The following is a 120312-nucleotide window of genomic DNA, read 5'->3' as shown; positions in this document are numbered from 1 at the left end:
ATATGACTACAAGCATTTCCAACCGGATTTGCTAAAACTCCATTTCTTCTCATCTGGCCATACCCTGTAAACAATGTATTCCATGTCAAGCATTGCCTTTTGCTCATGCCACATTTCACATCATATCTACTAGTGCATTTCCAACAAGTTGGCTTTTTCAGAAAAGCTCTTTCCTCTCAGAATTGAAATGTATCTCCTCACCCTTGTTTGTGGATCTAATGCACCCACAAGCTTTCAAAATGCCAAATGTCCACAGTTGCACTGTAAGCTCTCGCATTCAGAAGCAATTTTGATTATCTGTAACATCTTATTACCACATATTCGAATTAAGCCGAAATCATCAATCCTTAAATCACATTCTTCATTCACTAACAGATTGTCTGGCTTCAAATCTCGGTGAAGTACATTTGCCGAATGAATGTATTTTAATCCTCAGAGGAATTGGTATAAATTCTCTCACTGCAAGAACATTCTCATGATTCATGTGAGCAAGAATCTTAATTTCCTCAAGCATATGCAAATACTAGTTCTCTACTAAAATCCACTCTCCTCATACCCTCACTAAACTTTGCTTCTACCTCTGCCACCATCTTCGCTCATCGTTATATAAACTCAAAACAAAAAATGTGCTGCAAATATGTCCACATCAGCCATCTCTCCATTTTCCTTGAAATTCCTGCATAGACAACCAAGAAAAAATTAGCTATCCCAATCCACTCATGACCTTGACAACATTCTCGCTCATCCTTTCAAAAAATAAACAACTTCCATTTCCACAACATCCATCTTGGCAATCACTGCTCGTTTTCAACAATTTCCTATACGTACTTATAATATTCTGCTTCACCCCCCACACCGTCTTCGCTCATCCTTATCCCTCAAAAAATTCTTCTTACGTCCACATCAACCATCTCGCCGATTACCGCCAAATTCCAACTCATGATAATTGTTTCTTCAACCCCCACACCATCTACACTCATCCTTATCGCTCAGAAGAAATTGCTTCTTACATCCACAACAACCGTCTCGCCTTCTCGCTAATCGGCACCAAAATTTGGCTTGCCATGTGCTTGATTTCCTTCCATCAAGCATCCTGGAAACAAAGCATCCTTGATGGTAGACCAAATTCACAGTATTATTATTAATAATAACATTATTAATTTTTATTGTCACTACAATGATTGTTGTGTATTATTATTTTATAGAAACATGATGGAAACAAGAAGAAGAAAGTAAGGAAGCAAGAAAGAAGTTGGGCAATAAGGGTTGAGCTAACTACATTTATTGGTTTGGTGTTCAACCCCTCCAAGAAGAAAGTAAGGAAGCAAGAAAGAAGTTGGGCAATAAGGGTCAAACTAACTACATTTATTGGTTTGATGTTCAACCCCTCCCAACTCCTTTTTATCTCTCATCGACAAGAACCTTGGGGTTTTGGCATTTTCCTCCTTTCACATACACCACATCACGGCAACATGTACAACGAAAATGTTAGCATCTACCTTCGCATAAGGAGAAAAGACCTTATTACCTTTTTTCTCGATCATAATTGACTTCCATTTCATCAAGTCTATAAGCTAGATAATCCTCCTTGACTTAGACCTCTACCATATGGTCGTATTCTAGTTCAACCAACCACGATGCTATATTGCCAAGGCGTGGAGTATGTCGAAGTAAAATTCCTAGTGAGGGCAACCTAGTTGCCCAAGGTGGAATTTTATCATGCTCCACCAAAGGCCCTTGTCCAAACCTCTCATTAAGTACCCTTCAATAGTTGTTTGGGTGGTGCATGATGAATGGCTCCACCACAAATAGTATTATGATCAATGTGGGCATTCATGTCCCATATGAGGGCCTTGGCATGTGGGTATGTTTTTGTGTACTGCATAGCCAATTGGGGTGTGTGGGTGCTACAAACAATCTTTCTTCAGTTAATAGCATCTAAAGTACGGTGGAATCTTTTAAGGTTATTATTACCAATGACCATCATACAAGCTTTGTAGAAAGACATACTCATCTTGACAGTTAGGAAGTTTTATAAGGTAGTATTGGCCGTTGATAAACCAACTCATTAGTTTTTCATCTTACATTTTTTCACTACGTTCACATCGATAGTCTAAGCTTTTTGTTCGCCAAATGTATTCACATTATCAAAGACATCCATGCATGTGTGAAATGTGAGAGGGACAATCAAGGTCCATAACCATCGAAAAAGGGGTCTACGATGGTCCATTATGATTTTGTCAAGGTTAACCACTTGAGTTTCCTTCAGAGAATGTGGGTGTGAATGGGTGCACAAGTGTGTCGAATGCGAAAGTGTGTTCTTTATTTTAAATGACTATTAGTGCATGTGTCTAATGTGCCACAATGCACACAATTTAACTTGTACGGATTTGACATGTGTATTTGCACATCTACATGTGGAAGTTTTCTTAAATGAGAACTTGTATGATGCATATATGAGTGAAAGGGATTTGTATGTGTTTGGCTTAATTTATGTGTGTGAATTAATGGGTATAAATGTGGAATAGTACATGTGACTAATTGTGCTTTGTATTAATGTGTGCTTTTATGTTTTGTGTCATGTGTGAGTATGTCTTCAATATATTTACATGTTCTTCAAATGACGACATCAACTTTCTTCATTTACACATGGTTCAATAGCTACAACACGATAAGTAGGCCCCTCATGCAGTTTCTCTACACGATGATTTTGAGGTCTGATGCATTGTGCAAAAACTCTCCATGAGGCTCATTGGCTTACTATGATATCCCCTCCCCACAAAGGAACAATGTGCTCCTTTGTGTGGGCTTGTCCACATTATTATTTCATGTCCCTTCGTTTGGGCTTTGTATACATCCACAATGGTTTGGGGCCATGATGGTTGGTCCCCTATAACAGATTGGGACAATGTAGGATGACCATATGCGGAGCTAGAGTGTCCCCCAACAATAGAACACCAAATCCATGGAATCTAGAGATGCAGGTTCGAATACCATGGCTCACAAAACATTTAGAACAGAATTTTTCACATTCACCAGATTCTTTATTTCACACTTGAATTGAAATAATGGCACACTTTCACCAATAATTAGTGTGGAAATTCAAGTAGTAGGTAATATAGGAAATTTTTATATCTCGTACTTACAACTTTCACCAAGCATAGAAAAACCAAGCATAATCTTAAGAGCCTATTCAAAAGCTAATTTTAATGGTTTACGGGTAGGATTCATGGTAAACTAGTTATACTAAGACCAGGGATAAACCCATAAGGACCTATGACAAGTGGTAGTTTGTGTGGGGCTATGTAAAGAGACTAGCAACTTGAGATGATGTTGAGATTTTATTGGTGACGCAAATTTACCTTTCTTCTTTTAGATCCAGTCTTCTCAACATCCAAAGTACAACATAAGGTAAGAGTCGATTGTCTAGGACACCTAGGCATAGTTTATGTTCATCACTTGTCCTTCGCTTTGGGATGATCGGTGTGGTTACACCCTTAAACCATTCTCTTCTTAATCTAAATATTCATTGCTTATCATTAGTATTTCGATTCATAATAATATGTACGCTCAATAAGGACATTGTGAGTAGGTTAACAACGATATCGCCAATTCATGTGAATGTATAACACATGAACAAAACACAAACTTTCACTTGAAAGGTGTCTCCCGTTTTGTAATATTGAAAGAAGTACACATACTTAAAGGTTCAGACTTTTGACCCTTGAATCACATGAACTTGCTCGATATACGTTTGAACTTCACAAAATCTTTAGATAACCCTGTTGTTTGTGCCAAGAGAAAAACCTTACATTTTGGTTTGTACCAAGGGCCCTAAGTTCTACAAATTGTCACATTTGAAAAGGCTTAAAGTTTTTTATGAATCTTGAACATTCACAAACTAGTAAAATGGAGTTGTTGTAATAAACTACCAGCACCTAAAGTAGGTCGAGACATAAAATATAAGTATTAGAAGTGGGAAGTGGCTAGCATTAGGATTCCCATAAACTAATTCTACAATTGATGTGATGTTGTCAAAGATACAATCAAGAATAAACAAAACATTACAAGAACAAGGAAAATTAAGTAAAGGTGGGGATGGCTTGTCCTTGCAAGGCCTGCACCGAAGCATGTTGAGTGGAGGAGATTATTATATGTGATGAACCATGCTTCAATTTGTAAATGATACATAGACAATTCATTCATCCAAGGAGAGAGTTCTCTCATGAATAGTTCCGAATGACCCAATACTAATTGGATGACAATCAGTCTCATATGATTACAAAATTGAAATGGACACAATTTATGTAAATATCCATGTTACAAATAATGAATGTCAAGGTTGTCGACTAGAAGAATTGTCGGAATCATAGAGGATGAAGTAATGTAATTTCATCAATTGATACCTACATCCTTTCTTTTCGCCCTTGTCCGTGTGTTACATCAAGAAGTTCGAGTTGGTGACTCGAAATTACATAAATAATGTTAGGTTCTTGTCACATGTGTATCTAGAGGATTTAGAGGTTATGGTTAGTGAGTGTCCAAAAAAGGGTTCTTCTTCAGAATCCCATAAATACTAGTTTTCAATATCTATAGGGAGGTCTTGTGTGGATTTGAGATTAATCCATGTAATCATTTCCACTAATCCATCTAAATAACCACGCTTACAAGACAAAAAGTTGTGAGAAACAATGCAAGCTATAGAACAAAAACCATTTCACACATGGAGAGTGCAAATAATTTTCGATACATATCCCCATGCTCCGATCGAAGCATTATTTATTGGTTTATTTATTGGTTGGGCAATACTCGAGGGGACAACAATGTTAAGAAAATGGGTCTTCGGTGGTGATGTGATCGATGCAACTCTAGTCACCATCCCAAGCTAATGGCCAATTACATACATTCATTCATTCACACATATGTACATATATACTAATAACTTTCTTTTCTTCAAAAGCATTAGGTGTTTTTGATTACTAATGATGGTGTGCCAAAAAGCAAAGATTTTTAATGAATCAATTGAATGAATGAAAGTGCAGGCTTTGGTGGGAGGCAACTTTTATCCTTTCAATGGGGATGGATATGGTGTCCCATCAACCCTTTCCTTTTGCTTGTGTAGGGGGTGGTGTGGTGGCCAATGGCCCTTTCCTCCCATGTGAACTAGCATAGTGGCCATCTTGTGTTATTTATTTGTTAATAACACCAAAGCCTGATCAATCAATCATCCCATGCATCATGCATGTGATACCCACACCAACAATTTTCCATCCACATAATAATTTTCAATTGAATGCAGGGCAATATTTGCTGCACCCATAAAGCATACATAGCCCAAAAACTTTCAGATTCTGAAAAGGAGGGGAGAAGCATTACATCATTAGGAGCACATGAATCACCACATGATTCAATGGGCTTTATTTTGATTGATTTGCATCAAAAAAGCAAAAAAAAAAAAAGTTTTTCTTAGATTGATTAAATAAAGAGTAGAAAAAAATACATATATAATATTAATATATTGTCTTTTTGGGTAAATAATATTTAGGACATCTTTCTTCTTCTTCTTCTTCTTCTTCTTCTTTCCACAGTTCTCAAATCAAAAACATTGGGTAATAATACCATAGCTGAAAAATGTAAAAATGATGATTCTATTACAATCTTCTTCTTTATGAAAAAGAGGACATTGGAAGAGGAAGGAGGGGGGGGATAAGTAAGAATACCAACTAGTGTGTGTGGGAGCTAGCCATAGAGATCGATTGATCGGTCAATGGATCGATATAAGGAGGAAGACCAAATTATGAGAGAGTACATGATCGATCAATCGATCAATAGACGGAAATGTGAATGGATTGATCTAAGGAATAAGAACAATGAGATAGTGCATGATTGTTCGATAGACGGATAATAGGTGGATGGATCGACCCAAAAGCGATTCAGATGGATGGATCATTCTTAGGAAGAACAGCAATGAGAGTATGTGTGATCGATAGGGGGACGAATCGATCTCGCGACCAAAGCGCACGATGCAAAAGGGAATCATTAAGATCTGTTTCTTTTTCTCATAACAAGTGTATGCCATGGATGGATAGATGGATGGATCATACCAATATACATGTAATCAAATGTCCAATAGGGTGGTAGAAGGATTTGTGTGTGCATGTGTGTGTGTGTGTGTATGCACTCAAGCACCACTATTATTCTTGAATTCAAAACAAATTAATATGATGGCAAATGGCAAAATAAAATCAAATAAAAAGTATTCATAACTTTCTCCTTCTTTCTTCCTTCCTCTTCTTCTTCCTCCTTCTTCTTCCTCTTCTTCTGCTGCTGGTGGTGGTGGTTGGGATATTGTAAGAGATTGATTGAAAAGAGAGATAAAAGAGTGGGCATACATATGTGTATGTATGTATGTATATATATAAATATATATATATATATTGCTTCTTTGTTTTTTTTTTTTTGCTTTTTTGATTCTGTATGAAAAGGAATAAAAATAAAGCCAATGAGGGAAAGGGGAAAAGGAAGGAGAAGAAAATAGGCAATAGGAAAGGACTGTGTATGTCTTGTTGAATGATGAAGAGGATGAATGATGAAGATGGTGTGGGGAAGGAGAAAGGAGTGGGGTATGTGATGATAATTATAGGATGTTAAGGGAGGAGGAGGGGAACCAGACCTCTATGTTGCTTTTCAACATTTGCTTTTTTTTTATTTTTCTTGCTTTTCGGCATCTGGGAGTGTCACTGTCAGTTCTTCGGCCGCGGCCGCGGCCACGGCGGCACCGCCAGAGATAAAAACTATGTAGCTGCAATGAACTGAAACAACTGAGTTCCCTCCCTGGAATGAGGATGCAAAGAAACCAAGTGAAGGAATTGTATATATGATTAGATAGGGATTGGGATTTATGAGATCTGAATGCCAAGGATTGAGAGAGGGGGATGGGGAGGGGAGGGATCGGTGAGGCAGGGCGAGGCGAGGCGAATGTGGATTAGGGAATTTTAAGCCAATGTGAATTAGGGAATTTTAAGCAAATGTGAATTAGGGAATTTCAAGCAAATGTGAATTAGGGAATTTAAGCCGGATCGATTCGATTCGATTCGATTCGAAGTAGGGGGGGGGAAGGAGATGGATGAATCCGGTGGGCGAAGAGGCGCAAGAGAAGAGCCGAGGCCAGCTCCCCCCTTCCACAAGAGTGTAGGTGTGGTGTTGGGTTAGGAATCAGTTAGAATTGGGAGGAGGGGAGGGGAAGAGGGGGGGAGAGAGAGAGAGAGAGAGAGAGAGAGAGTCGGGTTAATTGCGAGGGGGGCGATTGTGGTGTCGGCGAGGTGGGCAAGACGGGGGAGGGGGAGGGGACGGAGGAGGGGGAGACGGAGGAGGAGGCGATGGCGGGGGGGGTGAGGGAGATGGAGGTGGGGGGGAGGGAGGGGGAGGCGATGGAGGGGGAGGAGGAGGAGATGGGGGAGGCGGGGGAGGCGATGGGGGAGGAGGAGGTGGCGATGGGGGAGGAGGTGAGGGAGGAGGGGGAGGAGGTGATGGTGGAGGGGGAGGAGGTGATGGTGGAGGAGGTGGTGGCGATGGAGGAGGTGGCGATGGAGGAGGAGAAGGAGGAGGAGGTGATGGTGGTGGTGGTGGTGGTGCATTTGAGTGATGGTGATGGTGGTGGTGGTGGTGATGCGGAGGGGTCGGGGATGGAGAGATCGGTGATGGCGTAGGCGGCGACAATTCAGGAGGAGGGGGGGAATGTGATGGAGGAGGAGGAGATGGAGATGGTGGAGGTGGGGATGGAGATGGTGGTGGTGGTGGTGGTGGTGGTGGAGGAGGAGGAGGAGATAGAGATGGAGGAGATGGAGTTGGAGATGGTGGTGATGCCAATGCACACACAATCTCATCACACTTCTTCTCGGACGCGGCCTCGGCCGCGCAATCGGCCGCCGGTCGCTGCGCCGGCCTGCCCGAGATGCAGTTCCCCGCGTCGGAGAACGCGGAGCCGAGGCTGGGCAGAGCCAGGCAGTTCGCGGCCTCTTCGCGGAAGAAGTTCCCGGAGAAGCTGAAGTTCTGGAGGTCAGGGAGAGCGCATATCTCGGGGGGGACGTCGCCGGAGAAGCGGTTGTGGGCGACGTTGAGCTGCTGGAGGTTGTCGAGCAAGGCGAGGGTCTCGGGGAGGGGGCCGGAGAGGTGGTTGGAGCTGAGGTCCAAGACGGTAAGGCCGGAGAGCTGGCCAATGCTAGGGTTAAGGCAGCCAGAGAGGTTGTTGTTGAGGAGGATGAGCTCGTTGAGGTTGGAGCTCATGCCGCCGAGGCCGTCGGGGAGGCAGCCGGAGAGGTGCGTGTTGGCGATGACAAGGACCGAGACAGGAGAGAGGGCTAGGGTAGGCGGGATCCCTGTGCTGAATCGGTTGTTGTTGATGAAGATGGCATCCAGATCCTTCTGGAACAGGTCGGCAGGTATGGGCCCATCGAAATCGTTGAAGCGAAGGTCCAAGAATTTGAGCGATGGCAGGGTGAGTGTGACCTTGGGGAAACCCCCCACGAATCTGTTGTTGGAGAGGTCGAGCTCGAACAGGAGCTTCAGCTTCTGGAAGCTCAATGGCAGGATGCCGCAGAACCTGTTGGAATTGAGATGGATTAGGGCTAGATCTGTGAGTAACCCTAGCTCTTCAGGGAGGTATCCAGCGATGTCCATGTGGTTGAGATCGATCCCTGCCACAACCTCCAAGCAAGGATCGTCCAATGCATCGGCACAGTAGATCCCATGGTAGACACACACATCATCCCCTACCCATGACCCTGTCACGTTGTATGGGTCTGAGTATATGGCTCTCTTCCATGCCTGCAGAGCAATGTAGGCATCGCGGAGGCGAGGGTTATCGAACTCCAGGCCTTGGTAGAAAACTGTTGTACCAGATGATGATGATGGTGGTGGTGATGGAGAATAAGAAGAAGAATCTAGGATCATTCGTCTTACTCCTCCTGCTCCAGCTGCTTCATCATGATGATGATGGTGATGGTGGTGGTAGTGCTGCTGTATGTGGAGCCTCTGCTGCTCTTGTATCCATAGCTCATCGATCGTGTGCAGCAAAGTCGAAGAAGCCGAAGAAGCCGAAGTAGCCGAAGTAGACGAAGAAGAAGGCGGCAGCTGCGAGAACGCGAAGAAGAAGAAGAGGAAGAAGAAGACACAAATCCGAAGCATTGTGCTCATGTTAAGTAATGCAAATCCGCGAGTTGCATTAAATCACTACCATCTCCTGCACTTGCGTTGATACCACTGCTTGAAAGCAGGAAGATGAGATGTGAGGTGTGAGTTTCACTCTGTACTTATGTGTGTGTGTGTGTGTGTGTGTTGAGTGTGTGTGTTGTGTTGTTGTATATGGAAGGGTATTATGGCCCTCGATTTGTGTTAATTCTTCTGTGAAGCAAGCAAAAAAGAGTCAGTTATGGATCAAGAAGAAGATGAAACAGAGAGAGAGAGAGAGAGAGAGAGAGAGTTACAGAGGAAGAAAACTGTCAAGAGAGAGAGGAGGGTAGCAAGCAGCAGCAGCCTTTTCTTAGAATGCTTGCTTGGTATAGAAAAGGGAAGGAAGGAAGGAGAGATATGAAGGTTGTCAGAGATAAGTTCTCTGTTTGTCTCTAAATAAGTAGGGGTAGAGAGAGAGAGAGAGAGAGAGAGAGAATCAGTGGATGAATGCATGCATGCATGCATGCTCAGCTTATGGATTCTACATGGATGGATGGCCCACTCTTTGAAGGAGGGGATGATCACACACACACACACACATACATACATTATACATACATACATGATACATACAGAGGTCAACACCTGATCTATGTATGTATGTTTGTAGTATATATCTATCTAGATTCTGTATTATGTATGCCAGCTTTCATGGATGAGCTGTGTGTGTATGTGTGTGATCACTATGATGTATACATATATGTATGTCTGTATATGTATATGTATATGTATATGTATATGTATATGTAATGTATATGTAATGTATATGTAATGTATATGTATGTATATATGTGTGTGTGTGTGTATATGTATGTATATATGTATATGTATATGTAAATATGTACGTATTGTATGTATGCATATGTATGTATGTACCGTATGTGTGTGTACATATGCATTGTACGTGTTGTTTGTATGTATGTCTCGTATGTGTAAAATGAATGAGCTTGTGTCCCGTCTGTGTGTATACGATAATTGGTATGCCAATTTTGGTCTTAGAAGACGTTAATACATCTTTCTTTCTTTTTTGTCTATCTATGTACGTATATGATAATTGGTATATGTATATGTATAGCGTGTGTGATTCCTTTGTTTTTGTCTATTATTACTACAACTTATACGCGTATATGCGTATGCGTATTGCGTATGCCAGCTTGCTATTAGCGAGAGGTGACCTGGCTCCAAACATATAAACAATAAAGAGAGAGAGAGAGAGAAAGATATATTAACGTCTTCTAAGACCAAAATTGGATAAATTGAAGCCTTACCATTGTACTAATACATCGTGGGAGAGAAAGAGAGAAAAGGAGGCGTATGAACACGGACATTTGATGGTTTGACACGTGCGCAAATAAGAGAGAGAGAGAAAGAAAGAAAGAAAGATATATTAACATCTTCTAAGACCAAAATTGGCCCATGAAAGAGAGAGGTGCTTCCCCTATTACTCTCCACTACTCTACTACTACTACTACTACAGCAATTACAGTCTCTCACTATATGTATGTATGTATTTTATTCTCCCATGTTTCTCTCCACTCCACCACCACCACCCAAACAAAACCGTGTGGGCACACCTTTTCTCTTCTTCTTCTTCTTTTCTCTTACCGGATCACAATCGGCTTTTAACCCCCAACCCCACAGGCTCGATCAAAATTAAGGCGTAAAGACTATATATATACATATGTATGTATGCATGTATGTATGTATACACATTTGGAGATACACATTCGGAGCCTCACTCAAGAGAAGACTTTTTTCGCACATTCCCCCCGGCATGCCACAACTTTTGCACATCTTTTGTCATATGCCAAGATTCACACAACATACATAGACAGATATACATTTGTCGCCTTCCGGCGTATTATCGAACTTGGAACCTCACACACACATAGATATACATTGCCCCCACTCGATCCGGCCATCTCCAAACTTGTTCGAGACATACGCACCCCATGTCCTTGTCTTGGGGACTATGGCCCCTTTCCCCGGTGGGATCCGAACTCTCCCCCTTCTTCCCCAAGCCCATGTTCTCCAAATTTCTTTGCTCTTGTTTTTTCCCTTTTTTTGGGTAACCTTTTTCTCTTCTCTCTTTTTCTATATTTTTCTTTGTTCATTTATTTGCCTCTCTCTCTCTCTCTCTTATTGGCTTGTGTTTTCTTCTTCTTCTTCTTTTTCCATTGTTCCTTTTCTTCCAATTTTCTTTACTCTTTTTATTTCTTCCCTTTTTTTTTGGGCCCTCAAATACAATTTGGCGCGCAATGCAACCTTCCATGTGCACACACACATTTTTCTTGTCATCTTTTTCTATTTCCCAAGGCGTTTCATTACACCCTTATCTCTATAATCAATCTTTAGGTCACTTAATCAAACCCAACCCTCCCCTCCACCCCAAACAGTATTTTGTTATTGTCTCATTGAGTTCCAGGGCCATCACAAATGACGATATAACCATTCGGAAACTAACTACAATGTGTGTGTGTGTGTGTGTGTGCGTGCGTGTGTGTGAGAGAGAGAGAGAGGGAGAGAAGAGTCGAGAGAGAAAACTTATCGTTGAGCTCTAAAGTAGTATGGACATAAATGAGTATCATTTGGACCTTTATAACAAGAAATGGATCGGAATATGAGCATAAAATACTTCTTCTAATCTTTGACGTGATATATAGCCCCAGTTCAACAACATTGCATATTGCTTAACAAATTAATCTCTCAAAATTAGTTGATCATCTCTTGTTTAAACTGGGAAGTCGGTTTCTTTAAGTTTTCATTTTTTATTATTGGTTGACTCAATGTGATTCTGGCCTTACCTCAAGTTGATGATGTTCGTATTATGCATTCTTGAACTTGAGTTGAGATATAATGACAAGAGGAGACCACGATCAGGCAATGTATCTATTTACTCTAAATGATGCTGCCTTTTATGGCCATATTAACTACTTGCTATGCCAAAGAGGTCACTCTATTGCATTCAAGAAAGTCGTGAAAGATAGATCGTAATGGTGCATTCAATAGATTCAATCACAAATTAATGGGGTTTAGGGTTTATGTATTTTGAGATTTTTGTGAATATGAGGGGTATAAGTCAACTCGACAATGTCCAAGAACCTAAGGGTAGCAAGACATTCACATTAATTTTTTGTTGAGTCTATCAACAAGGATTCTATGATGTCATGGCTTCAACAAGTTTAAACCATAAACCACTATATGCCAATATCTCTAAAGCATTGAAGTTTTTTGCGATTTGGTGGGAGATTTTGTTATTCATTCTTTCAAAAAAATTGAAGTTCCGTGGCATGAAATTCTTAGCAATTCTCATGGGAAATAGGTTACCTCATAATTATTTATTTTGGGGAAAAGTAATGAAATTGTAGCATTTTCCACAGTAAACATTGGCCCCCATTTCCTAAGATAGGTCACCTCATAAATATTTATTTCGCAAGTTGTTACAATAAACCTTGCCTTTGAGTCACATGGTCGCGTAACCATCGACAAAGGATGGGCAAGTGTAACAACAAACCTTGCCTTTGAATCACATGCTCGAGCTCATATCGAGCAATGAAGAAGTTTGCACAAAAGTTGGGATTAGCCACTTCATAGCAATGAATACATAGATTTTCAAGATTTGGGTTTTGCTCATTTGAAATCGGCCTTTCTATACACTAATATTGCAAGTTGTTGAAACCTTCACATCATTGTGTTCCTTGCCTTGGAGTTACAAGTCAGAATGTGCATCTTGCAACAAAGCTCCCATGTGTCTTGTTTCAAGCTAAGAAAAGACTTTATCAACGGATGCCCCTTGCGAGAGAATAGTCTCCCCCTTGGATAGATCCATGATTCCACCCTTGTGTAGTAATTCCTATGTATTTTATTAGATCTCATAGAATTTATATGGTTTTTGTTGAATTAGTTGTCTCTTTTGTAGTTCAACAATTCAATGAATGCTTTATGCAAGCAATGTGCTCTCTCGTTTGCCATTGGGGTCAAATTTATCCCGCCAAAAAACCATTTTAAAAGTCAAGCTAGTTACTTTATATGAGGTGTAACTAACATTCCGATAATGATTTTGCAATATTGAGAATAGGGGATTTCAAATGTATTCAAAATTTCAAAGAAAAATGGTACTTGTTTTTTGTTATGTGTGTCGTATACTTTCACATGTATGTAACCGAATACATGACATGTACTACTCTCCCTTTACAAATGGGATATATGAATGTTAAAGTGCAAAATGTATATACGATACACTTTGATCCTCGTTTTGAGAACGATTAGTTTCTCATTTCTCTAGAACAGCTTGGTGGAATCTTCTGTCATGAACACAACTCGATAAATCCCACAAGAAACTATCATCCTCATGCTGAAAAATGGCATTGGGATAAGTAAGAGTCAATCTAGGAACAAATTACAATCACAAAGCAGAGGCATGTTAGCACCTTTTATTCTTCTCTCTTGTTCAAACATAAAACCTATGGCCCTATATTGCATCTTTTAAGGCCATTCCCAGTGGTTTTAGACCAATATGGAATCTGTCGGGACGTTGGTTGATCTAATGATTGGGAAATCACTCTCGAAGCACCTCAGTTCTTCTATCCTAAAAGAAAACATCTATGTGTATATGGTGAATGGTCATGTATGTTTCCTTTTTGACACAAAGTACCAATTTTCAAAATCCATATACAAATAGTAATATGTAATTGAGAAAAATACATATTCACATGGTAGGATTTAAAGGACAAGTTGCAAACGAGTGTAATCCAACCCTTGGAACACATGCATGAAATGTTCCTCCGGTCAATTAGAGTTAGCTTAATTCTTGAGATGTAGAGAGAGAGAGAGAGAGAGAGAGAGAGAGAGAGAGAGAGAGAGAGAGAGAATGTTACCCTAGACAACGACACAACTTGAACAAAAAACATGGACAAATTATCTATTATGCTTTAGCCTAGTTGAAGCAAGTTAGAGTGTGTTGAAACAGGAGATGTGTCGCACACGTAATTAGAGTAAGTTTGAGCCAAAGTAGTAGTGCATATGTAACAGCTTTGCAAGAGTACATATAAAAAAAAAAATGTATAAAAAAACATTAACAAAAAGAAACACGATGCTTTCTGGTTGGTTAAAGCCTATTTCTCCTAAAGTTAAAGAGGCAAAATGAAAGGATGTAGTGGATATTTTGAGACCCTTTCGAGGGTATATATGGGTTCTAATCATGTTTACGTTATATTTAATGTCATCGAGCACGCATTAAAGTGTCTCCTCTTGGTTCAAGAGACACTCATTATGCTTTCTCACATTACACTTGGTTGTGTTAACCCCAATCGAACAAGGCTCGAGAGGTGTATATGGTTCACCTTGGCTCGCAAGTTTTGAAAATCGTCTTTCTCAATGTATTTTGTGGTTTCAACCAATGTGCAAAGGATCCATCTAGGATGCACTCATTTGTGTTCAACTACCAAATTAGGTTGTGTGAACACTATTCTAAACCCACACACACCAATGAATTAAATATAGAGAAAGAAAATATTTTTTTCCAATATCATTTACGTTTTCTTTGGTTGAGTTTGAAAATCGATGAGTTGGAAACCTTTATCATCATACGTATAACTTTATTCTAGATCTGAATACTTTGGTCCTCTAATGCAAAAGGCCAATTTTGTAGCAAGAAATAATCACACGTCCTATGGCCTTGCTCAAGAAAAGTCGTTTAAATTATTGCATCATTTAACATGGATTATTCTAATTGATACATTCAACACCCTAGCAACGTGTGCTCATTACGAGTAAGCATGAAGCATTTCCATTGATTATATATTATATGGATGTAGGTATGTAGTGATCTATTTCGTGCCGGATAGTGGAGTGAATTTTTATTCGAGAACTAATGTCACCTAATATTGGTTATTGTTCAAATTATATTATGATTTTCACTACAAAATAATCATGATTGTCAAAATAACAAGCACGCGCTCCTCTACTTCCTATGAAATGAGTTAATGTTCGTGTCAACCAACTCTAATAATGCAAAACTAATGGGTACAAGAACATGTCTTACGATAATTATAGTTATCCGTCCACGTGTCACATAAAGTCGGTTTACCACTACCATGACAATCCAAACTAGCTCGAATTTTATTGCAAATAGCATGCCAATTGCTATGTTTTAAACAACCATTCCAACACCTTTTTGGCAATATTCAACTCTATGCTTTAAGTTATGAAAACGACATAAAGAATAGATTGAACTTGCCATTTATTTTTCACGTAATGTGATTATTTTCACAAACAATGAGGGCCACATTTGATCGAGTTAGTTTACTTGGTTAGCTATTTATTTCCAAAAATCTTAATATGTCCATGTAAGTTCGCGATAACCATCCTTTCTCACCGATCACTTGGGCACTTTTATGAATTTCAAGGAGTTGATAGGTAAGTATCTACTTAAACATTCACAAATACCTCAATATTTATGTTGCATATTGTGACATTTATGCCTATTTTCCAGATGGTTTACTATTGGTGGAGGTGTTTCAACATCGATGCCTTTTTAGGTTGCACCAACATTTGTTTGTGGCTCAAGCTTCATGTGTAGAGTTGATTGTGCGTCAACAATGGATCATATGAATGCGCTCCCTAATATTATATGATGACGATAATGTATGTGTGTGTTATGCACGCATACATAGCACTCCATGACTTTTGGGCTATATGTTCTTCTTGCTTTTGAGATCCATAAATCATATCAATACACCTAGAGAAAAAAAGGCTGGCCAATAGGTGGAGTGAATAGGACCCCAATCATGTGAACAACGTCGGTGACATTCTTTTGGCTCTATCTTGGTTGCTTAATGTGTACTATCTCGTGATTATATCTTAACTAATTTACAGTACATTATGCTTGTGGACTTCTCGTGCGTTTGGCATGTTAAATACATCCTATGAAAGTTTTGTCCATTCATTACGAGTGTGTGTGTTAGAGAGTGATGTCGCTTCCCATAAATTTCCCTTCATAATAGTTATGGCCCATTGTAAAATTATTCACAGTACTATCAATGAGTATACGACCACTTGTAACCTTTTTTATCTTCACTATTCGCCTATGCTAGTCATAATGTACGATGAAATATATATACTTTTGAACAACCAATGTTCATAAATGTCGGATTCACACTAAAGGGCAAATTGAATAAACATTATGTATGTTTGTCAAACGAGACATCTCCTTGAAGACCCATTTCCATTAGGTGGAAAGAGATGTATTTATCTCCTTTTTCCTAGCCTCATCCCCTATTTCTGTGTAGGGATATCATAATATTTCTAATGAAAAAGGGAAATGCTTCTCTATGCTTAATAAAGAAAAACATTTGGCATTCTATTAGAAAAATTGAACCAACAAAACATTTATCTTCATTCTAATTACCTACTTGTATTTGGGTTTTCAAACTCCTCTCTCTTCCACATTTTATCTTTATAAGTTAATTCATAATCCATTGACACATGCATAATTAGAAGCAATGCATCGGAAATTTTGTTATGCATTCAATTGTTCGTTATTTACAAATAATGTGGTCGAGACCACATACAAGGATGATAAGATATGAGATGCTACACTATGTCTTTATCAATACGTTTACATTACCATGGCGGTGGAGGGAGATCTCTCACCCGGAAATGGTCAAAACATTAGAGTTATGTTTATTGATGTAGTGTGGAACTAGGTAGCTTATTTGCAAACTTCACTTTATTTAAACCTTTATAAGTTTTAATCCGCAAGTAGTCTTGCCTAGAATAAGAGGAGCTTAGGCATCTGTCGATGGTAAAATGAAGTATTGTGAGAGCAAATGATCAGACATTACGAACACATTGTGATTTAGATGTGATGTAATCTCCCTTTCTCCACATCCAACAATATCATTATGGCTTCACCATGCTTTGAACTTTGGATTCAAACCTTACATGGCATGGTAACTTTGTCTTCGACGTGGTTGAATCAAAATATCATTGTAGATAGATGTTGCCTTCAAGCCATATAATTCATGAATAACAAAAGTCGTCATGTCATCATATGTTGAAAACTTTAATGAAGTCACTTTTTTTGAGCCTTTCCATTGTAAACCCATTTATCATGTACATGGCATGTGCATATACAATATATTGAAGAAAATGTGTCAATGCATGACAAAATTTAATTTCTAATAAGGTATGGTGAATGTATAGTGACCTTAAAAGTGATTGCCATAAAGCTACATCCGACATTGTGTATAGCCTTTGAAAGGCCCGACTCTCTATGAATGTGCAAGTACCTCAACCAATGTTTAATATAGAGTACTTTAAACACCCGACGCATGTATCCATACAACCCTTATAGAATATGTGAGCATACATTGACTTCAAAGTGATTGCCTCAATACTTGTGATCCAATGTGTCATGGATAAAATATGTAAGCAGATCAAGAGATAATATTGAAATCACCTAAACATACCAAATTTCATACTTACAAAGACATCTTTTATAACCACTTCGAAGAGATTGGGTATCTCATTTACAAATTTCAACTACGTTTCTTTGGTACATTTTTTGTTGATGTAGGTGTTATGATGACGACTTTGTCGAACATTTAAAGTCTTCATGTCACTTCACTTACTATCAAAGAAAAAAAAATGCAAAAGTATTACACGGTTCTAAGTTTGGAATCATTGCTTTAGGTGATATGTGATATGTCTAGGATCTCTATGTAGGTTTCTAATCTCAAATTAACATTAGAGAAGCCACCAATGTTATGGTGCTCTTCGTTTCCATGAAAGTTGAGACATGTGCATTGTCTCACCTTCTTAGTAGATGAAAGTATGTACTTGCTATCAATTGGAATGTGGAGGTATTCTTTGATCTCGCCAAATGCAATCTTACTTAAAGACATTAAAATTCAATTGAATTATTTATCTGACACCAACACACGTGTGAAAAGCAAGAAATAATAACGATGTATCACATAAATGAAATCAAATTCATATGAACAAAAGAATGTTGTTCGAGTGAGATCAATGACTGTGTGATACAAATCAATTTCGTAATCAGAACCACAACATGTTCAAGATTTCGATATAAATTTAAACATTCTCTTTGATGGAAAAACATCAGGTTAACCAAATTCTAGATTTAAAGTGAAATTGCGTTCTTTTCTAGGGGGCAAGCAATCATACATGTAGGTCCTTGTAAGTTTTATTCCATTTGTGCAACCTTTATCGTAGGACTAAATTTTGCTGAGTTTTTGAAGTTGTCACACAATCTCCACGCTCCAACTAAGGATATAAAAGTTGTATTTCTCCAATCATATGCCCTTGAACCTACAAGGTCCATTCAGATTCTATGGAAGATGAAGCAATGTTTTCCTTGTTATTCTTCGTGATCTCCAACATTTTGTGCACATAAGTACCCTGCAAAGCAAAACCTTAATGTGGAAGGAGCATCACTTTTGTTTGATTGATTTTTTATGTCAGATAAAAAGGTAAAGAGAGACAAGAGAGAGTATGGAACCACGTAGTCATGTGTGAGATATTACAGTAGTGGAAGAGAATCCACCCAAAGCATACCAAAAAGCGACGACATTTTCGTATTGCTTTGAAAACAACATAATTACAAGGATCTATTCTTGTAGCTCCCACATGAAGTAAACCTAGTGGAAACCAGCAAGCATGTCCAAAAATGACACGAGAGTTAGTTTAACTGATATGCAATGCAATGACAATCCATCCTTACGGTGCAATTACGTGATGACACACACCCACATATTTTGTTTTTCTCATCAATGTATTATATTAGTAGTGAGAAATTCCCAACCACACAATGTTCACATGTCATATTAGAAAATCGAGGATAAATATGTTGCCAATGTTGTGGAAGACATGACAAACACTTGGTAATTGAAGGAGAACCCAAATACTTGATAAAGATCACAAGTTGAACTCAAACATCTCTTGATTGCAATTGTCCAGACCGTCCCCACTTCCATCTTCATCTCCATCGCCTTCTCCTCCTCCATCTTGCATGCAACCAAAGGTTTGTTGTGGTTCAAATAAGGTTTATGGCACACAACCTTATTGTTGTTTCAAAAAGTTAATGACTAGTGTGTTTTTCCCAAGTTTGTTTCCATAATTTGATAAATTGTGTAGCTCTTACAACGCATAGTTCATGAAGTCACTCTAACTCAATCTAGATTCTAGAAATTGAAATGACTTCAAGGAATTTTTGCCCTAGTGCTAAGAGTAGAAAACTCTCTTAATGCTAAAGGATGGTAATTTCTTTTTCAAATTGAAATTCGGCCTTACATTGGTGTCAATTTTAGTGGGCTTGTTTCTTTCAATCACAGTCTTACATGTCATTTTTCTTCTTTCTTGTGCAACAATATGTATTGTGGTGCACCATAATATTGTAAAAAGAAACAAACAACAACCATATCTCCCAAGAAAGGTTGATACAAACTTGTTTATTTCCCTGTTTGAAAACAAGTGATACGGATATCGCAAAAGTAGTGTTCACATAATAATGGACAAGGATTTTAAGAATGAGTGAAGTTATACCTATGCAATATTGCTAATTATTGCCACTCACCATCGACGTGTAAAAAACTAAATACATGTTTGATGATAGAACGTTGGAGGGAGAGTCCATTGATTAGCCTGTATTTGTAGTAAAGGAAAGACAACACACACTTCAAAGTTAAGGGAAAGATTATACAATTAATGACAAACATGACCAAATGAGTAAGGACTAGCACAACTATAGATTAGGACAAATGAAAAGCCCATATAAAACAATAGCAATAAACAAGAACCTTGATAACAAATTAACAATATAGCAAGCAATGATTGAGATCAACCAATTAAAAAAGGTTTACAAAATATCAGCTGACACGATTCAGCCCCTCTTCAAAGAGAAACACTCTCATGGTCATCGACAAATTTCAGTAATAATTATGTTATCAAATTTTAAAGATGTAGTGGTAACATGTGTACTTTGTAACACCATGGATGTGGATTTAAGTATCAAACAACATGTAACGGTCTGTAAAAATTCAACTTAAGGTCATGCACACATACCAATGGACACACACACAATTATTTGGGTTCATAATCATTCATTTCCTTATCTCATCCTTAGTCACCTTCATGTATATTGTGATTTCATCCAAGCCAACTCTACAATCAAAGGTAACTATATTGATTCTTAAATTTGAACCTTGTGAGCTTTGTTGGATCTTGAGCTTGAAAAACACATTGTCACAATATGTATCAATTACACATTGTTACTCTGATAAATTATAGGCACAACTTGTTGCATGCATATACTTTTCTTTTCTTGACCTATGAGGTTTTGGAACTAAGATTGCATAAACTCGCGTGGGATCTTTCGTTTGCCACTTTATTTGCTTGGGAGTTTAAATTAGACCACACAATGTCCATGCTACTTTAAATAATTTATCTTGTTGTACATCAAACAACTGATGTGTCACTTGCTATGTATTGCAAGGCAATTTCAATTAAAGTATGTACATTTCCAAATGGTTTGCATGACGTTTTTCATTTCTCTATCTACCCCTTTAGAAGTGGCTCAGGAAATATGTTACATGGCCTTTCAGGCTACATTGAGTTGCTTTGTACAATGTTAGATGCAAAAGCATAAAATGAAGAGCATGTTTGTACACATACCAAGATTGATATAAGAACATACATTCATATTTGCAATGTGGATAATCTCAAACCCAATCAATGGATATATAACATTACCCTTGTAGTAAACAATTATGCATATTCTTACTTTAAGATCATTACTATTTTTACTTTTGAGTTCATTACATTAAAAGTTAACTTTCTTCTAAACAAAAGGATTTACAAATTCACTTACCATATTTCAAGGCTCAAAAATGACATTGAGGCCATTACTCTAACCAATAAGTGATTTTTTTTCTCATTAAAAAACGGCTTTATAGATTAGCTTTCCAGAAACCCAAGTAAACGGCTTTGATATCATTGCATGAACAAATAACTAACACTTTTCTCCTAAAATAAATTTGGCTTTTACATATTCACTTTCCACAACCCAAGGTTGCAGACGATAGCATTACGAGCTTATAAAAAAAGAGCAATGCTTACAAAGGGGTGATTCATGTTGTTGGAACATTGCAAGTGGTGAATCCATGTCTTTCTGAATATATGGAAAGCTCGACGTTCACAAGTGAGGCTAGTTAGTTAAATGTGAATGTGAGGTTATTTCAAAAAAATAGTAAATAAAGTATTAAAAAAAGTCTTCACATTTTCAGCCAAGGGAGATATTTTTGAATGGCTTACGAAAAACAAATAAAAACAATGGTTTCTTTTTGTTTATTATAACATGATCCCGAAATGACGCCAAACAATGGAGAGAGAGAGAGAGGGACGTGGGTGTGTTTTTCTATGTGAAACCACCTTTAAAGTCAACAGAAGTCAAGAGCATAGTAGGGTCTAGAGATAGAAAGAAAGTGTGTAGCGAGAAGGTGCATGAATCATGATATCATCGTGCAAAGAATAATCTCTCTCTCATATCACATTCTCTAAGCCATGAATAATGTTCGCCCTAATAACATTCCTTGCACGTTGTTCCTTTTCGTCGACCTATTTTGAATATGCTTATAGATCTTGCTTCATTGCTTTTGATCTCTCATTGTTTTGTTGTTGCAAAGCACTCGTCCACACATCCCCATCTCCGTATGCAAACATGATTGTTGAAGTAGTTGTCATTGGTCCACTGAGTGAAGCACGACACATCTTGTTAATGCTTTGATGTTCCTCTATCCCACAATTCATCCTACATGTGCTCATCACTTATAAAAGCACATATTCGTTGCTGCAATGTGAAAGTTTTCAGCTTGTTATGATGTGTTCGGCACAAGTTTGAGATATAGTGATTGTTGACGCATTCGTTGTTGATTCACTAAGTGAAACATGACACAAGTTGTTAATGCCTTGATGTTTCTCCATCTCACAATTCACCCTACATGTGCATGTCACTTACAAAAGCCCACATTAGTTGGTCCAATGTGAAAGTTTCTAGCTTGCTATGATGTGTTTGGCTCGAGTTTGAAATGTACTTGGATTTTTGAAATTTAATGTGAATCCTTACATTTTTGTCCCCCTCAACTTCAAACAAAAACTTGTTTATTCCACTTTTGCTAACTTTTCGTTTAACCAACTATCGTGAACATAGTTATTATGGACTTCTGACAACTTATTTTTATCTCACCATCTTGGGGCCTACGATAGCCTATTTGAAGCATAAATTAAGTGAGCCAACTTCCTCACCTTCGTTACATTGTCAATTTGTTATCCGTAGTGAGCATGCATTTTTGCTTCACGTGAGTAAGTTTCAATAATGTATGCACTTCCGCTTCTAAAATAATTCATTGATAGAACTAGCAACATGTTTTTACTCTGTCGGTTAGTAAACTTGGAATACTTTATTTGGCCTTGTTTGAAAGTTATAGGCAAAGAAAAAGATACAAATGTGACCTTGTTTGCTACTAGTAGTTGGATCAAAAGTTTGGGAAAGTATTTTCACATGCAAATTCACATGCTCACATGTATACAAGCACACTTCCAATTACCATATTTTTGGTTAACCCAACTTACACAAAACTAGGAAACCTTGAAATTCACATGCTAATACGTAACACATGTCAACTTCAAAGTATTGTGTTGTTTCTTTAGAACCACATTCATTCATAAGAGTGTCAAATTGTTACCATGATATTGGCAAGTAGTATGAAGCATGGATGCACTTCCTCTTTTGAGTCACTTCATCGGTAGAACGTGCTTTTACTTGATCATGTTGTAATGTCAACATAACTATCGTGTTTTTTTTGTTTTTAGAACTCACATTCATTCATCACAATGTCAAAATGTTACCCTAATATTGGCAAGTAGTTAGGACACATTCATTCTTTTCTCATTTCATGTAAGCATGAAATGCACGTCCTCCATTTAGACACTTACATTGGCAGAACTAGTTATTCAGTTTTAGTTGATCATGTGGTAAAGGGAGGAATACTTTATTGGGCCTTGTTCAAATAAATGGTATTGACAAGATGAAAATTTCCAAGCGTGACCTTGTTTGCCACTAGTAGTTAGATGAACGATTTGGGGAAGTGTTCAAATCCTCGCATGCCGATTCACATGCTAATATTTTTTCGACTTCCAATTGTTTGTCCTATTTTTTGTACATCCAACTTATACACAAAGGGGGGAACCTTCGCAATCAAACATTGATATGTCACACATGCCAACTTAAAAATACCACATTTTTTTATTATAAATCAACATTCGTTCGTGACAATATCAAACTGTTCGGGGGCATCCTTTCTTTGCCCATTCTAAGTAAGTTTAAATCATGGTTTCTCTTCATCTTTCAAGCGAATTAATATGTAGAAGTAAATGTTAATTTTCATTTGATCTATTACTAAACTTGTTTTCTTGGGTATTGTTCAAATTGTAAAGGTGATATAAAATATACAAATGTGGCCTTTGTAGTTGGATGCAAGTTTTAGGAAACATTCATGATTGTCACATGCCAATTCACGTGCTAATGTGTACACATCCCAACTTAAGATGACCATTACTTTTTTGACTTGACTTATACAACCATGAAATACAAAAACTAACATACATTTTCCATTTTATCCATGTAGTTGAGATAATTGCATGCATACTTCTTGTTATCCACACATACTCATTCTAATGTATCTCGAGCTCTACATCAATTGCCCAATACCGATTAAAAATACTATTGAAAATTAACAATTATGTTTACGCTAAGAATTCTAATGTATATTATGTGGATTAATGGGCTATGGAGCACTGATTTTCCATTAGATAGTGCAACACTAAATTGTAGCAAAAATGGCTTGAAGTGGATGTACTTGTTTCACTATTTTATTTGTCATTGTAATCACTTATTTTCAAGCATGTTGCATCAACATCATGATGTTTACTCTACAATAATTGCACGTGCGTGCGCACACACACAATCCCAAGGTTACTATCGATGCCTTATCTGCTCAAAGCTAGATATGTGATATACCAACCAATCACAATCCACTTTATATGGATCTCTTCACAAACTACACATTTTTTTATTGAATTTATGCATTTCTTCTAATAAGTACACACCATTCTTGTGAATAATATGTTAGGACTATCCTACGCGGAAAGGGCACAAGTGCATAACAACAAATATAGGAGTAATTGGTTAACAGATTGGTACCATATAACATTAGTGTTGATTAGCAATACCACACGAATCATCCTAAATATGCACACATATGCAATAGACAATAATATAATGAAAGCTCCAAATAATAGAAAGGGTTGATCATTATAAGGGCCAGGCAATCCAACTTGGATGGAACGTGTACGTGAACTATACGATCTATATTTTGTGTTTTCCCCACACCATCCAACAAAGGTAGAATAAAGACAAATAACCTAAACAATCATGGCTTATGAGTGAGTCGTGACCAATTTCTTAATACACCCTCATATCCTTCATAGGAAAGCAGTGAGACATATATGAAAGAGAACAATAAAACACAATCTTTCCCATTTTGTATTGCATTATAGCTTCTTACATGGTGTAGACAAGTACAAAAGACTTGAGCTACCATAAACTTCAACACATTTCCCTTTAGGTTTCTCCAAAGCTTACCATTTGCATGTCCTTTGGAAAATTTGTTCGCTAACTTCCTATAACCACTTGGGTTTAGAGAGTTAGGCAATACAACTTTTATGGTCCATGAGGCCAATTTTTTACCCATGGAACCAAACAAACATATTTATTCTAGTGACTTCTTCCTAAGAAGGGGCTTAATATTTTGTGATTTAAACTCTCTATGCAAAGTCAATGCACACACGTATGTGCTCACCCTTCTTGGTAGGGATTTGAGTATGGCACTTAAATTATCATGTTTGTCTAATAAGTCATCATACTTCTCATGAATTATCTTATATGTTTAGCATGCGAGTAGTAAGTGATATTTATCCTCTAGTGGGTTTTCATTGCATACCTTGTATATTTGCATACTTGGGTTATGATGCCATTATGCTATCTCAACACCTAACTTGTGTGAGCGAGTTCGGAGAAGTGATAAGGCTCTCTAAGTGCTAGGCTCATGGGGGTAGTAAGATGTGGTTGGACACATTCTGGCATTTTCACCTCGTATTGGAGCCAACATTTCCAATGAAATATCACAATTTTGACATTTTAGCAATTGGCCACTTCATACTTTTAGTGCCTCTATCGATTTACCCTTAATACCCACATACTTCTTAGCATCAATTGAGAGTTCCAAAAGATATTATACTCCCTGTAATTTAGACCATTTCATAATGTCAAGCACCTAGCTAGATGAGAGGAATTTTACCTTTATTGGTTTTTTGTACCTTGCATCATATGTTCCAAGCCTTTTTTGGCAATTTGTGTTTGAGCATATTCTTGACTTTTGTGATATACTTGTCTCCTCTTTGTATGGCTAGTACCTCTATGGGCTGAGCATATGTTTTTAATAATATGTTATTGTAGAATTCTGAAGATTTTACCCCCAATTGTTTGCATCCAAACGAATTTTGGATTTTCTCTATTTCATTCCATGTACTTACTGAGATAGTGCTCACTGCCACCGCACACTTTCAATCCATAAAGCAACACTCGGATCATCATAGCATTTAATAACATCAATTTCACTTCCCATCCTCAAGTGAAATGGCGGTGATGATATTTTAACAATGTATTTCATATCTAGTGTATCCAGTTCAAACTCTTCATGATCATATATTTGAGATTATGCTCACTTACTTATATGTGCACTCTTTGCGAGCTTCGCCCTACTTGCTCATATTTCTTGAGGGTGTGTTCTTGTATAAAAAAATCCCAAGAACTAAACCAAGCACAAAGCAACAAAAAATTCTTGGCTAGCCTCCTCTAAATTAGGTACTCTAATATTATCACTTAGCAATCCACCAAATGCGCATGTGTATAAGAATTGAGTCCAAGAATTGACACATTTATTGACATGGTTGGTTTATTTATTCTCCTTATCCACACCATTTTCATCGCAAGACAACCATAACAAAATAAATGGAATTGGTCCTTTGGGTTTTTCCAGACAAAACGTACAACGCAACATAGCAATGACTTGACGTGACCACCATTGTTATATATTTACAATGTTCAAAATGAGGATATCTCATAGTTATCCAAGGCGGAAGAAAAGATTGGTCGTCAAGTTACAGGCAAAGCTAAAAGTCTTTGCTTCAAAGCCAACCAACAACATAACACAAACTTTTCTTACCAATGGGAAACCTCCATACAAGGAATTAATGGTACTCAAAAGATTCAAAAGCAAATCTATGAAAATTTAGGTCTCCCCATCGTGTCCTTCTCACCTTTTTGATGTTTCACATGAAGGCATCGATTGTGTTAGGATTTCCTATAAGAAGCAATGCATGTCATTGTCTGATTTGTGATCGTGAAGCTTTCACCAAAGTTGCAACAATGCACAACTTGGGAAAAGTGTTCTAGCAAGATAAGTACCTACGTTCCGGTCTTTCAACTATAAGGTAGTCAAGAATGGGGTTTTTCAACCCATAGAAGTGTACAATCGAAGCGTACTGTGACAAGGGCTTTGCATCTCTAATCAAATCCTAAGTTTGCGTTAGGTATGGTGAGACAACATTGAACGAACCAACCAACACCAAAATCGAACGTAATTTGGGTCGTCCACAACTAGAAAACATTTGAATGAACCATCCAACACCAAAATCGAACGTAATCTGGGTCATCCACAACCAGACAAACATTTGAATGAACCATCCAACACCAAAATCGAACGTAATCTGGGTCATCCACAACCAGACAAACATTTGAATGAACCAACCAACACCAAAATCGAACGTAATCTGGGTCATCCACAAGCAAACAACATTTGAATGAACTAGCCAACCAACACCAAAATTGAACGTAATCTAGGTCGTCCACAACTTGGGCATCGAACCACATGCATATATTCATGTATATAATCCGGATGGTCCACAATATGGGCACGGCTGAACTGTATAGGATATACGCATATATATAACTCGAGGTAATCCGCAATGCCCGGCAATCAATCGGGTAGCTCCGAGGAGTAAAGGCTCTCGATGGAATGAACAACTCTAAAGGCTAGGCCAAACCTTTTTGGACCCATGTAGGAAAATGAATTAGCTACACAGTCCATATCCCACATTGGGTTCTGTAGAAGTTGTTGTAACACATCCATGGTTCGGCTCTGTTGTTTGAAGCTCTGTTGCAACTGATTCAATAAATGTCTGGATGGAAGCTCAAGCTTGAGGATATGGCAATAACCCCATCACATCGGTCTTTTAAAGTAGATCAGTTGTGGAGAAATTACTTCAAGGAGCCCTCGGAATGGTGTAACAATCTTACATCAATGGTGAGTGTTTGTATCGACCTTCTTTGTTTCCCTTCTTTTAAGCACTAAATACATAGATACATTGAGACAATTTTTTCTTTTGGCAGACACATAGAATCACAGAGGAGTCTTTGCTGTTTGAAGATCAGAAAAACCCTTGTTGGGTGTTTGAAGAGCTCAGGAAAAGAGGGGATTTTACGTCAAATCTACAAGTTGTCAGAAAGGTCAAGAATGATAGAGAAGTGGGTATTGCTTCAATAGCCTTACTCAAGGCATGTGCTAAGAAGAAAGATTTGCATAAAGGTATTAGTTTACATGGCGATATGCTTAAAACAGGATTGCTTGGTCGGAATCGGTATGTTCGGAGCACTTTAATTAGTATGTATGCCAAATGTGGAGCTCTTATGAGAGCTCGAGAAGTACTCTTTGAGATTCCGAACCGAGATGTGGTCTCGTGGAATGCACTTATTGCTGGATATGCACAACAAGGACAAGCTGAAGATGCATTGAACTGTTTTGAACACATGCAAAGTGATGGTATTTCTCCAGATTCTGTCACCTTTACTTGCATCTTGAATGCTTGCGGTATCGCAAAAGCATTTGACAAAGGCAAACAGATCCATGAAGAGATTGTGAATAAAGGGTTGCTAAATAAGCATATTAACCTTGGGAATGCTCTTGTGGACATGTATGCCAAATGTGGTGCATTCACAAAAGCGCAAGAAGTGCTTGATGATCTTCCTTTTCAGGATGTGATCTCATGGAACTCCATGATTGCAGCTTATGCTCAACAAGGTAAGAGTGAAAATGCAATGCATTGTTTTGATGAGATGCAAAAGAATGGATTTTCTCCAAATGCTGTCTCTTTTACATGCATTTTGAAGGCATGTGGCTCTATAGGAGCACTTGAGAAGGGCAAACAAATTCATGAAGACATAGTCAGTAGGGCTTTGCTGGGAAAGCATATTGAGCTTGGTAATTCTCTGGTGGACATGTATGGCAAATGTGGTGCTTTCACACAAGCAAAGCAAGTGCTTGATAAACTTCTGATTCGGGATGTAGCCTCCTGGAATGCACTAATTGCCGGATATTCGCAGCATGGTAAAAGTGAAGATGCATTAGAATGTCTTGAGGGGATGCTAAATGATGGTTTATCGCCCAATGCAATAACTTTCACTTGCATATTGAAGGCATGTGGCATCATAAGAGCACTTGACAAGGGGAAACAAATTCACAAAGAAATAGTCAATAATGGACTGTTGGTAAAAGACTCTGTTCTTGGCACAGCTTTGATTGGAATGTATGCAAAATGTGGTGAGTTAGGACAAGCGCAAGAAGTCTTTGAGGAGCTTCCTATAAGAACTGTAGCCTCTTGGTCTGCCCTTATTGGTGGATATGTCCAAAAAGGCATGGATCAGGAAGCTGTGAGTTGTTTTGAACAAATGCAAAATGAGGGTCTTTCGCCAGATTCAGTAACATTTATTTGCATTCTAAGGGCGTGTGGCAACACGGGTGCTATTGATAAAGGTATACAAATTCACAATGATATTGTTAGTAGGGGATTGCTGCAAGAAGATACTGTTTTAGGAACTTCATTGATGGGCATGTATGCCAAATGTGGTGAATTAAGAAAAGCACGAGGGGTTTTTGATGAACTTCTTGTAAGAGATGTAGCGGCTTGGAATGCATTGATATTGGGGTATGCTCAGCAAGGCCAGAGCGAGGAAGCACTTAACTGTTTCAATCAGATGCAAAATGAGAAGCTTTCTCCAGATGTAGTCACTCTTCTTTGTGTTCTATGTGCATGTAGTCATTCAGGATTAGTAGAAGAAGGCCAAACATATTTTATAGATATGAGCCAAAAATATGGCATTCTGCCAGTTATAGAGCATCAGACTTGTTTGGTCGATCTTTTTGGCCGTGCTGGATATTTTGATGAAGCAATGTCTGTAATGAAGGATATGCTGACTTTTGATTATCCAATATGGATTGCCATTTTGGGTGCTTGCCAAAAGTGGGGTAATGTGAAGCTTGCAAGATTAGCTTTTGATCAGGCAATTCAGCTTGATCCTCTTAGTGGTGCAGCTTATGCTTGTATGTCGAACATTTATGTTGCTGCAAGGATGCATGAAGATGCAGAAACAATTGAGGCCATGAAAGTGAAAATGATGCTTAGAAGAAGCCAAGATGTGTAGTGTGATTGGTACAGATGAAAAAAGTATCAATTCTATATAAGTGTCACTAGAAAGATATTTCATGAACGCCATAAGAATGCTGAAAAGGGATGGCAAGATATGTCAACAACAGATTCTAATGTAAAATATTATGATTTTTAATGTGCAATGATATGAACTGTAATATTATGAAAGTACAGACATAACACTGTAAGGCAGATTATATTGATATGCTCAGCATAATTGGTCTATGGCAAGCTGGATAATTGAGCTTTTGAAAATATTATGTCAAGATTGAAAATGCTATGTGAAATGTCACATGAGAGAACAGTGAAAGCATAACAGTGCCTTTATCATATCAAAGCTTCATTGTATTTAAACATATGTCGAATGGAATGTCTTGATATAGGTATAAGAAATTTTGTTACCAAATTCCAATGATAGTTTTTGTCATGAAATGCATTGTATCTAGGTTGGTGGATATGTTAAATGCATGGGGGCTTTGTGCAGCACTGTAAAGCCTTGAATTCCTTAGAATGTTGCAGACAAAGAAAGTAGCTTTTATTCTGATATAGTAACACATGTCATGGTGACTGTATTCAAATGAGTTTCATGCAGGTTTGAAAGCAAGGATCAGTGGTGAAAGACATTGTGCTCGTAGATACATGTTGGCATGTATGTCACATATTAAGCATGCTTCTCCATAATGTAAAGAAATATAGGTGGGCTGCCAAGGCCAATGAATGTACTATATCCATATTTTAGTTCACTTACATATGTGAAAGTTGATCAAAAGAGAATTTGGTGGAAAAATCAAAGATAATCACGTGTTATATCATTCTTACAGCTGGTTTTGAATTGATCCCAGCATAATTATTGGTGATTGCGCTAGACAAGAATGCATTCTGGTGCTTCAGCATGGGATATAACGCTAGACAACAATTGCATCTTCAGACTGTACAATAACAGTGTCTAGATACATGTAAACAAACATCCTCATGGGTATAAAAACACAACCCCTCACATGAAGAAGTTACAAATGAAATGGTGTCCCATCTATGCCAACGAAATAATTGAAGAAGTTTCAACATGTTTTGTAAAGAACCAAGAATTATCAAAAAGTGCAGTAATTCCTCGTTGGAATTGACTCGTCATTCCACACTAATAAAGCCTTTTGCTACATCCTTTCTTTGTGTTGATTAGAGAGATAAAGAACTTCATGCATTTGATTTCTCCATCTCTAAATCTAGTGAGTCTACTTTTATAGTTTAGACTTGATTGACTGGTTTTGGTATTTTATATCCAAACCTTCATCTGACAGATGAACCATGAGAGTAACTCTTGAGACTGCTATTAGTATGCCACCTTCAGAAACTTCTTCTGAGACTGATGGGGAAGAGTTATCATCAGACTTTAAGAATGTTACATCCCACACCTGCAAAATTCAAGCAGCTGATCAAAATCTACTAGAGTTACCTTGAACCTATAGATATTTTAAAGGACTTTAAAGGTTTATAATACGAGAGGGTAAATCTAGTAGATTTTGAATATCCAATATGTTAGAGAAAGGGTATTTTGGTGTCCTTTAACCTACTTGAAAAAGAAAAGTGAAAAAAAGCATGCATTACGTGCATTCTTTTGCCAGCATGAACAGGCTTAGCTGATACGAATATCTCCGTTCCTATGGGTGCTGCTTTCAAGTGATTGATAGTCAATTGAACTCCTGCAACACGCTTGTAACCTGAAGCAACAACAGCACCAGCACTTGCTAGAGATTCTGCAATCATTGCTGAAACCCCTCCATGTAGCACTCCAAATGGCTACAACATTAGTATATGACAAAAATAATTCATCAAGCATATCGTGAACCACTAAATGAATATGACTTGTGAAAGCATGTTGCCCTAATACAAACATATTAAAGAAGAACTATAAACAAATTAATGGTGTAGTGGTAATGAAGAATTAGCTACTCCCTTCTTTTGCTCATCATTCGTTCAATCCATGATAGTTACTGCTTTGTAACCTTAGACCTGTGGGCTCAGCCTCAAATATGGCAATACTATTATATTTAGCAGTTCTGTTTGTCAGTTTTAGACTATGTGGCCAACACTTTTGTCCTAATGTTTCGGCTTTCTAGATTTAGTTTTCACAATACAAGCTTAAGTGGCTCATGTAATGACCTTATCAACCATCAGGAATATCAACTTACACTAAAGAAATTATTACACAAACAAGAATTGCATTTCAATAGAAACAGAACAGTTTGGGAAAAGAGATCAATAACAAAACATCAAAGTTACCCTCGCAGGTCTTTGATTCACACATGACGAAATTAACGTGCTTCATGAAGCCAAATTCATGAGTGAAGAGGGTGAAGTTCATCAAATATCGTATAAAATTAGTCCCTACGAGTGAGGGAACTATGAATCCTAATAAGGCTGTTATTCCACCTATCTGGGATGTACTCAAATGAGGACAAAGATCACATTATGACAAAAATTCCTACAGCCACAAAGCATGTATCAAAGCTTACAGTGGTGTGGGTCATTCCATTGCATCAGGCAACCATACGTGTCACAAAAATTGTGCAGACAGCTATCGTCCCCAAAGTGTAAGAGAGCAACAGAAATAAATCAACACTATCAGGACTAATCCATTTGATGGATGGATAGCTTAGTTCACAAACTTCAAAACTCCCAGTTATCCAATAGATCGTAAAGAGTAGCTCTGTATTTTTCTCTGTATATTTATCGTAAATTTTTTTCTTTCTAAAAACTTTACAAAAAGAGGTAAGGTTAAATTGGAGTGCCTTTACTCTAAGATAACAGAATGAATGAGAAACAGGGGAAAAGAGAACAGAGCAAAACAGAGCAGAGTAAAGGAATGAAACCTGGCATGAGCTATGGCTGACAACAAAAAGGCCCTGCACACAGAGAGAATCCAGTCGTGTAATCCTGAACCCAATATGCTTCAGAGGCTCCTCCCATGGCTCCTCCCATGCCTCCAAATCTCTCTTCTCCTTCTTCTCTGAGGATCCCATGATTACTTCTTCTGTGTCCTTCCTGCCTTCAATTTACAAGTACATATAGGCCTCCAATTTTACCTTTATACTTTAAAGTTTACAATATGATCTCCAACTAACAATCGGCCAAGGTTCGGTTTGAACCGAACCGAACTGCGCAACCGCGGCTTACCGGTTTCAACGGTTCGGTTCGGTTCAGATCCAAGAGTTTTTTAATGGTTTGATTTCACTTCAGTTTGGTTTGGAGGGGGGTTGGGGGGGTGAACGGTTTAGTTCTGAAGTTTGATGGTTTTTAAATCATTGTAAATAATTTCTATAAACAAACCTTTTTTTCAGCCTAATTCTCACATTTTAGGAAAAATCTTTAAAATTTAAAAAAATTAAAATTAAAATTTGAATTTTGACCTAAGTTGAAAAACCGAAACCGGAATTTTAACGGTTTGGATTTTTATCTAACTGCTCGGTTTAAACGGTTTCATGGTTTGGTTCAGTTTTGACACTCTCGAACCGAACCATTGCCGATTGTTATCTCCAACCCCCTTCTCCTTTTTTCTTCATGAATACTAAGGTATTGGCATGGCGAGGGCCATTGTTGTAGAATACATAGCATACAATATGCGTAGAATACATATGCTGAGTATTCCAACTTTTTTATAAACATACTTAGATTACGTATTTTACACAAAAAATATGTTAAATACAATAAATGCTTAGAATATGTGTAGAATGCTTGCAAAATACACTAAGTACATCTTAAAATTCAATGTTTTTTTCCAAAAGAAAATAATTTTAAATTTTTTTGAATTGTTAAATACTTGTTAAATACGTAGAATACATCAAGTTTTTAGAATATGTACAATACATGAAAATTTGAAAAATGGCAGCTCTAAAACAAGGAATACATGTAGAATACTTCAAAGTATTCTAAACGTAGAATACACGTTTTTTACCAACTATGGAGAGGGCGTTGAGTGACGTTGTGACGTGGCAGGTTCAAAGGGGCCGAAAGAAGAAGAAAATGGGACAATGTAGAAAATAATGTAAATATGTAAATGGTGTCTCGTGTGTCTGGGCATTAGCTACCCCGTTTGTTGCATTCTAAGGAAAGGGGAGTGGGTGAGCATTTATATTGTGGTGGGTGAACCTAACAATTGGCAACGGTTTAGTTCAGTTTGAGGGGGTCCAAACCGAACCGTTTAGAGATGTTGAAACCCAAACCACGAAACTGCTAAATCGAACCATTAAAAAAAATTCAAACTGTTACGCCATTAAACTGGTAAAAGTGTGGTTTCGTGGTTCGGTTTCGGTTTTAAGCTTAGGTCAAATTTTAAAATTTAAAATTTTTTTAAAATTAAAAATTTTCCCAAAATGTGAGAATAAGGCATGAAAACGTGGGAACCTGAGCTCTCCTAATTGTGTAAAGTGCCCACATGCAGTAGAATCAATACGACACGCTATGTGGGACAACCCAACGTCCCATCGAATATGGCGGGGGGTTGGCCGCTTGTTGCAATTATGCTAGGTGCAAGGCTCAATCAAGTGGGGAAATATATGTTGGCTATCATGGCAGGCCACAATTGGCAGATACGAGCATTAGGAGGAGGGGATGACTTCGGTGATACAAGCACAAGAGGTGTTTTTCTCCTCTAGCGGCAATGTCCACTCCACTCCTCTTAATGACAAATCTCAAGAGGTGTTGGAATTGGTTAGCCCAATAATTCTTTGGATTCTATGGAAACAACAATGTAGGTGAGTCTTCTCCAACCAAACTGAAAATCCAACAAGGTTACTACAAGAGATATGGAGTGAAATTGTAGCCACTCTGAAGAGCCAATATGATGGCCTTAAGGGCAGTTCTGAGGGAGTTGAAAGACAACGAATAGCCTTCATCCAACAATGGTCGTCCTCTCCCTTTCTTGAGTTAGTGGGCATCCACATAAGATCGAACTATTGTGTCCCTTCAGGGATTTGTACATAATCGTCTCTTTTGTAAATTTTTATAACTAATGGAAGTTTGTTTTTGGAAAAAATAAAATAAAATGAAAAGATTATTTAAAAACAATTTAAAAAATAAATAAATATAAAAAGTAATTAAAAAATTTAAAATTTAAAAACCGTTAAACTGTTTAAATTAAAAAACCAGAACCGAACCGAACCGTTTAAACTGTTAAGCCGTCAAGCCACGGTTTCACGGTTTGTTTTGGTTCAAACCGAACCGTTGCCAATTGTTAGGTGAACCTCCTTTCTCACTATAAAAAGGGGAGCTGAGGGCTCATTTTGGGGTTAGATGATTTAGGGATTCGAGGGTTCCATGAGAGCTCGGTTGGCGAGTGTACAATTCCTCTCTTCTTTGGGAAATTTCATTAGGGTTTTCTTGCTTGGGTGAAGGTGGAAGAGATGAATGAAGGGGAATGTTAAAGAGGAGGCGGATGTGAAAGAGCACATGGAACGACACAAGAACCAAAAAGGTTCATGGTTGTTGCTCGTGATCTCATGGAGGAAGAGTGGTTGATTCTTGGTATCAACAAGAAGCTCATTCCTCAAAGTGTTCACTTGAAGGAATTGCTCAAAGGCCTTGCTCGAGCTAGAGTTTACTTGAGCCAAGGTTCCTCGAATTGAATTCCTCGAAAGATATATTTCTTAGAAGGGGGATTACATTAGGTCCACCCACAAGGGTTCTCAATCTTTCTCATGACATCATATCCTCCCTAGTTAAGGTCCTTGGCCATACCGCTCAAGTATCGCATGCATGCATATTTACATGATAATGGGAGAAGAATGAATATCGAGAGCAACAACAACGTTAGCCATTTGAGCACTTGACGAGGCAATCTTGTCTTTTTCTAGTCTCACGCCTTGTTGTTCGCTCCATACAACTTCCCAATCAACAACTTGCCCTTGGTTAGTAGGTCATGATGCTCATACCAATGCACATTTGCACAATGTGGCTCATCTTGTAGTGTATGAATCTAACTTTGAACTAGAATGTGGACATCAAGAACAATGGTTACAACCCAATTCATGTCTAGTATGTCTTGATGGAAATACTAAATCCATGACCTTGTGGTTGAGGTTGTCAAGGTTGCCTTCCTTGGTGAGGAGCTAGGGCAGGTCGCAAAGGAACTATATCGATGATACAACATATTTGAAGTTTTCTCTACATGCGCCCAAACCACATCTAAAAGACGTGTACGAGTTTGTGGTAGGGACAATGAGGATGGTGTGGCGAGAGCCATGCTCTAGAGAACCATGAACATGGGTGTGGGCCTTGACGTCAAAGGTAGGAGTTTGATTTTATTTGCCAAAGTTAGAATATTCCACTTTATCTCTACCAAACCCTAAACCCTAAACCCCATTCCTGTTGTCAAGACTGAGAGAGAGAAAGAGAGAGAAAGAGAGAGAAAAAGAGATAGAGAGATAATTGAAAGAGAATTATTATATTGAAGCGTAAAATGGATTACAAAGAGTAGGCTACAAAATGGCGTTGAACCAATTTAGGTTTGGGATGGGTGGTAGATCCCTATTTATAAGTAATAGAGAACACTCTAGAATATTCTAGGTTATCCTAGAATGTAGAGTAATCTAGAAGATCTCTAGAGTATTCTAGAAGGTTCTAGTGGTATAGAACACTCTAGAATATTCTAGGTCATCCTAGAATGTAGAGTAATATAGAATATTCCTATGATATTAGATTTCATATTCTAGATACTATACATATAAGAATATTAATACAATGGTTAAGGATTTGACATGTGTACAACAAGGTCGTGGGTTCAAATCCTTTCGAGTGAGTGTCATGATCCTTTCCATGCATGATGTGACTGTTATCATGACACCTGTTTGTGTTCGTGTTCCAGTTCCCGATGAGGGCTGCACAAGGCCACTCACTACCGTTGGTGTTCGTGTTCCAGTTGCTGGTGAGGGCTGCACAAGGCCGCTCACTCCTGTTGGTGTTCGTCTTCCAGTTCCCGATGATAACACAAACACCAACAATGGCATGAGAGACCATGCGTGGTCCTCACCGAGAATTGGAACATGAACACCAACGGGCGTGAGCGACCATGTCTGGTCCTCACCGAGAACTGGAACATGAACCGTAATGGGCATGAGCGACCATGTCGGTCATCGCCGGGATGTGGAACATGAAAAATAAATGGAGTGAGAGACCATGTGGGTCCTCGCCGAAGACTGGAACACGAACGGGAGTTAGCGACCATGTGTGGACCTCATCAAGAACTGGAACATGAACCCCAATGGGCATGAGCGACCATGTCCGTCCTCGCCAGGATGTGGAACATGAATAAAAACTGGAGTGAGGGACCATGTGCGGTCCTCGCCGGAGACTGGAACATGAACGGGAGTGAGCAACCATGCGGCCCTCACTGGGAACAGGATCAAGAACGGGAGTGAGCGACCATGTGCGGCCCTCACCGGGAACAGGAACATGAACGGGCGTGAGCAACCATGCGGCCCTCACCGGGAACTCGAACACAAACGGGCGTGAGCGACCATGCGGCCCTCATTGGGAACTAGAACACGAACACCCACAGGAGTGAGCGGCTGCGCACCTCACCGGGAACTGGAACATGAACACCAACGGGAGTGAGTGGCCTTGTGCGGCCCTCACCAGAGGAACACGAACACGAACGGTCAAGAAACTAAAAAATAGAGACAATGATGAGGAGAAACTAAAAGCCAATGAAAATGATGAGAAAAAACTAGGAGATAGAAATGGCAAGGAAGATAGGAAATGAAGCGATGTTGATGATGCTACGGTGATGATGGTAACTCTAGAAGCAAGGACGATGAAGAAGACGGGTGATGCTTCTAGTTGGAAGGTGAACAAACTGTCACGGACACACCAAGCGCGGACTAAGACAGAGCACGGATGATGAGGCTACGACGGAGTGATGACAGAATGACACAAGAGCATAAAGATAGAGATGAAGATTAAGGAGAGAAGATGGGCGAAACGAGAATACTAGATTGATATGTCCATGACTGTCACGGACACACCAAGTGCGGACTAAGACAGAGCACGGATGATGAGGCTACGACGGAGCGATGACGGAATGACACAAGAGCATAAAGATAGAGATGAAGATTAAGGAGAGAAGATGGGCGAAACGAGAATACTAGATTGATATGTCCATGACTGGCGTTGTTCACCTTGAATTCCTTCAAGGTGAACTCAACTATTTATACCAAGGGAGTGAGCGGCCTTGTGCGAACCTCACCGGGAACTCGAACACGAATGGGTGTGAGCGACCATGCGGCCCTCACCGGGAACTGGAACACGAACACCAATGGGAGTGAGCGGCCTTGTGCGGACCTCACCGGGAACTGGAACACGAACATCAACGGGGTGAGTGGCCTTGTGCGGCCCTCACTGGGAACTAGAACATGAACACGAACGGGAAAGAAACTAAAAAATAGAGACAATGATGAGGAGAAACTAAAAAATAGAGACAATGAAGGGATGTTGACGATGGTAACTTTGGAAGCAAGGGCGATGATGGAGACGGGTGATGCTTCTAGTTGGAAGGTGAACAAACTGTCACGGACACACCAAGTGCAGACTAAGACGGAGCACTGATGATGAGGCTACGATGGAGCGATGACGGAATGACACAAGAGCATAAAGATAGAGATGAAGATTAAGGAGAGAAGATGGGCAAAACGAGAATACTAGATTGATATGTCCATGATTGGCGTTGTTCACCTTGAATTCCTTCAAGGTGAACTCAACTATTTATACTAAGTGGCATGCATACCTGTTGCACGCATGTGATACAATAGAGCATGTAGGTAGTAGGTACGCATGCATGTGCCAAGTGTTAATAATACAAGGGAGAAATTATGCACATGATTCTAGCTAAAACCATGTCGCACACGGGTGTTGCGGGAATGCCACGATGACCCACTTGCAAGTCATTTCAGGGTCGTGAAAACCCTCGAGCTAATCTCTCGGGGGTATTGGTGGCCACAACCATGGAAGTTGGTCAAAGAATACATAAAGAGTTGTGAGGTTTGCGCTCACTCCAAAGCCATTCATCATCGGCCATACGACTTACTACAGCCGCTTCCATGTCCTCGTCGTCCTTGGGCCTCTATCTCTATGGACCTGATAACTGATCTACCCTTGGTCAATAGCTATGACTCGGTTTTGGTTGTTGTTGATCGATTTTACAAAGATGGCTCACTTCACTCCATGCTCCAAAACCATTTCCGAAGAAGGAATGGTGCATCTACTACTCAACAATGTGGTACGCTTGCATGGACTACCCGATGATGTCATCTCGGATCGCGGACCCCAGTTTGTCTCTCACTTCTGGCAGCGCCTGCTATAATCTTTAGGCATCTCTGTTAAGTTGTCCTCCGCTTATCACCCCCAAAATAATGGGCAAACGGAGCGTGTCAACCAAATCCTTGAGCAGTATCTTCGGTGCTTGGTTAGTTACCAACAAGATGATTGGGTCAACTTACTTTCGCTCGCGGAATTCGCCTACAATAATTCTCTCCATGCATCGACTGGCGTCACTCCCTTCTTTGCCAACTATGGTTTACATCCTCGCTTCAACATTTCCCTTCCTACCACTTCCGTGAACCCTTCGGCAGAGGATCGCGCCCGCATTTTGGAAGAACTACATCATGATGTATCCTTGGAGCTTAGTCTTGCTAGTGAACGATACAAGAAGCAGGCTAATCGCCATCAATCTTCCACTCCACACTTTGTCGTTGGAGACATGGTCTGGTTGTTACGTCGACACATCTCTACGACTCGTCCATGTGCGAAACTGGATTACAAGAAGTTGGGACCATTCCGTATCATCGAGTGCATCAATCCCGTCACCTTCCGACTCGCCCTTCCATCCCACTTCCGGATTCACGATGTTTTTCATGTCTCCCTCCTCGAACCCCATTATGCTTCACAACTCCCAGGATGTCAGGCCCCACCACCACCACCTGTGCAATTGACAACAGGGGAGGAATACGAGGTCGACCAAATCCTTGACTTGCGTTGGCACCGTCGACACTTGCAATACCTCGTCCTATGGAGGGGTTACCCCATGTCTGAGGCCACGTGGGAACCATTGGCAAATTTACAAAATGCCCCAGAGGTCGTCCAAGATTTTCATCACCGATATCCCCACAAACCAGCAGCTGATTTGGGAAGGCGACGTAGGAGGGGGGATAATGTCAAGATTCAAACTCTTGACACGACCATGTTATAATCTAGTATTATGAGTTAACCAAGATATCTAGTACATAGTTATGTATGTAATTGGTCCTTATTATTTTGCTAGCATCATGTGCATAGTTGCTCCCTTGTAGTATTTACACTTGGCACATGCATGCATACCTACATGCTCTATTGTAGATTCACATGCGTGCAACAAGTATGCATGCCATGTAGTATAAATAGAGGAGTTCACCTTGAAGGAATTCAAGGTGAACAACACCAGTTATGGAGTCTTTCCTTTAATACTATCTTCTTTTTTTGTCCATTTGGTTATCTTCTTGTTTGTCTCTTGAGCTTATGATCCGTGACAGTTTGTTCACCTTCCCATCCTCATAGCTCTCCCTCTCATAAGCCATAGCGATGTCCGACTCAACTAGTGAGTTAGGCCAAATAATGGTAGCCTTACGACAATTACAACTTGAAAATGAAGCTTTTCGAAATTCTTTACAAGAACTTCAAGTCGGTACCTCCCTGTCCTCACAACCCCTAAACCCTAGTCTCCCACAACAACCTAGCCTAGAGCCCGATCTTCTACCAACATCTAGCCTAGCTTCGTCACAGTTTCTTGAGCCTAAGGTTAGCCTCCCAGAAAAATTTGATGGAACGAGGTCGCGTTTCCGAGGGTTCATCAACCAAGTTCGACTTATCATTCGGCTACAACCTCAACGTTATGGAGATGGTCTTCGACAAGTCGGCCTTGTGGGCACCCTTCTCTCCGGTCCGGCCCAAGCTTGGTTTGCACCATTGGTAGAAACCTCGTCACCTCTATTGGAGGACTTTCCCGCCTTCCTCGCCGAGTTAGAGGCCACATTTGGAGAGACGGACCGACGACATACATCTCTTAACAAGATTTATGCACTCGAACAAGGTTCGCGTGCGGCTTCGGTCTATGCTTCCAAATTTCGACAACTAGCATGCGACGTCAATTGGTATGATCATGCTTTAGCTGATCACTTTCGGCGCGGCCTTCGAAACAATGTCAAGAATCTTCTCTTAAACTTTCCGGAGCCCACCTCGTTATCCAAAGCAATTTCACAAGTAGTCCATTGTGACAATCATCTTTTCGAATTTCGCCAAGAAGAGCGCCGGACTTGGGTTCCACCTCATTCACTTCCACGCCACGCCCCGGTCATACAACCCCAGGCATCCTCACACTCGCCTACTTTGGCAAATGCTCCTATCCCCATGGAAATTGATCAATCCTGATTTCGGCCATTGACTGATGCTGAATGACAATTTCGGCAAGCTAATGGCTTGTGCATGTATTGTGGCGCCTCCGGTCATGTCGTTCGCCATTGTCCTAGGAGTACTCGCCCACAATTCCATCGAGCTAACGGACCCCAACATTCGGAAAACGACATCGTTCGGTTGCAGTAGGAGCCATGCAACTGGACATCTCTCGTCACCCACATTCTCTTGGTTCCATTGCCGGACCATCAGGCAATTTCACATTGGAGGTATGGCTTTCGTTTAACTCTAGTTCCATTCAGTCGGTTGCTTTACTTGATTTTGGGGCATCTTCTTGCTTCATCGACGTCACGTTTGCCCAAGCACATGGCGTACCTGTTGTTGGCCTCTCAAAACCCATTCCAGTTGACGCCATCGACGGGTGCGTCCTCTCATCAGGTGCAATTACTCAAGCTACAATCCCATTAGGGCTTCGGGTGGGCTCACACCAGGAGGAGCTCGCCTTTTACCTCATCGCATCTCCTTGACATCCGATCGTCTTAGGACTAACGTGGTTGGAGGCACACAATCCAATAGTGGATTGGTGCAACCGCTCGATCACATTTAGCAAGCCAAGATGCTCGTGCAAAAGTATAAAGGTAAATTCAGTTTCCTATCCTTCAGAGACGGTCGACTCCGAATTGACTACCCCATCATCGGTCCAGGATAGGTTTGTTTGTGGCGCCATTTCTAACACACTCCATGTTATTCCTGAAAAATACCAACACTTCTTCGACGTATTTGAAAAATGTAATGCTGATCGTTTGCCTGAACACCGGCTCTACGACTGTCCAATTGATCTTCAAGAAGGTGCGTGTCCACCCTTTGGTCCTCTATATGCGTTGTCTACACCAGAGTCGAAGGCCCTTCATGTGTATCTCGATGAGAACCTCGAGAAAGGATTTATTCAACCTTCTAAGTCACCAGCCGGGGCCCCCATTTTATTTGTGAAGAAGAAGGACGACTCTCTACGCTTATGCCCGTTGGTGTTAAATACCTCGTCTTGTGGAAGGGTTACTCCTTGTCTACGATTTACAAAATACTTGGGAGGTGATCTAAGATTTTCATCAACAAGTTCCCCTTAAGCCGACAAACGATTTGGGAAGGCATCGTTGGAGGGGGGATAATGTCAAGATTTGAACTCTTGACATAACCATGTTATAATCGAGTGTTATGTGTTAACCACACATCTAGTATATAATCATGTATATACTTCCTCATTGTAGGTTTTAGCTAGAATCATGTGCATAATTTCTCCCTTGTATTATTAACACTTGGCACATGCATGCGTACCTACTACCTACATGATCTATTGTATCACATGCGTGCAACAGGTATGCATGCCACTTAGTATAAATAGTTGAGTTCACCTTGAAGGAATTCAAGGTGAACAACGCCAGTCATGGACATATCAATCTAGTATTCTCGTTTCGCCCATCTTCTCTCCTTAATCTTCATCTCTATCTATATGCTCTTGTGTCATTCCGTCATCGCTCCATCGTAGCCTCATCATCCGTGCTCCGTCTTAGTCCGCGGTTGGTGTGTCCGTGACAATGCCAAGGAGACTCTCATTGATAGGTAAAGGTTTGAGCAACAAACATGTCGTGTTTACAAGTGGAAGGATCGCGTACAAATGAAAGGATAAGGAATATTCTGTCTGATTTTGGGGCTTTTTTGGCCATTTCACAAAACACCTTGTTACCAGTATCACATGTTCTCGAAAACTTGATAAAAAAGCTGAAAATTTCACCATTTGGTAAAATTGAAAAATGCCCAAATTTGACTAAATACGAAAAGTAACTTTGTATATTTTTAAGGAAAAATGACAACTAATAATTTTCTAGATCTTAAAGAAACTAGTAGCGAAGGATTTCAAAACAATAAACTTTTTTTTTTTCCAAAATAAAGCTACTTTCCCATTAGTTAGGAAGGATTATTACAAGGAGACTATACAAGGAAGCTTATACACAAAACGGGGAATCTCCCTCAGATCAAGATCAAGAAAATGAGACTACTTACATAGTTTTTCAAACCGACTACCTAAAGTAAGTAGATACCTATACCTAAAAGCAGTGGCCTTTAGTGTCGGCCAGAATGAGCCGACTCCCGGGGCCTACATCGAAGGGAGGGAGGCGTGAAAGAAGGAAACAACCATTGTGGGGGCCGGTAGTTCCACCTTGGTCCACTTTCTCCTAGCGTCACCAGAGGCGTGTTCCGCCATTTCTACCAAAAGCGCAACCGGGCAGTGGCCACGTCATTGGAGTGGTTGCAAACCTCATCTAATTGCCCTCGTAGGCAGCTGATAAGCGCGAACCAGATATCCATGATCACTTCCTCTGGGGGTTGTACCCGATCTTGGAAAACCTTTAAGCATCGTGCTTTCCAGACATACCATAAGGTGAAGCCCGTGATCAACCTCCAAATTTCCAGGAACCTAGGGGATGCGGACAACAAGTCTCTCTCGAAGCGGAACTTGCCAATTTGGCCTCCCATGCATACATAGCACCAAGTATCTACATTAAAGACGTTCGTCCACCTATCAGTCGAGTGGTCAATCCATGCGGCATCACTCCACGAGGTTGTTCCAACCACTTCACATGCCGCAAGGAGGCGAGTGACTCTGTCCCATACCTTTTGAGCTTGAGGGCAATCCCAAAGACAGTGTCTCAGAGACTCAATGGGTGAAGAGCAAAGTGGGCAACCTATCGGGCCGCCCCTTTTACCAAGCCATTCCCCAACAGGAATCACATTGTGAACAATCTGCCACCAAAAGAGCTTGATTTTTTCAGGCATGTGGAGACGCCAGAGACCCTTCCAAAAGGTAATGAGCACCTTGTCAGGGATGCCCAATGTTCACCATCCGTTACGAATGGGACCATCAAGTTGCAGTTGTAAAGTCCGCCCCAATTTAGTGTTATATTCAAAGAAGTGGCAGAGTTTGTCACCATGTTTCCACCTGAAATCCCCTAGGTCCCATTCTAGGTCAACGAGGGGACGAGAACCATATACCCATAACTTCCAATGGGGTTCCACCTTAGTAACATCTGGGTCTGTCTTCCAAATGTTATCGACCTCCGCCACCATTCGAACCGGAAGCCAAGTGCCCCTACTTTGCCTCTCCCCAAATGTTGTCTAAAATTGTTATATATTGTTGCACAAAATATACATTCAAGAGTTATTTGCATCATTGTGATCACTCCTTTCATGAGAATCACTATTATAGCTAATATATAATTGTGACTCTTCCTCATTTTTCTAATGTACCAATCAAAGCATGTCTTCATCTAAAACCAAATGGTGTCTCCAAATTATGTGCACTAAATCTTGTTCGCCTTCAATCTCATACACCTTCTAGACTTGATAATTTCTCTTTTATTATGTCTATTGTTGACTTCCTTAAACGTCCAACTTTTGTTAATGTAAAGTTATATACAATGACATCCACCCTACTAATGTTAAGGATAGATGTATTACAAAGCTTTAATGCATCACCACGTCCAAAACTTTACCAATCTAGAGTTGGTGCCCTAGGTCATTGCTATCTACAAGTGTAGCTATTAATATCCCCACCTCGAGTTCTTGCAAGTTTCCTTGTCACATGAGTTATTTTCATTTTGTCATCCTTGGTTCCACATAAATGTTTCTCTGTTGTAGATGGAGCAAACTATCAAGCTCATCATTAGGTGCTTGAAGTGGTGATTGACGAGAATATTGTATAGAGTCTAGACCATGTAAATGGCATTTGTAAGGTAAATCACCATCAACACAATTATTAATGGTTTTTTGTTGATAAATGAAGAACATGTCCCACCATGAGGTATCTTGTTGTGCAACATACTTCTTTGCATTATCTATATGCTTCTTCTTTTTTGGTAAAAATATAGATTTCAACACAATTTGATACAATGTATCAAATTCATATTTTATTTTTTTGGAAAAAAAAACTTTAAACATGAACTCGATACATTGTATTGAATTGATGTTAACAATAGGAGTTTTCATCACAATTGATACAATGTATTGAATTCATGTTTAAAGTTATTTATTATTTATTATTATTATTATTATTGTTACCCGGCTGGCAAGAAGGCTTAAGGAGGTCCAAACCAGAGTGTGAAAGGAATAGTTTATTCGGGAACTGTTGTAATCAGTAGTCTTAATATATATTAATATATGAGAAGATGTGGACGAACCGACCGAAATCGGTATGCCGATCCGGATCCGGACCGATCCCGAAAAGGTGCCGGTTGGCACCATTTTGTACTTTGCACCGAAGACCTATATAAAGGCCCGGTTACAATGTAATCGACATCGGATAATTAATAGAACTTATTGCCTTAATCTTTCAGTATTGATTACCGTTCTGTACTCATTGTTATATCTTACGCGTGTTAATGATGTGTGCTAAGTAATCGATTAAGGTCTAATTAAACGTTGTGTCGTAAGTCATCCTGCCGTAACACCTTTTGGTGAAGTGTCTTAATTGGACACCCTGTGTTAGGCTGTTGTCCAGCCCCTAGGATTAACAATTATTACATTGTATTGAATTGTATTGAAATCTTTGTTTTTAACATCAACTCAATACATTGTATCAAATTTTACTGCAAAGTCTTTGTTTTAAATTGAAATTCGATACAATGTATTGAGTTAGACGACAACCCTATAGTTTTGACTGAAACTTGATACAAAGTATCAAGGTAAAAAAAACAACTTTAAACATAAACTCGATCTACTTTGTATCGAGTTGTACTGTGAAATCTAAATATTTTGTATCTAGTTGCACAAGGATAACAACTTTTTATACTATTTTAAATGAAAGCAAGATACTTTGTATTGAGTTTTCGTAAAACACATCTCTCTTGTCATGTGTGTAATTTACATTATAAAGAATAATAGTATTGTCCAAAATTGTTGCTGAATAAATTGTATATTTTTACAAATAATCTCTATTTTTGTAATGAATTTCTATTTTTTCTAAGATTTTCCATCAGAAAATCCTTTTCTCTCAATGTTTTTACTGCACTATTTATTATTATTTTCACATATTATTTAACAAAAATTCATTAATTTTTGGCATTTAGGGCCCTTTTTTAGAGTTAATCTGTCTTTAAACATATAAGTTGTTAGAAATTATTTGTTGGTTCATATAATTGAGTTTCTCGGTATTTTTCGATATTGCCCCTACAAGGTCAACCGAAAATCAGGATCATCATACAGTCAAGAAAATATGTTTCAAATATTAAGGCTCACCTTTAGAATCTACTCAACATGAGGAAGCCACATATAGTCATAGAGCAAAGAAATATTGTTGAACGATGATATACCAAGACAATGATAGTAATCTAAACCAACAGAAGTTAAAGATATTCATGATTTTCCTACATAATTTCTTGCACATCTTGAAAGAGCTCGGAAAGAAAAGGACTGACATTTAGTGAAGGCATATGGTGTAGAAGATGATGACACTTTTAAGAAATTTAGCCACAAAAAGGATATCACTTGGGATTTATACTATAATGTCTATAGTGGTGATGTGGCTGAGATGATACACATATTGCCAACAAAGGAATACATATTATTGATTGCTGACATACCGTATGGATTTCATATGGTTGGATCAACATATGATGATAAACCATTTAGACCAAACAACCTGAGAAGATGGTGAAAGATTTCGCACAGTTGACAACAACATCCTAATAGAGAATTGTTGTGTTCCATAGCATAGACCAAGGATACTCTGTAGGACAGGCCTTGAGATCGCATTGCCATGGGATAGAAAACCAAGTTTAGTAAAGAATATTCATCGTACATGAAGAATTTTGATTTGTCCATCAATACATTCTAGCTAATATTGTTATTTATCATTTGAAATGTTCTCCAACGAAGGAGATTGGATACTAGATTTGTTCTCTGGATCGGGTAAATTATTATAACTTTGTTTCCTATGCCTTAAGAAATCAATATAGTTTATGTTTAGCTAAAACAATGTTCATTTTTAATTTTTAATAGGTACTACATCTGCATTTGCATTGAAGTTATTTAGAAATATTGTTGCACTAGAAAAGGATGATGAGCAAATGAGTTTCATTAACATCTTAACGTTTTCAACTTGCATCTCATGAACATATTCCTCCATTAGGTGGTGAACCTATGGAGCTTATTGATTTGGACGACAAGCTATTAGAGGACCCTACCATTGCTAGCGTATGTGGAGTAGATACTATTGCACAAAATTTGGAGGAGAGTTCTCAAAAGGAAGAAGAGGAGAGCAGTGTGGATACCCTGATAACTATATGATATGGTCCAATGATATATTAATGTTCACGTCTACGTTTGACAATTTTGACCATTTATGAGTATTGCCTACATTTTTGGAGTAGTGAGTTTATCAAAATTGTTTATGAATATTGTCTACATTTTTGGAGTTGTGAATTTATGGATGTTGATGAGCATTAAATTTATAGATGTTGATGACACTAAGGATTATAGTATTACCTCTTATACGTAAAACATTTTCACTAACAATAGATGTCACTTCCACTTCAAGGACCTACATTTCCTCAAGATGGTGAAACCATTAATCTTAACTTGTGCTCTAAGTTAACCATTGTGATTTTCTTTAAGTTAACTACATTTTATACGCGTAGACCATCAACATTTAAACATTTATCGAAAAATTATTCCATTTTAGAAATGATCATTTTGACACTTTCTAAATCTCAAAAAAATTGCAAATTTTGTATGTTATTTAAAACATGTGATATTGGTGTATCAAGTTTCTACAATTGGAATGTGCAATCCTTCCACTTGTGAATGTGAATGTGTGAACAATGTTGTATAATCGTAGCTCATGGAATAAGGTGTAGTGTGGTTGGAACTAAGTGGATGAACCATTGCGGTGTGGTGGATGTCTAGTTAGCTCACACTTAGACTCAAATTCATGGCGATTACTACAAAAATGATGTTAATCTTCTCATTCGAGATAGTGGTGGATGTCTATTCGGTTCATGCTTAGACTCGAACTCATAGCGGTTATTGCAAAAAAGGATGTTGATCTTCTCATTTGAAGTCGTCATGCCGATCCTTTTAGTTGTAGGCTTCTCTATGGTAGTCCTCTGTGATCAACAAAAACACTAAACGCAACACACAAGAAGTGGATGATTTACAGTGATCACACCCTCGTGCTCTAATACCATGAAAAGATTTGAAGAACTAGATGGTACTTCTAACTTAATATAATAGAGATGTATATGTGTGTCAATTGACGGTACATTGAAACTTGTGGATAACAAGGTATTAACGGGAATGGAGTGTTGAGATATCATGCTCAACTAAGTAATGTGTGTGTGTGTGTGTGTGTGTGAACAGACAAACATTGGGTGTTCTATGCAAATTTGTCATAAAATTTTGGCTCACTCCCTTCCAATAACTTTAGAGAACTCCCAATTATGTAACTCCCTTTCATGTAGTTAATGTAAGTGATATTCTATATGTTACCTAAAGCTATGATGACATGGAGAAAGTAGTTGTGATCTAGTGAGAAGGTAATGTTGTATGAGGCAACCTTCTCCCCTCTTGAAATGTTTTTTGGTTCATTGCATATTCTTATTATTAGTGTACATTATTGTCTTTGGTGTACTTGTATTAAAATAGTATCTCTCAGACAAGTACCCTTTACCCCTCTATTGTTGACTTCCATTTGCTAACCAACTCATTCATGGAACCACTTGTTCCCCAAGGTGGTGATTGGTATGTTCACATGGACCTAGGGACTATCCTTGTTAGCAAGACCTCCAACTCCCACCCCACCTCAAAAACTCCTACACAAAGTTGGCAATCCCTTATGTTGCAATGAGTTCACTACATAATCGAAGGTGGAAAAATTATTGACCTCATGTGGTAACTATTAAGTACCTATTGTAAGCTTCACATCTAATGGTTCCCAATTCACCAAGGTATCGACATTGGCACCTCTTAACCAATTTTGTATACCAAGGCATTGGGCAAAGATGAAGGACCAAGTATAATGTTGTTGGAAGAGACAAAAGAACAAGGGCAAGGATAAGATAATGTAGAGAGATTTAGAGCCTAGGATGGGAAGTCCCAAAGACAATCCTATTAGTCATCTTTACTTCTTTTTCACATTTTAGAGGACTAAGCCAACTTAAGCCTCTCCTAATATCTCTCTTGCTAAGTTATAATCTACTTGTAAGACTCAAAGTTGAAGATTTCATCTTAAGCATTCAGGTCTATTGTAATTTACTAAGGATGCAAAATCTATGTGCCCAAAATCTTAAGAAGTAAGTAACTTCCCAACAACACCAAGGATGCAAAATCTATGTGCCAAAGAAGACACAAGGGGAAAAACTAGAATCTAAAACCTTTACACATGTGCACGTTTTTAGTATTCTTTTTCATCTTCAAGGCTTGGTTTCTATGTAATAAAAGACTATTATACTCTATGTGTGTGCTTTTGTATGCATTAAACCAGTTGGGTAGAATGACTAAGCCACATTTATGACAATAAGTAATTTCTTTGTTGAGGTAAGTATTTAAGAGATGAGAGGAAGAGTTTGTTTAAGTCATAATGAATAATTACTAGTAGCTCAACCACTCTTGTTTGCTTTGTTGACATATGGGTAAAGCAACGATTTGAACTCACAATAAGACCCCTGTAAAGAGATAGAATTTGACCATGAGAAAGATGTGCACTTGGTGCAATGCACCTAGAAGTGACACATCTTATTAATTTGAGCCTACATTATGGACTCTAAAGGAGATAAAACTTTGACCAAGATAAAGACACGCACTTGGTGTTATGCACCTAGAAGCGGCAGATTTATTTGGTCCCATTGTCAAGGACGATTAGGTTGTTGCATGAAGTTATCAATGACCTTTTTGTAAGAGGTAAGCAATTGTATATTAAAGGTGACGGAAGAAACAATGAAAAAGAGTCAAGGGCATGCGGCGTGCTAATGAGACACTCCTAGATAGGCTTGACTCTATTTAATGTGATTTAATGAGAATAAAGGGGTGCCACATGTCCCTTATTGGTGAAGGCTCATAGTCAAACATCATTAGGCGAGGTAACATACTTTCCACCCCATTAGAAGACGAGACACTTCAAGGGAAGAATAACATATAAACCCTAAGTTAGAATGAAATGGTTGGCCTGAATCCCATCTTCTAAAGAGCAACTATTCCTAACTCAAAACTCTCCATAGTTTTAAAATCAATACAAGCCCTAGGTGTTGTTAATGGACAAGGAGAAGCAACTAATATTACCTATGCTATGACCAAAGAATGATATTGCTAAGATTGCTCTAATTAGCAAGTTGGTATGATGATTTATGGAGTATGGGGATGCATGTGACCATGTAGTCATCTCAAACAAATCATACTAACTTACTAGCCCCTCATGTATGTAACATGTGTCACCATTGTTGACCTTACTCTTGATGATCAAGTGGGAATATGGTTCCAAAACCTCTCGGGTGAAATGCTAAATGATTTGTACACATAAAAAGAGTAGTTCCTTTCCAACTTTGCAAGGCAAGGAACAAAAATGGAGTCTCATACATACCAATTGTTTATACTCAATGCCAGAGGCAAAACCAATCAAATTTTGTCGTGATGTGGCATGTTTATTGCATAGGGGGAAAAGTGTGAAAGAGTCAAGTTTGAACTCATCAATAAAGCATAACTCAAATAATAAGAGGTGCACATAGATAACCTATTAAAGTTTATCAAAGAAAATGATGGGCTATAATGCGGAGGTGATGCAAGGAATCACGTTATGCATGTGAACAATCAACATACACTTTGCCGAAACTAGGCGCCCATGCAAGGATAATGACTATTGCATGTTAAGAAACTTGCCATGCTAAAAACTCAAGGATATCCCCTAAAACTCTTCCTTGAATGTAAATTTGGTTTAAATTGCCAAAACTTATTGTAATAGTGGGAATTCTAACCATTTCCATCTCTCAATCCATGAAAAAAATCCAAGTTTGCTAGCTTCAACATGCAAATTTGCCACTTTGGGATGTAAACCAACAATCAATGGCTTCTAGCACTAACCAAATATCTTCATCAGTCATCCTTAGAATCAAACTTACATAGAAAACTATCTTTACAAGAATCCCCTCAAGAGTGATTTGAAGAAGACACCTCCCATTACAAGAGCCAAAGTACAACGTAAAAATTTACTTGAACAAGGCATACTAGTCTCTCACAACTTGAGATGTGTTCTCTTCTTTCCCATTAGAATGATTCATGTATCAAAGACATAAATTGATGTAAGCATAGAACGTAATAAACGTGTTCGTCCAAGGACAAAAACGTTTGGAAACGAACACATTTGAAAAGGGGAAAATGAGTATTCTTTTTTTCTCTTCTTTTTCTTTTTGTGTTATTAGAAATTAGCTCACTCTAGTGATAAGGTATTATACTACTATTGCTTGTGTCTTGGGTTCGACCCCCAATTTTCTCACCCGTCTCTCTCTCTCTCTCTTTCTCTCTCTCTCTCTCTCTCTCTCTCTCTCGTTAGTGTCATGTCATAGTAAAATTTTCTCTCTCTCTCTCTTTCTCTCTCTCTCTCTCTCTCTCTCTCTCTCTCGTTAGTGTCATGTCATAGTAAAATTTTATGTTAGTGTCATGTTGTTTTCATATTCTCGAATATACGTTTTACTAATTTTTGAACGTTTGATTACGATTTATAAGGACATATTTTGATTCAATCTCTATAGTTCATACTTATTTTTTTGTAAAGTTCTAAAGTGAAGAAATTGATACCTTCCCTAGTTGCAAGGTGAGAACCTTGATAATTGCAAGATGAGCTCATCATCAATACAATTATGCCTTTGAACTATTTGTTTTTTATGTTTGTGCTTTCTAATGTTGAGTAGTTAAGTAACTCCTAAGTTTTGAACATTCAATTGTGTTGACATTTGATTCAATCAATATATAATATAGGCCATCGTCATATTGAAATTCCAATCTTTATTTTTTTTCCAACTTATAAATCTAATCCAACTTTGAGATGATTTACAACAAGTTTGATTGAATCATTCTCGAATGCAAATGCAAATGCGAATACACATATGGTACGTATAGTTCATTCTATGGATGTATCATGTAAGTATCATCCTCATTGTCAATGTAGCATAATAATTTCTTCATGTTGTTTCATTGTGTGAAGATTCCTAATGAAAATATTGCAGTTACATAATGACTAAATCATTCAAGTAGGCATCCCTCATTGGAACATGGTTTGAGATCTATTATTTTACCTTGCACCATGACGCTAGAATTGATAGAAGTGCAAGATATTGTGAAATTTATGTATGTAATTGAAAACTAAAGATAATAGCTTCCCTTCGGTAAATTTCATATTAAGTTCACTATCTCACAGTTTCAAAAAATCTTTGTAGAGACAGTTGATTTCAAAAGTTTTAACACCATAGCCTTGAGAGAAGCTCTTTGTTGTTGCACAATCAGCATTGACAAAGTGAATTATATAAATCATGTTAATTTTTCACAATTTGTGATCTCATCCATCAAAATTTCAGTAAAAACACTCAAAAAAAGTTCCAATATTGCTTCCTCAAATTCATAAACCTGACGTTAAGTTTGTTAAAGAAAGTCAAGGAAGATGAAAGAACAAAAGTTTTGACTCTAAATTAAAATAACTAAAGGGATCAAAAAATCAATTTGCTAATGCTAGCAGCAATATTTTAATGCTACAAGTGTAAGGCACATAGTTATGGTATTAGATAATCACCACCACTAAACAAGATTGCTCTTAAAATATTTCTCCCTATAGTGTTTACACTGTTTCTCCCTTTAGTACAAGGTTGTACTTAATGATATAATTAAGAAAACATCCATGTCATTTTGCATTTTAGGTTCATTGACTTCTTTTATATGATAGAAAAAGTATATTGGTAAACAGTTTCATGGTTTTGATCTTTGAATCATTTCTGGCTATGTTGATTGCAAGAATGTTCATCTTAATTAGTGGGAACCTTTAACAACGAAGACATAAAAGGGTAAGAACAGCATACATTACACTCTTTTATCAAAGGGATAGGCCATACAAATGGACACACATCCACAAGTGATTTATGTTACACATCTCACGACGCATTGTGGACACGAGAGTATATACAAACATTTTTACCCAGGCTGAAATGCCAAAAATATTGTGCGGGAAACCTTTGAGGGAATGAATGAGCTCTACTAGAGTGGTTTATGATTAAGTATTTCGGCCCCACCTCATCATGCATTAAAACTTTAATACACCATCAAACGCCATACATGATACCTGGAATAATATGCTCACAAACACAAACAGAAGCAAGGGTTGCGCACACGATTATGCTCTCACGTTTTGCGGCCTTCTTTTTGAGATATGCATCATCATCTTCAGTTAATCAACAAACTCCATTCAGTGTTTTTTAATATCTTGGATACCAAAACATACCTTTAATACCAAAAGGGTCTGCCTCGAATCCAAGGTTTTTGTAGAAATCCACAACTACGACAAGACAAGGATATGTCGATGGTTAGAAAAGATATAATAACAACAAATACCTTAGGACGTAGAAGCACAAATACCTTTTGCATCTGCAAAGAGTGTGATGTTTCCAATGTCTCGCCTTAATAGCGCTCGTACCATCTGCTCTATAAGTGTCTTCCCAAGTCCTTGTCCCTGCATTATCAATGCATGTAAACATGTAAAAATATCACTACCAATTCTTCACAAGTATCATGTGAAGAGTAAATTCTTGAAGACAAAAAAGAATTTTGGAAAATGATAACTATTGGTACTAGTATATCTATCACATGAACTTTTCTAAAACAACAAAGAAAGATTTTGGACAGTGGATGGTATCGTATCCCTCATTAGAAAACAATTTCAGATTGTTGGACTGAATATGGTTGGACAGCTTCTCATTTTATGGAAACATCTTTTACTTCTAACTTGTATACCTATCCTCCTCTTTTCAAAGGATAAATATACTCATTGAAATGATATTATAATCATTATTATGATCGCCCCCAACAATTTCGCCAGTTTTTACATTTATGAGCATTGTAGACCTCTTAGGTGGGTTTACGCAAAGGAAGTATGCTAAGAATTAAGAGTAAGATGGTCCGATGCTTGATACAATAGAGTGAGATGGGTGGATGTCCCATGCCATTTCTCTCTCTATTCTTATGATGCAAAATGAAACTTTCTAGGGATCAATTGCAAGACAAGCTAAAAAAAAATGCATTAACCAATAATGCAAAGAAGGTATCTCAACGTTTTTCTGAGAAAACATTAATAGATCATTTTATAAAGAAACCTGATAGAGCGGATCCACGATAACATCCCAAATTGTTGCATTGAATACATGGTCAGATGTTGCACGAGCCATGCCGATAAGTTCCCTTTTTGCTTTTGTCGAGCCATCACCTGCATAACTTCAAACTTGAATTCAAGGAAGCAGTGTAGAACAGAACCGATGGGTACAGTGAAAATCTGTTATGTGGATATATGTCATTAAATCTTATGATTACATTCCAATTCTGATTTGTGAATACCAATGAACAAAACATGTGTATTATAGATGTCGTTAAATCTAACAATGACGCTATATTCTGATTTATGAATATTGATGAACAATTGATTAACACAAGGATGAGCTTCACATGCTGCAATAAAATTATTCTCTCAGGTAATAATGGGATCTGAAACTCATTCCTTTCCATCAAAACAACTTATGTGCAAAGAGTTTCCAGGACTTATTGTTCAATCAGTTGTATGCACTAACTTTGAAGAAACACAAATAATGTATCACAACATATCTCACCAATTGTAAGCATTCACAAACCTTCTGAATGAAATACTCTCTCAATATGTAGAGATGCAACCATAAAACTGTTCTTCAAAGCTGTCTCCACTTTTTCTGGGGGACGTCTTGGCCAACCTACCTGCCCTATGCAATTCAAAACAAAACCCATACGTACATTAGCATTGTATAATAGACAAAAACTTAGAAAAAAATGATACTTCTTTGAGCATTCACTGCATGATTTCTAATGCAATAGAGAATATTACCATATATTTGGCTCAAGAAAAGGATCCCAAGTCATGATTAAGCTAATACAGCAGAAACTATTCATTGAGTATCCATTCTTGAGAAATCTGAGAGCTTCTATATAACAATCTATTCAGGGTTTAATTACTCCATATTAGTTAGCAATCATTCTGTTTTTAGCTTTGCAAATAGTGATTTTTTTTTGTTTCAACAGTGATAATGCAATCTGGTGCTTTGCAAATTTTGTAGTTTTTGTATCACATAAAACATAATACAATACCCTTTATGGAGAAACGAAAAGAGAAATAAAAGATGCAGTGACGTCTCATGAAGACCAAACAGCCTCTAAAAGTGGGAGAAGGAAGAGGATGGCCTGCTGAATTCCTTTACAATAAAAAAAAGATCTTCCCTATTTTAGTTTATGGTACCTTGATATAAAGTGCTTCAAGCTCATATACATCTATTGCTTCAGCTACTGAGAAAATTATTCTTTCCCTTGTACCATCAGACTGCTCAGTCTCCATCAATAAAACTTGTTTTTCCTCCTCATTATCAACATCAGGTGCTTTGGCTCCTTTCTTTTCTTCTGCAGGTTCTACAAGTGTTGGAGAGTCCTTAACAAAGCTGAATTGCATTCAAGAACCTCTCCATTAGCCTACTTTTACATCTTAATAAGTTGACAAGGAAACAAAACAATTTGTGAAGAAGAAAATACCCTGATTTTAGAGTGTCCCAAAACTTGACACGGGTGGTGATAGGCCATCGTGCAGCACCTGTAAAAAGAAGAGACAGTAAATATCTATTATTTAGAGAAAATTTTATCAAGAGATGGAATTCTACAAGAAGTACCAAGATGGCAAAAGTGTTCTGTAAAGAATAATGAGCTAAATCAAGAAGGAATTCAAAAGAAGAAACCAAAGCATGAATTCCTCAAGGCTTAACTAAGCAGGAAGTATACATTTTTGTCGCTATTCATACCTAGGAGATGCATGCTGTTGGCATGCCTATGCAATACCATTTTGCTCTTAGTTGTGTACATATCCATCCACACATGGAGGCTGGATCCCGTTGCTAACCACTGGCCTCTTTACAGCCAGGGTTGTACCATGGGGGAAGAAACAGACATGTATGGTTAATGTTGTTTGGATTATATTGCGATAGATCAGATGATACTATTTTCATCAGCTGCCAAATGATTTCCTCTTCTGTTTATCATTCTGTCACCCGTTTCACATTTTTTTAATGCACTCATCGTATCTATCATCTCTCTCACATGTAGCCATTGTACTTTCCCCAACTTCCTCTTTTGCCCTTCTTGCCCTTTATCTTTTGCCACCTTGCACTTTTTCATGATTGTTAACTCCATTGCCCCAACTTCCTCCAGTAACATATCTGTTAAGCTTTTGAGATAACCTTCTGAATCATCCTAGGATTCTTCGGTGGTATCGAGAATCTTCTCCTTAGCTTTTCGGGCTGTTCTTTCCCATCTACGAAGCATGATGCAATATGTTTTTCACATGTTGCACAAATCCTGTCACATGAACCTCCTCAATGACTGCATGAATGTTCATCTGCAATTGCTTGCAAGATTCCTTGACTGTGTTCTTTCGTATCAGCCGTCTTCTCATTGACTGCCTAGAGCATTTCATATGCATTGTGCCTGGCTGATTCTTCTGTGTTCCTTGCCATCTCTTTGGTTCTCTTGGCCCTTTCCTTGGGCTCCTCCTTGGTTTGTTCAAAAGCCTTCACGGCTTGATATTCAGCGACGTGAACCTTCTCATGTACCATGTGTACAACCGTTTGTAAAAATTGTTTTCTTTGGTCTTTGTATCATCCAATCTTTTTTATTTCTTTAATTTCCTCTTCACCCATATTAGCCTCCTCTTTTTCCACTTGAGTGGTATCACCAATACTCATTTCAACGGCTTTGATAGTCTCCTTGATGTCTTTCATCAACATCACCAGGAGTGGAGAGTGGATTGCCTTTTTTGACTAGGTTTTCTTGAACTGGGGTCTGACTACCATCAATTTTCTGATGGCTGAATCTGCACCACTCCCAAGCCATAGACATCTTTTGTTGCAATGATTGCACATCCGCTTTCCCTCGTCCCATGACTCTATAAGCCCACTGCCATTGGTCATGTCCTCAAACAGAACAGCCAGTTCCTTCAGGTCCTTTGGGCCAACAGTCCAAAAGAACATCAAATTTTATCAGATTGCAGGAGCTTATTGTTAACTGGTTGAAGCAGTTCTTGAACTCGGAGAGAATATCAAATGCCTTCATGTACTTTTGAGCCAAGTTGACCCATTCAAGGAATGTGTAACTTGTCACCTTGATGATCTCCCTGATGTTGAATGCATTGAGTACAGTATTTTCAAAGCCTGTCCAAGAGGTATTACCTTCGTGGAGATCTTAGATCCTTTATTGGAGATTATCTCTAGCTAACCATCAAAAGGAAGAGATCATCAACATCTCAGGGATTCCTTCTCATAGCATTTTTGCTTTTATTGGCCCATAGATAATGGGTAAAATCATGGCCATCGGCCATCCAGTTGATAGTCATCCCAATCGCTATCAGAACCATCTGCTCTCACAGCATCCTTTCTTACATGGACTCCATGAGATACATTGCTTCTCAATTTTCTATCCATGCCACCCATTCATGTTTGGTTCCCCATTTATGTCACGAAAAAGTGCAAGTACATATGAAAAACGAGGTAGAACCGCAGGGGTTCTCAACCAGGAGATGTATCTCACCAAATTTCAAATTCAAGTGAAGTTTTTCTTGTATGTGTACCTCATTGCACATCATTGAGTGCTAGAGATGGTTCATGCTTAGGTGTTAAGGAAGAGTTGTCCTTAATCTATTCGCATTGTTTGAATTGGAGGTCCCTTTACCTTTAGTCCTAGAGACAAATACCGAATCTTCCCTTCCTTCTCTTGCCTTCAGCCGAAGCTCCTCTTCAAGCAGCATTACACTTAGTTCATCAAATTTTGAAGGAGTGGGTCGAACCTGAGTGTTCAGTGCTGTCACAATGCCATCATACTTGGAAGAAAGTACTTGAATGCACCGACGAGCCATATCCTCTGGAGAGACGACTGATCCAACAGCAGCCAGCTGATCTTGAAGATCCTTAATCCTTTTTACAAAGGATTCTACCTTCTCTCCATCAGCAAGCTGATTTTTGAGGTTTTGTATCCTTGTATAGTTTCTGGTCTCATACTGGCTGGCCAATATGCTCCAAGCTTCATGTGCCCTGGTTGTATGTTGCGCTAATGTTAGTACAGAGTCACATACACCTATGGTACACAGCACATCAGCATTCCCTCTCTTCCAGGCTCGATGTAGATCAGCATTTGGAGGGATTGATGCGGTAGGGTGTGCAGGGTCATGTTGGGAACACGACATTCCTTATGTCCGACGCTCGGCCACAACCGAGATTCTTTACATACACAGAAAAACAGGTAATGAAAACGCGACACACAAAAAAAAAGGAGAGGAATGGTGCACAGGAGGTGTACGTGGAAAACCCCAAAATAGGGGGAAAAACCACGGCAGCCCACAAGCTGCAAACTGTCACTATGCAGAAATATACAACAGTGAGATCACTGAGGCAACGACCTCGTGCTCACAGATCTTCGCCACAGGCGGCGGTTACAACAGAGGCAACGACCTCGTCTCTCTCTCTCTCTCTCTCTGTCTCTCTGTACAGTTACGCGCTCTGATTTCTTCTTGCACCAACAAGGAAGAATAATAATAACAACATCATAACTAAAAGTTTGCCCTAAGTCATATTTATACTAATATGACTTTTCGGCTATTTACAAATGTAGCCTTGATGGGCTTCATCCGGCTCTCCGAAGTCGGGCCTACAGCATCCGACTCTCCGCAGTCGGGTACTCCTCATCCGGCTTCCCGCAGTCGGGCCTACACCATCCGACTCTCCGCAGTCGGGTACTCCTCATCCGGTTCATACCGTTTCGGCCTCGGCCTGTCGGCCTCGGCCGAGTTTGTTCGTCGGCACTGTTCTTCTCCCTTCCCATCCGGAGGGACCTGTCTACCAACAGGTCAAAGGTCACTATGGGCTCAAGGTCTCCTCTTGTGGGTCCCATGATTGTCTCCAACAACTCGTAGGAGTCCAAATGGTAGACATTTTGAACTTCCATAGAGCGTAGTTGGTTCCATCTAGCTTTGCATCAGACAATGGAGGTGGGCGAATGCGCAGTGGAGCAGCTGCAGCATTCGTGGACAAGGCCGTTGATTCTCTCTCTCTCTATTTCTCTGTGCTGCTTGACAGCAACTACCCGTATATACCTAGTCTAGATCAACCTCTCAGCTCTGATACCATGTTAGAAATATTGAGAATCGATTAGATAGGTATACAGAGTTATAATTACTGAGATGGATATATGAAAACAAAACGTCTATTACATATGAGAGTAGCTCACAATGGTAGTTCACCCATGCGCTCACACCTTAGAGCTTAGATGGGATCTGGACCAGCTCACTACAAAATCAGTGGGGACTGATGATCATCACACCACTGTGTAAGAGAGTGGATTATATTCTCTGTTTGGTCTGAGTGTAACATTAAATGTGCATGTCAGTTGATAGTAGTGGAGATATTCCTTTTCTATAAACTGACTTGTCATTTAATATGACCCAGCTCCCTAGATACAAGCTAGTGCTAGATAGTGCTTACCTTAAAGTCAATGGCACATACTTCAAGACTAAGTACATCATAACTTGCCCACAAAATATTCTTCTAATTGACTTGATTAGCCAATCCTATTAGCCTACTTCGCTCTTTCCTAAATACATTGTGTCCTACACATCTACGGTTTCCTAGATTGACACCTTATCGACCCATATGGTCGAGTTGCACAATAGCTACTCCCATTTGGGGCGCTATCACAAAATGTGCACTCTAAGAGTACATATGGGGATAGATTTACAACTTGTGGTTGATCATTGATTATATCTAACAATAATGTGATCATTGGCTCCTTAAACCCATCTATCATGCTGGTGGTCAGACTGATGGTGCACATTTCAAATAGTGTTTCACTTAGTCAAATATTGCTTCGGCCAATTCTTTCCCACCAGATGTGGCCCAGTCTTTGGGAGAGTTGTATCATTACTCTTCTCCCCATCGTAAGGTGGGTTGGTGTCCACTATTCTCAAGGCCATTCACTGTACTAGACATGTGTTTGGACACCCTGGAGTAATTGAAACCACACGTTATTGGACACGCTAATGCTCACTGTCCTACAATTGGTCCCATGACCTATTACAAACACTTTGCCATTAGTATTTATGTAGAAGTTGGCACCATATTTTGTGTTATTGACCATTGGCAGCATCACTCTTCTTCTTCCAATAATCTGCCTCTTTATGGCTGATTTTGCTGCATTAACAACACTCTAGTTTGTTTTGGCATTTTCATCCGCCTTGGGAACTCCCCCTTTTTCAGGAGTTCCATCTTCTGTTACCCTGATGGTTTTTGAAGTCCATGTCTTGATATGCACATTATGCGCTTTCATTGTTCCACCCATTAGCTGCACCGGCTTATCTTCTTCTTCTCCGTCCTCTGCAACTGTTGTCTGATTGGGAGTGGAGCACTTGGGGTTCCAAGCCATATTCCTTATTTTCACTGTAGATTAAGCAATATTGTGTTGTTCTCAACGTCCTTCTCATTATCAAACCAAGGTCATCATTTCCCAAAATAGGAGACACTTTCTCTCACTCTGGAGACATCCGAACTTTCTATGGCCTAACTAAGTCATTTTCAGTCCCATACAAAAATTGTACAAAAGGAAAGATTGGCACTATTTTCTTCAACCTATCATTGATCTGTTCAAAAGATGGCAGTTTCAGTTTCATTGAGCATACATGGCCCTACTTCACTTGTCGTTTTGTTTACCATTATTCTCGTAGATGAGACAATGATGTCAATATGTAATCTCATGTTTGGTGTCATTCATCAATTTTATTTGTAAAACTCTCGACAGGCCTCATGGATCGATTCGGCATGAAAAAGAGAGGTTAATGCATCTGTGCTCGAGACTCAAAACCCACAACCTTGACCATTACACCATCGACTTATACAATCACACGCACACATACAAACCTCTTAGATGAAATTGAAGCTGATTTTGAAAGGAGAAAGGAGGCAAAGCATGATGATGATGATGATGATGATGATGATTGAACCTGAAAGACTGACTCCTGCGAAAGACACTGAAAACAGAGCAAATCCTAAAACTCAGATCATCAAAGGTATGACTAAAAAATTAATTTAAAATAGAAGGAAGTAAAAAGAACAAACAAAAAAAAAAAACAAAACAAAGAGATTTCTCTCACCATGAATAATGAAGAGGTAAAGTAGCCATGGGAGCTCTCTGTTCTCCCTCTTTTACTCCTACTACTGTGGTGTGGTGGGATGATGTGAAGTGATAAAGTTAATATTAGAGAAATACCCCTGGGTTTCTCCTTATTTCCCAAAAATGCCCTCAAAGTTAGGGGCATTTCAGCGTTTTTTTCCCCCCCTAATCTTAATGGATGAAGAGCTACTAATAATAGGGACATTTTACTAGTGTAGCACTACTAAATGTGAGGAAAAATACATGGAAATTTACCTTGGGGTCTTGCTTTATCTCCTCGGATGCCCTTGTACCCACCCATACATAGTTAATTACACATTAAGCATGAGCAATTAATCGCCACTATCCTAACATTATGCGGGAATAGATCATGTTTTTGGCATGTGGTAAAAATGCCCATTAAGCTTAATGATCATTACAAGTTGGGGTAAGTTACTAATGGTAAGAAAATTATCAACATGTTGTTATGATTACTGCAATCTACAAGAATGGCTACCCAAATTCTGTGAAGTTATCAAATAATCAGTCATTTCTCGTACTTCTAATCAATGCCAAATTTGCATAATGAATCCATTTATTCGTAGGCAATGCATTCGAATTTTCAATGCAGAGAGGGACTTATAAATATGAGTTTTGACATGTAATTTATCTTCCACTAGTTTGAAAAGAATCATTCTCATGACGTACAACTTATTGTGACTAGGTATATCACTAGTGATTATTTATTATAGCAATGAAATTACTTATGTCTCTCGTAGGTCTTCGGGCAGAGAGTGTGTGAGCGAGTGATTCATGTTTGAACCATGATGAACCAAAGCCAAACCCATTATTCAAATCTCAAACATATATCCATCATCACACTAAATCTTGAATTTTGCTATGTAGGCATAAATTGGGTGAGAGTAAGTCGCTAATATTTACAAAGCATAAGTAAAGGGTTTGTTCACTAATGTTAGAAAGCCCCCCCCCCCCCCCATAATCGAGAGACATAGCCAACCTACCACCGACATCCCATACCAATGCATATTAAGATGACTAATACCTTTGACCAGGTAACATGATCATCGTGACAAAATCCTAGCCCCCACAAATGGTGTCTCACAACCTCAGCCTTCCGACAGAATGTCTCTATTAGGGGAACTTGGTCTCATATTTATACATCTTCCCAAGCCCCTTGAATAGTTGTGCCTTTTTAAAAGACCCTCCATCATTGGTTTTCAAAGGTAATGATAGTACATGTACCCATCATTCCCTCTATCCAATCACATTAGTCCATTTCTAACATTAACAAACATACATGTCATTTATGTTTTGCAAATGTTAGCGACCTACCTTCACCTACATTATGCACACATAACAATTTTCAAGTAAAAAACTCATTTGTGTCATTTATGTTTTGCAAATGTTAGCGACCTACCTTCACCTACATTATGCACACATAACAATTTTCAAGTAAAAAACTCATCAAATGTAAAGTGTGACATATATACATATATATATATATATATATTATGATGTGTTTAGCACATTTGAAAAGCACCATATGTATAGGCCATATTTCAACATACCAATGTACCAAACATGCCTCCTAGAATATCATGTAATCTCTTTCCTTAATGAGAGAACTCTATGTTTGGTTTCTAGTTGAAAAGCCCAACACCTTTCCTCAAAGTCAACACTATAAACTCCAAGTTTGGCGTGCTATTTGCAAAGTGGCACTTGGTTAATCGAAAGACAAAGAAATAAGTAGAAGAAACAAGAGAATATTTATCTAGCACGATGTGAGAGTGTTATCTTCACAAATCTTAACAGAAATATTTTAGACATCACCATTTATGATTTGTGTGTTGATCACAGGATTAAATTTTAAAATATAAATATGATACCCTAGTCAAGGTGGCTCAAGTTTTACAACATGACTTCAAAGTCTTGAACAATGGGTTTCATGTTGCATTGATTATAAAAACTAATCGTTTTCATTCAAGGTCATCCAAAATGCTCCTAGAAAATGGTTTTACAACATTAATATTGACATTTTTTCCACAACTCAAAAAGATGTGAAAACAAAAAGAATACAGTTTAAAATAATAGAAAGACTCATAGGTCTTAGTTGAGGAGAAATTTACTTAATAAGCTATAAATTAGGGAAACATGTAGCAATATGATGACAAAAGGCATCAAAAAAGTGAAAGAAAATGAGAAGAAAATAACCCATATGGAATAACAGTAGTAAGGTAGCTGACAAAAAAGTTCACTGCAAAGAGCATGTTAGAGAATGTTTATTAAAATATGAATTGAGTTTTTCTTGAATATTTAAGTTTGAGTCTATAATATGAGTCTATATGGCCCTGGTTGGCTTCAATTTTGTGTAGTTTCTTGGTCCTAAATGCACAATTTTATGGGTTACACATCCAATTTTACATCATTATACCATATATTTTATGCATGTAGAAGTGTTTTCTAATGCATATGATATAGGGAACAAACTGAAATGGTCATAACAAGAGAAATATATATTATATGCTGAGAATCAATAAAAATGTCACAGCATTGCAATTTGCTATTTGCTAGCTCCAAGCTCTCATTTTGTTTGTTTATCTTTCATTTAGATATGTACGCATTGTTACCCTGAAACTACAACGTAAAGGTAGGAAAAAACTAGAACAGAGAAACCAAAGCAAGAAATGTCGAAAATGCAGCTACATGCCAACAACTTTAGAAACGGTGAAGAGGAAACCAGAGAACAGATGTGAATGATTCTTAAACATTTCGATTGTGAGAAATTTGCAGCCAAAACTCAAAACACCATTACAATTGTGCATAAAAAGCAGTTGACTTGCTGGGATACAACCACGATGAAAGGACTACCATGATGGCCAAAGTAGCTAATCCAACATGTACAACATTGTCATTGTCCCAATGATCAGCCCGTCGGATTAATTTATCCAGAAAATTTAGTTGTTCGACAATCCCTGAAGCCTGTGCATGGTAAAACAAAAAAGGAGAAAATATCATTAATAAAATCCCTCGCAATTGGGGTAATATCGACAATATATCTAGTAGTTTTCTAGGAGTCTATTGAACATTTACTCATGTTTTCTTTTTTATGTTTACAGATAACACTGCCAGTATGAAACCTGATCTTGGGACAATGATTTATCACATCGCTTCTGAGCATTGTCGTTTGGTATTCTCGAGCTGTCAGACTCACTTGATGATTGATCACTGTCTCTTCCAATAAAGCCATTATAAGCAGAATATGTGTGGACAGTTTCCATCACAGAACCAAAAAAATTGGTTACTGGTACCTGTACAAAATAGATTGTATGATTATGAATTTTCAATTGATTGTGTACGGTCATGAACAAAAAAATTGTAAATGTTAAAACAAATCAGACGAGTCTGTAGTACCGACACATGTCAGTAGCAACCACACATAAATATGCTTTATATCTTCTTTACATTGAAGAGCATCACTTAAATGTAATCATATCATGACCGGGTCAGTTAACTGTAACTATCTCAAACCTGGACTTGCATTCACAAACATACCTCATGCAAGGACCGGGCAAACAGGTTATCTCGATAATCAGCATGAGACATAAGCAAGGTAGGATTATATGACTGAAAGAGTCTGGAAAAAGCATCACAAGATTAGAATAAATAACATATCCTTATTTATGCATTTCAAACTATTGTTCCTGAAAAGTTCAGAATTATATTGCATAAGTTTTCATTATGAAAAGGATACTACCTTATTAACGAAGCATTACTGTAAATGTCCAGGTTCTCGAAAAATGCTAGTGTGTAATATGTGAATCGATCGACAACTGATACACCCACCTATGTTATAAAAAAAGAAATCAACAAGGGATGTGTTTCACAGTAAATTAGAGATGTCTTACAGGGGGGGGAGGAGAGAGAGAGGAGAAATTTTATCTTCCATGATAAGGCCAATTTTGACCTATGGGACCAAATCAACATATCGTCTTGAGAGAGAAAGGGAGAGAGAGAGAGAGAGAGATTATTGAGTAGCTAAGGGGAAAGAGAAATAAGAAAAGCAAAACAAAACCACAAAATCTTCAAATAGAAAAGAAAATTAAAATTTTAGAGTATGATCTATAGAGTGCAATACTACACTTCATGGGGACATGGGGACAGAGTCGTAAGGAGAAAGGGGTTTCAACAATGGCATCGTGCATAGCATAGAACAGATGTTGTGACATGGCTTCTTGTGTCATCACGGAAAAATAGTAAGTGAAGGTTCATATATCAGAGTCATATCAAGATATGCAAAATCCATGTACACAAATGCTTGTCGAGAGAGTGACAAGTAAATACCCACATAGAAGTTTAGGAAATCACAGAATTCAAAATTCATGGAATGAATACAAGCAGAGCGGAATCATGCCATGAAAATTAAGTGTCTACCAATTGCATTAACAGAAACAGTTCATAATGTCCCCATTTTTATCTGCTCCTTCGCCTATTAACAAGGTAATATCTAACGGATTAAGAGAATTTTGAGATTCAATCTAAGAATTACAACAAAGGTTGGAGAGATGAAAGCAAAATAACTATCCACTGCAAACTTGTATTCAATTACATACAATGACTGAGGAACCTAGCTACGAACAATTCAAAAAGTGGTTATACATGCTATTGCCCAAAACATTCCATGAGTTCCCCAGAATGTCTGGGATTTTTTCCTACGAGCCCCTTTACAAGCAAGAGACTTGAAAGAAAAAAGAAAAAGTAAAGATTTGGGTCTTCAATGAAATAAAAAATAAACGAGAAATATGGGCCAAACTGACCTAGATTCGTATAACAATGCTGGATAAAAAAGTAAATACATACTTCAGCATCAAGATGGTGAGAATATGAGTTTTCACCCTTCCGGCTGCTTCCAATCGCAAGTACACCTGGTGAATATAGCTGCAATCCAACCAATCATGTCGAAAATAAGAAGCCTTAACTAAGTTTTTCACAAAACCTAAACCAAACAACATTCCAAGTGCCAAAACATTTTGCCATAGTATCATCATTTTCACAAGAGCATAAAAGATTACATGTGAGTACAAAGTTGCTGCTTGACATGTATCCACCATCACCAATAGCTCTTTAAACCTGTGCGTAAGCTGTGAATGTTTCAATGGGTTTTCATTTTTCATCATATCGATGCTTCAAATAATCTCAACAATCTAGAATTTCCAAATTTTATAATAACCTTCTCTTCTCCCTCATTTGCTCAATAGCATCTGCAAGATCATGGCTTTGTATTTCTTCTGAATCTTGAAATTTCAGGAACTGATCACCCCCATGTCCTGTCATGTATAACAAAATATGGCTACCTTCATCGCTCAGTAGCCGTTTTGAACGAGGAACAGCAGAATCATGCCTTCCTGTCAAAACTCGGAGAAAATTCTCAACAGTCACCTCATATCCTCGGTAATCTACCTGCATTTAAACTAAGTCAAAAACATATTTTTCATCTATATCTAAACCAATCATAAACATGCATTAGAGCATTACTATCCTCTTCTTGTAACAGATTTAGTGGCAATAATCATGGATTTGGAAAATAAAAAACTAAGATAGCAGATAGTCCTACTTTTTCAGACAAGGAAATTGATCCATCAGCATTAAAGAAGTCTGGTGGGTTTTTTTCATATTGGACCTACGACGTTTCTCTTAGAGTAAGAATGTATTGATGGCACCTAGTACAACTGCGGTTTTAGATTTAGAGGACTTTTTCCAAATATTTCTGATTCAGTTCCTGTCGTCCTCTAAGCTAGATTGCTAAGAAATCAGAAAGGGGGTTCAGATAAAACGCACCAGAAACAAAACTGAGGGCAAAAAGATCATGTGAAGGACAGCGAATCCCCAGCTGAATAGATTCAATGTGACAGCATCTATACATGAGAAATGAGTACATTGGCAAGGTCTCCACGTCATGTACTGCCATCGAAGAACTCATGTCTATCTCTATCTCCAATAGATGTGATGAGACGCAGATCTGTCCGATGGTGCATCTCAATCCTTGAGATAGATGGAAATCCATGTCCAGGCAAAGTCTAGATTCATCCTCAGAAATGTAGAGACGATGGTCTCAATAGACACCCATCTTCAAACCCAACTCCTGCTTAGGTCTAATTTATGTCCTTCTAGTCTCTAGCTGATTGAGATCTTGCCTGATGACATTGCTAATCTCTGAGAGATTTGGTGTAAGATAACAGCATTCTTGGTACTTCAAATGTATCCAGGTAGAGGATTCCATTATAATCAGATGCCTCGAAGGAAAAGGTTATGAAAATAGAGGTCAAATATTCTTGGTACCTCAACATTATCTCCATACAAGTTGATTTGATGGTTCTCATTGTTGAATACTTGGGCAGGATAGCTATTACGAGCATTGCATGCCATATCATCAGCAAGCATGAGGATTATCCGATCATCTGGTATTCCCAAACGCTTCACAGTTCTAAAATGTGGTAAATTTCATGTCAAAAATAAATAAATTATTTGACTGCGCACTCATTTCAATCATAAGAGCACTACAAATCAACAAAACTTTGGTGAAATCACGTCTAAAAATATATGCTCATTTCAATTGCATAGGAGCTCTACAAAACAACAACTTGTCATAAATTTATATGAAACTATGAACTAAACTAATACTCACTTCTAGAATCAGCAATGCGTGATAAAATCATGTATTGTTTATACTTTATAAGTAAACACAGGTTTAATCACAGGATCTCTAATAATCAACAAAATGTAGTGAAATCATGTCACATACTTACTTACTTACACAATCACAGGAGCTAGAAAAATCAACAAAATAAGGTGAGATGTGTGTGCATATATTTGTCTCAATCGTAAAATATCTACAAAATTCAACAGAGATATTTACCTGTAGAGAGACAATGTGTTGGCCATATGACGGTAATTGAACCTGAAAAAATGAAATGAATAGAGATTTAACAATTGAACGTAAAGAATAATCCAAATGAGAATCAAGAGAGAAAGCGAGTACGTGGGCGATTCTTTCTTCACTCACCAGAATCTTGAGGTGCAAACCAGCACTGCCCAGTTGTTCGTATGGAGGGAAGAAGATCGTGCAGAATGCATGTTAAAACAGAGCATCAAGACGAATAAAGAGATGAGAGAAGCACCCATGTCTTTCTTTGGCTCTGAATCAGACAAGAGACAGAGACAGAGACAGAGACAGAGAATGTGTAATGTATGGTTTTTGTCTTTGAAGAGGAAATAATGCTCTCTGGATTTCTCTTTATTTCCCGAAATGCCCTTAGGTTTTCTATATTTGCAGAAATGCCCCCCCTCCCCAAAGAGCTAATTGAGGGGAGGGCATGTCTGGAAATATTGTAAGAATTGGGGCCATCTGGAGAGGGGATATGAAGACAAACTTGGCGCGAATTCTTGACCTTTCTTTCTTTCCCAAGAGAAAGCCTCGCATTTTCGGAACACTCATTTGCGGGATCTCGTTATCCTAAGAGATGCGAGTGTTTTGAAGTGGAACCCAGATTCAAAGTTCCTAATCGGGGGACTGATTTTTGCAATCGAGAGTTTTGATCATTTTATAAGACTAAATAGAAGTTGTATGCTTAGTTGGATCAAGTTTAACTAGAATGTCAACTTTTAGGGCTCACACTAGTCTGTTCCAATTGGCCATTCTAAATTTGACGAAAACGAGAATGAAATGCCCAATTTTGAACCAGAAAAGCCTTGCATTTTCAGAACACTCGTTTGCGGCGTCTCATTATTCCAATACATGTGATTGTTTTGAAGCAGAACCCATCAAAGTTCCAAGTTGCGACTGATTTTTGCAATCGAGAGTTTGATCGTGTTATACGATTAAATAGAAGTTGTATGCTTAGTTGGATAATGTTTAACTAGAATGTCGACTTTTAGAGTTCACACTAGCTTGTTCCAATTGGCCTTTTCTAGCTAACATGTGGCTATATATATAACATATGTTGACTGTCCTTGGGGATTTAGTGTGTTGATTTCTTGTAGGATGACGTAAAGTGGTTTACTCTTCCACAATGATGAGGTTGTCGAGACCACGTCAATGTCATTAGTAAAGTGCAAACCCTCACTACTGTCTGATGATCAAGCAACTCCATGGTATTCCTTGGATCTTGAATTATAGGAGTGGCATTTGTGTGTTGGTTTTTTTTCCATAAAAAATATCCTCCATTGGTATTAACATAAAGTGGCCAAAGGCAATATACAAAAAAGTCCAGTATTACAAAGAAAATGCAACATAATTAACTAGAAAACTATTGAACACTCGTACAACTCTTACAGTCTCAACAACACTGGGCTCAAGATTTTGGCCTAATGAAGACCACCCCATATAAAACAAATAGCTTCACCTACAGAAAACAACACCTCCTCCACCATAGTCCTGCTCAATGCAAATATCGCATTCATCGTTGCTTCCAAATGTATCTTTTCAGGGCCACCATGGCATATATGCCCAGAAAATATTGTTTCTACACCTATATATTGTTCATCACCATCAAAAAATAGAGGTAAAAAAAACCCCATAGATCAATATGACCAACTGCTTCCATTACAGTTCTTGATAGGAGAGGATTTCCTGTTATCTCACGTGTACTTGTCTCAACCAACTTACTCTCCCAACCTACACATTTCTGCAAATTTCTTTGGTGACTGAGCAACAACAACCAGGAGTCCATTTGATGCCTTAACATGTAAATCAAGAGTTCCATTTATGGCCATGGCATGTTCCAATAGCAACAACATACGTTCATCTAGGGATGATCTGTAAGACTCTTTGTAACATTTCAAAAAGGAAAATCATTGCTTCATAGGTCTTTGATTCGAATATAAGATCCTGCTCTCCCAGTCTTGGTTGAATAGCCAACCCAGATTGTTGTTTCCCAATGAAGTTCAACAACGAAGTTCCTGTACAACTTGTTGAGATATCAAGCTCAACTAGTTTAATCTAGTTAGTCAACACATGTAACTTAGTAGTTACCTAGATCGAATCTAGTTAATGTGTTGACCTTAAGCCTTTAAATAGGACCTTGTACTTAAGTGGGATATTCTAGATCCTCCACTCCTTAGTACATTTAATGTAGGACTTACACATAAGTACCTATGTTCTACCCACACATGTGCACCCTTGCACATGGGTTGTATATATACCTCATTGTGGGTATTTTTGTATGTTGATGACACTTTTCAATATAGTCAATCATCCCCCGTTTATCTTTGTGTTTAAGTGTAACTTCCCCTCTCTCTCTCTTCCTCTCACACACTCTCACCCGCATATCATATTAATCTTCCGCTGCTTAACGTAACCATATAATTAGTCTCTAATTAAACCTAGTTAATTACCTAATTACTTAACATGGTATCAGAGCGCGTGGTTTAGGAAATCCACTAAGCCCACCGCTTATTCGTGATTGTGTGTTCGAGACACCGACGACAAATCCCGGCTATTCGCTATCCGCTACCGTAGTGCCACTACGAAGGACGTGTACGCGACCAAGAGAAGAAAAACAAAACGGAAGACACAACAATCAACATGAACAAACAAATGGGAAGCTCGCTCCCTAGCGAAAAGCTAGACCGAAGCAACTATTCATCTTGGGAGTACAAGATGAATCAATACCTTGTCGGCCAAGGGTATTGGAGCTACATCAACGGCGCACAAGAAAGCAAACCCGAAACCACACACGCCAACTACCCAACGTGGGAGCAAGGCGCGAGCCGGGTAATGTATTGCTTGGCAACATGTGTAAACGACCACATGCTTAGCCACATTCGTGACGCCAAGACGCCCAAAGAGGCATGAGAAAATCTCAAGAAGATTTTCGCCGCGGACACATCCGCGCGCAAGCTTCAACTCCGGCAAGAGTTGAACAACATACGACAAAAAGAAATGTCCGTGACGGACTACACCGCCAAGATCAAGAGCATTTGCGACTCTCTTGGCTCCATCAACGTCAACATCGACGAGGACGAGATGGTGCAAGTATGCTTGGGCGGCCTCGCACAACGATTCAACCCGTTGAGAACGGCAATCTTGGCGAGAGATACCCCTCCCTCGTTCTTCAACCTCCAATCAATGCTATTGGTCGAAGAAAACCATGTTCAACCAAAGACCAACACATCAAAAGGACAAATGCTCTTCTCCGATACGGATGGTGCCCATAGACGAGGTCGACGCGGAAGAGGTCAATTCGACCTATCCCACGAAGGGAATTCACAATTTCGACAAGGAAACGGAAGCCATCGAGGAACCTTCACAAGAAGGGGGAGCTTCCATACCGAACAAGATCGGCGAACGACGCCACCTACGTGCAACTATTGCGGCAAAATCGGCCATCGCGAAGAGGAGTGCCGAAAAAGACGAAGCGAGTCGGCTTCAACAAGCCGGCAACTCACAAATTACGTCGTGAACGCGGAATATGCGGACTACGGTGGACTCTTCATGATGAGGCATAGAGCGAACTCTATGATGGCCTCCGATCCCGCAAACTCTGCAAGCACCTCCAACTCCGAACACGCGTGGTTCGTAGACTCCGGCGCCTCGCACCACAGGACGTCGCACCAAGAGTGGTTTCGCGACTTGCGAACGCCGGATCGACCCGGCTACATAGAGACCGGAGACGACACTCCGCATCCCATTCGGCACATCGGCGATGTCCCATTCGGGAAAGAAGGCGAGCAAACCTGCATCAAGAATGTCTTGCACGTGCCCACAATAACAAAGAATTTGGTCTCGGTCGGCCAAATCGTGGAGCAAAGCATGCAAGTCCACTTCAACAATGAAGGTTGCTTCATCGAGAAAGACGGCCGACTCATAGCCAAGGGACGGAGAGATGGTCGCTTGTTCATCCTCGACTCAAACGAGGTAAAATCGGCCATGTACGCCAAAGGTCTCAAGACCGAGACAAACATCGAGTTGTGGGACAAGCGAATCAGCCACGTAAACCTCCAACGGCTTCGCGGAATGCAATCAAAGGGAGTCGTAATCAGACTTCCGACCTTCGAATCGAAACGAGTCGACCGAGTGTGTGAAGCATGCCAACTCGGCAAACAACATCGACTCCCATTCCCGAAGGAGACCTCCGCAAGCAAAGGCCTCCTTGACATGATCCACTCAAATGTATGGGGACTGGCTCAAACGCCGACGCTCGGCGGATGCCGCTACTACGTCACCTTCATCGACGACTCGCGCTACGCGTGGATATACCCGATGAAGAAGAAGAGTGAAGTGCTCTCCCACTTTCAAAGGCTCAAAAGCCAAGTGGAGAAAGAAACCGGTCGGCACATTCGATGCCTACAATCGGACGGAGGAAAGGAGTACTTCTCCGACGAGTTCACCGCCTACCTCCAAGGTGAAGGCATTTGTAGAGAATTCTCATGCCGACACACTCCCCAACAAAACGGAGTAGCCGAGAGAAAGAATCGGCAAATACTCGAGGTAGCACGCGCCATGATGCGTGAGAAGCACATGCCGAACTTCTATTGGGCGGAAGCGGCATCCACGGCCGTCTATCTCATGAATCGATGCACCACAAATAGCATGCACGAGCTTACTCCATACGAGATCTTCGTTGGAAAGAAGCCCATCCTCTCGCACCTCAAGGTGTTCGGAAGCATTGCGAATGTACGCATCCCGAACGAAAGTCGAGAGAAGCCCGACGCGAAGTCGGAAGAATGTATCCTCATAGGATACTTGTCCGCGAAAAAGGCGTACAAATGCTTCAACCCTTCGACCCGAGCGATGCGGATAAGTCGCAACGTCGTTTTCGACGAATCGACATCTTGGTATAAGCCCGATGCGACTCCATCTGACCCGATCGAGGAAGAGTTGAACGCCAACTCGGACGACGAAACTCGGCCAAGTCCTCCACCGAAGGACAATCCAAGCTCTACCGAGCTAATTGGCCCACAAGAGCTTCCACACGATGAAAACACGTCGTGGCCAAGTCCGACATCGGACAAAGGCAAAGGTAAGATGCCCGAATACGAAGTCGAGGTCCACCCCGACGACCGTGATTCGGATGATTCGGCTCGCTCACTAGATAGCGAGTTCGGTGTACCCATCATGAGGACACCCGGAGTAAAGAAGGCACTCACATCGACAAATGAGAAACTCCCCCGCTCATCACAAGCGAAGACCCAAGTCACTCGTTACGCCTACAACGAGTATATGGCCCATCACTATGCCCTCGCGATGAAGGTAGTGGCCGAACAAGAGCCCGAGGATCCAAGCCTTCATCACAGGCTTGAGGGGGAGAACAACGCCGCGCAACAAAGCCGTGGAGAGCCGCGCAACAAAGCCGCGAAGAAAGCCGCCGCGAAGAACCGCGCAACGAAGCCGCGAAGACGCGAAGAAAGCCGCGCAACAAAGCCGCAGAGAGCCGCGCAACGAAGCCACGCAACGCCGCGAAGAAAGCCGCCGCGGAGAACCGCGCAACGAAGTCGCGAAGACGCGAAGAAATCCGCAAGCCGCATTGATGCCGACGAAGCCGAAGGAAGCTAAACCGGACGTTGGACGCCTCACACTTGAGCTTGAGGGGGCGTGTTGAGATATCAAGCTCAACTAGTTTAATCTAGTTAGTCAACACATGTAACTTAATAGTTACCTAGATCGAATCTAGTTAATGTGTTGACCTTAAGCCTTTAAATAGGACCTTGTACTTAAGTGGGACATTCTAGATCCTCCACTCCTTAGTACATTTAATGTAGGACTTACACATAAGTACCTATGTTCTACCCACACATGTGCACCCTTGCACATGGGTTGTATATATACCTCATTGTGGGTATTTTTGTATGTTGATGACACTTTTCAATATAGTCAATCATCCCCCGTTTATCTTTGTGTTTAAGTGTAACTTCCTCTCTCTCTCTCTTTCTCTCACACACTCTCACCCGCATATCATACTAATCTTCCGTTGCTTAACGTAACCATATAATTAGTCTCTAATTAACCCTAGTTAATTACCTAATTACTTAACACAACTAAAAACGAACTAAATCTAGACTATTTCCTCCTCCCTCATGATCTGCTTCGGCCCCCACACCGTCATCACTCATCCTCTCATCATACTATTATACTTCAATCCCTATCGCCACACCATGAACACCCATCATAATGAGAAAACCTAAAATATTCTTCATTCAATATCTTGATAAGCTGACCATCTTGGCATATTGCCAATGTCCACGAAAATCCAGTTTTAACAACAAAAAATTAGTCTAAAAGTTTCCTCACCCACTCATGATAGTCGGCTTCGAGCCCCCCACCATCTTCACTCATCCTTATCACAGAAAAAAATTCTTCATTCAGTCCACATCAACCATCTTGCCGATTACCACCCAATTCCTGTACAAATAACAAACAAAATGAGTCTAGAATATTTCCGCCTCTCCTCACGATAGTCGGCATTTGTGTGTTGGTTGAACTAGTGTCATTGTGATTGACCACCGTCCATCATATTTTGTTGTTGCACATCTAGTAAGTAGTTCATTGTGGTTGCTCATGGCACCTTTGAGTTGGGATGCTTGGGGAATTATGCTCCATGTCGATCGAAGTGGGTAGGCGAGGAGGCATGCATGTTGGGCAGATCATGAAGGCATAGAGACTAATAGGACATGTCGTGTGTGAAAGATTGATCACATAACATGTAACATTAATACAAGGCAATAGACAACAATAATACAGTCCCAAGTTTCTCTCTCTATTTCATTTTCCTTGGGACTGTATTATTGTTGTCTATTACCACCATCCTTAAATTTCATAATTCATCGCCTACTTCTATAATTTGGTGGCATTTGACTAGGTATTTGACTATCCTAATTGTTACTACATTTCGTTGGATTTACCTTCCTATATAATTGCACACACACTCTTTTAGATAACCAACAATGCATAGTCATGATGAACATGTAACAAACATTCGATATAAATAAATATTCACAACAATGTGTTTCCAAAGGGGAAAACAACGACTTTGGAAAATGTGGGCCATCATCAAAGTTTTAGACAATGTAACAACTTACCAAATTGGAGATAAAAGATTATGTATGAATGTAATTCAAATACTATACAACATATTTGTTGGGATTTCGTGAAGGGTAGCGTCAACACCTCGCTTTTTGATAGAATATATTCTCTAATGTTTTCTAAGAAATTTGTATCGCGTTCTCGAGGTCTATACCAAGCATGATGCCTTTAGAATCAAGACAAGGTATCCAATTCCATGCAAAATAATCGAAGCTTCGAGTTATATAATCAAGTTTCTTCAATTTTTTATATGAGCATCACCATTTATTCTCTCGCATCTATTGGACACATTCATCCATGTTTGTTGCCTTTGTTATGTAAATGCAATAAATATTGCTATTAAAATGCATTAAACATTGTTATTAACATACAATGTAATCATTTGCTTAATCCCCCGCTTCTTCTGCAACCACAACACTGTTTTATCTAAAAGACAAGCCATGTAAAGATTTTGCCATTGAAAGCAATAGTCTTTTAGTGTGACTTGCACGTAAATTGCAAGTTGATACTACTAAGTCTTATTTATTAAATAAGAAATGCATTCACTCAATTCCCAATGGAATATAATTATGGATTGGATGGAAATGTCATATTCATATGCAATGTCATGTTGGCGATGAAAAACATGTGCATGATTGAGTTGTAACTTGTCACTAGGATGGGGAATGTGCTTGCCCTACAGCGCCATGGCTTAAAAGTCATAGTAGTTAATCTTTTTGAAGGAATAATAATTATCGGTTATCAATATTGCAAAATCATAGGAACATACATGCTCTTAGCATGTCCATTAACCTTCTTGGTGATAGGAAATCTTAATTCTAGTAGAATAGGGTATTGTCTCCGTTATTTTAAATTCATTGCGAGGTTAAATTTATTGGAGTTCTATTTATTTAATGACCTTGGGAATTAGTCATCGATTGGACAAGGTTGAAAGGATGGGATGCTAATTGTATTTTATGTTCATGGCTTAACCTTCGCTCATGAGTCATGGATGGTCGTTGGTCAATGTGTTTTTTTTTTCCAAAAATGGTCAATGTGTTTTAAGGATCCCTAAACCATTATGACCTTGATATAAATCTTCATTGCTTATCAATTGTATTTTGATTCGTAATAAGAATCACAACCCCAACGATCGCTGAAAACTCATAGTTTAGTTGCTGCCAACAAATAAAACATCATTGTTCATCTTGATATGGGTCATTTTGACAAATATTTACATTTGAAAGAAAGCCCATTGTGGAAATTTCTCTACTCAATAGGAAAATATTGCTCATTTTGTTACAATCCTATGCTCAAACAATTATACAAATCGGAGTTTGAAAGAAAGGCCATTAGTGTCAATTATTTGAATGAATCATGATAACTTCCTAAATCATGCAACCTTTACGTTGATGAAGCACTATTCAAATTTCCATCCTTCCAACTTTCAATAGTAGAGTAGAGCCCTACTATGGTGATGATGGGTGACATAGAATTGGCATTTGATTTCAAAAAGGCAACATGACAAATGGCTCCCACATCCAAGGACGACAACATGTATGCAAAATACCCGATCTTGATACAGGGAAATAAACACAATAAATAACAATATTGGGCTTTTACAATTGGAATGAGTACAATCTAAACCCCATGATGAGAATCCAGTGGATGTCGGGTGACAATTATAGTGCTAACACCCAATGTAATTCCAACTCCAATAGTGCATATTTAACTTTTGGCATTTAAAACGCTTGTATTTGGATATTTGGGGGATTGAGCAATCCACTGATTGGGTGCACATTGGTTGCTATACCCTTTTGTTGAGGACAAGTGCATGCCCTTTATTGGTTGGGATATGAATTTCACAATGTTTCAAAATTATTGCCATGGAATAGTTTGACAGGTTCTAAATGGAAATGTCAAATGATCGAGGAGATGATTCCTTTGCATATGAAGTAATACATAATACATGTGGCTAGGTATTTTGAGCAACTGAGAAGTTTTGAGTTTCAATGTTCCTATTCATCTTGTTACCAATCCTATCAACAAATATCTATGCAAATTCTGTATACAGAGGGTTCAATGGATAATTTTAAGATATTGGCCAATGGATAGGTAAATAAAATAAGAGAGATTGTTTGTTCAATGCAAGAAGAATAAAGGAAATACGATGCGCTTTCTCAATTCTCTAGTCCCCTTCAAAGTTCAAACTAAGCTTTCCAACTCTGTCAACAAGGGAAGAGAAACAAGTGTTGGCACTATCACATCGTCATAAAGAGACGTTTTCTACAGCCACATTGGTCCAATGGATGGTTATAGTTGAATGATCAATATGCAAAAGATCAAAACAAAATTGATGTTCATCCAATATAATCTAATCACGACCTCCATCCCATATATGTCACTAACTAGAGTAACGAGAATGAAAGTGCGCATAATGTTTGTGAATAAATCATAAAGACATCGTACACACAACAAGGATGGTCGAAGAAGGTATTGAAGAAACCAGAATGACTGCCATCGGCTGGTCGACCAAGATGTTAACAAAAGGGCCGAGAAAATTGAGTAGAATCTTCTGAAGTACTAACATTTGATAAAACAAACAGAGCTAGTTGGGACACAGACCAAAATATCAGGTAGTGAGCTCGGAGGCCGGAAAATTGGACGAGATGGAATAGCTTTCAAACAATATGGGTTTGAAATAAGAGGTTTTGTTTCTATTGTGTGTGTGTGTGTGTGTTATAGTTTGGAGCTTGAGCCATATGTATGTATATATGTATAATGTACATATAGATAGTGGGGTTAAAAAGAGGGGAGGTTAACCAGGGTTAAGGGCATTCATAGCATTTGTCACTATATAATCAGATAGGGTTAAGGAGCATTCATAACAAATCTCTAACTACATACATAAATATAGTTAGCAAAGGTTTTTAATGGCCCTATTTCCAACTACATATGTATGTAAGTGTATATCTACGTAACCAGGGGTTAGGGGGCATTAATGGCATTTGTAACTATATAGTTAACCAGAGGTTAAGGGCAGGGAAGGTGGAAACTTAACCAGGGTTAAGGGAACAGAGCATTTTGCTTTTGTTTTTTTATTTATCAGTGCATAACTAACCCGGGTTAAGGGGATTTCCTGAGCATGGAGTTAACCAGGGTTAAGGGGACCTCTGCGTATGGAATTAACCCGGGTTAAGGGGACCTCTGCGTATGGAATTAACCAGGGTTAAGGGGACCTCTGCGTATGGAATTAACCAGGGTCAAGGGGACATCAGCGAATGGAATTAACCAGGGTTAAGGGGACATCTGCGTATAGAATTAACCAGGGTTAAGGGGACCTCTGCGTATGGAATTAACCAGGGTTAAGGGGACCTCTGCGTATGGAATTAACCAGGGTTAAGGGGACATCAGCGTATGGAATTAACCAGGGTTAAGGGGACATCTGCGTATGGAATTAACCAGGGTTAAGGGGCTTTCTGCGTATGGAATTAACCAGGGTTAAGGGGCTTTCTGCGTGTGGAATTAACCAGGGTTAAGGGGCTTTCTGCGTATAGAATCAATGGGGGGGTCCAAGCCGCCAGAAATTTCTTCCATCCGCTCCAAATGCCATCATTTCTGCAACAAATTCTTCCTTTCCTTCATCATCACCATTGTCATCATCTTCTTCGCTCCTTCTCTCTGTCTGTCTGTCTGTCTGTCTGTCTGTCTCTATGCAAAGAGCCAGAATGGCTGTGGCCTAATCTTATTAGGACATGGTTCGTCTCTTCCTCACTTGTTGTTTCTTCAAATCAGAACGTAAACCCACATCGAGGTCTAAGGTAAGAATTGCGACTGAGACGAAGATGAAGATGAAGATGAAGATGTTTACGATTGAGATATTATTGATCATCGTGACATTGATGATGATACTGATGACGATGAAGATGCTCATATTGATGATGATGATGATGCTATTGATCATGATATTGATGAAATTTCTCCCCTTTTCCCTCTGATTTCAACTTCTTTAATCCATACTTCTCTTGTTCCAATGATCTCTTATAATTGTCGATTGGTCTCTCTGCGATGTTTGACGTATGGGTGTATTTTTCTTATTCTCTCAGAATTTAGCTGAAGTTGCTCCATCTCCAAGAGTTAGCTCAAGCGGTGAGAGATTTATTCCTTCATTATTTTCTTCTTCAATCGTGTGTCTCTGAGTATGAGAGAGAGAGAGAGAAAGAGAGAACGTGTTAAGGCAGAATTGAGTTTAGGCTCGAGAAAGAACAGAAATTTAGCAATCAAATATGAAGGGAAATTTGACTTGATTTTGTGTTTTTTTTTTAGGACATGGAATTTCATGAGATTTTTGAGGAGAGACTGTGAAACCAAGCCATGAGAAATACCAGAATTGGATTAAATTAGATAGGGCAAAGTTTACATCAAAAGATCATAGAGAAATGATGGAACAGAATCTGAGGAATATAAATGGCCACAAATGCACCGAGTATTTCTAAACATTTCCCTGAATGATACCCCTCATTTTTCAAAACCCATCCCACAGTACCCGAATTGCTTCACCACATTCCCAAATTAACCCCCTTAATTCCTAGCTTCCATGGAGGCCATATATGATGACACTTATGACCTGCAGGATCAAAATCCAGCATCTCCTCTTCCATGAGAGCCTAGAGGGTAGGTTTGTCTAAATGTTGATTGAGGGTAGGTTTGTCTAAATGTTGATTTAGAGATAGATATATACAAATAGCTAGGTAGACAGATAGGTTCTGAACTTCTGGGATCAATGAGTGCAGAATGAGTTTGTTTCAGAATCCATCCATGAGTTAGGTCATAAGGTCATTCATTGTCGATCCGGGCAATGCATGGTGATGGTGACATCTAATAAATTAGTGCAGTAAATGGGATTTGAATCGCCGATGATGGGTCGAGACCCCCTATTCTGAACAAAAGATTGGGGGATTGAGATTGCTTGATTCTTAGAAGTTTGAGGGTTTGAGATTCAGAGTTTGAGATTGAGATTTCTTGATTCTTGTTTGTAACAGCACCAACTCCAGAAAACACGTACAATGTGAGGGAGCCGCATAACGATAGATCTTTGGCATCTCTCGATGATAATTACTCTAAAGAATATACCCCAGACATACATTATGCGACTCAACCGAAAACTGATGAGACAAGGCTCGGTCCCAGCATTGACAATACAAACAAAGCTCATGAAAAGCTAGATCCCACATTGTACAATCTGATAGTCTATATGACATGATTTCACCTCAATTTCATTCATGTGGTTGATCTCATGCACTCTTCTAACAACGATTTCTTTGAATTACAGGGAAATTCTTGATTCAAAGAATGGAAATTCTAAGAGGAAGTTGGAAGTGTTTGAAGACCTCGATCCATCGAAGGCAGTTCAAGTTCAAACACATGTGGAGAGGGATATTGAATTTGGCATATCTTCGCACTCTCGAAAAGGTCAGACAATTTCCTCTTCAGCATGCATATCGAATGCAAATCCTGAGATTATAAATGATACCATATATGAGTTTCTGAGTCAGATGCAGTTTTCATTACCATCATAGTTGATTTGTGTTTGATATAATTAAATTGGCTTTATCGATGTTTTTTGTCATCCTCGTGAAGATCATAAGATAATTTGTGCTCGATATAATTTGTTTTATCGATGCTTTTTGTCATCCTTGTGAATATCATAAGATGATTTGAGTGGGGATTAAGCTCTCCTATATACATATTTCACCTGATCAACATGATTAAAAGTAATCAAAACATGGAGCACTCCATCTCAGTCCATGTATGAATAGAAATCCTTTTCTTTCATAGGATGCCATTGATGTCAGCACAAAACTCTCCTAATAAACAACATATTTAACCTCATAAGCATGATTCATTCATAATAATAACAAACAATCTGCAAAGTTCCAACAAAAGTTTGTATGGCAAGTTGGTCTACTTACTCTATAGCCTTCAAGATTAACCACTCATCAATGTGGTTAAATGCATATATGTACCTATTGATTGATATTAGGTAACACAAGAGGAAACAACTCTGCGCACAACTTTTATGATGAAGAGCAGCTACCTCATCGAGGAATCGAGGAGGAGACAACAAATAAGCGTGCCATTTCACGAGATTCCGTCTCGTCTCCATATGTGCGATCGAGATTGCCGAGTGACGGCGTGAAAAGGGTTGCTACCGGACAAGCCATCGTTGCCAAAGAGAGGAGGTCATTGGACAATAATATGGAATTGGCATCATCGTGTGTTGTGGTATCGGACAAGGAAGTCGTGGCTCGGAGAAAGAAATCGCGATGCGATAGTGATGACGTCCGAAAGATTTTACACGAGAGGAATGCGATGGAGGTGGAACAATCCCGATTGTTTGGATATTGTGAAAAGAAGATGAATACGAAGACAAAGACGAAGAAGATGATGGATGTTAATGAAGAAGTGAGCACTTTGGATTTCAAGTCTAGATTTATGTGTGAAGACCATAAAACTCAGAAGTGGGATGGGAATGGGATACCCAATTACACGAACAAATACAAGGAGGTTCGCAACGTCTTTTCTATCTTTTGAGTGGAAGACTAATGTCGTGTCTTCTTTTATTGTTGCACAACTAACTTCTTTGAAGGGTTTTTGGTTTTCTTTTAGGACCAAAAGGTAAGTTGGCATGACGTCCCTTTCGAACAAAGGTTGGATCAAGCATTGGCCAAGCAAGAGAACCTACGAGATGAGGATTGCTAGATCTTTGTACAAATGTATTTATGGGAGGAGAATGTGCGATTAGTGTACATTTTTTAATGTATATATGTTTACTATTCTCGAAGCTAGAGAATGTAGAAATCTACTTAATAAGCTTTGAGACCGGACATCATCCATGGGTTCTATGATGTGAATTCATTTGTGGGTTAGTCTAACCGACCTCGTTGGTTCTAAGTGCTCTTAATTGAAAAGGAACACACCAAAGAGGAGTATCTTCATTGTAAAACATTATCATTGTAATTACTAACACACACATTGCTTATAATCTCCTTTTCTGTTTGAAACATTTGTGTAAACACTTCTCATTGTTGTCAATCAGTTACTCTCTTCATTTCTAATTCCTCTTATGGTGAAAGGAAAAGGAACATAAGAAAAGGAATAAATATTATATAATGTGCAAGCTTACAAACTTAATATGGGGTTATGATAGTGCAAACCATATAACATCCTGATAAGGAGCAGTGTTTCAGAGGGTCCAAAACAAGATAAGGGAGTCATGAACACATCAAGCCCACAAAGACAATTGAGAGATATTATTGTATGCCTAATATGGTGGTGGCAATATAGTGTGCATGTCATTCATTTCATCTTCATGTGGCAAACAATTATAAAGGATGGATCAACACTATAGCTTCATTTCATGCTTTTGTGGTTAGGTTTTGGTTGCCTACATATATTACAAAGAGGTTCACAACCTCTACAAGTTTGAGAATTATTTATTTATTTATTTGCATAATGGGGTACTTGAGAACCCTCCTTTGTATGTATGCAATTGGATCAAATAGTCACTGACAATGTTCATGGAGGAATTTCTTTAAAAAAGACTAGAATGAATTGCTATAGAAGGAGAATATTAAAACCTTAGAATATGTAATAATAGCCTAATTTTAAAAACGTATGTTGAAAGCTTTGACGGTGAATCAATAATTGCTATGAGAAGATGGTATGACCGATGGGATACAAGTAACATACAAAGCTTTTCCGTCTATTTCTACATGAGAATTGTGAGAATGTAGCAATTTAATGCATTGCAATGATTGTGACGAAGTAGACATTGTTTTGTTGCATCCATGGAGAGGACATCCACAAATTTAGTTGGGCATTTGGTTTGTTTTTAGGCACATAGACAATTTGCTCTCTATTCTCTCCTCTCTTGAATGTATGAGCTAGCCTCTATGTTTCCACGATCTATCATAAATATGTAGTGTCAGACAATTGATTTTTCCATTAGTTGTATGTGGTCAAGCATGTTTAGAATGTATCTTATATAGTTGCACATCTTTCACTTTTTTATGAGCTTACTTGTGATGATAACTGAAAATGGTAGAGATGAGAGAATCATGAATTAGTGGCACAAGCCAAATAACACAACCCCGAAATGGTCCTTGAATAAAAGATGATTTGAACAAGCACAACATGACTATTTGTTTAAGGTATGAATGTTTATTATATACATCCGTTTCTTTCAAACAATTGTCAAAGCTTGAAGGAGTGGTGGTTGCATATAGTGATCAAATGAGTCATGCATGACTAAATCCGAAACATATATGTCCCCTAAATGTATGAGATGTTGTGGGAAACACTTTCTCGGTCGTGTAATGGTTGAACAACAGAATGTTACCAAACGTTCCAACTTCCGACCAAACAAAATTACAAAAGTGATGAGCAACTTGTTTCTAATAAATAGAGAATCATAAAAGTAGGTTGTCTAATAACACTAGTAAACATAGTAAAGTGGATGATAAAATAACCCCGTAAATGTCTGATCCTTTAATATGTGGTGTTTATGTATGTGTATTGGGAGTATTTGATGTTCCTATTTTATCAAGCAATTCAAATATTTTCCCTCATATCCAATTGTGGGCCATACAATCTCGATGAAATCACATCTTCCGTGATAATTATCACTATGACCAATCAACCGTATTTAAAAATTATATGTTGACCTTCAACTCCATCGCATCTCACAACCTCTCTTTCAACGAGGAGGGGCTCAACAAAGCTCACATACAAAAATGTTCGTCACCTTAGCATTTGCAGACTCTCGACAATCATCGAAATGCTCGGAGAGTGGTATTCGATACACGAGTCGGGCGGCTCGGAGAGTGGGGTGTGGGCGTGGCGAAGCCGAGAGGAAACATGCGTATATTCGTGCATACGTACGTACGTGTGTAGAGAGGTATGTATCACAACACAAAATTGGATATCGAATGCGTTGGTTCGATCAGAAAGTGTTCCGAGTCTCCTTCCGATTGAAGTTTCCCCACCGACTCCACAATTTTTTTATTTTATGTCCCTAGTTTGTTCCAAGGACATACATACATACATACATACATACATTCAAGCATTGCATACATGCATACATGCAATACATACATACATGCATGCATACATACAAACAAAACATGCATGCGTACATCAACATGCATACATATAAACATACAAACAAAACAAATAATACATTACATACATACATTTTGCTCAACGGCATGAGTTTATCACTATATGGAAAGCTACTCCATTCATGACGGCATGAGTTTATCACTATATGGAAAGCTACTCCATTCATGACAGCCAACTGTGGTACTCCTTATTGGCATTTTCAACCTCCCAAATGGTTGTTCCCCCCCCCCCCCCCCCCCCCCCCCAATCACATAGAATTTTAATTTTGTAAAATGATTACACTAATGACAGGATATCTTTAATAAAAAAAGAAAAGAAAAGAAAGCATACTCAATATACATACATACATACATGCAATACATACATACATGCATACATGCAATACATACATACATGCATACATGCAATACATACATACATACATACATGCAATACATACATACATACATACATTACATACATGCATCAATATGCATGTACTCAACATACATACATGCAATACATACATACATACATGCAATACATACAAACATACATTACATACATACATCAATATGCAAGTACTCAACATACATACATAGAATCTTGTTGTTGGGCTGCTCTGTTCTGATGAACATAGTCCCTCTCGATTTTCAGTACAGAGCCGAGAAACAGAGTATAAACCCATCGCAGGATTTGGTCTTCCAAGGTCACTCACAATCGACAGAAAAGATTTGAACTGAGCAGACGGTTGCCCTACAACAACAGCAGCAGCAGCAGCAGCGGTAAATCGATTGCTCTAGAGTGGTTTTCCTAAACCCTAAACCCTAATACTGGTATTTATTCCTTTTTTCATTCCTACTCGATCATGGAGAAGAAGGAGGAGCAGGATTTAGAAACAGAGGAGGCAGAAGAAGAGGAAGCAGTAGAAGAAGAAAGCGATGAAGAAAGAGAAGAAGATGCAGAAGGGCAAAAGGCTAAAGCAATGGGGAAAGAAGAAAGAACGAACGGGGTTGAAGAAGAGGAAGAGAGTGAAGAAAGGAAGAGGCGGAAGGAGAGGCGGAAGAAGAAGCTTCTTCGAGAAATGGCAAAATCTGAGAGGAGAGGAGTATGCTACCTGAGCAGAATTCCGCCCCACCTCAAGCCTCTCAAACTCCGTCATCTCCTATCTCAGTATGGAGAAATTCTCCGCATTTATCTTGCTCCCGAAGGTCAGTAACATCACCTACATATGGATTTAGGTACATGCGTATACATGATACATAGATATGTATAATGTACACTAATATGCACTTCTGTATGTATACCGATGTGTATTTATGCATCGTAAAGTTTGTGTTTTTATTTAGAGATAGATAGATAGATGGATAGAGAGAGCTATTTCATTCTTTCAAGAGACAAATAAGCCCCACGGAATTGCACAATGTGAATTTTTGGCACATTTCAAAACATAATGGAACAGATAAAAGTGTTTATGATGCAGTTGAAATTGGCCTTTTATATCTATGAAATGATTACTGAATTCCAGAAGGTATGACTCCCTATGCAAGGTTCATCAATACTTCACGAACCAAATTACCACTTTGGAATCAGAGACAATCTGCATTTAGCTTTAAAATTTTACGCTTTAAAAAAGAGTATTGATCTTTATTGAGCACTTTCGGTGTTTCTTTATTGATTATATTCTATAACCAGGGAGTGATTGCTAATGATTAATTTGGGTTATGGTTCTCAAAAATATATGCAACTTCTTTTATGCAGATTCTGGTGTCAGGTTACGTCGGAAAATGGCGGGAAAAGATAGTGGGAAGAATTTTACAGAAGGGTGAGCTCTGCTTATAGTTTATTGAGTCGAGGGTCTAGCATTAATTAATTCTTCAACAGTGAGTCATTTCCACAATGATTGAACGAATGTAATCCTAAGACCAACTTCCACGATAATAAACTCAACTTACCTTGAATTAATGTAGTCTAAAGAATCAGCTAACAACAAACACTTATAATATGTTGCTTTCAAGTAATATGATTGAAGCAGGGTTTGATCTTAGTTACTTCCCTGTTCCAACTAAATTAATGCAACATACCTAAGAATTACCATACTTAAAAGAATGGATAACATTACAATTATATACTAAGTTGCCTCCAAAGAAGTGTTTTTGATGATGATGTTCATGTGGCTTTCACATAGACAAGACAGTTCAGGCTGAGGAAGAGATATAGGGTCAGGAAAGAAGTCATTGGTGTAAGTTAGGACGACTTATTTCCATAATGTATTCATATCAATATCAAATCCCATGCTTGTCACAGTGCGTTTGTTGATAATTTTGTCTTGTTCTTATATATACATGCTTTGATGTTTTTCCCTCTAGTTTCATGTTAATTGCAATGATAATGAAGCCTTAAGAATAGGATGCTATTTTTTGTGTATCAATATGTCTAGATGTATGTACACAAGCACTAATTGTGTAGAGGAGAGATGTTTATATAAAAAATTCTAATTCAATACTGGCATTTAGAAATACATTTTGATTCAGAATATTCATGTAGTTCTGGTCTCGTAATTTCATAGTAACAAATTACAATTAAGGTGTACTTAAGTTTCTAGTCATGTTTCTCTAGAAATTTTCCAGGCATTGAAAATCATTAATTAGAATTAACTCAATTCTTGTGTGCATATACTAACCCTAAGTAAAGCCTTCTAGCCTCCCATTGCCTATAGCACAGTGGCCTGGTTTAATCCATTATCAACATAACTATTTTTCTTAGTATTACTGGAACAAGCAATTGGCATAGTAGTCACGGAAAGGACATTGATTTTCCTTCTAAATCATAAGTTGGATGGTGGTAACTTTCAGATTGTTCTACAGCCAAAGCTCATAACTGTGGGGAATAAAAGCATGAAGAAAGAACCTGCTCATGTTAACCACTTACTTTATAACTTTATTCTTCATAGCATTGACTATTCTCAAGTTTCTTATGATAGAAGAATGATTGAGGGCCCTTTTTCGTATATCTTTATTAAGTTGTATGCTGTCTTTTGAATTCTTATTTTACTAAGTTCTCCAATCAAACTGATTGTAACTGCAGATGGGTTGAATTCGCTGATAAAACTGTTGCAAGAAGAGTTTCTGAAATGCTGAATGGAGAACCTATGGGTTGGGACGATCATATAAATCTAATATGAAAGTTTGCATCTGTTCTGATAAGAGTGTATATAAAAATACATTTATCCATGTATGTATCTTCTCTTGTTTGATGTCATACTATTTTTATTGCAGGAGGCAAGAGGAGGTCAGCATATTTCTATGATCTCTGGAATATCAAATACCTGAAGAAATTCAAATGGGATAATCTTACAGAGGAAATCGGTAAAAGAAATGCGTCATTCCAGGTTATTTTTTGGTCTGAATCCTAATGATTTCTTATTTAATGCAGCCTATAGAAATGCTGTCCGAGAACAAAAACAAGCAGCCAACATATCAGCTGCAAAAAGAGAACGTGATTTTTATCTCTCTAAAGTCGACCAATCAAAGGCTATTGCTGCTATGGAAGAGCGTAAAAACAAGGTTACATTTTCAATGAAAATTTTGGACAAATGAGTTTTCAAATTCAAATACAAATCCTGGATTTTACATAATTTCCCGAAATTGCATATGCATACTTTCTGTTGCTTATGGAACATTATCTTTTGCAATCTTGTCGTGGAGTTTTACTTTTGCAACCTTTGAAAAAATTCTGTGCTCATCATTTCAAACTTAAAATGCCTGTTGAAATCTAAATATGTATTTCAAATTTAAGCATAGGGACACACCATTGCTTTGTCATAACAGATATTCTAGGATAGGCTTAATTGTATGCTCCTTCTATATGTTGAGCCAAAACATAATTTCTTACTGATATACATACTTTTTGCAGCCTTGTTATTTTGCTAAGAACCATTATTGCAACCTTTAAAGTAACTTCAGCTTCATTTGAGACCCCAAAATGTGCCCTTTGAAACGCGCAATGGGTTTTAAATTTCAATGTTATTTTGTCCATTCCAGTATCTATAACATGCATAAGATAAGCTGAAAAATGTATATTTTCTTCCCACACATGCTTTTGTAGTCTTGGTCATTAATCGCCCCCCATCCCCCAAAAAGGATTGCCGTTTAGACAGAAGTCTAAAATGGGTTTCAAATGTCACCATTGTTTTGAGAAATGCACATTTTAAGCATATGCTTCAAAATGTATGTTTTTTGTCTATGCAGAGGTCAAAGACTGATAAATTGTCAGAGGTGGCAGCATCTACACAAGATGCTGATGAGACAAGAATTGTAAAAACTTCAAAGATTGTGCGTCATTTTCCACAGAAGAAGTCGGTTTTAGCTGATCAAAATAATACTGCTCCTCGTCTCTCACGAGCGATTTTATCAGCGGTTTGTGTTACGAGAAAGTTTTAAACAAGGACGTGTCAAACAAAAATGCGCTAAATATGAATGCCATTATTAATAATTGAATTGATTTTGCAGGTGCTTGGGAGAAGTAGTACTTGATGATGACATTAGAAGGGACTTACCTTTGGTGAATTATTTTATTTGCCTTCTGAGTTTCCCCATGATTTTTGCTGTATATGCCCCATATTGTGAATTGCAAGGATCCATAGATTCAATTTGAGTTATAAATCTCATTTCGAAGCGTTGAGATTTCTTGCTCCTTGCAATTGAATTGAGTCTGGTTAAGTTCTGCTAAAAAAACTCTCCCTCATTTTGGTCATTGTTGTAGTTCTCATTATGATGTAGTGGTTCATACTTCAGTCGAAAAACGCATTGTCAAAGATATGGTGTCCCCTTCAATTTGATGTCAAAACTTTCTACTATCCGCCACCAGAATCTTTTATAATTGTTAAGTACCTATCCTTGAAATTTTGTCCTTCAGAATCATGAAGGAGTGGCAACAAACAAGAGATTAAGAAATGAAATGAGATATCGTCATTTCTGAAGAGTCCAAAGAAGTCTCATCTTATGTATGATAATAAGGAAATGGAAAAGAAACTACATGTGGGTCTCCCTCTCTATATGTTAGGTTTGTGTGAGTGTGGTGAATTTGTTTTTCTTGATATCCTCGATCCATTTGGTGTGATTCAATGCTAGTTATGAGATTATTCATTGATATATAGCTCAAGTAGGGTTGCTACAATCTGTCTCAGTAAAATTTTTGTTGCAAACTTATAAGGTGAGAGAGATGGTGAGTAGGGGTGATTATAGTGAGAGTTTTTAAAAATGAGGGAGAGGTATTTGGGTTTGTGAAAAATATGAATGTATCGTGAGAACATTGAAACATTAGGCTATTTTCATAGAAACTCTTCAAAAGTTAATTACACGGTTAAAATCGAGAAAAACATAAATGTCTTTTATTAAAGGCACAAACTTTGTATACCCATAGAGGCACACCTAAGGAACTCTACTTGTTTAATGAGAGGTTGATGCTATTCCTCGGTGAGTAATTGGGTAGAAATTAGAATGATGTATATGACCCACTGTCTTGGATCATGTTTAACATATTTTGCTTTGTTTTTGCTAATTCTTCACGGTAACCTCTTGCTCACCCATAAAACTGCTTTCATTACTTTATGGGCTTCCAAAATGGAAGGCCTTTGCCATCGTAAAGGTGGGGGTTCTCTTAGATGCATGCTTTGTGATACATGATAATGCTTTGACTTTGTAGTATGTAGAGTTATGGAGTTGGGGTTTTTGACAACTAGTTAATTGAATGGCTTTCAATTGGGTTTGCTTGTGTGAGTTACAATCATCCTCTTTAGATTCCTTAAAAGAAGTTTACAACCGACCATTGGAATCGACCGACTTGTCATGGTGAGAGTTTCTTTGATTTGTGAATTGTCATAAATGAAGGCCTATGTATCTCCCATGGTTAAAATGTAATTAAAATCTAGTAGCATTGCACCTATGAGCCATAATATTATGGTCCAAGGATGCAAATGCATAGCTTTCTAGTTTGTGTGCCCAAGTTTCAACCCTTGTGTTTGTTTGGGCTTGACCCAAGGATTTGAATGTGGTTCAAATGATTATTGAGTTGTCGATGACTTTTGCACCTAAAAATGTTTGGCATGTGCACCAATTTTATAATGATAACCAAGCAAGATAGTCAGTTCCACTACTAAATCATACTTCACACAATCTTTCCTAAAAGTCCATGCACATAATACATGTCTTTGTTTGACCTACATATGCACATGTCACTTTTATCATTTGAATTGAGCTATGATTATTTTACTATACCTCTTTATGGTTGGGTATATGCTTTGTTTTGTTGAAACAACTCAAGTGCCTTGAGAAATTACAATGTGGTGGTCCTAAGTTCATACATTAGGAAGTCATGTTTTACTTGAACTTACATATATTTTCTAATAAGATATTTGGGTGTGTAGTTATTGGAGTCTATGAACAAGTGGATTAGGGTGCGTTCATATGGCACTAGTATCTCATATGTTGATAAAACAACATTGACATTTTCACACCAAAGGACATACAATTCCATTCCAATAGTCATGACCCAATCACCCAAATGTAGGAGGTTAGGCTCAAGTTGCAAATAATTTGTAGCTTGATGGTGACACATTTTTACCAATTAACATTGCTGAATATGCGACATAATAAACCAGATATGTTTAGAAATTGGGCATGTAAGGACTTTGTGCTTGGCATTTGCCTCAATCACTATAAAGAAAATACACGCCCCACCTAAAATGTGTTAGTATTTTAAAGTTTCTGTGGAAGGAAACCCTTATCATCGGGTAATGTCCCAATTTAGCAATACATACTGTGAAAGTGTTTTTAGAATTCAAGATATTGGGCACTAGAAGAATATAAGGTATGGAGCATTCATTTTTTATATATAGTTATATATAATATTCATACTTTCACTTCATCCTTAACAAGGCTCTATCTTCAACTAACTTACTATAGATGGCATTGTTTTCGCCATAAGTATAAATTCTATGTTATTAAATAACCAATATATTGTTAATGATTCATGTGCCACCAATTCTAGAATCAGAAGGGCCACAAGAAAAAGGAAAGCAGATAATGATGGCCAAATCATTTTGATCATGTGAAAGAGTTTGTACAATCTTGAATGTCATGATCAACATGCTCATCATTAAGCCAAGCCATTTCCAAGCTAAGCTATGTCGGTGGGGAACTGCAATAAATTCTGCATTGTGGGCATTGCCACTTCAATAATCTCTAGCTTTGTTCTAGGAGAGCAACACACGTTGAATAATAAAAAATTATAAACATTTAAATGATAAGCACTATCACAACATGCAAACAAGAAGCAACATCAAACCTCCTTTTCCCATGGTAGATGTATCATGTAACAATACTTTCTTACAAAATAACAAATTTACTTTGCCCAAGGTTATAAATTTACTATATCCATATCTTTTAAGATGTTAAAATTTCAAGTAGCCATATGATGGTCCAAATTAGTAGGGATGCTCCACCTAAGTGCTTAGCGGTGCATATATGGCTCCACCCCAAACCCAACTCGTGCATACTATCTTGACTCTTTCTTCCATAATGTGTGATTGGGTGGATGAGCAAGTTGATCAAGTGATTTCTTTAACCATGGTAGTAATGCAAAAAAACAGAGAAATTATAGCCTAAGAGTATCCAACTCAAACTTTGAGAGGAAGAGACGACAATACTAATAGGGTAACCTATGTGGTGATAAATAATACCTCCTACTATTGGCCCATGCAATCCAATGTCAACCAATTTTCTTTCAATGCATTTATAAGCATAGAGTCCATACTTTCAACGGTTTGGTTATCATTCGTTTCCTTCATGGGAGAGAAAGTTCATCAATTTACCCACATTTTGCACATGTCGTAACAAGAATCTAGTGAGTAGTAATGGCAAACAATGTGAGAGGTATTGGTAACTTCACTACTTAGAATGCATCATGACAAAAAATGTGGAGGGTCACAGTTTACTCATTATACTATATATGTTGCACATGACTACCAAACCATATACATAAATACATGTTAGAGCCCATCCTATATGTTTGCTGTATGAACCACTACTTCCATGTCACTTCGCTCACACTAACTACAATTTGAGAGAGGGCATTGGGGCACAAGTGATGAGAGTAGTCAATTATGCACACTTTGCCCTTGAAAACAAGTTGGGAAGTCTAAGTATGACACTTTGACATAATGCTCTGCCTTTGATCACATTGGACTATGCTTTCCATAAATCTTCAACCAAACCCAACTCTTGCACGAATTTCTCTCACAATCTTAGAGTGCACTCTCGATTGCGACATTCATTAGTAAGGTTCTTAAACATCAAGAATGGTTGGTCACTTTCACATGTATTATGTGGAAATGTTCTATTGACCTCCAAATACAATGGTAAATAAATCGATCTCTCTTTTAAGCGTTATATACCCATTCATATGGTTACTACACTAGTGAGAGTCTCTTCACCTTAGTGATTAGGCTAATGGTTGAGATTGTTTAACTTACTGCTTTCCAAATAGGACAATTATATCTATGCTCGCCAAAACAGGGCCAAAACATGCACCATCTATCATGTAACTCCAAGTGATCAAGGTCTACCTAAAAGTACACCAACTATTAGAAGTGCCAATGTAAGTACTATAGGAAATTTGGAAGTTAATTCACACTCATAGGCTTGCAGGTTAGAATTTCCTCATGCTAGAAGTAGGAAAGCTACTATATATCCATCTCTCATTCTCATCGATTTTGGGGCGTGCCAAACATATTAAGGGTTTTTGTTCTAATGCTTGGTTAGGAATGTCATTAGTTGTATTACACCTTAAAAATAGGCCAATCATTTGGACACATGGAAGCCATTGAGGTTTCTTCTTTCCCATTGAAACTCATACATGTTCAATAAAGTCAAACATGTATAAAATAGGTTACTTGGAAATAGGGAAGCCAGTCTAACGTTGGGAATATTTTACATGGCAAGCTAAAACACACACAAACACACGCACCCTAGTTGTGCTCTAATAAGCACAACAACTCATGGAAAGAGTTGGGAATATGCCATGGCAAGTTGAAACACGAACGAAAACCTATTGTCTATTTGTAAATGTTTCGGTTTGATAATAGAAAACTTTCAGCATAGTACTCTTATAGTAAGTTTTCCACTCATATTCTCTTTCTCATCAATCCGATCAGCTTCATTTCTCAATAGTGTTCAGATAAATGTTGTAGCATGCCATTTTGTATGCGTAACATGTGCACGCACATACACACGTGTGCCCGTGTGTGTGTGTGTGCGTGTGTCTCTCTTAGAGCAGAACGCATAAGTAGAAGTCGCGATTTTGTTTTTTTTTTCTTTACTCCGAAGAGCACTATTGAAAGAGTCGCGAGACTTGAAGGTCAATTCGCAATGTGTGTCGACATATTAGTGAACTCTTCCCGTGTTTGGTTTTTATTGGGGGTCCATGACACTTCCGGAGTTCGCGCAAACTTGAAGGCCGGACAATTAAAATGTCAGCATCCCAAAGTCAACCAAGCATGGAAAAAGGATTAAAGGACATATATATTTAGATCATTAATAATAAGCTTAAATTCATATATTATTATTGGAATTTTACATATGATAAAGAGAGCCCCGCACTTGTACTATAGCCGTCCGATCTATCGGCTCATCTCAGATCCGACGGCCCCGATTTGATATCGCAAACCCTTGAAAAGAAAGAGCAAAAAATAACAAAAACAGGAAAAAAAAATCACAAGAAAAAAAAAAAAAAACTTAAAAATGGAATGAGAATAAGAATAACTAAATAAATAAAAAATAAAAAATAAAGATTATAGAATGTCCTTTTTTTTCTTTTCTTTTCCCTTCGAAATTAGCTAATGAAACAATTAGGAGCTCATTAATGAGCCCAATGGAACTAATTAATTCACAAAATGACCTAGTCAAAAACTAATGAGTCAGTTCTTTAATTAGTTCATAAAATTAATGAGTATGCAATATGTATATATATCTAATGAGCAAATGAATAAGTCAAATAAATAGAAAAAAGCAATATTATTATGTACCCAATAGATTCTATGGCGTGAAGGTCTTTCCATTTATGAGAAATTGATCTGCAGATCTGATGATAGCATCATCATTAGTCCAATCATCAGTCCAATCATCATCACCCTGTTTCATAATCATTCGATCCTGATCATTACTTATATGGATCATCACACCCTACATCTATTATACTGTATGATGATTGATACCGTTTATCAGCAGCATTAGCGAAACATTGATCAATATACTTGCTTGCTTCTCATATTAAGAAGTCCATCAATCCTGCATGATCCATACTATTAATTTTCCCCCCTGCATTGTTTTACCTTAATATATACAATACATACATATATGTTCCATTAATTCATTTTACTATATATAAATATTTATACAAAACAGAGACTTCTATATGTTTAAAATAAATCTCTTGTTGCATCCATTCATGAGGATTACTTTGATAAATGTATGCATTATGCTGCTATAATGAGAGATTCAATCCACTAATTATTAAATTCTGTACGGACCCAATTCAAATATTTGCAAGATCAGTGGCTTTCAATCTGGCAACAATGCGTTGTACTTATCATCAATTGCAGGCACTAGCGCCTCCTCCTCCTCCTCCTCCTCATAATTACAGTTACAAATCTAATCATGATTGTCATTTCACATCCTATACCATTATTACCATAAATCCCCTCAGTCTGATTCTTCTAGCTTTGATATGCTCCCAATTCCTTCCTTGCATGTTGAGTGTGATCACTACCCCTCCCTGTAAAGTGCCCAATTTATATGATGATCAAAGTATTTCTACCATTAACACATCATCATTACCATCATTACCATCATTACCATCATCACCATTATCATCATCACCATCATTATCATCATTATCATCATCACCATCATCACCATCATTATTATCATCACCATCATTAACATCATCACCATCATTAATATCATCACCATCATTACCATCATCACCATTACCATCATCATCATCATCATCATCATCATGGCAGCTACCCATGAGCTCTCAACAACAACAACAACAACAAGACCAAGAACAACAACAAATTAGCGATTGGCCGAGATTCCGAGAAGCTCCGTCCTTCCGGAACGGTAAAGAATGCACTACGATCACCCGAACGAATCGTCGGCGCGGGAGCCCCGGAGCTCCGGACGCCGATACGATCGGCATCGACATATGCGATTCCCGGCTGGTCCACATCGCGATGACCCTCGACATTGCGTACATCCGGGGCTCCATGGCCGCCGTCCTATCGATCGTCCAACATGCGACATGCCCCGAGAACGTGGCGTTCCACTTCGTCGCGTCTTCGCTCGATCGGATGGACGACCTTTCGCGCCTCATAGCTCTCACATTCCCATACCTAACCTTCAGGCTCTACCCTTTCAATGCATCTCTGGTGAAGGAGAAGATCTCACCCACCATAAGGGAGGCCTTGGAGCAGCCACTCAACTATGCCAGGGCCTACTTGGGCGACATCTTGCCGGCATGTGTGGACAAGGTCATTTACCTCGACTCGGATGTGATCGTGCTGGACGACATCGCGGAGCTCTGGTGGACCGACCTCGAGGGCCGGCCCCTCGGGGCAGCCGAGCACTGCCGGGCCAATTTCACGAGGTACTTCACGGACGGGTTCTGGCGGGACATTGCGCTGTCCGGGGCGGTGTTCGGGCCGGGCCGGCGGGAGTCCGCGTGCTACTTCAACACGGGGGTCATGGTCATGGACTTGGGGGTGTGGAGATTGGGTGGGTACACAAGGGAGATAGAGAGGTGGATGGAGGTGCAAAGGGAGAGGAGGATCTACGAGCTCGGCTCGTTGCCGCCTTTCTTGCTCATGTTCGCCGGGAGGCTCCGGGCGATCGAGGAGCGGTGGAACCAACACGGGTTGGGCGGGGACAACATTAGAGGAGTGTGTAGGGGCTTGCACCCTGGGCCCATTAGCCTCTTGCATTGGAGTGGGAAAGGCAAGCCATGGGTGAGGTTGGATGCCCATACACCTTGCCCATTGGACAGCCTTTGGGCACCCTATGATCTTGCATTAGTTTGGGACAAATTCGAGTAAAACGAATAAAACCCCCGAACCAACCAACCAACAATTCGCGGACCCATTTTTGGGTTTTAATTAAGGCATAATATTGCGTGTCCGGATCATTTGTCGTGCCTAATTGTTGATTCTTTAACCTAGATTATGCCCGAAGGATTGACTTTTAATCGATACATCCCATGATGTCTTTGTCAACATTCAACAAGACGAAAGAAGAGAGAGATCATCCATTTCCTAACAATTTATTTATTTATTTTGTTGTGTGTGTGTGTGTGTGTGTGTGTGTGTGCATATTGTTTTCATACAATTATAATGTATTATACTAATCCAAAGGGTCACGTATCAGTCGATTAATCTAGTGTTTCCATATATCCATTCTCAAATACGATGCCTCAATTGAGCTATAGGCAGACGTCCCATTCAATCCGCGGGTTTAGTCGACACTTCATCTATCACAAAGTCTTTGATAGTGCTATGACAATTACCATATATTTAACATTGTCTTGTTATATAGGCCTTCTTCACTCAATGGATATCAATATCAACAATTTCAAACAAGGAGACTAAAAAAATAATGATTGGATATTAATGGCACGGAGACTAAAAAAATAATAATTGGGTATCAACGACACGACTTATACATGAACTTCAGATATAGAATTCCACATCGACAATTGAGATTTGCGAGCTTGAATGCGCTGGGTATTGATGGACCAACTAAAATTTGCTATTCTGGCATGAGTTGTGTGAGGTGAGCCTACCATGTCTCCAATTAATAAATAAAGCTTACTTGTTAGGCCACTCTTTGTGAATGTCATACCTAAGGAAAAGTGAATTGCCTCTTAACATTTGTGTACTAGGCATGTCATACATAGGACTAACGAACATTCTAGTTATTGAAATATCTAATGCTATGTATTTATCAATCAACGGTTTTCTATATAATCTATGGGATCATATGCATTGGCTACAAGGTTTTAACAAGTCATGAAAGTTTGAAGTGCGACAAATGTGAAGGTGTGCCACAAGTTTTCTTTTCCCAAAAAATATATCCATTCATTAGTGTAAACAATTTACAAAATTTTGATTTTTATGTGATTGATGGAGGAAACATCCATTTTGGTGGTTGAAAGTGCCAAAAAGGAGTGCCATTCTTCAAGGTCATAAGTGGAGTAGCTATCCACAAAGTAAGAAACTAATGGCGTTGAGCAGCTTTATTGTCAGAATCTCCAACAGTACAATCCCAAATACATTTTACTAATTCAGTTAGTGAGGCTCTAACTTGATGAAATATGAGAGAGCACCGAGCCTTCCAGATGTAATTTGCAATAGTACTACTCAGTATCTCCCATAATGGTTTTATCCCTAAAAACTGCACAAACACTAATGGAAGTGCATGAACACTTTTAGATATGGTGTGAAAACCATGGTGCATAGATTTGACGTCCTAATGGGAAATAGAACGGACAAGTGACGTCCAAACCACCATGTCCCATGTGAATACCGATGGGGGAAAGTAGTTAGCAAATGTTCTAAGGGGCATTGCCATACTTGTTGAAACTCAAGGCAATCCCATAGACAATATTCTGAGTTTCAAATTGTCAATGACAGTGAGCACAACTAGAGGATTTGCCCATCTTATGCAACCATGTGCCAACCGTTTTAACGAGCATAACCCTCCGTTTTACAAGAACACAAGACATTTCGAATCAATCTCCGTATTTGCAAGATGCAGGACTTGGAAAAGATCAACAAGACAAAACATACCATGTTGTTGCCAACAATACTTGGTTGCAACTACAATCTGTCTAGCAAAAGACAACTTGACTGAACTCCATAATAACAACTTTTTCCGTAATTTCTGTAGGAGGGCTGCCACTTGAATTTCTACTAATAGATCAATACCTATTGTACATCCTAGGTACCGAATTGGGGTACCTCGTGGGATCCGTAGAAATTACGAATATGGATTCCATAATGGAGGTTCTAACTTCTCATCCCCAACAAGGTGTGGCACAAGTTTTTAACATATCTTGGATGAATATTAGTGTGAGATTATTAAAATGAATTGGCAATCCTAGGCATGTGTGTGTATTTGTGTGCATTGACATATGCATGCAAGGGCCAATTCTCATTACTACATTTAAATTAATATGGATCTCATAATGGCATTGTTGTAGTTGGCATGCATGGTGTTTATGCATTGCATTCCCAAAATTTAGATCTAGATCCTAAACCATAGGTATCCTTAAACTATGGGTTATTGGTTGAAAGAGTAATAAAAAAAAGTACTTGGGCTTTGAAAAAGGAACATTAGTATATTAACTAGATATGGCAAAGAATATCAATTAACTAACATTGGAATATATCTTATGTTGAAATATTCTGGTAGAGGAGCATGTTCCACCCAACAAACTTGTACAAAAGTGATGATGGGATACTTCAATGTAGTTGTTGCTTCCATGCATGGAGAATGTTGCGAGACCTAACGAATGTTACCTCTATGAAAAAATAATTAGTTTGCAATTGTGAAACCCAAAACCTGCTCCAAATTGAAATTCCAGGATCATGTCTTTGCATACATCCATTAAACGATTCCTCATATTATAAAGTTTTCATAGTATAGTATGTATATAGAACGACAAACATATATGTATATATGTCTCACTCCTTTCTTATGAGAACCTTTGGGGTCCAATGTTTATCTGTCAATTTAGGCTTGTTTAATGTCGAACTTTGCATTATGGAAATATGGCAACAACGATTTTATAATGCCAATTTACATGCACAAAGTATTGGTGTGCATTGTGTATGAATTGAAGTGACAATTAGAACTTTCATAATTAACCTTTGAGGTCCAATTTTTTCTATTAGATTGGCTTGTTTATTGCACTCCAAATTTGTATTATGGAAATAGTACTACAATATGTTATAATGCCAATTTTTGTGGATCAATGGAAACAACCACCATGTAGAACTTTTATAATGAATGCAATGCTAACATCAATCCCAATCCCTCAAATGTTGAACCTACAATGCAAAGTTTGCAAAGCACACAATTTACTAGTGCCACCATCATGTTCATACATTATACAGAATAGAATATATAAAGGCAAGTAATGCCTTGTCTAATTTATAATGTTGTATTATATATAGGTTATAGGGATGTTATATCACCATTTTTTAGTTCATTTACAAACTGCACTAGTGGTGTTCATGTCTCTTGATTTCAGTGGCATCCATCTTGGAATAAAGACATTTCATCTAAGTTCTCTTTGACTCTAGCATTCTTGTTGGAACTTCGTTTGTCACAAAGTCTTTGTTTTTTTTTTTTTTTGCATTCTCATACCTTTAATGATTTAGTACATCCATTTGCCTAGCATCATTGTGAGCATTTGACATAATGAAATATGGATGGAAGGAAAAAGACACATGAAATTTACCAAGGCTTATTCTATACAGAGAAATTGAAATATATGGAGCATTAGACCATTGGCAATTGGAGAGGGAATAACGTGCTTACAAAGTGCAATGGCTCAATTAACAATCGGCAACGGTTCGGTTTAGTACGGTTTGAGAGTGTCAAAACCAAACCATTAAGATTTTGAAACTTGAATCCAACCACGAAACCGTTTGAATTGAAATTGGTAATTTTTTTTTTGAACCGTTAAAACCGTGGTTTCTTGGTTCGGTTTCGGTTTTCAACTTAGGTCAAAATTCAATTTTACATTAACTTTTTTTTTTTCATTATTTTAAATTTTAAAATTTCAAAAATTTAAAGATTTTCCTAAAATGTGAGAATTAGGCTAAAAATGAAAAGATTGTTTTAAAAAATAATAATTTATTTTTAAAATTTTTGTAATTAAAAAAAACCATTAAATCGTTTAAACCGTGGTTTCAAATCGTGAAACCTGTTAAGCCCTTGGATAGCACCACGACCAGTCGTGAAGAAAAGCGCATCAACAAGGACATAGTATGGCTAAAGGACCTACGAAGAGGGAATGACAAGAGGAAAGAGGGCTAAAGGACATCGAAGTGTGAAAGATCCATACCCTAAATGTAAATGCTATATAAACCACATGGTGGTGGCTTTGTAAGGGTTCTTCCATTTGTAAAGATCTCCCTATTGATTAAGAGCTAGAGCTTCCTCTCCTCCTCTTTGTAACCTTTAAGCTTAAGAGAGACTAGTGAAGTGTTTAGTTAGAGAACACTAATCTCTCTTCCTTGTTGGTGCTAGACCTCTTAGCAAAGAGGGTTAATAACATATTCATTACCCTACTGTCTATGAGAGCGAGCTTGAGAGAGTGAGAGAGATATCGTGCTTAATCATCTATTAATCGTTAAGTGAGTGTGAGGCTCAGAGGTGTCCAACAACCATCTCCGCCCGATTCTCCATCAAAAGGGTATACGCCGATTCGAACTCCGCAAACGACATCGAGGATTTAAGTTACTCCATCGATACATAGATCCTACACATCTATTTGGTGCCGTTGCCGGGGATACGACCGACTCTTGAAGCCGATTTTGAGTGGTCAAAAACTCGTAGGCAACCCACTTAATGAGAGAAGAAATCGAAAGGGAACCATTATATTCTGTTTTTTTCTATGCTCGCTATTTCCCATTTTAATTAAGTTAATTTTTTGTTTTTTGTTTCAATTTACCCTTCCTTAATCGCCTGGACATTAGCAAGCTATTCGTCCGGTTAACGCTAAGCATTGTTGAGATTTAGCCGTTGTAGGGCAAGAATAATCACCATGATTCTCGCTGAGTACGGTAATCCTAAGGGACACGAAATGGCCGTTGGCGCCAACAAATTCAAAATTCCCACTCAAAGTTCGTCGAAAGATCAGAGTTCAATAAGGGAAGCATCCTTCAATGAAAGATCAAAGTTTGCCAAATCCGCATCTTTCGACGAACCCACATCCTTCGGCGAAAGATCAAAGTTCGACGAACCCATATCTTTCGACGAACTCTCATCCTTCGACGAACCCACATCCTTCGACGAAAGATCAAAGTTCGACGAACCCACATCTTTCGACGAACCCTCATCCTTCGACAAACCCACATCCTTCGATGAAATATCAAAGTTCGACGAACCCACATCTTTCGACGATCATCCTTCGACGAACCCACATCCTTCGACGAAAGATCAAAGTTCGACGAACCCACATCTTTCGATGAACTGTCATCCTTCGTTGAACCCACATCCTTCGACGAAAGCTCAAAGTTCAACGAACCCACATCCTTCGACGAAAGATCAAAGTTCGACGAACCCACATCCTTCGACAAAAGATCAAAGTTCGACGAACCCACATCTTTCGACGAAAGATCAAAGTTTGCCAAACTTGCATCTTTCGACGAACCCACATCCTTCGACGAAAGATCAAAGTTTGCCAAACCCGCATCTTTCGACGAACCCACATCCTTCAACGAAAGATCAAAGTTCGACAAACCCGCAAAGCTTGAAAAGAGAACATGGCTGGATCCTCATGGACAGAGATGTTCAAAACCTGACCCACACGCCAAGAGGAGTCCACCCAAACCAACCAAACACACGGTGCTGACCCATCTAACTCGACTCGATACCATGGAGGGTGGTTAACTTCGGGGACGCTACCAAACATGAACCTCCCATCGAGCCCAGCAACTAAAGCACCTCTCAACATACCCCCACTACAGGAGAGCCCAATGGCAGACCCACTTAGCGTAGAGCGACACATACGTGATGCCGCATAGGAGTTACAGGTGATAGAACAAGAAATCAATATATGGACGGTACAACTTGTGGAAGGAGGACAACCGGAAAGCATCACCCGAGATATCGAAGCCACTTTGGCGGAAAGGAAAGATAGATTCACACAAGTACAACAAAAACTTCACCTCCTAGAAGCATCGTCGCATACGCACCGCCGAGGCCGTGAGCGCAACCCCACGCCGCATTCGAGCACAACGGGCGGCAGTCCAAACGAAGCCCACACGAAACGACACCCAACACCACGATGTATGGACACGACCCCAACACCCGACCAAACTGCCTCGATATCCCCAAACGCAGAACTCGCACTAGCGTTACAATCCATCCAAACCCTCATGGCATTGATGGAAAAAGAGCGAGCACCCACAGACCATTCGAGAAAGCCTACAAATGATAGCGGGAAGAGAGCTTCCATTTCTAAACTAGTACCCCGCTTTCTCGGTTTCGGTGATGCCTATGATCATGTAGAAAGGTTCAAGCAGATATGTCAAGCTTATGAGCCCCTCACAGAGATCACCAAAGTAGTCGCACTCGGACTTACACTCAATGACCAAGCCGGAATTTGGTTTAGGACCTTGAATGAGGACATCGTCACTGACTTCGAGTATGTCATCGAAGATTTCCTAATAAACTTCGCTCGTTGAGGGAATAAATGGAACCCGATCGACCAACTTTTTGCCCTCAAGCAAGAAGTGAACGAGACGGTTAGGGACTACATTCGTAGCACGAAAAGCCTTCACCATCGTTGTAGCCCGAGCGACAAGATATCAGATGAAAAATTGATGAGCTGCTTCATCAACGGGTTGTTTGACCCAACACTCCAAAATTTCCTGATTGCTAGGATGCATCGGTCATTTGCTGAAGCCTGCACGGTAATGATGACTTTCGAAGATTCAATGAGTGGGTTACGGATACCCACTCAAGTACCTACAAACAACCGTGAGAAGCCTTCGGATCCCACCCCACCCATGCCACCGAGGCCACCCCGTATAGAAAGACCCCAAGCATACGCCCAAAGAGAAAATGTAAGGTGTACAGTGTGCCATGGCCACCACACGGGGCAGTATCTGATACAAAATATTATAACATGAAGGTACAGAAAGCAAGTACGCAAGGTAGACACAAAGATTATATTACTCGCTCCCTAATACATTCAATCTGGGTCCTTTATATAGGCATCCGGTTCTGATACAAAATGGTGCATGCACCGACCGCCGATCTAGATCCGCTACGGATCTAGATCGGTACATCCATCCGGATCCGTCATTACTTAATATAATATTCTAATTATCTACTCCTTTAGACCCCCCGGTTCACACCTTCGTAACATACTCTTCTTTGGGCAACACACGGCACGCCCGTGGGACAATGCCTTCCACGTCGATCCCATAATCCGTAACCATGAGCACTAGTCCTTCGTCGTTCAGCTTTCCTCGAGCATGTCCACCAGATCCGGTCGTTCGTGCTCTTCACTTGCCGTATGTTGTTGTGCAACGTTGTCCTTTAGTAGCTGATATGTATCGGTCCTTTGTTGTTTATCTACACCTTATTGTTACATGGTTGCTTTTTCCGCTGGCTGCTTGGGTTGTGTCTCTGGCTGGCCCGTTTGTGACTCTAGCTAGTGCTCCTTCGTTGTATCCGGCTCCGTAATAGGTTGCTCTTCATTGCTGATGTTTATCTGCGCCGCTTGTTGCTCTTGCATATGCTCAATTACTTTTCTCCTTCTCTCTCGCTCATAAGCTTCCAACTGTAGTTGATCGTCGTCAAAATTCTTCCAATAACCTCCGGACCCCATCAGTTTGCACCTGAGCCATAGCATAGAAGTCATTTGACGACTCCTCTTGGATAGTTATGATGCTATCGTGGTCCATTTTATAAAAATTGTAGTAAGATTTCTTCCGGTTCTTCGCATCAGCCCGGAGTATTTGACGTTTAGCCGCTTGTTTCGACCACTACTCCTAAACGATTGCCGAACATTCTTCCATTCTTTCACATCCGTTCACGCCATCCGCCAACAATAAGCCGAATACGCTTGATCCCTATCTACACATGTTCCTCCATGTCTTGTTTCTCCTGCTTGAGCTGTTTGATCAATTTTGCCGTTGATGTTGCTTGAATCTCATAATTCACTACTTGGGTCTAGTAGGTCATCTACACTTTATCCAATACCACCTTCGACGATTCAATTATCATGTTCTTCTCCGTTAGCAACTCCAATCTTTCCTTGGATGCATCCGCTAACAGCTTTACCGTTGTCTCCTCCAGGACTCATTCTTGCATCGCCGAGGCCTCCGTTTTCTCTTTTACTTCCATGAGGGCTTCCTTTAATTTGTCGCGTTGCCAGTCATATTTTTTCTCTAGCTCCTTATGCTCCCGGTACAGCTTCTTGAAATCCTTTGTTTTCTCTTTCAGATGTTGTAACAGGACTCATTCTTGCATCGCCGAGGCCTCCGTTTTCTCTTTTACTTCCGTGAGGGCTTCCTTTAATTTGTCGCGTTGCCAGTCATATTTTTTCTCTAGCTCCTTATGCTCCCGGTACAGCTTCTTGAAATCCTTTGTTTTCTCTTTCAGATGTTGTAATTCTACCACGATGTTGTGGGGAATTCCGGCTACTAGGAGAAAATTCGCCAAATACGTGTGAACGAGGGTGTGTGTGGATGCACACGAAATTTGTCTTTATGTACAAAAATATATTAATAACATAGGACTAAAAGGTACAAAAATATATTAATAACACGATTAGTTTTATATAATCTATCTCTTTCAATCTAAATTCATATTCTTACATAAATATTGATTAATGTAATATTTGTGGGATTCACAAGGTTTGATCTCTTTTCTCAATCTACTTTAATCTATTCTAAACTATTTCAATTTATTACTACGATTAAGATAAACTAAAACAATTATACTTGTGGGATTCACAAGTTTCTATATCTCTTTCTTATAATCTATTCATATTCATAACTAGATTAGCCTCAAATTCTTCCTCCTCCTAGTCCAAAACCCCGGTGGTTCCCACCCGACTCACGCAACGATCTGGAGCTGAAAGGCACGACACAAGTGGTGAACCCGACGTGAAGACGGGTGGCATGGAGATGGAGAATCAACAAGAGGTGATGAACATGATGATGATGATTGAGCGGATGCAACAAGAACAACGCGCGATGACGAAGATGAAGGCGGCAATAGAGCGGCTTGTGCGACGAAATGGGGAATTCAACGGAAATGATGTGTCACGCTATCTATGTGACTACAAAGCGGAGATGATGCGATGTCGGATACCGGAAGGATTGCAAGTGATATCCTTCAGTTGGGTAGCCACAGATGAGTTACAAGAAAGAATCTACAAGATACGGCAACAAAATCCAACATGGGGGTCCTTTGAAGAAGCTTTACGAGAGGCATATGACTACGAGAGATCGAAGGGACGAGCTCGACGAGAGTTCGATGAATGGGTGGCATCGGAGAAGAAGTGCACCGAAGTGCAACACTAGCATTCTTAGAGTTTGAGTATCGTTTTGCTCAACTCTCGGAGCGGGAACAACGATTGGTGGGGATGGATAAAGTGTTAATGTTCGTAAGATCGATCGATCGGAAAGATGGAATTGGTTAGTGATGATGGATTGATGACGAATATAGATGGTGATGGAGATGATGAGCGTTGCGGGGTAATAACATGATTGTAATGTGCATTGAGAAGCATTGTGGGGTGGGGGGTGGCGCCTAGAATGGCTCCACCCCCCTCCCAAGGGGGTTCAACGTGAGAGAGAGAGAGAGAGAGAGATGACAAAAGGGAGAGAAATCCTTCCTTTTCCATTCATTCCCCATAAGGGTTTAAATAATTACAAAAGGGGTGCACGCCCCCTTGGTCATTCACACTAATCACTCACTCATACCTCTTCTTATCAATCCGCCCACACTCACACTTTCATAATCGTATACATTGCACATACATACAACAACATTAAGTTTCTTCACCCTCACTCAACTCTCCATACATCTCGTATGGTAACAAACGCGGCTTCTACGAAGCCAGTTTTCTCCTCAATCAAATTGTTCCACCCAGTGACCTCCTGTACTTGCCTCTTTGCGCGGTGTCGAGGTTTTCCTCGCGGATGCGTGGAATGAGGCGGAACCTCGGGGGTCCTGTACCAAAGAGCAAGAGAGGAGGGGAAGAATCCCTCTACGTGCGAGCGTAGATCCACAGGGACACCGCCCTTCGACGCAAAGACGCAAGTGGGATAGCGACACAGAGAGACACGAATGTATGTATGTATTGACAAGACAAACAACAAGAACACGAAGACAACAAAACACGAAGTCGGTTACAACCGAACAGGCCGGCGAACAGATGCCGATACCTGCTCGTAAACGCACAGAAAGACAGGAACAGGTTGGAGGTGCTGCCGGAAGCACTCGGGCATTCCTCAGAGCAGCGCGAGCCTCCCGAAACCTGCACAGAAGGAAGCTATGGAGTTCGCGAACCAGAGAGAGAGAGAGAGAGAGAAGCCTTTGCACGCAAACCGATAGCACTTCGTCCTCGATTCTCCGCGATCCCTCGCCCCTCCTCGTCTCCCTCCTTTTTATAGGCAAGGAAGGAGCCGTTTCCCCCTTTACTCTCTCTCTACCGAATCTACCTAGGATCTCCTATGTACAACTCAAGGCGCACGTGCATGAAGAGTCGGTTTCTTCGCTCCGGTGCACCGATTCCGCTCGTGGACGGTTTTCTTCACGACATCCGCCCCCACCTAACCGCGCATCCATCGGCATGCGCCAAATTGAGTTGGGACGGAGAAAACCGGTCCAGCCTTCATTCCCCGCCCGTCGGTTCTTCCTCGGTTTCGGATCGTTCGTCGTCGCGGTCCAGGCTAACCGGATCCGGCTCGTCGTCGTGACGCTTCTTGAACGCTTTGATCCGCTTCCCAGCTACTGGTATCGCCATTCTCGTGCCGTTGAGCTCCGCCAGATGGTACGTCCCGTTGTCGTTGGCGCTTTGTACCACGTAAGGCCCGAACCACCTTCTTGCGAACTTCCGTGTCGCTCGGTGCTGGTTGTCAAGGCTGCTGTCGTAGACTAGCACCCAGTCACCTTCCTCGATCTTCTTCGGTCGGAGCCGGTGCGTTCGGTCGAACCGGGCTTTGTTCCTCATCCTTGTTTCCCGAAGCCTTTCCGCAGCCTGCTCCACGTCCTCCGGTCTTCGCTCGAGCTGTCGTATACGCGCCGCCAGCAGTTCCTCCCGGCTCATCTCGTCTCTCCAGTCCGCGATTGCCCACGAGGAGATCGTACGTTCCATCGGCATGACCGGCTTTTGCCCAAACATGAGTTCTGCCGGCATGAATCCGGTTACCGAACTGTGTGTAGTTCGGTCCGCCCACAACGCGTAAGGCAGCAACCGCGGCCAGTTCCCGACTTGAGCTCCGCATGCCCGAACTAACGCCTTGACGATCGGTCCGTGTCCGCGCTCCACCTTTCCATTCGTCTCCGGATTGTACGCAGTGGTAAGCGAAAGCTTGACTCCTAGCCAGTCGAACAGCTCCTCGGCCTCTTCGGCGTCCAACTCCCCGCGATTAGCCACGATCTTCCCGACGCACCCGTACCGGCATATCACGTCCTCGATCAGGAACCGACATACGGCCGCGGTCGTTTTGTTTTGAAGGGCTCGGCCTTCCACCTGGTTCGTCAGATCTTCCCGAGCCAGGACCAAATACCGCATCTGTCCTACTCCCATCGGCATCGTCACCAGATCTACCATCCATTTGAAGTGGATGGTCGGAGGATACGTAGGGTGAAGCTCGTCCCGATGTCGGACTATGGAGTGCATCTGACAGCTCTCGCAAGTTGTCACGAACTGATGCACGTCCCGGTACAGTCCCGGCTACCAGTACTTCCCCTTTATCTTCTCGAACGTGGCCCACGTTCCACGGTGTCCAGCCCAAGGGTTGTCGTGGTAGGCCGTCAGCAGCTCCTCCTGTTCTTCCTTCATCGCCACCACCCGGAGCGGAACGCCGTTCCTCTTCTTCGGGTGCTTCCATAAGTATCCGTCCCGGAGAAAGAATCGGTATGCTTTCTTCCGGATCCGGTTGGCCTCGTCCTTCGTCCATGACGCATCCGGCGTCATTGTCCTCAAAAATCCATCGATCTGTAGCCACTCGCCGTCGTACTTGCTCTCGTCGAAGCCGTTAAGTGCCGGAGTGCTCACCCCATCGGTCGTCACGTACGCCGCCTCGAAGAAGTCCACGCCGACTTCTTCGTCCTCCGAAACCATGCCGCCCTCGTCATCAAACCTCGCCCTCGAAAGCATGTCGGCCATGGCGTTGTCTTTTCCGGAAATGTGTCGTATTTCCGGGTCCAGGAACTTGATGTACGCTATCCACCGGAGCATCGCCAGGTCCGGTGTCGCGCATCCGGAAACCATGCCGAGAATCGGCAGGCAATCCGTCTCGATAACCACTTCTGCCCCGATCAGGTAGTCTTTGTCGGCCTTTACTGCCGAAACGATACCCCAGAGTTCGCGTTTAACCTGGGCGTACCCTCGCTGTCGTTCACTGAGGACCTTCGCGCCGAATCGGATCGGGAACTGAATGCCGTTCTTGTCCTCTTGGTTGACGACCCATCCGATCCCGGTCGGACTCGTATCCACTGTTATGTATATCGGGGTACCCTTCCCGTAGACAGCCTTCCGGAGCGCCGGTGCTGCCGAAAGAGCTTCCTTTAGCTTCCGGACCGACTCCGTGTGCTCATCTCGCCATTCGAATTTTCGCCCTTTCTTTAGCAACCCGTATAGCGGCTCCGCAACGTGGGCGTAATGCGGGATCCATATGTGGTAGAATGTGTCATGAGATGGCAAGACTCGAACCCATGACCTTATGGTATATGGGTCGAGCTCTTAACCATCTCACCATCTATTGTAATTCATAGAATATTATTTTCATTTATGTTTTATTATAAGAAAGTAATGTATATTCCAGATTTCTCTGGAACATTCTAGAAGCTTCAGGATTATTCCTGAGAACACTATAAAAGAAGGCACTAAGCATTATGTTGAACCAAATTGGTTCAAACTGTCAGGAATAGTACTAAAACAGAGATGGAATTAGTACTAAGAAGAGTAGTACTATTAGTACTAAGAGGACGGGACTGCGTAAGATTCCCGAGAGAGAGGAAGTGAGAAGAGGAGAGAGAGAGAGAAAATAGGATGATGACAGCAGCTCTTATATTATATGAAAGATAAGTACAAATCGACTAAGAGGCAGTGTCATGAGATGGCAAGACTCGAACCCATGACCTTATGGTATATGGGTCGAGCTCTTAACCATCTCACCATCTATTGTAATTCATAGAATATTATTTTCATTTATGTTTTATTATAAGAAAGTAATGTATATTCCAGATTTCTCTGGAACATTCTAGAAGCTTCAGGATTATTCCTGAGAACACTATAAAAGAAGGCACTAAGCATTATGTTGAACCAAATTGGTTCAACACCAGTCTTAAGCCTCTTAGTCGATTTGTACTTATCTTTCATATAATATAAGAGCTGCTGTCATCATCCTATTTTCTCTCTCTCTCTCCTCTTCTCACTTCCTCTCTCTCGGGAATCTTACGCAGTCCCGTCCTCTTAGTACTAATAGTACTACTCTTCTTAGTACTAATTCCATCTCTGTTTTAGTACTATTCCTGACAGTTTGAACCAATTTTTTCCTCTAGCCTACTTGTCACTCTCCCTCATCCTCCTACCCTTTCCCCTATACTATGGCTACTGTTAGCGCCCAAGAATACCAATCCGTTTTCTCCGAGCTACAGTGCCTAAAAGAAAAGTTTGTTGCCTTGGAACAAGAAAACCAACGGCTGATAGGGGATCTGCAACAAATCGCTCTAGAAAAACAACAAACGCAACAACAACATGGGGAGTTAGCGTTACGGGTACAACAACTCGAAGCAGCGTTGCAACAACAAGGATCCAGTCCCCAAGGATTTCATAAAGAGCCCAAGATTGGACTTCCTGTGAAATTTGATGGAACGCGTTCGCAATTTCGGGGATTCCTTAATCAGGTACGCTTAGTCATCCAGATGCATCCTTCCCGATATCCCACTGATGCATCTCGAGTCGGCCTAATAGGCACGCTACTTAGCGGCTCAGCCTTGGCATGGTTCGCTCCGCTTCTAGAAAAACAATCGCCCTTGCTTAATAACTTTGAAGATTTTATTGGTGAGTTTAAAGCCTGCTTTGGAGACACCGACAGCATCAGGACGGCGATCAACAAGATCCGGCGATTGCGTCAAGGCGATCGTCCAGCCTCTGCCTACGCGGCGGATTTCCGCCTACTTGCTTCAGATATACCCTGGGATGATCAAGCACTAATGGAGCAATTTCGCTATGGCTTGCGAAACGATGTCAAAGATCTACTTCTAACTTTCCCCGAAGAACCAAAGTCTCTTACGGAGGCAATCAGTCGAGCAGTTCGATGTGACAACCGCCTTTTTGAACGGCGTTCAGAACGTCAATTACAGATACCACGCTCTAGGCCGGAGCCCACTTACGCCGCAGTCGCGGCTAAACCGTTTGCACGAGACATACCTCAAGCAAATACTTCGACACCGATGGAGATCGATACCATGCGTCGACGCGGCCCGTTATCGGAAGAAGAAAAGCAACGACGACGTGCCAATCGATTATGCCTTTATTGCGGTGGACCAGGACATATCGCCATCAATTGTCCCCATAGGCCAAGAAGACAGGTAAATCAAATTGTCGCCTGTACTAAACCTGAGTCAATTCTTCCCTTCGGAGTGTCTGATAGTAGTAATAGTACTAATAGAGTGTCAGATAGTATTCATAGTACTAATAGCCCAAGTATCTCAAATAAATTTGAAATCCTTAGTCAATTAGATGAAGAGTTAAACGATTGAGTCCAGCCAAAATAGGAGCCATTTGGTTGGACAGCAGCCCTAGATCTGTACAGCCCATTAGTGGTTCCATTCCTTCCAAGCAAGTTAGCAATGTGTTCCTAGCCCAAGTCATTGTTAGTACTAAAAGTACTCCCCCAGTACCCGTCCTAGCACTTTTAGATTCCGGAGCTAATTCCTGTTTCATGGATCGAAATTTTGCCCAAGCTTCTCAGATATCCTTAAGAAAACTTCCTTGTCCCGCATCTGTAGTGGTCATTGATGGTCGTCCCATTGCTTCCGGGAATATTGTAGAAGAATCAGAACCCATTCAAGTTGTCCTAGGTAGTGTCATGAGATGGCAAGACTCGAACCCATGACCTTATGGTATATGGGTCGAGCTCTTAACCATCTCACCATCTATTGTAATTCATAGAATATTATTTTCATTTATGTTTTATTATAAGAAAGTAATGTATATTCCAGATTTCTCTGGAACATTCTAGAAGCTTCAGGATTATTCCTGAGAACACTATAAAAGAAGGCACTAAGCATTATGTTGAACCAAATTGGTTCAACACCAGTCTTAAGCCTCTTAGTCGATTTGTACTTATCTTTCATATAATATAAGAGCTGCTGTCATCATCCTATTTTCTCTCTCTCTCTCCTCTTCTCACTTCCTCTCTCTCGGGAATCTTACGCAGTCCCGTCCTCTTAGTACTAATAGTACTACTCTTCTTAGTACTAATTCCATCTCTGTTTTAGTACTATTCCTGACAGTTTGAACCAATTTTTTCCTCTAGCCTACTTGTCACTCTCCCTCATCCTCCTACCCTTTCCCCTATACTATGGCTACTGTTAGCGCCCAAGAATACCAATCCGTTTTCTCCGAGCTACAGTGCCTAAAAGAAAAGTTTGTTGCCTTGGAACAAGAAAACCAACGGCTGATAGGGGATCTGCAACAAATCGCTCTAGAAAAACAACAAACGCAACAACAACATGGGGAGTTAGCGTTACGGGTACAACAACTCGAAGCAGCGTTGCAACAACAAGGATCCAGTCCCCAAGGATTTCATAAAGAGCCCAAGATTGGACTTCCTGTGAAATTTGATGGAACGCGTTCGCAATTTCGGGGATTCCTTAATCAGGTACGCTTAGTCATCCAGATGCATCCTTCCCGATATCCCACTGATGCATCTCGAGTCGGCCTAATAGGCACGCTACTTAGCGGCTCAGCCTTGGCATGGTTCGCTCCGCTTCTAGAAAAACAATCGCCCTTGCTTAATAACTTTGAAGATTTTATTGGTGAGTTTAAAGCCTGCTTTGGAGACACCGACAGCATCAGGACGGCGATCAACAAGATCCGGCGATTGCGTCAAGGCGATCGTCCAGCCTCTGCCTACGCGGCGGATTTCCGCCTACTTGCTTCAGATATACCCTGGGATGATCAAGCACTAATGGAGCAATTTCGCTATGGCTTGCGAAACGATGTCAAAGATCTACTTCTAACTTTCCCCGAAGAACCAAAGTCTCTTACGGAGGCAATCAGTCGAGCAGTTCGATGTGACAACCGCCTTTTTGAACGGCGTTCAGAACGTCAATTACAGATACCACGCTCTAGGCCGGAGCCCACTTACGCCGCAGTCGCGGCTAAACCGTTTGCACGAGACATACCTCAAGCAAATACTTCGACACCGATGGAGATCGATACCATGCGTCGACGCGGCCCGTTATCGGAAGAAGAAAAGCAACGACGACGTGCCAATCGATTATGCCTTTATTGCGGTGGACCAGGACATATCGCCATCAATTGTCCCCATAGGCCAAGAAGACAGGTAAATCAAATTGTCGCCTGTACTAAACCTGAGTCAATTCTTCCCTTCGGAGTGTCTGATAGTAGTAATAGTACTAATAGAGTGTCAGATAGTATTCATAGTACTAATAGCCCAAGTATCTCAAATAAATTTGAAATCCTTAGTCAATTAGATGAAGAGTTAAACGATTGAGTCCAGCCAAAATAGGAGCCATTTGGTTGGACAGCAGCCCTAGATCTGTACAGCCCATTAGTGGTTCCATTCCTTCCAAGCAAGTTAGCAATGTGTTCCTAGCCCAAGTCATTGTTAGTACTAAAAGTACTCCCCCAGTACCCGTCCTAGCACTTTTAGATTCCGGAGCTAATTCCTGTTTCATGGATCGAAATTTTGCCCAAGCTTCTCAGATATCCTTAAGAAAACTTCCTTGTCCCGCATCTGTAGTGGTCATTGATGGTCGTCCCATTGCTTCCGGGAATATTGTAGAAGAATCAGAACCCATTCAAGTTGTCCTAGGTAGTTTTGTGTGTATAATATCATTTAATATAATTAGTAGTCCAGAGCATCCCATTGTCCTAGGATTACCTTGGCTTGAGTTACATAATCCAGCCATAGATTGGAGAACAAGAGAAGTCCGATATCGACCACCCCAAGAATCAACTCGCCGAGTTTCGACCATTTCACTCCATCAACTACGCGAAGAAGGACCCAAGGAGGCAATGTTCCTATTTTCCATATCAGTACATCCTTCCAGCACTACTAAGAAGGACTCCTCAGTACAACTTCCGGCAAAATATCATCCTTATGCCGATGTATTTGACAAGGTAAAAGCCGGTACCCTTCCTCATCACCGTCCCTATGACTGTCCCATCGATTTACAACCAGGAACCGAGCCACCATGGGGACCAATTTACAACCTGTCACCCACCGAGTTAGAAGTCCTTCGAGCCTACATAGAGGAGAACTTGGCAAGCGGGTTCATCCGTCATTCGAAATCTCCGGCCGGTGCACCCATCTTCTTTGTCAAGAAGAAAGATGGCTCACTTCGTCTTGTCGTTGATTACCGCGGATTAAATAAAGTCACCATCCGGAATAGGTATGCACTTCCTCTTATATCAAGTCTTTTAGAGCGAGTTAATGGTGCCAAGTTTTTTACTAAAATCGACCTACGCGGAGCGTATAATCTCGTGCGGATCCGACCGGGAGATGAGTGGAAGACCGCTTTTCGCACGCGGTATGGGCATTTTGAGTATACTGTTATGCCGTTTGGCCTAACCAATGCACCCGCAGTCTTCCAACACATGGCAAATGATATATTCAGAGACCTCTTGGACATCTGCTTGATCATTTATCTGGATGATCTGTTGATTTATTCGAAGACCCAGGAAGAGCACGACTCTCATGTACTATTAGTACTAAAGCGACTCCGCGAGAATGGTCTTTATGCCAAGCTAGAAAAATGTAGCTTTGACTGCAAGCAAGTGGAATTTCTAGGCTACGTCATCTCCTCAAAGGGCATCGCCATGGATCCAGCTAAGATCCAAACTGTACTAGAGTGGCAAATTCCACGGTCGGTACGAGATGTACAATGTTTTCTAGGTTTTGCTAACTTCTACCGTAAGTTTATACAGGATTACTCGAAGATTATTTTACCTCTCACACAACTTACAAAGAAGGGCCAAGCATTTCTTTGGTCCATTGAAGCAGATATGGCTTTTCGGCATCTTAAGAAAGCCTTTACATCAGCACCGATTCTAGCTCATGTGGATACAAGCAAACCATTCATCATGGAGGCCGACGCATCAGATTTCGCCCTCGGTAGCATCCTTTCTCAACAAGGTGATAAAGAAGAGTTGCATCCGGTGGCTTTCCATTCGCGCAAATTCGATGTCGCAGAAATCAACTACGAAATACATGACAAGGAGTTATTAGCCATCGTGGATTCATTTGTACAATGGCGGCATTTCTTAGAGGGCTCTCCACATCAGGTCATTGTCTTCAGCGATCATAAAAATCTTGCTTATTTTCAGAACGCTCGTGTACTAAATCGACGGCAAGCTCGGTGGGCGCAATTCCTCACGCGTTTCGACTTCAAAATCACATATCGACCGGGGAAGCAACAAGGAAAAGCAGATGCACTATCACGACGTTCATATCTTGCACCTCGTCCTGGTGAAGCAACATTTGATAATCAAAAGCAAGTAATCTTGGGACCAACACGATTGCACACGACGCGGATTTTTCACACCCCGATGGATTCACGGATTACCGATGACATACGTGCAACCTTGAAGACGGATAGTTTTGCTCAAGACATCCTGGCGCACATTGATACTTCTCGGGCATCCTGTTCTCAGTCTCAACAACCAGGTATTGACTACCGACAATTCGAATATCATGATGGTTTGTTATTCTTTAAAAAGCGCGTATATGTCCCCGATTGCTCCTGTCGCCTTCAAATTGTCCAACATTGTCACGACACCCATACGGCGGGACATTTCGGTAGTACTAAGACGTTGGAGCTAGTGCAGCGATCATTTTGGTGGCCCCACATGCGCCGTTTTGTCGACGACTACGTTCGGACCTGTGATGCTTGCTGCCGAGCAAAGATGCCACGACACCATCCATATGGCTTGTTGGAACCTTTACCAATTCCAAGTAAGCCATGGCAGTCTATTTGTCTTGATTTTATCACAGATCTGCCGGTCTCGAAAGGGTTCGATGCTATCCTAACCGTCGTCGATCGATATACGAAGATGGCACATTTTGTGCCATGTACTAAAGCCATCACTAGCGAGGAAACCGCCGCTCTTGTTATGCGTGAGGTTTTTCGGCATCATGGCCTCCCAGACAGTATTATCAGTGACCGAGGCCCGCAATTTGTCTCCAAATTTTGGCAGCATCTCTTCAAGATGCTCAAGGTCTCCTGCAACCTCTCCTCCGGCTACCATCCTCAGACCGACGGACAGGCGGAACGAACAAACCAAACGCTGGAGCAATATCTCCGGTGTTTCCTGAGTTATCAACAGGACGATTGGGCCGAGATTCTCCACTTTGCGGAGTTTGCGTATAATAATGCTATTCACTCCTCGACTCGGGTCTCCCCATTTTTCGCTTATACCGGTTTCCATCCTCGCTGGTCGGTGATCGACACTCCGGAGCTACCTACCAACCCTCGTGCCGAGGATCATTTGGAGAGGCTACGCAAGATCCAGATGGATCTCTCTACTCACCTTCGTCATGCTCAACACACACAGAAGACTTATGCGGATCGTCATCGGATTCCCTCCTCTTTTGCCATCGGAGATCGAGTATGGCTCTTACGTCGTCACATCAAGACTACTCGACCGTGCGACAAGTTGGATTATCGACGACTCGGTCCTTTCCGTATTACGGGGAAGATTAATGATGTCACCTTCCGCCTTGATCTCCCTCCGCAGCTTCAGATACATCCGGTTTTCCATTGTTCTCTTCTTGAACCTTATAAAGCAAACACCATTCCCGATCGTGTGACACCACCGCCGCCCCCACTGGAGTTGGACGCCGGCCCGGAGTATGAAGTTGCTGCCATCCTCGATTCCAAACTTGTTCGCAACAAACTCTATTACTTGGTCGATTGGCTCGGTTATAGTCCGAGCGAACGTACTTGGGAACCCGTCGAAAATGTTGCCAATGCACAAGATCTTCTTGCTGATTTCCACCGAAAGTATCCGGACAAACCCGGTCCGCAAGTAGCGCTGACTCGTTCCACTCGTCGTCTTTAAGGGGGAGATAGTGTCATGAGATGGCAAGACTCGAACCCATGACCTTATGGTATATGGGTCGAGCTCTTAACCATCTCACCATCTATTGTAATTCATAGAATATTATTTTCATTTATGTTTTATTATAAGAAAGTAATGTATATTCCAGATTTCTCTGGAACATTCTAGAAGCTTCAGGATTATTCCTGAGAACACTATAAAAGAAGGCACTAAGCATTATGTTGAACCAAATTGGTTCAACACCAGTCTTAAGCCTCTTAGTCGATTTGTACTTATCTTTCATATAATATAAGAGCTGCTGTCATCATCCTATTTTCTCTCTCTCTCTCCTCTTCTCACTTCCTCTCTCTCGGGAATCTTACGCAGTCCCGTCCTCTTAGTACTAATAGTACTACTCTTCTTAGTACTAATTCCATCTCTGTTTTAGTACTATTCCTGACAGAATGCGCATGCCCCCAGGAACCTCCGAACTTCCGTAACCGAGCTACAGTCGGTCTTCATCGCGGAGATGGCTTCTACCTTTGCCGGAGACGGCTTCCGGCCATATGGCCCACATAGGTGTCCGACTACCAGGATTTCCGACTGCCCGAAGGCCGATTTCTCCCTGGAGAAAGTGAGCCTCGCATCCTCTAGCCTTTGTAGCACCTTCTCGCAGTCGTCGATATGTTTCGCCACGAATCGCCGGCATCCGTCCGGCCCGACTGTCTCGTCCTTCTCCTCCACCGGGCACCCCTTGATCGGGATGTCGTCTAGAAACGGCATGGTGATGTCCGGGATGCAATCCCTCAGTACCTTGTTCATTGCATTCACCATGTGGGCTACCGAGTTGGTCCCTCCTTGTGGCAGGGTACACATTCGCACTAGGCCGAGGGGAGTTCGCATCGTCGTAATGTCTCTGCTCTCCACGGCTAGCTGGAACTGGTCGTACCCCGAGTACAGATCACTGACCGAGTAAATCGACCTTCCGGCGAAGGCCTCTACGAACTCGTCTATTGTCAGTCCGATTCTTGCGTTCCGAATAGTCACTCTGTTGACCGGCTGCAAGTCCTGAATGAAGCGCATTGTTCCGTTTTTCTTTGGTACTGTAAACCATCGGTTCGAGTATGCGGCACTCGACGGTTCGAGAATGCCCATATCGACTTTTTGCCTCAATAGCTCCATCAACTTCGGGATGTGAGCTCTTGGTACCGGAATCGGCTTGAGATTCCACGGCACATGCGGTACCGTGAATATCACCATCGGCTCCACGATTGTCGGGTCTACGCACCCGATCTCTTCAGGCGAGAATGCGAAGGCTTTCCCGTGCCTTCCGAGCATTCTCCGAAACCGGTCTTCCTCCGCCGGCAGTAGGAACCCGCCCCCACCGATCTTGAGCTCCCGGAGCGTCCTGTCGGTGAAGGTGTGTCCTATGCAGGCCGGATCTCGTAAACTGGGGTCCAACGCCACCCCTCTGATTCGGGACTCGCTGCCCTCCGGCAAGGGTGCCGCGACTGGTCTTACCTACTGGTCCACAGTCTTGTACTTCGTGCTAACTCGGGCTGTCCGATCCGACCCGAGCCCCTGGCTGAAGTCCGCGATGACTCCGTACATCTCTTCGGAACATACCGGTATCGTCCGGTCCTCATTAAGGTCTTCTCCGGCTACCTCCCCCAGCATTCCCAAGGTGTCGTCGAAGGAGACCGCCTCCACGGCTCCGTTGATTTCCTCGTCCGGGCCGAGAACTCCGCACGCTCGAAGTCGCACTTCCGCCCTTGTCTTTTCTCGGCCGACGATGCCGACTATCATACACCCTCCGTTGTCGGAGAAGCAAAATCTCCTACCTATCGTACAGTCGTGGGGTCTTTCCTGAATGTCCGGACTGTCTCGGCCCCATGCCTTGGCAGCCCTCTCTAAAAATCCTCCCGGTTCTCGCCACCGAGGGATTCGCGGTTTCGCTCGTGGTTCGGTCGCACTGTCAAAAATTGGACCGAATGGCGCCCGTCCTGGCTTTTGACCCTCGCGTAGGCCAAACCGTTGTCCAGCACTTTGGTCTCCATTCGCGCCACCGTGATGTATGGTTCTCCTAATATGATCGGGTGCGAGGACGTCTCCTGTACGAAGAAGTGCTGGTCAATCTCGACGTCGCCGATCTTGACTCGCACGTTCGGGCAGGCCCCGTGCAGTTCCTCGGTGGCGCGCGTCGCCGCCCGTATCTTCCACCCGTGCTTGGTGTTGATCGGCCACTTCCCCTTCTTATAGAAGTCCATGGACATCAGGTTTATTTCCGAACCGTGGTCCACCAATGCCACCACCGGTTCCTGAACATCTCCGATCTTTACCGGGGTCTCCGTGGTCGCTCGGGCCCAGTGTGGCCTTGAATAGTGGCTCTCCGCCCACTCATCTGCCATCACCATGTCGTCGATGTGCGTCGTCCGCACCTCCACCGGTCTTTCCGGTTCCGTCCCCGTCGACAGCCTCTTCCGTTTCACCAAGTCTACAATGGAGTCGTGGAACTCCTTCTTGGCGATCCCTAGCACCTCCCGCAATGACAACTCCACTTTGCTGTCGAGGATCCGTTCTTCTAGGACCTTTCGTAGGTCCGTAGTCCTTTCTATTTCCGTCCCCAATCGGTATCCGCCCTTCCTGGGGTTATCTTGCGAGCTGGACCCACCGGCATCGTTCCGTCGTTGCCCGAATCGGGTCTCGTACCGTTGTGAGGGCCCGGCCGCTCCGGCTTTCCCCACTCGTTTGTCTTCTACCAGAGCCTCATAGTTCCGGTAGGCAGCTTCTATGAAGCCCGTCTTCTCCTCGACCGGATCGCTCCACCCGGTTATTTCCCGGACCCGTCTCTCAGCGTGGTCTGTTTCATCTTTCCTTAGCCGTGCGCCGGCAAGACCTCCCAG

The 120312-nt window shown here is 40.1% G+C and overlaps 7 protein-coding genes and 1 pseudogene across 9 annotated transcripts; 4 read left to right on the top strand and 4 right to left on the bottom strand.

The window, feature by feature from the left end:
- Positions 1-5623: 5623 nt before the first annotated feature.
- Positions 5624-9320, bottom strand: LOC147850483 (leucine-rich repeat extensin-like protein 6). The gene has a single exon (XM_087336110.1). The coding sequence runs from the start codon at positions 9193-9195 to the stop codon at positions 7288-7290; it is 1908 nt and encodes a 635-aa protein (XP_087192236.1). The 5' UTR covers positions 9196-9320; the 3' UTR covers positions 5624-7287.
- LOC147850477 (RNA-binding (RRM/RBD/RNP motifs) family protein) lies at positions 7601-90115 on the top strand. 2 transcript variants are annotated; one of them, XM_087336112.1, is made up of 8 exons: positions 7601-7610; positions 85965-86286; positions 86837-86900; positions 88163-88230; positions 88354-88443; positions 88511-88641; positions 89326-89493; positions 89587-90115. In XM_087336112.1, the coding sequence occupies exons 2-8, from the start codon at positions 86061-86063 to the stop codon at positions 89608-89610; spliced, it is 771 nt and encodes a 256-aa protein (XP_087192238.1). In that variant the 5' UTR covers positions 7601-7610; positions 85965-86060; the 3' UTR covers positions 89611-90115. The 2 variants fall into 2 exon arrangements, with proteins under 2 accessions (XP_087192238.1, XP_087192237.1); XM_087336111.1 differs by lacking the exon at positions 7601-7610 and having other exon boundaries at positions 85699-86286.
- On the top strand, positions 27464-31964 carry LOC147850482 (pentatricopeptide repeat-containing protein At5g27110-like). Its single transcript, XM_087336108.1, has 2 exons — positions 27464-27734; positions 27821-31964. The coding sequence occupies exons 1-2, from the start codon at positions 27606-27608 to the stop codon at positions 29906-29908; spliced, it is 2217 nt and encodes a 738-aa protein (XP_087192234.1). The 5' UTR covers positions 27464-27605; the 3' UTR covers positions 29909-31964.
- LOC147850481 (1,4-dihydroxy-2-naphthoyl-CoA thioesterase 1-like) lies at positions 30837-32949 on the bottom strand. The gene is made up of 3 exons (XM_087336113.1): positions 32781-32949; positions 31516-31707; positions 30837-31322 (listed from the first exon to the last, which is right to left on the bottom strand). Exons 1-3 carry the CDS (start codon positions 32928-32930, stop codon positions 31149-31151), a joined length of 516 nt encoding a protein of 171 aa, XP_087192239.1. The 5' UTR covers positions 32931-32949; the 3' UTR covers positions 30837-31148.
- Positions 53435-61920, bottom strand: LOC147850480 (histone acetyltransferase TAP1-like). The gene is made up of 8 exons (XM_087336698.1): positions 61838-61920; positions 61605-61714; positions 56188-56245; positions 55901-56096; positions 55266-55365; positions 54738-54847; positions 54004-54097; positions 53435-53923 (listed from the first exon to the last, which is right to left on the bottom strand). The coding sequence occupies exons 1-8, from the start codon at positions 61864-61866 to the stop codon at positions 53844-53846; spliced, it is 777 nt and encodes a 258-aa protein (XP_087192824.1). The 5' UTR covers positions 61867-61920; the 3' UTR covers positions 53435-53843.
- On the bottom strand, positions 64603-69089 carry LOC147850479 (Peptidase C13 family). Its single transcript, XM_087336675.1, has 10 exons — positions 68918-69089; positions 68771-68812; positions 68194-68338; positions 67085-67314; positions 66927-66984; positions 66715-66792; positions 65612-65700; positions 65410-65491; positions 64995-65165; positions 64603-64836 (listed from the first exon to the last, which is right to left on the bottom strand). The coding sequence occupies exons 1-10, from the start codon at positions 69034-69036 to the stop codon at positions 64666-64668; spliced, it is 1185 nt and encodes a 394-aa protein (XP_087192801.1). The 5' UTR covers positions 69037-69089; the 3' UTR covers positions 64603-64665.
- On the top strand, positions 79549-82979 carry LOC147850478 (uncharacterized). Of its 2 annotated transcripts, XM_087336149.1 has the most exons (7): positions 79549-79734; positions 80020-80062; positions 80956-81148; positions 81246-81385; positions 81957-82040; positions 82200-82480; positions 82583-82979. In XM_087336149.1, exons 1-7 carry the CDS (start codon positions 79669-79671, stop codon positions 82673-82675), a joined length of 900 nt encoding a protein of 299 aa, XP_087192275.1. In that variant the 5' UTR covers positions 79549-79668; the 3' UTR covers positions 82676-82979. The 2 variants fall into 2 exon arrangements, with proteins under 2 accessions (XP_087192275.1, XP_087192274.1); XM_087336148.1 differs by having other exon boundaries at positions 79551-79734; positions 81957-82480.
- A 5653-nt stretch (positions 90116-95768) lies between the features above and the next one.
- LOC147850476 (putative galacturonosyltransferase-like 3 pseudogene) lies at positions 95769-98012 on the top strand (annotated as a pseudogene).
- The last annotated feature ends 22300 nt before the right edge of the window (positions 98013-120312 follow it).

This window comes from Azolla caroliniana, unplaced genomic scaffold (assembly GCF_043228905.1).
Source record: "Azolla caroliniana isolate FFs.n. ecotype wild unplaced genomic scaffold, voAzoCaro1.0.p SCAF_21, whole genome shotgun sequence".
Classification (NCBI taxonomy): Eukaryota; Viridiplantae; Streptophyta; class Polypodiopsida; order Salviniales; family Salviniaceae; genus Azolla; species Azolla caroliniana.
Note: the sequence above shows the minus strand (reverse complement) of the source record. Positions and strands in the feature narration are given on the sequence as shown.

Excerpts from the sequence above, each read along its gene's own strand:
- LOC147850483 (XM_087336110.1), bottom strand. The coding sequence starts at position 9,195 with ATGAGCACAATGCTTCGGATTTGTGTCTTCTTCTTCCTCTTCTTCTTC.
- LOC147850482 (XM_087336108.1), top strand. The coding sequence starts at position 27,606 with ATGTCTGGATGGAAGCTCAAGCTTGAGGATATGGCAATAACCCCATCA. Across the intron at positions 27,735-27,820 it reads GTAACAATCTTACATCAATG|ACACATAGAATCACAGAGGA; the intron begins GTGAGTGTTTGT and ends TTCTTTTGGCAG.
- LOC147850481 (XM_087336113.1), bottom strand. The coding sequence starts at position 32,930 with ATGGGATCCTCAGAGAAGAAGGAGAAGAGAGATTTGGAGGCATGGGAG. Across the intron at positions 31,708-32,780 it reads TCAGCCATAGCTCATGCCAG|CCATTTGGAGTGCTACATGG; the intron begins GTTTCATTCCTT and ends CTAATGTTGTAG. Across the intron at positions 31,323-31,515 it reads ATGCTGGCAAAAGAATGCAC|GTGTGGGATGTAACATTCTT; the intron begins GTAATGCATGCT and ends TGAATTTTGCAG.
- LOC147850480 (XM_087336698.1), bottom strand. The coding sequence starts at position 61,866 with ATGGCTACTTTACCTCTTCATTATTCATG. Across the intron at positions 61,715-61,837 it reads TTACCTCTTCATTATTCATG|TGTCTTTCGCAGGAGTCAGT; the intron begins GTGAGAGAAATC and ends CTCTGTTTTCAG. Across the intron at positions 56,246-61,604 it reads GCTTCAATTTCATCTAAGAG|GTGCTGCACGATGGCCTATC; the intron begins GTTTGTATGTGT and ends TTCTTTTTACAG.
- LOC147850479 (XM_087336675.1), bottom strand. The coding sequence starts at position 69,036 with ATGGGTGCTTCTCTCATCTCTTTATTCGTCTTGATGCTCTGTTTTAAC. Across the intron at positions 65,492-65,611 it reads AGTAATGCTTCGTTAATAAG|ACTCTTTCAGTCATATAATC; the intron begins GTAGTATCCTTT and ends TGCTTTTTCCAG. Across the intron at positions 64,837-64,994 it reads AATCATTGTCCCAAGATCAG|GCTTCAGGGATTGTCGAACA; the intron begins GTTTCATACTGG and ends TACCATGCACAG.
- LOC147850478 (XM_087336148.1), top strand. The coding sequence starts at position 79,669 with ATGGTTCGTCTCTTCCTCACTTGTTGTTTCTTCAAATCAGAACGTAAA. Across the intron at positions 79,735-80,019 it reads AACCCACATCGAGGTCTAAG|AATTTAGCTGAAGTTGCTCC; the intron begins GTAAGAATTGCG and ends TTATTCTCTCAG. Across the intron at positions 82,481-82,582 it reads ACACGAACAAATACAAGGAG|GACCAAAAGGTAAGTTGGCA; the intron begins GTTCGCAACGTC and ends GTTTTCTTTTAG.
- LOC147850477 (XM_087336111.1), top strand. The coding sequence starts at position 85,944 with ATGGAGAAGAAGGAGGAGCAGGATTTAGAAACAGAGGAGGCAGAAGAA. Across the intron at positions 88,231-88,353 it reads GCTGAATGGAGAACCTATGG|GAGGCAAGAGGAGGTCAGCA; the intron begins GTTGGGACGATC and ends TTTTTATTGCAG. Across the intron at positions 88,642-89,325 it reads TGGAAGAGCGTAAAAACAAG|AGGTCAAAGACTGATAAATT; the intron begins GTTACATTTTCA and ends TTGTCTATGCAG.